At 37.7% G+C, this 144,179-nt stretch overlaps 2 protein-coding genes across 4 annotated transcripts; one reads left to right on the forward strand and one right to left on the reverse strand.

Moving 5' to 3' along the window:
* The first annotated feature begins 4,292 nt into the window (after positions 1-4,292).
* RASGRP1 (RAS guanyl releasing protein 1) lies at positions 4,293-77,408 on the forward strand. 3 transcript variants are annotated; one of them, XM_081289090.1, is made up of 17 exons: positions 4,293-4,525; positions 9,267-9,451; positions 40,276-40,396; positions 46,126-46,194; positions 47,070-47,201; positions 49,606-49,759; positions 52,974-53,147; positions 54,115-54,231; positions 55,445-55,720; positions 56,840-56,920; positions 58,254-58,358; positions 59,201-59,310; positions 60,035-60,179; positions 60,893-60,929; positions 61,711-61,863; positions 69,009-69,394; positions 71,409-77,408. In XM_081289090.1, the coding sequence occupies exons 1-17, from the start codon at positions 4,491-4,493 to the stop codon at positions 71,541-71,543; spliced, it is 2,415 nt and encodes an 804-aa protein (XP_081145216.1). In that variant the 5' UTR covers positions 4,293-4,490; the 3' UTR covers positions 71,544-77,408. The 3 variants fall into 3 exon arrangements, with proteins under 3 accessions (XP_081145216.1, XP_081145217.1, XP_081145215.1); XM_081289091.1 differs by lacking the exon at positions 58,254-58,358; XM_081289089.1 differs by lacking the exons at positions 4,293-4,525; positions 9,267-9,451; positions 40,276-40,396 and having other exon boundaries at positions 45,277-46,194; positions 59,915-60,179.
* A 21-nt stretch (positions 77,409-77,429) lies between these two features.
* Positions 77,430-112,007, reverse strand: FAM98B (family with sequence similarity 98 member B). Its single transcript, XM_081289092.1, has 8 exons — positions 111,902-112,007; positions 103,080-103,225; positions 101,457-101,591; positions 97,334-97,512; positions 94,855-94,935; positions 93,825-93,941; positions 81,222-81,389; positions 77,430-77,914 (listed from the first exon to the last, which is right to left on the reverse strand). Exons 1-8 carry the CDS (start codon positions 111,970-111,972, stop codon positions 77,540-77,542), a joined length of 1,272 nt encoding a protein of 423 aa, XP_081145218.1. The 5' UTR covers positions 111,973-112,007; the 3' UTR covers positions 77,430-77,539.
* Between the last annotated feature and the right edge of the window lie 32,172 nt (positions 112,008-144,179).

Here is a 144,179-nt window from a genome sequence, read left to right on the forward strand (position 1 = left end):
TTTTGGGTGATCTCACACAAAACACAAGATACATGCCCTCCATAAGGACCCTTTTAGAGAGTCTCAAGGATACCTCAAGGAGGCTGCAGTTGGAAATGTGGGCCTGAATATCAATCATCAAGGGTATACATTCAGGAGAGTTACATGGGTTCTGCTGAAGCCATGGAAGAAAGTGAAAACACGTAGCTTGATTAATGGACCATTGAGAAAATCTGATGAAAGCTGTATAACTGTCCCTCTGGAAAACCATACATAAAAATAATTGAATATAATGTCAGAAGCTGCACATATAACTGTCCTATTATAGTTTAAATTTGGGAGTGCCCCCCTCCCAAGACCACAGTGTTCAAAACTGGGGCTATGGGGGAAATGATTGGGTCATGAGGGCTCTGACCTCACCAGCGGATGAGTAATTTGAAGGCATTATTGGGAAGTGTCGAAGACTAGACCTGATTGAAGGAAGTAGGTCTCTGAGGGGTATGTCCTAGGAGACTATATCTTGTCCCTGAACCCTTCTCTCCCTGACCACCACCTTTTTCTCTGCTTCCTGACTGCCATGAGCTGAGTAGTTTTCCTGCCACACCCTTCCACCCTGATGTTCTTCCTTGTCTCAGGCCCAAAGCAATGGCAACAGCAGACAGTGGATGAAACTGTGAGCCAATATTAATCTTTCCTCCTTTAAGTTGCTCATGTCAGACATTTTGGTAACATCAAGGAAATGCTGACTAATATATCTCCACCAATATAAGTAAAAGGTCTTGACTGGAAAGAGGAAAAGTGACAGAGAAAGAGTCCAGAGAAATGGCCTCACCCAAAGGATGGACAGAAAGACTTTAATTGCCCCTACTTAGCTGTTACAGAAACATTGACTCTCGCCTATCAAATAAGTAGGAGAGGAAGAAAAGAAGAAAACAAGGGTACAAGAAATGCAAAACCAACCCTTGTTCTCAAGGCCAGAGGGGCCTCATACACCAGGGAGACTATGGAGGATGAAGAGCAAGACAAAACTAATTACTAATTTTTAGATATTTAGAAAAGTTGCATTGCTCAGGTAGAAGCATCCAGAATACCTCAGGTATACCCTTTCCTTGGCTGCTGCCAAGGTTCTAGTCCTTCTGAGAATGCTAAGGCTGTGTTGGGGTGAGGCTCTCACTTCATCCAGCAATGATAGCCCTGAATTCCCTGAACCATGGCCTTGGTCTCCAAACTTGCTTGTATCTATTCTGCTCGAATCCTGCACTTGAGTTGACCGCCACAGAAGATCAATGCCCTTGGCAAAGTAGCTGTTGTAAATGTTAAACCTTTTTGCCCTATATTATTTACAGAAAGCCTGGCCAATATTCACCTTTGAGAGCCTCAACTGCAAAATCGAGGAGGTAGGCCTACTCCAGCTGCAGCTTTGCACCAGAAGGAGATCCTGCCCTTCTATTACTGGGACTGGGCCCACTGTGGAGAAAGTAGAGGCAAAGAAAGAAGAATCAGGGGAATCTGATGAGGTCAAGGGCTTTGGTTTTTCAACGTATTTCTTTTGTAATACGTTCAATAAAAAGCTGAATTTTTTAAAAAACAAAAATCTCAGGTGGGCCCAGAAACAGAATCAAATACAGGTGAAGTGTAGATTTTTCAGGAAGCCCAAGAGAAAGAAATTGTGGAGACTATGTAGGCTTCTTTCTTCCTTCTTTTTTTTTTTTTAAGAGAGAGAATATTTATTTTTTTAGTTCTCGGCGGACACATCTCTGTATGTGGTTCTGAGGATCAAACCCGGGCTGCACGCATGCCAGACGAGCACGCTACTGCTTGAGCCACATCCCCAGCCCTAGGCTTCTTTCTTAACTCAGCAAGACTCATTTCACGAATGAAAAAATAATCTCGACTTGTACTACTTATGTTTTGTGGAATTTAGGTATTTAAGTATATGTAACTGCCTGTATGTGTGTTTAATATTAAGAGTATACACCAAATAACCTATCTGTATACATAAACACATACTTACATATAAATATCATCATGTATTTACATAAAGATATATGATTAGTCACTTGGCATATATACATATGTATATACAGTATAAGTCTGGATTATTTCCTTGCCACATACAAGGCCTTTGGTGTCCAGAGACTGAGAACAGAGGGGCTCTATTCTCAACAGAAGCAATGGAGCAATGGTGAAGAGGGTCCCATGAAACCTAGAGATTAGAGCTCCAGGAAGATTACCAATTTTTCTGTATATAAGAGACTTTTAAGGAAAACACACATCCTTTCTTCAGAAATAATCAGTAAGGATGTAATTTTCTTCTTTGAGATCATTATATTCCACATTGCAAAACTGAATCAATAGCAGTTTATGACCTACATGTGTTGCTCAAAGCTAGCTGTTCTTTGGACGCTAACAAAGCATAAGACCTGATCCTTGACCTCATCATTTACAATATAGAGATAAGACAAAGATAAGATGATTCTAGAGATAAGACAAAGGCATGGGATATTATGTGGCAATATGAAGTCTAAGTAACATTTAACTTTCTGAAGGGCAATGGCAAAGAGCTCACTCTGGGACGAGATCAGTGAAAGGTTGTGTATCTGGTAGTTAGAGAAGATCTCTGAACAAAACCAAAGCCCACACACTCATGATTGTTTTGGGAAATAGATATGAATATAGGTAAAGATATGACTCTTTACCATCTTCATCCACATTTTTTGCTTGTCTGTGTTTTAGGGCTCACATGAGAGAGGAGGTATAATAGCACTAAAACCTTGTGAAAGTTAGAGCCCCTTAGTGAGGAATAGAGTCATTAATTAATAGTTATTGAACTTTTGCCTGCCCTTCTCTCTGGCTGTGACCAAGGACTTGGTTCTTCATATTACTCAGTGTTCAGGAGGGTTTTCTGAAGAAATATATTTATGGTCTCTGTAACAAGAAGAACAGAAAGCCTGGAGGCATGGCTCAGTGGTAGAGCACTTGCTTAGCATGTGGGAGGCCCTGGGTTCAATCCCCAGCACCAAAGGAACAAAAAAAAATTCCTTTTGAGAACTTGCCAAGGGGGTTGGAGGAAGGGGGCTGTCACATATTGTGGCCCCACTTGAAGCAAATGTATTGAACCCTATGGGGTACAAGTTTTTCAACTCATGTTCATTCCCAGTCCCATTTTATGTGCCTTATTCTTCATTTTTACACACTTCTTTTTGAGGTCATGTACTCTTGTAAGTGCTCTTAAATTGTTCTTTACAACAAGGTGGCGTATAAATATAAGGAAATATGTAAGTGACATTGCAAACAGAGGTCTTAAAGTCTAGAACCCTGTGGCTGGGAAGACAACTATCATTGTGGCTAGAGTTAGGGAATGTGACAATGAGAGTGCTATTAGGACAACCCTGCAAGGGATTATAGGTAGCAGATCTCAGTTCTCTGCTGTTTATTGGTGGTGTGATCTGAGGCATGGTATTCTCTAAACCTTTTTTTTTTTTTTTTTTTCTCATCTCTTAAAGGGTGACCTCTTTGTGATTGGGGGATTGGTTTAACTGAGGTATAGAAAACACACAACACAATCAGTATCAGCTATTGTTATTACCATCCTTTGGACAATCTGCTGGTGGTGAGTGGTGTGGGCCGCCACTCTTGTCATTGTAAGAAGGCTCTCCCACCCTTCCACCCCTGCTCCTTTTCCCACATCACCCACACCCACGAACTCCAGGCAGCTCTCTCGGGGTCCAGATACGGATCTCGCCTCCGGAGCGCATCTCTACACCTGCAGGCCTCCTCCAGGGAGCAGCGTACACATCGATGGATGGCCAGATCTTGCGAACTACTACCACGAGACCCAAATGCGAGGTTCCAGCAACTCCACGGCTGATTTAGTTCTCAGCCCCGACTCCGTGCTTTGATCGATGTGTACAACAGAGGTCTGCGAAGGTGGGGGAAGGAGTCCCAGGAGAGCCACTAGGTGAAGCTCGCTCCCTCGGGCTCAGGTGGTAGACAGCTGGACTCACGGCTCCTCTGTAAGGAGCGGACGTGGGCCCGGGACAGGGGTGATTCAAGGGAGTCGCGAGCCTTCCCCCTCCGCTGCTCTCCCTGACTTAACCCTTCGCCTGGGGGAGGTCGACAGTCGACGGGTGTGAAAAGAGATCTGTTTGAGGCGCAGGCCTTGGGGCGCTACTGAGTAATGGGGGCAGGTTTCGTAGAAGAGCTCAGAGCCCTACACGTTTCCTACAGCCGATAACATCAGCGTTTGTCAGGTGGTTAGTGCCGGCGAGTGTGTGTGCGCGCGCGCGCGCGCGAGTGAGGCGAGGGGGCGCGCTCACACAAAGTTTGTGCCTGCGGGTGCGCCTCTGTCGGCTCGCCTGGCTCCGAGAGCTGCAGGCGGGCGGCCGGGGGCGGCGAGGACCCGGGGCGGAGAGGCCGGGCTGGAGGCGGCGGCCGTGGCGATGCGCCGCGCCCCGCCGAGCCCGTCCCGCCGCGCTAGGTGAGCCGGCTCCAGGCGCTCGGCCGCGGCCATGGGCACCCTGGGCAAGGCGCGAGAGGCTCCGCGGTGAGTAGAGGTGGCGGCGCCCTAGGGACCGTCAGTTTCCTTTCTTGGGGGAAAGGACAGCTGCGCGGGCGGCCCTTGCGATCCTCTTGTTGATGGGCAGACGGGAGTTGCGGGCGACAGGGACCTTTCTCCCAAGGGAAGCTGTTGGAGGGGGATGGAGGACCTCGGGGAGCCGGGGTCTCAGCTGACGTCCGAGGAGACCCGCGCGAGAGGCAAACGGGTCCCGAGCGCCTAGCAAGTCGCGCGTCGGGGGTGGAGGAGGGATTTGGGGCTGTGCTGGCGGTGAGGCTGCGAGGCCGAGTTCGCCTGGAGGGATCCAGAACGGCTAGGACCAGTGCCCTTCACCCATGTGGTACCCAACCTCCGACCTCCTCCCGAATTTTCCCCGGACACCCGAACTCCCATTTTCCCACTCGCCGACTCTCCGCGCCCCCAGCACCTGCTGCTGGCGCGGGGCGCTGGCAGCGCCACCTGGCGCTCTCTTTCGGTCCTGCCCCAAACGGCCAAAGGCGTTTGTAGGGAGCAAACAAGCGGAGGTGGCACCGCTTGGTTGCCCCTGCGCCAGAGAAGTTTCCGAATCCTTGGTTAGCAAACCATATAACTTCTGAATGAGAGCCCTCACTCCTCCTCTCCACCACTGGGATTCTAGAGAGATGCTTAAGAGGGTCTTGGGATGACAGGAGATGAAGGAAGAGTGACACTTAGTTAAAGGGCTCTTGGCAAGAGAAAAAGCCCTGGCAGGGCCAGGCAAATGAAGAACTGACTCCCAAAGGACCAGAAGTAGTCTGCAGCCCAGATGACGTCCGGTCTCGGTACAGGGCAGAGCAAGTTGTGCACTTCACAAATCCATTCACATAGACTAGGATATGACTGCGCCTGCCCAGCCTGCACAGCCATACCGACAGGGCCAGGGTGCTTTGTGATGCTGGACCTTCTGTACTTACAATCCCCTGGACTAAGGTTTTTCAGTCCTCAATGCAGTCCTTGCCCCCACTACGTGTATCTGAGGGTCCGCCTCTGCACTTTTCACTAGACTGGGAGAGAGGAGCATCAGTTAAATGGAGTCTGTATTATGGGGAGGAAAGGACAGGACTCCTAGAATCCTCACTAGAAGCTAATGGAAGTCACCTTCCCCTGCAAAGCAAGCTGTGGGAGTCCCAGCTCTCTCCCTCCATTTCATCTTTCACTCTTTTATGCTGGATTTTATGATAAGGTTAGGTTGCAACTGTGACCCCTCTGAGATACCTGTGCCTTAAGGGGATTTCACACAAACCAGTTCAGAGTTTTAACAACATATTTCAGTAAGCTCTGTGGGGCCTTGGCCACTTTTAGGTCAGAAACACCTTCAAGTTGGGGCTTGGGTTGTGATTCAGTGGTAGAGTGCTCACCTAGCACGTATGAGGACCTGGGTTCGATCCTCAACACCACATAAAAATAAATTAATAAAAATAAGTATTTTGTCCGACTACAACAAAAAAATAAAATGTTAAGAAAAACACCTTTAAGCTAATATGGGTATTTTGTTTTTTTTGGGGGGGGTGTCTTGTTTTGCAAATTAAACTGGCGACATTTGGCTTAATTATCCTTTAAAAATATGCTTTTTCAGAACTAGACTATTCATTATATCATTTGTCAAAACACTCTTACACCTTCCTACAATAAAATATCTCATAAATCCTTATCTGCCACCATTTCACCAGAAGAGACAGAGGAGCAATTTGAGGATTTTTCATAAAGCAACCAGTCAAGAGACTAAATAGCAAAAGAGCCAAGTTTCAGTTTATGGAGCAGTTAATCCTATCTTAGGGCAGTGAATTTTTAATAATTCCCCTCCCCCATTTCCAATGCCCAAGTCTGGTATCTCAGGCCTTCCTACTTTCCAAGTTGCATCTCACCTTCCCCCTTTTTTTCTACCCTAAATACTTCTTTCTAGATCTTTCTTTATTCCTATCTATCACAGTTCATTCTAATTCTGGTAAAAGCACCTACCTCTGAGAAGTGCCAAATGAATAAAAATGGTTTCCCTTAGTGGCCACACCAGGACACGTTACTAGAACTAGAGAACAGGGTGGGCTAAGAAGTCCTGATTGACCAATGCCACCAACTAAGAAAGAAAATCGAATTTTCTCTGAATCTCCAGTCACCTCCCAGCTTCAGCAGGATGAGCTCTGTTTGCAAAGCAGGACAGGTGCCTATGTGCTGTGCTTTTGCCTCTTTTCCAGAGTCTAGGGAAAACTACTGTGGAAAAGAGAAAAGAGACTTTTACCAGGAAGGTCAGGACTTGTGTCTTTCTCCTACTCTGCCTTTGGAGGTGATCTAAATGATGCTAAGGCAGCAGGTGAAGCAGAAAGCTAACTAATCCCTACACTGGGCCAGGTTTAGGGAATTGTCAGTACTTCCAAGAAGGGAAGGGAGCCCAGCTGGGAAATATGGCATGGGGCCTAGGAGGCTGGGTTTTAGACTGCTTTGCCCTGGTGGCCAGTCAGATTGCCTTTCCAAGCCTGGACCTCTATATCTATAGGCAAGGAGTTTGGAAAATGAATGTGAAAAATCCATCCGGCCCTGAGGTTCTGAGGAGAGTTTCAAGGACCTGAAGAAGGAATAAGGACAGAGATTCAGCCTCTGTATTGTAAGCTATGTTTTTGAAGGCTTCAACTTGTTTTTACATTGAATTAACCTTTTCAGCCTCTCTGTGAGTCTGCTTGCCAATTCTGATGTAGTGGAAGGTTCACAATTGAAGGCACAGTAAATATTTTTTACTTTAAAGCCATGGAGGCTCCGGGAACAAATCCCAATCCGGCTCAAGTTGTGCAACCTTTAGGCTCTTTTCTAACTCAGCTTGAGTATCATGATATGAAAATAACAACTTCAGAGACAATGCAGATCCCCAACACAGTGCCCCCATAGCATAGGTACTCAATTCATCGTGGCCATTACTGTTTTGTTTTTAGATTATCATTTTATTCTGAGGCTATCATAGGACCTGAGTAAAAATCAGTAATGGCCAGAAACTTGTTTGAGTCATCAATTCACTCTTTCAGGAATCACTGCCTTGGGTTAGCAAAACTCAGTAACCAATTGGTGATTCGTTTTAATTGGCCTCACTCCAGGTTGGAACAGAGCCTATTGCTACCACAGACCAGTGTCCCAAAGCTAGTTTGAAACAGAACCTGAAGCCCCGAGGTGCTCCCTCCTTGAGACTGGCCTGGTACTGATTGGCCCGTGTTCAGAGAGTTGTCTTATGGCAGGCTGGCTTTCCAAAACCCAGGTGTGCTCAACATTTTTTGTTGATCTAAGCACTTAGCCCCTTCTGAGTGAGATATTATCTTGTCAGAGAACCAACACTCACCCAGAAACTGCTTCTCCCTCCTCTGAGGACATCGTATTTCTTGTCCTTGACCCTCACAGGACACTTACTTAAGAATTATGTAGTTACCTTTTTATTATCTCAGTCTGATTCCCCAACTAGGTTTTTTTTTTTAATATATTAAAGAAATTCTAGATTGCCTTTACATAACACCTAATATACAATGAGCATATTTTTTGGCATACAAAGTACCCTCAGGTATACTATCTCACTGTGGTCCCTCTACTAATGCAGTGTCTTGCTCATAGAATAAGCACTAACCAATTAATTGATTCCATTTTGTGTTGATCATAAAATGTGATGAGCACAAAGTCACAGTTATGGGGTATATGTCTCTTGCACTTTGTCCTTTCTCTTCTTTGGGAGTAAACTGGGAAAAAAGCCACAATAGGGAAGGAAAATTAGCTACATGCTAAAAAAGCTATGAGCAGCAACACCTATCAATGCCCTTAAGAGATTTCAGATATGTATCTATGTGAATGTATTTTTTAATAAAGAGGAAAATAAAATACTTAATGTTCATGAGAGTTTTGCAAAATAACTCATACAGACTAGGCCATGACCAAAGGTAAACTAAGTGAGGAAAATGTAGGGCCTTAGGATCCTGGATCCAGATCCAGATCCAGATCCAGATCCAGACTTCTCTTTTTACATTTAGTTCTGGAACAAACCTCTCTTAGCTCAGCTTTCTTTTTTAATTGTTAAGGACCCAAGCAAGTACTTCATGGAATAATGTGTAATGATTAAAATGGCCTATAATGACTACCTGTATTATCAATAATGACACCGTTTCTTAAAATTAGCCAATATTTGTAATAAAGGCAGAGCTAACTTAAAATCTAAATACCACCACCATGATTCCTCACTCCATATGCTTCAGTCTTTGACTTCTCCCTTAAAGTTCTTAAAGATGTTTCTGAAGCTGCCTGGCCACCTGCAACATCTCTGGTTTTGCTCATGAAGAATGAACTTAACTGAAGACTAGGCCAACTTAATTCTTTTAAGGTCCAAGTCAGGGGCCTAACAGCTAAAATAAAAATATATATATATTGATAGAAACTAAGGACTGCCAAGATACAGTCTTGCCTCTGCCTTTCCCCTTTGGGAACCAGGAAACAGCAGGACAGAGCAATCCTCAAGCCAGGGCAAAGAGCCATAGTTGCAATCCTAAAATCTCACCTGTCATTTGCTGGGGAGATGTCTCTTTAACAGCCAACCAGTCCATTTGGTGCATTTGCTAAGTGGGAGGGGTATGTATTCTATCAGCCCAACTCTGGGGATTAATTGTTTTATCTCCACGCCTTTTGCTGTCCAATCTGCCTTCAGAGCCTGGAGCTGCTCTGCTTGCCCTCACTGCCTTCTCTCTTTCCCCAGGAAACCTTCTCATGGCTCCAGAGCTGCCCCTAAAGCAAGACTAGAGGCGAAATCAGCCAACAGCCCCTTCCCTTCCCATCCCAGTCTGGCCCAGATCACCCAGTTCCGAATGATGGTGTCCCTGGGACATTTGGCCAAAGGAGCCAGCCTGGACGATCTCATTGACAGCTGCATTCAATCTTTTGGTGAGTTGGCTAATTGCTCGTGTTCAGAGAAATCGCTATATTACTTTGTTCTTCCCTTAAAAAATGTTTTATAGAATAGCAACCTAGATTGTATTTTGGCTTTAAAAATAGCTTTTGAGCCTTTGAAATGTTGGAGACAGTCTGCAGTGCCTATGGCACATGACTATGTGGGTGTAATAGGTCGTGATGAGAGGTGCAATTTAAAGTGAAAAAAGTTACTGAACAGAGTTTGCATTTTCATTTTTCTTAGGTTGGAGATCTGTCTCATGATGAAAAATATCATAAAATAATATTGTGTGTCTGGTCCTCTGACACTCTTTTGTCCTTGTGTTCTTGGGGCAGATAAAGTCTGTTGTTACGTGAGCAAACATTGTTATCCAACAGAAATTTGAAAGCCTTCGAATCATTTGGACAAATAATGTCTTGATAATTCCTCTTACAATCTGGAATTGCAATTGTGTCTGTGATTAGAAGATTCTGGTTAATAAATATTATGATGGAGGATCAAGGAGCTGGGAAGTGAGCGTGTGGACACACATACAGGCAGCGAATTATCCAGACACTGCTCTTTGTCAACACCTGTACTCATCACAAAGGGTACTCAGGCTCAGCGGAGCTATAAAGCAATTCTCTGAAAAGATTTATTTTTAATTTTATAAGCACTATCTTTCTTTTGATTATCATTTGTGTACAAGTGATTGGAAAGTGCTAAATATTTGCTTTGTTCCAAAAGGGAAAAGATTAAATTAATGGATTTCTATGAAATCTTTGAATTCAAAGATTTCCAATATCCAATTCCTCTGTGTGCCCCTTTTTGTATTCTTCCATCTCCCACTGGGAAGAAGATGAGTTTTGTTGGCTCAGCTCTGTAGCTCCCACCCCAGCCCTGGTAGCCTCCTAGAGAGCAGAGAGGAGGGTTAAGCGGATCCCTGGTAGCACTAGAGCTATTAGATCTCAGAACTAGTCTATTGACTGGACATGTTTAGTATTTAGTTAGACTTATTTATAGAGATACTCATTTAGTACAACACTGAATCAACTATTTCAAAATTAGTTTAAACAATCATTCCTAAACATCAATGCATCAGAATCATGTGGAGGGGTTTTTTGTTTTGTTTTATTTTTAAGTAATGCAGATGGCTGGACCCCACCCCCAAAGTTTCTGCTCCAGCTGGTCTGGAGCAGGGCAGGGCCCCCAAATTTGCATTTCTAACAAGTTCCCAGGTGATAGACATGCAGCTGCTCTAAGAACCCCACTTTGAGAATCACTGTTTTGCAGTGCTGTTTATTGTAGACCTTTTAACTTGAAAAAGAGAGAGAAAATCTAGGGGTATAGTTCAGTGGTAGAGTACTTACCTAGCATGCACAAGGCTCTGGATTTGATTCCCTGTACTGAAAAATAATGCAAGGGTTTTATTACTAGTAAATTCCTCTTTATTTACCTTTTGATCTTTCAGTTAAGGATGAATTTGGGAGCAAAATGAATGATTTTCTTTTTCAAAATGTTCTTAGAACACACACATGCAAAGAGATAAGTAAAGACAGTGGAAGCCAATGGGTACAACAGCCATTATTCACATGCTGCTTGTATCTAGTTCCCAGCTTGGATAAATTGCAAAGTTCCTTACCCACTTTTTTTTCAGTCGTATTTACTGGTCCTTAGCAGAACATAATGATTGTTTTATGAAAAATGACTTATTTTCTTGCTCTTTCACTATTAAGAAAATTGGGATCATTAATATATTTATCATATTATCTTTCTTCCTCAGAGCCATTCAACCACCTGCTGAGTGCAGGACTCTTTTCCTAACATTCAAGTAATCATGACATCAAACAGAAAAATATATAACCAACTGCAAAGTCCTTCCCCATAATAACCAAGTGTAACCCACTCCTCTCAACAAATTCTACAAAGGCACTAATACATTGTTTTGGAATGTGTTGAACTCAAAAACATTTAATAGCTGGGCTGGGGTTGTAGCACTTGCCTAACATATATGAGACCTGGGGTTCACTTCTCAGCACCACGTGTAAGTAAATGAATAAAATACAGGTCAATCAACAACTAAAATAATATATACACACACACACACACACACACACATATATGTATGTGTGTGTGTGTGTGTGTGTGTGTAATAGCTGTAAAAATCCCACTGAATCTAATGGTTTTTTATTCATTATCAAGAAGCATTCTTTAAGCCCCTAATTGCATCTGACTTGCTGGGCAATGTGTAAGGGGAATGACAGTGACCAAACCCCCATGCCACTAGAGCTTATGATACCTGAGAAGCGTACTATTTAGAAAAACATATATATTATATATAAAATATGTACATATATGCACACACAAAAGATGGTTGATGATAAATAAAGGTATGCAGGAACAATATGTGCTTTTCACCACGCAGATGTATACTGTAAGTAAGTGTACTCTGGTACAAGGTGGCAGATTGAGGAGCGTGGCCAGTCTCCAGACTGTCTTGGGCCTAGGGAATGCTATGGGGAAATGATAAGGTTAGAGCTCAGGGTTTGTTGTAGTATGTACTGCAGAGTTTCCTGTCACAGAATTTACATGAAAGAGGCAAAAAAAAAAAAAAAAAAAAAAAAAAAAACTCTGTCTAGAGGGGATGGGAATGCTTTTTATTCTCTTCTCAATCTTCCATCTTTGGTTATCAGTTGAGGTATCTGTTAGGATATCTGTTGGGATATCTGTTTTGTATCCGAGCTACAAAAAAAGCTTTCTTGAAGATAGACTGACTAATTCATTAGTTAATTTGGCTCCAGCCTCGCTATCCGAAACAGTAGCCAGTAGCCACTGGCCACACCACGGGTTTATTGTCATATGCATTTCAATTAGTTAAAATTAAATCAAATTGAAAATTGAGTTCTGGAGCCTCACTAGTCCTAGTTCAAGTTCAAGCAGCAGTGCCTACTGCTGGACAGAGTAAATAGGGAATATTTCCGTCATCACAGTCTGTTTTATGGTACTAGAGAGGGTAAATGGTTGACTTGAAGGGGAAAAGTAGCGGATAGATTTTTCTGGAAACTATGGGATTTGCATTTCACTAGCATTTATAAGTGACAGTCTGAATACTGTTAGCATCACAGGCATTCAGAAATCTTTAGGGATGGCTGTCTCTAGCATTATTAACTGTTAATTTTATCACCCACACTGTTCTCAGAAGAAGTGTGCATTATAATGTTTATGAGAATAGATAGCCTGCACATACAAATTAAGGGTATGTCTGAAGGTCTCCAGCAGACTTCCCAGTGCCTCACACAAATTTACAGACCTGTGATTAGAAACTTAGTGCCTTGAGTCATAATTCATGGCTCTAACCATGGAACAGCCCACTCCTATCTTCTGTTCTAATCAGAGGTCATGTTTTACATCCTCAATATATTACTGCCAGTTAATCCACTCTTCAGCTGATCATAATGAGGCAAATCATCACAACCTGGTACATTTATATCAAATGTATATGAATCATACCATCTGTTTCAGAGGTAGAAAGACCTATGAGATCATCTGGGCTTTTTATTTTTTATTTTTTTTCCACTTTGTAGTAGGGCCGTGAACATTGGGGACAAACAGAAGTCTTTAAATGTACAAATTCATGAAGCCTCTCCTAGTTTCCTCAGTGTAAGGCAATTTCTGATAGCATCAGAAAAGAAACACACACACACACAAACATACACACACACACACACACACACACACACACACAAGACCCAGAAAGCACCTGTCTGCAAGCAGCCCTTCTGCTCTGGGGAGGGGTGAAAAAGAAACTCAATATTTTGTTTTAATTGTCAAAGCAAAGAGAAATGCATCCCGGTATCTCATATTTATGGACTATCATTTTTTTCTTATCACTTCTTATGTATTGATTTTCTTTTATACTCAAAACAACTCTGAAATAGGTCAGGTATTACTATCTTTTTTTGGACAAACAAGAAAGTGAATTGAATTTCTGAGAATTGAAACAACTCGCTCAAGCCCATGGCCTAAAAAAGAAACATGTTGCTCATGTTCCTCCCCTACCCCTGGCAGCCACAGCAACCTGAACTGGGGCCGACTTGGATATTTCTCTTCAAACCCTCCTTCCTGCACTCAGGAGACCTACATGCCACACAGGACAGGCCTGTACCTAATTCTGCAGGCCTGGCCTCTCCAGATTAGAAATTTAACCCATTCCATGTAAGAAATATTTGTTAGATCCCATCTTTTAGACCACCAGGCATCTTCCTGAATTTCTTTTTAATTAATGAATTAGTATATGCATTTTATTAATGCTACTCAAAGACCTTGCAAACTGGAAACAGCCCAAAATGAATAACATATTTTCTCCATCACGAAGCTGCTAGATGTTAAACATTTTGTAGACCTTAATTAAAGATAAAACATTATATCTGATTTTAAAATCAGAGTCAAAAAAGGCAAACACACTTGTTGGGATCACAGTTCCCCTGTTGGCAAAAAGGATTTCTCACCACTCTGCAACTTCAAGTCTGTGCACCAGAGCAAGGTGCCCGCAGGCAACCGGAGAACAAAACCAGAAGATAAGGGCCATGACATCAATGGGCACTTAGACCCAAGAACTGGGAACAGCAAGAACCAAGTGAAGAGTAAGGTCAGGAAGGAGCCCTAGTCTTACCCCCTGCTGATGATGGACTATATGAAGCCCACAGCTGACCGAAAAGCCTCCTCAGTGGAACCCCTAGTTGCTGGCAGTCATGACCACAAGGTTTCACATGTAAAGCATGGTTCTGGGGTGCGGCTCCCAGGCACACCTACTCTTAGTCTTCGGGAGTGAATTGCCACTTTGTGGTCAGGATGCCTTTTATTTTAATGAGCCCTCTGTTGCATCTTTGATTGGCTGGCACCACCCAGTGCCTCAGGCTGGCATGCTTGCCCTCTTATATGCATAAGTTAAAGTGACCATCAGGTCTTTGGAAGGTGGGAAGTCCCCTGTGTGCACTGTTCACAGCAGGCCTCCCTCAGTAATAGAGGATTATTGAAAAAACTCAGGAATTCTGAGTTTTTTCAATAATCATCCAGAGATGAATTTTACTGCCAAGAGAGACAGTCAAGGACTGACAGTAGTTGAAAACTTGCATACTACATTCTCCTAGGGCACTGTGCTTTTACCTGTTTTAATCCGGTTATCTTCCTCATTACTCTATGAGGTGAGTATTGTTTTGCTCTTTGAACTGCTAGGGAATTGAAACTTGGAGAAGTTCAATGGCCCGTGTACAGTGCAGCTCATTAGTTGGTAGGAAGCTGACCTCTGGTTAAGTTATCTCAGGCTCAAGACGTTCTGCTATACTTGACATTCTCCAACTGCGATGTGAGGAGTAGTCTTTAAGGGAGGGTGTTCAGCATTCTATTCCTGTAGGCCAAACCCAGAACTTTCTATTTGGCCAGTAGTCACTCTGGTTTTGATGGAGGTGACCTATGACCTACGATAAGACTGCTGCATAGCCCATTTGCTTCCTGGACATCCCAGAGGTTTCTCTCACGCTTTCTAGGAAACCCTGAAGAGCACAAATCTCTGGAGAAGCAATGGAGCAAATAGGTCTTTCAAGCTATGAACTAGAAAAGCACATGAGGGAAATAGCCTCTTGGGGATCTTAAAGCAGTCCAGCCTTTGTGTAATTAAGAGGCCCTGCCTGTGAGCAGGTTTGAAACCCAGGGACAACTACTGTCAGATTTTCCTGCCTTCCTGTTTCTTCTCAACTAAGGTAAACTGTCTATAGAACTAAACTAAGTCTGTAAATCTTTTGACCATAGAAATAAAGAGAATGTGGATGTCTGTTGTAACTATAATGTGATTGTTTGCATTCAAAGGCAACTTTCCTACTGTATGTTTCTACCTTTATGCAGCACTCAGTCCCGTTTCATAAAGCATGGCAGGGGCAGGCTCCCTAATTAACGCCCAGCCTCCATGGGTTAGAGGCTTACAAGTAGTGGCTTAGCTGGAGAAGGGCTTCCCAAGAAATCACCCAGATATACCACTTCACCAATTAATTTTTTTAAGGCAGTCTGTGGATCTAAAGGTTATTAAGAAACAGCGTGAACACAGTCTGCTCAAAATCAACAGAGACAGCAGTAACAGAACTGTAGAACCATGGAGAAGGACAGTGCCACCCCGGGCCTATCTTCTGATCTAAGAGCCTGTTGGCCTTTGCCTAGAGCATTATAGTGTCCAAGTATTGTGCCTTATTCTGCAGGAGTAGTGAGTTTGAGCTACAGCCTAGCTGAGGTACCCTAGATTTACTGGGAGGAAAATACAGGGCAAGAGGCAAAGTATGGGCCAGCTTTGGGGCACACCAACTAGGTGTGCTTTTTAAATTTTTATTTCACCTCTAGTTGCATTATTTCCTAGCAGTGATGTGCTGGATTGACTGGTACCAGCTCACAAGAGCAAGTTGTTAAATTTTCAAGAATTCTTCAAGCTTGCATCATTAAAAATTAAACTATATTCACTTAAATCATATTTTTACAAGAAGGTCAGAAGTATTCAAGACTTATCACTTCCTAATACATTACTATATTTTACTATCATCTGTGCTTTTGAGAATATGTCTATTTGGTATAAATGCTGTATAATGGCATGCATTTGTGCAGTTGCTTCCCAAGTCCATGACCAGTAAAATCATGCCAGTAGCTTAGCTTGATATTGTCTACGTTGGAAGTATTCACATTTTGGAAATCAACAAATGCTACTATCAGTGCTTCCTGTTCAATGCCAACCCTAGAGAGACCATTGTCAAACGTTTACCAGCACACCACTGTCTTCCAGGTATAGAGGATGCTTACCACGCAAAGTGTTTAGAGGGGAAGGGAACTCCCTAACTGGGAATCTTATTTTGTATCACCTAGTTAGGAGAAAGTAATAATTTTTCCATTGTTTTGCTTCTTTCATCTACATATCTTTTTTTTAAAAAAAAAATCCCCACGTGTTCTTCAAAGGAAAGAAACAATATACCTTAAAGATAAGGAAATCAAATATTAGTAAGGTTGAGAAGTGTTCTTGAAGTGATAATGGGACAAAACTTTAAAACCAATGAGAGATTCATATTCTGGAATTGAAGTTATCACTCTGTGCTTTTTTAAATTTTTATTTCACTTCTAAAAATTCTCCAGGATTAAAGCATCCCTTGTTTCTGATCAACCAAATCTCAATTTTGTGGACTTCTGTTCACCATATATTTTATGCTCTGTCTCTTTATTTCTGATTCCACCCGTTTAATCATTCTACTACATGGTAACAGGCACCCTTAATGTATACAACCAAACTTTTATTGAGTGTGTTTTTGTAAGTTTGAGTGATAACCGTATTTCAATTTTATAAACTGTTCATATCTTTTGCCTATTTATCACCTGCTGCTTAATTAATGCTTTTTACTACTAGAGGTTTGCAAAAGCTTTTTATATTTAAAAATCTGTTAACTCTATAGATATTATTTGCTACAGGCATTTTCTTCCTATTTCCTTTTTATGTTACATTTAGTTTTATAATATGTAGAAATTCACATTGTTATATAGCTAAATTTGTCTCCATTCCTTTTTTCTTTCATTAACTCTAAGCTTTAAAAATTCATATTCCAAAGACTTGGTGAATATCTCATTGCCATTTTAATTAGAGTTTTATTAAATCCAGTGTGTAATGCCACATCATTCCTGTTAGGGATGACCAGTAAAAGTTTATGAGTTGCTCCTGGAGAAAAAGAAGTGTTGAGTTTTATTTCTGAAATTGACATTGGCTTGAAACCAAAGTGCTTTAACAGGTCACTTTGTAACTTAGAGCTTTGGTTTTTCCTCATTGTGATACTATTGAAATGAATTCTGAAACTAAAAATGTCTGGGAGAAGGTTTCATTTTGATATCAAATGTGAACTTGAAAAAAGTTCTTCAGAATTTGTGTATTTAAAGAAAATGCTTTTGATTGTTTGGAGAGCCAATATTCTTAGGGCGGAGTCCCAACCATATTTAAATCCATTATATCTTAATTATTAATATAGACTGAGTTTATATTGTTCTTACGTAAGATTTTTTTTTCATTGTGGTAAGATATACTAACAAAATCAACCACTTACCTAGACTTTTAAAATATTTAAAATATCATTGATTAGTAATACCTTTTCAGTAATTACGATGAATAACAGTGTTTATATTAATATTTTATATACAGTCTCATTTAATTCCCAGTATTCTATAAGTTCTTGTATTTGTGAAGCTCTAAGTGTCACTCAGTTCTCATACTTACTTTTTAAATATTAACAACTTTTAAATAACTCATATTCACTATAGAAAACTCAGAAAATACACACTAGCAAAGGGATTATAATCATTCATTCTACCATAAGCAAGATTAGCAATATCAACTTTCTTGTTGTTTTTTTTTTTATTTCCTAAATTGACTTCTATGGATAGTTACAGGTAATATAATTATGTTGACTTTTGATAAAATACCATAACTTTACTTTCCATAATTCAACCTTCATATTTATAAAATGGCGTGCTAACCCACAAAGTTGCTATTCTATCCTGAAAAAAAATAATTCTAGCGTAATTCTTTCAACTATGGGACATAAAATTGAAGGTTGCTTGGCAACTACAATGATGCTAATGAAGAATTAAAGGAATTACAAGAAGAGTACTTTGTTCTTTCCAGTGCTAAATTGCAATAAGCCTGACTGATTATAATTGTAATAAACAAAGAAAAAATACTTCCATTAACTTAAAATTCTATCCCTCATTTTTGTTATGTATAGTGAAAGTTTTGTTTAAGCTTTACTTTCAGAAACAAAAAATCTTTTCTTAGCTTTCTTAGGGAGTCTCAAGTAACCTCTAGGTGAGAAATACAAAGACAGAACTGCAAAGAAGCTACAGTTGGATATAGCTGTGATTCTTCTGCTGTGAGGAAGGGGTGGTGGGCAGCAGTTGAGGGAGGGAGGCCGTGTTGTCTACTCTGTTTTTTTCCCAGAGTGTGGTCAAGGGCCCTGGGGAGATTGCTGAGGTTCTTCTAGAATCTTCAAATAAAAGAAGCTGCCAGAATGGGATTGAATTGGAAGGACACCAGTAGTTAACTAAAATGGACAAAAGGGAGTAGGGATTGACAGTTTTGTAATGAGGGAGGGAACAGAATAACCAGACTAGTAAAGAAGACAGTTGAGGATGAAGATATCTGAGAATTAGGAAAGTTTAGGCTTAAGCCGGTTAAGTGAGAGTTTCTGGGTGGAGGAGCAAAAGGAGCCATATAAGTGTCTTCTTCATTGATCTGCCTGAACCACACAGTCTCACACATGTTTCTGTTACTTTGTGAACCATCCCATTTTATAGGGGAACCCAGGGCATTCAGAAAGCAGAAAAAAAAAAAAATCCCAACGTTAACATAGTTGAATGTATCTTGTGAGAATGTAGTTATAGCCTATAGAGCTTCCTTCAGTCTGATGAGTGGTTCATTGTTGGGGTTAATTTTGCATTTATTTATTTAAATGCCATATGCATATAGGCTTTTTCATGCATCCTTCCTCCTCACCATGGGTTCCAGCTTTTCTCCATTTAAACCTACCATGGTGGGCTCATCATTTCCCTCTCGTCCCATGCAATCCAGACCAGACAGTGAGTCATTCCACTTCTTCTATGCTGCTTTCAGAAGATAGCCAGTGACCCATAGTGCCTGCCACTGAGCTGTCCAGTTATTGTTAAGGACAAGTGCCTGCTCTCATCGATGAACTCTGGGGCTCACCTGAGTGTATGGCCTCAATGAAGCAGCTCCCCACACTTACTCTGCCTGTGGTCCCACCACCTGCCCTGTCCCCGGTGGCTTAAGAGTCTCATTAGCTAATCAGTAACCACCAGGATTTAATGGATTTAGCTTCAGTTAACTGAGAAAAAGGGCACCCTGAAAATTGCGGAAAAAAGAGATGGAGGAGGACCCTCTGGATTAATGAAGATCAATTGTAGTGTATGATTCTTACTTCTGAAAATTATGTGTGTGTGTGTGTTTACACATACATTTTTAATATGTCATTATATATATTTGGAAATTTGGACACTAATTGGATATTTTATGATATTAAAGAATCACTGTGTTTGGTGTTGTGTTATTATCTTTTAAATTTTTATCAGCATGTATTAATTACATGTATTAACAGGGTTCAATGTGATATTTGCATACATGTATTCATTGTACACTGATCAAATCCAGCCTTCCTTTATCCACTGTTTTCTCCACACACACCCTTCACAGCTTCTGATAATCACTATTCTACATTTCAGGTTGACTTGTTTTAGCATCCACATATGAGAGAGAACACGTAGTACTTGTCTTCCTGTTCTGGCTTATTTTACTTAACATGATGATCTCTAGTTCCAGCCATCTTTCTGCAAATGACAGGATTTCATTCTTTATGGATGAATAATATTTCATTGCACATATGTGTATCACATTTTCTTTATCCATTAATTCATTGATAGGCACCTAGGCTGATTTCATATCTTAGCTATTATGAGTAGGGCTGCAGTAAACATGGGCATGCAAGTATCTCTTTGGAATGCTGGTTTCATTTCCTTTGGATATATACCCAAAAGTGAGATAACTGGATCATACAATAGATCTAATTTTAGTTTTCTGAGGAATATCCATACTGTTCTCAATGATGGTTATACTAATTCACAATACTACCAACAGTGTATACAAGTTCCTTTTTCTCCACATCTTTGCTAACATTTCTTTGGGGATTTTTTTTTTTTTTTTTTTTTTATAATAGGCATTTGACCTTCTAACTGGGATGAGATAGTATCTCATTGTTGTATTGATTTACATTTCCCTGATGGCTAACAATATTTATTATTATTTTCATATATTTATTGCCATTGGTATTTCTTCTTTTGAGAAGTGTCTGTTAGATCATTTGTGAAAAATAAAAAAAATTTAAATCTTAGAAAAGAAAAATAAAGCCGGGCATGGTGATACATGACTGTAATCCCAGTGGCTTAGGAGGCTGAGGCTGGAGGATTGTGAGTTCAAAGCCAGCCTCAGCAACTTAGCAACTCAGCAAGACCTTGTCTCTAAATTTAAAGCGAGGGGGGCCTAGGGGTGTGGCTCAGTGGTTGAGCATTACTGGGTTCAATCCTCAGTACTAAACAAAAAAAGAAAAATAGATCATTTGCCCATTTATACATTGAATTACTTTTTTTGGGTTTTTACATATTCTGAATATTAACCTTTTGTCAGATGAATAATTGGCAAATACTTTCTCCAGTTCTGTGGGTTGTCTCTTCACTCTGTTGGTTGTTTGCTGTGCAGAAGCATTTTGGTTTGATGGAATCCTATATGTCAGTTTTTTTGCTTTCATTTCCTATGTGTCTGGGGTCCTATTCAGAAAACCATTGCCTGTACCAATGTTTTGAAGTGCATTCTTCTAGTGAATTTTTGAAGAGCATTCGTCTAGTAGTTTCAGGTCTTATATTTAGTTCTTTGATTCATTTTGAGTTGATTTTTTTGTACCAGATAAGAGATAGGGCTCAAGTTTCAATCTTCATGTGACTATCCAGTTTTTCCAGCTACACACATTGAAGAAGCTGTCCTTTCTCCAGTGTATGGATGCCTGGGTTTACTTTGGGCTTCTATATTTTATTGTTCTACATGTCTGGTTTATGCCAATACCATGCTATTTTGGTTACTATGGCTTTGTAGTATGTCTGAAAATCAGGTATAGTGATGCCTCCAGCTTTCTTCTGGAATTGATTGCTTTCATTTTCTAGAGCACTGAAATGGAGTAGCCATATCTATCTTAAAGAGGGGAGAGGAAAGTCAAGAACAAAATGGGCTACTTTAATTGCACATCATGAAAATAACGTATCCATGTATATTACATTCCATGTCATACCAGTCCATTCTCTACTCAATGTTGAATTCCTGGATATTAAAAAAAAAAACAAACCCAAAACAAATGTAAAAAGCAACTAGAAGCTCTAATCTTCATTTTTACTCTCAGAGACAGGAGCTGGAATTCAGTAATTCCAGCTGGCCCCTCCACCCCTCCCACCCTACCCCAGCCTTGGTGGAAAGACCCAGCCTGGCCTTGATGCAACAGCCAGGTCACAGCAGGGTTTGGGGATTTAATCCTGCCCCTGCTGTTTACCAATTGTTGCCTAAGGCAAATTGGTTTACTTTAATCTCTTCATCTACAAAATGGTTAATAGTAGGAAGAAATGTTAAGAGTTAGGTGAAAATTAAATAAGTTTATCTTAGTTTGAGAATTCCCAGAAGCAGATCCTGAGACAAGAATTTGAACAAAATGTATGTTTGGGAGGTGACAGGGGAAGAGGAAAAGCTGCTCCTGGAAGGTGTATCATCAAATGGGGTCCCACACTGGGGTCAAGTTTAAGACTGCCTTCAGAACCATCCCATCCAGGAGAAGTGTGTTTACATTCCAAGGGCCACCAACCAGTAGTTAAGGCTGCTTCTAGAGGGTGTTGGCTTCCCAGAGTGTCTTGCACACAGATGGAGGTATGAAGGGCCTCCAGAAAGCTCTCAGCACGTGGAGTTGGGTTGGCACACATTATAATGGTACAACCCGAGAGCACGTGAATGCCACTGACAGGCTCTGTTCCCAAGTCAGAAAGTAAGGGCTCAGTAAATATTAAATGAGCAAGTACAAGCTAGATAAAAATCCAAACATATTCCAAACTGGTTAATAGTCATACTCACAGGATACCTTTATGGATATGAGATGGACAGATGTCATTCTGTAGGGTCATGTATATGACCATGAGTATAAGTAGCTCTGGATATTTTCATCAGACTTAAACACAGTCCATGTTTTCGTTATATGCACTGCTGTGAATAGTAAATACCTTATATGAAAATCAAAATTCAGGAAGATCAATAATGTAGAACAAAGAACCTAGATTTCAATAGGAGTAAATGAAGTCTTGCACTTGAAGTTTAAAAATATTGCTGCTTATAAATTCTGATGGGGGCAAACTGGATTAATTGTAGTTCTTACAATAAATACTAAGGGATTTTAGTGTATTATAAATTTAATATGAGCTGGTAGTGTCATACATCTTCGAAAAAGTTAAGTAATCTGAAATTGTATTTATAGAAATAGAATTTCCATGTTAAGGGAGTATTTCCCTCATTATATTGTGAGGTCCAGTCCTAACCCTGGAACACAGTAATTTTGTGCCCTTAGCAAGTTTCTTAATGTTTCTGAGACTCAAATTCTATCAACAAAAAAGCTATTACATACTTCCCTGGATTGTTGTAAAACAGAAAGTTTGAAAGGATTGGGCTGAATATGTAGCTCAGTGGCAGAGAGCTTGCCTAGCATGTGCAAGACCTTGGGGATCAATCTCTAGCACTGCAAAAAGAAAGAATTGATATAAAATGTTATCATTACTACATTACACAGTGTATACTCAAAAGTGGCATCAATCATTATTACTGTAGATTTATTGAATGTTAGTATATTACTACCTCAGATTAATAATGCAGAATGTCGTAAGATCCAAGATCACACTGTGGAAATACTAGATGGAAATATCTGGTTAGAATGGCTGTGAGCTTAGTAGGTGTGAGCTTAGTAGGTAGTATTATAATTTAGATTTTTACACAAATTTGAGGTATATTAATTTGGTGTTCAATAAATGAGACCCAAAAAGTTTCTCATTTTTCAAAATATTAATCCAGACCATGACAAAAATCTGACATGAACTGTTTTATGAAATTTATTAGAAGGAATATGGGGTATTTCATATAAAGCATAAGAAGAGTACAGTACAGGATGCCTGTATGTAAGCCTTGGGATCTCTGATATCAGGGACTACACTATCATTAGGAGACTCCTGCATGTTTTTTCACTGTCTTCTTTTGCCTCTTCCCACCTAACACACACCCTTCTACTTGTCAGCTAATCATTCTCTTTCATAGAAAATTTCTTTCCTCCATGGACAAGAAACATGATACTATCATGCATTTCTTGCCTTTAAAGATTTAATATGTTTTTCTCTCAAATTCACTGGGAAAAAAATCCAGGAAAGAACTTTGATTCCAATTGGACCAGGTGACTACCATTTAAACCGATCTACTATGGTCACAAGGGTGAAACTTAAAAATGCAGCATTTGAATTTATGGAAGGAATACTTCCCAAAGGAAGGCTTATATGCTGGGCTCAGAAAACATCTCTCTGTTGCACCAAGAGCCAACCAAACACTAGAGTGCAGTGTGCAATTGAGTTTGAGTTTTAAGGTAAGAATAGAAAGATTGTAGAAAGTACAGAGGTGGTAAACAATTAAGAAATGACACCATAATACAATCTATGAGAATATAAAATGGCAGAATCTAAGAAGAAGACAGGTGGATTTCTCTTCTTTGTCTTAATAACATTAAGCTTATGTATGTCTTGTTAGTGTGAAGTATAGAAGAGCTACTAATGAGTTATTACCTCCAAGAGGACATATAAAGAATAAGTGCATTTAAATTTGACAAAGAACTTGGACTTCCCATTTATTTATTTTTTAAAATTTGTTCTAATTAGTTATATATGACCTCAGAATACATTTTGACACATCATACATAAATGGAGTATGATTTCTCATTCTTCTGATTGTACATGATGTAGAATCATACCAGTCATGTAGTCATATGTGTACATAGGGTAATAATGTCAGATTCATTCTACTATCCTTCCATCTCCATGCCCCTCCCCTCCTTTCACTCCCCTCTACCTAATCCAAAGTACCTCTATTCTTCTGTAGCACTTGTCTCCCATTGTGAATTAGCATTCTCATATCAGAGAAAACATTCCACCTTTGGTTTTTTGGGGATGTTCTCTATCATGCTAAGCAAAATAAGCCAAAATGTGTATATATACCACATTGTCTTTATTCATTCATCTGTTGAAGGACAAATAACCCAATCAATAAATTGACTAAAGAACTGAATAGACACTTCACAAAAAAGAAAAACAATCAATCAACAAATACATGAAAAAAAAATGTTCAACATCTCTAGAAATTAGAGAAATGCAAATCAAAATGACTCTAAGATTTCATCTCACTCCAGTCAGAATGTCAATTATCAAGAATATAAGCAACAATAAATGTTGGTGAGAATGTGGGGGAAAAGATACACTCATATATTGCTGGTGGGACTGCAAATTGGTACAATTGGAGAGCAGTATGGAGATTCTCAGAAAACTTGGAATAGAACCACCATTTAACCCATCTATCCCACTCCTTGGTTTATACCCAAAGGACTTAAAATCAGCATACAATGATGCAGCCACATCAATGTTTATAGCAGTTCAACTCATAATAACCAAACTATAGAAACAACTTAGATTTCCTTCAACAGATGAATGGATTAAAAAATGGATTTCCCATTTATAAGGGTATTAAACATCAGAACAGGAACTTAGATTTTGATCATAATGGAATATTGAGTATTAAAATTATTTTCCTCCTATAAACAACTCTCAAACTTGACAAAATATGTGAAACAATCATTTTTAGGTATTAGAAAATGCAACAGACTTTGTGACTGTGGATAAAATGGAAGCACATGAAGTGAATTCAAAACTCACCTTAGCTTTCTACCTGGAAGTGCTTTACAAATCATGATTTAGGAACTGGAGCCCAGGGAGTACCATGTTGCCTCAAAGAGAAAGCAGAGGTAGTATTCAGGGGTTCTGGGATGTCAGGAATTTGTGGAAAGACATAGAGGAGAGATGGGATCTCCTTTAGTCTTCAACCAAATACTAAACTATTCATGAATATCAATCCATGACACTTAAACAGTTACTGGGGGCATGTGAGTCAAAGAAGTTCGCATAGAAGGGAAATGGTATTGTTCCTACCAGAGAGTGGAGAGACATTATGCTTTGTGCTTTCAAATGGGATGTAGAAAAGACTATAATATAGAAGTTGAGCTGCTTTAGCCCTAGAATAAATACTACTCTTGTCCCACCCTAAAAAAAGCCTAACTCTAAGCTTGGAAAGAGCTATTTACTGGGCTGGGGTTGTAGCTCAGTGGTAGAGTGCCTGCCTAGCATGTGTGAGACACTGGGTTCAATTCTTAGTACCAGATATAAATAAGTAAAATTAAGGTCCATTGACAACTAAAAAAATGTATTTTAAAAAGAGAAATCTATGACTCTAATAACTTAAATATCTCTATAAAGGAACATAATCCAAATTCTCAATACCATGCTCACAGTGCCTAGCATTCAATAAAAAATTTCAAGGCATAAGAAGAAGCAGGAAAATGTGATTGATAACCAAAAGAAAAAGGTTAATAGAAATGAACTCAGAGATGACACAAATGTTGGAAATACTGGACAAAGAATTTAAAACAGCTATAGTAAATGCATTGGAGGATTGAAAGTAAGATGAACAGATGGGTAACTTCAACAGAGAAATGGAAACAATAAAAGGAACCAAATCAAAACTTTTGAACTGAGGGCTGGGGTTGTGGCTCAGTGATAGAGTGCTCATCTTGCATGTATGAAGCTCTGGGTTCCATCCTCAGCACCACATAAAAATAACTAAATAAAATAAGGTATCATGTTCATTACAACTAAAAATTTTTTTTTAATTTTGTACTGAAAAACAAAGTATATGGAAAATAAAATTTCATTGTGATGTATGTAATACTATACTGAATGCTAAAATTAAAAAAAAAGATTAAAGTTGAAGGCAGGTCATTATCTTAGCAAACTCTAGGAAGGAGGAAAACAACTAGAAATTCAGACAATGTAACTACAGCTTATATGGGAAGGAAAGGACCTAGAATAGCTAGAACAATTTTGAAAAAGAATGAAGCTGAAAAATTTACACTTCTTGTTTTCAAGACTTACTATAAAGCTATAGTTTAATTGGGAACAGAATAGTAAATTCAAAAACAAATCCACATATATTGTCAACCAAGTCTACAATGTCACCTCTTTAAGCACTTCACTTCCATTAGCCCTGAAATCAGCTAAGAGGCCTTACCACTGACTTCTGAAATTGGAAGGGTCTTCATGGGGTCATTTAGTAGTTTATAGAACCTACCCCAGGCAAGGAGTGAACAAAATAGTCTAAATCAGCCTAATAGATCTTGACTGATCATCAGATTCCTAAAGAACTTTCTAAAATGCAAATTCTATGCTCCATCTCTGGTATCCTGATGTAGTAGATCTCAGGAAAGGCATTGGAATATGTTTGGCAGTTTATTGTTTGTTTTTTGTTTCTGAGGTACTCAAGAGGTCTTGGAAATCAGTCAGGTTTAAGATATTCATTTACTGCTGAATAAGTTGAACCTGTTATTCATTATAAGAGAAAAAAACCCCATTGATTCTTCTTCTAAAACTCTCCAAAGGGTGAATACTAGCAGAATATTATATTAAGGCCTCTTCAATAGAAAGAAAAAAAATCACCCACTTAAGCCAAATTTTACTCATTACTATGCCGTCTTCTCATAGTGATTATTAGTGGATCTTTCCTATGGTTTGCAAAGGTGACCAAGTGTTTCACAGTACTGAAAGGTAGAAGAGCAAGAGAAAAACCCAAGTGGAGAAGGCTTCCAAGTGCTTACCTACTTTACAGTCTGCTCTAGACCTGTCCTGACTGACTAAATGGTAGTAGTCACTTTCTGTGGATCAGGGGTAGATGTGCCAGCTGGTACTTATGAAGAACTGAAGGTGAAATAACCATATTTACCCCATTTGCCCAAGCAGGTGAGGCCATGCCAACTTTAAGCCTTGTTCTTGCTGAATTCTAATACACTTAGGGGGTCTGGATTTCTTCCATCAGCATCCAGGTGACAGATGGTGGAAGCCCTCGGGTCTTTGAATCTCTGTCACTATGGATGTCCTTCCTTTATGATTCCTCAGCTTCTCAAGGAAGCAGAGAAGGATGTGGACAGGAAAGAACTTGATGGTTAAGATGCTAATAGGGGTAAAGTGAGGGAGGAAAAGTGATAACTGCAAGTGGCATCTTTTCCTAAATAACAACAAAATTAGTCAAGTTCAGCAAAAGCCACCCTTTGTTTTCCTCCTCCGTTGTGACCTCACTGGAGCAGCACGTGCATGCCTGGACACGTGTACTTTCTAGCCCCCTCAGGGTGGCTGTGGCTGTGCAATTAGGGAAAAGTATATATGTGGAAATCGAAATCAAGTTCCAGGTTCTCTGGAAATGACCTACCTTGAAAAGAGCCCTTAGGTCTCAGGTCATAAGGTAGAACAACCCGTCAGTAGCAGATGCCGGCTCAGAGAGCCTGCTTTCCTCTCTCAGTGGTCCATCTGCTTTTGAAATTCTATTTTTTCCCCATGTTTTTAAATCAGTGCTTTCGCAGTTTAAAAACAAAAATCAGAATAAGGGCAATTCCTCAGTCTAGTGTGTAATCTCCAGTCCTGACCCTGATCTACCTCTCCTCATGTCTCTCCCTACATATAGAGTTTCTAATTTAACCAAACTGAACCTCACATCCTTTCCCAAATATTTTTTTAACTGTCATTTCCAAACTTAGAAATCATTTCTTGCCTGACCCGGCACAACCCTTACCATTGTGTTACTCTATCAAAATCTGACCCTCCTCTAGGGCCTGCCTCAAATACCGTCCTCTTCATGAAAGGTTAGCCATGTTTTCTTGTCAAATATGGTTTTTTGGGGCCTTCTTCTAGGCTTTTACTGTATCCTGTTTGAATTATTACCTGTAGATTTCTGACATTTCCTGGACAGGATCCTTGTTAGGTCTGCAGCCCCCACAGACTCTATCATATTATTATTATTAATTTATTTATTTAACAAAGAGCTCTGGGCTTGTAATAAGAAAATCCAAGCCTGGAACTCCAGCTCTGCCATTTGGTGCTGGTATTATCCGTGGGCAAGTTATTTATCCAGTGGTGATATTCAAAATATTTAATAACTGGTACCAAATTGGTCCCCATCAATCTGAAAAAAAATGCCAGTTGGACAGTATCAGCCCTGTCTTTGTGCCTTTCGCATCTGTAAAATGGATATAGTCCCTACCTACCTCACAAGACAACTGCACTAGTCAAATGAGATAATGCATGTGAAAGTGTTATGCAAATGTAAGTCAGAATTGTTTAGTGGCATTTCTAGCACCCACATTTGGGGTTGGTCCACTGACCTCATCGCCTTGACCACTGCTCCGCTTCTCTCAGAACAGGGTCCAGGAACAAACCAAGGTCTTATTGAGCAATTAATGAGGATACCACTAATGTGAGAAATCTTGGAATCAATCTGTTAGATCTAGATCCTTCAAAGATGCATAACATCAGCTTCTTCAAGCATGGCCCCTTACCATTTTAGGCCTGGAAAATAATATGTTTTCATTAATAAAATCTGGGATTTTTTTTTTTTTTTTGTACTAGTGATTGAGCCCAAGGGTACTTAACCACTGAGCCACATCCCCAGCTCTTATTTATTTATTTATTTTGAATTTTGAGACAGGGTCTTGCTAAGTTACTGAGACTAGCTTTGAATTCCATCCTCATGCCTCAGCCTCCCAAGCCGCTGGAATTATAGACATACAACACTACACCTGGCAAACTGGGAAAATCTAAAAAGTTTACAAAGTATTTTTTTTAATGTTAGTATAAATTTTTCTCATGTGAGGATACCTCCTTCACGAGAGATTCATGCCATTTTATGGCATAGTGACCACAAAATTCAGGATTCTTAAAGGTATCTGGGAGTCTCAGATTCACCTGGTTTTTACATATGGCAAGGGGCGGCCCTGCCTAGGTCTTTAAATGGAATTAAATTCCAGTGACATTAACATAGATTAATAGAAGAGTCTGAATATTAGTTCCTGCTTTGTCCTTAGAGTTTCTTTTCTCCCCTTTTTACCTTTTTGTTTCTTAAAATACTGATGTTTGTTATCATCGCCTCCTTGTAGCCCCTCCCATCTCCATATGCTAGGGACACAAATCCTTAGCTTCTTGTCCCTCCCAAAGCCATGTAACTCTTTCCTTATATTAAGTGTGCCCTTACTGTTTTGTGTTTATTGGCAGTTGTCAGTCTATGTCTGTTCCTACATTCTTTGATTAAATGAAGGAAATGGTCCCAGTATGGTATGTATAGCAGGGCCCTAGAGATTGCAGGGAATCAACAGAAAGTAGACAACCTTTTCCCTTACCTTTGAAGGATTCCCTCTTAAGAGGCAATGCATAATTATCATAGATATGAATAAAATAAAAACCTAAAACCAGAATGATAAACAAAAAAGGACAAAATGTGCAGCCCTTTCTAGCTACTTTCCAGCTGTGGGACCAGTGACAACTTATTTTTACTTCTCTTGAATCTGTTTCTTCTTGTGCTAAATGAAGAAAACATTTACCATGCAGTGTTGTAGTAAAAATTAGAATATCTGTAACGTGGCTGATGCTACCTACATTCTGGTGGCGACCATTGCTAGTGTGCTCATTTAGCATGTAGGCTCGCTCCAGACTCAAGTGCTGAGCATAGGATGTGCTTTTTGTCTTCACAGCTTTCAGGCTGAGAAGCAGTGGGATATGGTAGAAAGGGTAAGGCTTAAGTCAAAAGATCAGAACTTAAGTCCCCATCCTGTCACTTATCAAATATGTGACTTCAGGCAGGTCACATTGCCTTCTTCTCTGGTTCCTCACCTATAAATAATAAAAACAATACCTATCTCAAAGTTGTGAAGCTCAGCAGAGACAATATACAAGGAGAGAGTGGTTGTCCACAAAGCACTAATAAATGTAGGTTGGTGGTATTTCAACAGTACAGTGAGAGTTTCATGTGCCTACGTGACAACTGTCAAGCCATCTAGATGCTTGACACCCACAAATCAATGAGACATCACAGTGGTTTGAACTCAGCTCAGAACTTTGTTCACCCCAAAAGATATCAACATTCTTTCTTCTAGACTGATCTCCTGATTACCTCTTTGCTGGGAAGCCAGGGCTGAGACATCACCAAACTGTCCTTCTGCAAGTGAGCACACAGGCTCAGCAATGATCGGGGTCATCCTGGGGCCAGGTGGCCTGTCAGACTCAATCCTGGTCTGCCACTTAATAACTGTGTTAACTTGGGCAAGTGACCCTACTTGAGTTTTTTATCTAACAGATGCCAACGATATGGTTAATATATACAAAATCTTGGAATAGTGACTGCTACACAGGAAATGCCCCCGATATGTTAGCAAAAAGATTGAGAGCAGCAGCAAGACTGTAACTGTAACTCATTTCTTCTGGTTAGATTCTGCCTTTTCTCCAACAAGACCATTATTTCTCCTGGTCTCTTCCATCTTCCAGTTGGCAACAACTTGTGAATTTCAGTGTTGCCTTTTAGCAATTTATGTAAGACCGTCACAACACAGCATCAGTTCACCACTGAGATGTTTTGAAACACTTTCTTATTTGACTTTTGACTGCTGAGTAGAGCCAGTTTCTTTCTTTTTTCAGAGATAAAGAGATTCCTCACCCTCCCTTGCAGTTCTCTCCCTACACTCTCATGTGGGTTTCTCTCCAGCACCTCTGTAAACAACAAAAAATCCTTTTGAGGATCCCAGGGGAGGATACACTTAAAACCTAGGATGGGAAGGAAGCTTGGAAGGCCATCAGCCAACTGCTATGGAGTGAGACCATGTTTGAGGGGAACCCAAGTCCAAGTCCAATTACAGATGGTTTGACAAACCACAGTGGACAACAGCTCTTTGGATTGTGTTTACAGTGAAGGGTTTAACAAAAGAAAAAAAAAAATCATAGTCCCACTCAGGATAGCCAAGGACCATCAGGAGCAAAGAAAAAGACAAGATGTTTTAAATCCCATTAAGAGAAACAGCAATTTATCACTGTTATAGTGCTCTACAGTTTATCAAGCATTGTAATACATTTAATCTAATCAACCAAACTCCAACCAAAGAAGAGTAAGGGACACCTCAGACTATTTTCTGTCTGACTGCAAAAGACTTTGCTCAGTGACTTCTACCATGCATGGTGTTGAGATATATATATATATATATATATATATATATATATATATATATATATATAAAATAGAACTATTTATTGCAGAGAATCATAAGCAAAGAAAAATTTCTGTGGTCATAAGTATATTTGGTGGTTGGGCTGTAATCAGTATATTGCCATTTTATATCAGCACACCCTGCTACAATGCTGTCATGCACTGATTGAGACTATCTATTCTTTAGGCTTGCAGATCTGATAGGATCAAAATCACACATTCAGAAAATTTTTCTGAAGAAGGCTGAGGTCTTGGCTAACCCATGATTCTCAGCTTCACCCCAAGTTGTTCCTTAGTGTCTGTCCAAAGATATGACAAAAGGGCCCAGAATTTAATAGACAAGAGTGAAATGCTAGGAATAAATTCCAATGAGCAAGGTATGAGTGTGTCCCAGATTTTCTTTTCAATTTGTCTCTTTTTCTTTGGGTTCCCTGGCCTTTGCTGTCCTCCCTCCCAGCTATGTGCCAGCAGCTCTGTGTCCCTCTGGGAAGCTGGGACAGAACCTTGATTCTGCTTTTCCCCTTGCCAGGTACATTCCTATGACACTGCAGTGGGAATGTTCCCCGTCTGTGAGCCAAGTAGACCGCCTTGACAGCAGTTCACCAAAGAACCACATTGCAGCATAACATTGCAGCCAGATAATTTGGTTGTCCCAGAGAGTTGGATGGACACTGGGGAAAGCAGAAGTTGGCACTACATTTTGACAGTGACCCTTAAAGTCTGTAGCCCCAGTGTTGTCCCAGGTTGCTCACTGGGTGTGCCCAAGACCTATCATGTCTCCTCCCAGGCCTCATCTTTAGTTCTAAGCCTCAGCCCCACCCACAGAACTGTGTCCACTTTGTAGAATTAAAAAGAACAGCTTCCCTCATGACTTCTCAGACTGCAGATTCCTCCAACATGACAGATCCAGATCGAGGCAGCAGTTCCCCAGGGAAGCTGGCTGTCTCGCTCAGCAGAGGCAATACAGCTAAAAGCTCTTTCTCACTTTAGGCAATTCATGTACTTGCTTAGACATTTACAGATTGCAATCACTCATCCAGGAAATCTAGGTCATACTTTACATAGAGTTTCATGCCTCAGAAGGAAAGCCATGCCAGGGAAGGACATTTCTGTTGGTGGTGATTTGGCTATAAGAGTGGAGAGCACTTTTGCTGGCTGTGCAGGGCACTGAGAGCCCAGGGCACCTGGCATCTTCCCACTGGCCACTGGCTAATGGACTCTTTGGATACTAGTGACCTATCTAAATGATGCCAATAGCTTCCTTGTGTTGATTTCATGAAAAGTGGTAGGTTTGAGGGTTAGGGTCTCACCAGAGATTTTTTTCATCCTTAACATTGAGCTCATGGTCATCCTGTGGAGCAGGAGACGGTGTGGGAAGGGATACAAAGGAAGCCCAGCAAACAGCAGCCCTGTGACCTCAGATCTGCTGAGGAACTTACAGAGGTAGGTGCACATTGGAGGTCGCCCACAGCTATCTCCAGAGATTTCTGCAAGCATTTCTTCCCCACTCCATGTTCAGTGATTTCATTATGGTAGCTGAGATTGACCATGTGGGAACAGTCGTACCACGGAAATATGCAAACCCTATATAAACCATTCCCCATCTTTCTTGTTTGTTACTTTTATAAGCATGCTGCTGGTAGCAACCATACTGACTATTCTCATACTTGCCCTGAGAAGTGAGTCCTGATCCTTGGCAAATCACTTGCTTTCCCCTGATTGTTGTCCTCTTCAGGGACAGAGGATTTAAAAAAAAAATTAAAGTGGCATTGGTTATGTTATAAGCTGCTTAGGGAGTAGAAGCTATTGAGCTCAGAGTGGGCATCGCCTCCTTCCTCCTTCATGTGCATCTGCTGCCTCAGTTTCGACTGTCAGCACTAAAAAATAACAAACAACAAACAACAACAAAAACCAGTAATCTTATTTTCCACTCACCAGTTTTTGCACACTCTCCAAATAGGGTTTAACACATATTATAGTCTTGCTGTGGGTTGGGTTTTATGTCTCTGGAACATTCCTCCAGTCTACCCTTTCTGGAGGTTGTGACTTCCATGGGCAGCTTCAGCTCTGCCTGCATGGTCTTCTGGTCCTCGTTTTTCCATTATCATTTTCAGGGCCTGGTTGCAACCCGTCTGGTATGTCAGGTTATGCCCCCAGTGCTGACGGCTTCCCTACCCTCAGAGTACTAGTTTCTGACATTTTGCCTTCGGTACACTCAACATACCTTTACACATCAAGAGATTTCCATGGAAACCAAAACAAAGGAGGAAGAAAAGACTGTTCTGGAGTTTCTCTCTGGTGTTGGCTGTTTGTTTTCATTTATGTCCATTTGGCAGCATGGCATTTCCATCTCATCCCCCAGACTCATCTCACCGTAACAAAGTCCCCCCAGCTCTTGTCAGAAAGAGGCAGGATGTGGTATGCAACCCTTGGCTAGTTTTCACTCACAGGACTCTGATCATCCGGGAGCAGTTCATCTCTCTGAAGCAAGCAGTTTATTTAAAATTACGTCAAGAAAAACAACAACAACAAAAAAAAAGCAAGCAAGCAAGAAAGAAGTTGGTGGGGTTTAGAGACAGATTGAATAGATGGTCTTTTGAATCTTGAAGTTGCAGGTCTCCTGGCCAAGGTCACCTGATATCCTTCCCAAACCATCATATCTGAATGGGATGGCTCTCCCTCTTGACTTACCATCTTATAGCTGGGTCTCCATGGCGTTCCTGCTTAACGTTTCCTATTTGGTAATATTAGGCGTCTTGAGTGTGTGTTAAATCCTCAACTAGATTGTGTGCTCCTCAAGGACAAGGGTTTCTTACAGCTCATCAAACGTCCTTTAGTGCCTATGTCAGTGCTTTCCACAGGGTAGCTTCCTTGTCCATATTGGGTAATAGTACCAAAAAAAAAAAAATTGTGTGTGTTTGTGTGTGGTACTAAGGATCAAACCCAGGGCCTCAATTCATTGCTATGCCACTGAACCAAAGTCTCCGCCTCCCCCACAATCTTGTTAATTGAAGTAGAATGAAAAGTTGCCACACAGAATAGTTAGGAAATTCTTTCCTCTCGTTGGAAGGATGTAGGTAGAGGTTAGGTAGGTATCACGTCCCAATTATGCTTTCAGGAGGAAATAATGCCTGAGATAGAAAGTAAAGGAGAGGATTGTCTTTTTCTCCCTAAGAATCTGTGATTCCATAAAGCACAGCTACTGCCAGCACTAAGACTAATGGTGGAAAATTGGTTGTTGGCTTATAGACAAAAGAATCTCACATGGCTTTTCTCTTCGTTCTGTTGAGCAAATGGTCCACAGGTTAGGCGTCTTTAATTAGTATACTTTTCTAGCAGCATACATTATTCCCTAAGTCAAGTGGTAGAGTATGTAAGATTGACAGTTTGTACCTCACTGAGGTTTCAACCCTTTAAAGAAGTCTTTCTCTGAATGTATAAGGAGAACAGATGGTAATGAAAAAATATGCACATTTTATTATGCATTGCACATTTTACTTATTAGAATTTTTAGTATGACACCCTGCATTTTTAAAAGCCTAAAAGATGAAAACAAAATAGAATAATTCCTTGAAATATTTAAATCAGCTTACAGAAATTATATAGATGTGTGTGTGTATGTGTGTGTATGTGTATATATATATATATTCCAGCAGCCCAGAAGGTAGATTCCATCTTGACCACCATTTGGAAAATGTGTTTTTCAAAGGGAGGTGGTTCTCAAAGGGAAGAGGCGTGCACTGTATGGGATGAGGGTGGGAAAGGAATGCAACGTCGATAAGCTCATCTGGCATTTGATGGTCACATGGGGAAGAGATGGTGGTGGGAATGAGGGCAAGTGACTACACTGGGCTGTTCTCTTGTTGAAAAAGAACTGAGGAGGGAGAGGCAGTGGAGCTCTTGACTAGCCGTGGAAAGTCTCCTTGCTCTTTCCCTCACCCCATCTCTGCCTCCTCTTATGGAGTGAGTCATCCCCTCTGGTCTTAACATTTGCCAGCACTCACCCCCACAGAGAACATGGTAGGACTCACAAGCTGCAGTGTGGGAACGTCACTGGAACTCTAGAAGAGGCACAAAGTAAAGGTAAAGTGTGAACAATTGTGACTCTTAGGCATGGCCACCTGGGTTCTCCTCCTAAAGGCAACTTTCAAGATCAGGACCAAGTGACCAAAGCTTTCAAGAGTTTTCAAGAATTCACCAGAATATAAAGGCCATTCTGCCAAGTGTGCCTTGGCTCCAACCCAGGATCCTCATGGCATCTCTTATAGTCATAAGGACTGGAAGAGTTCTTAGCACTCACTCTCATTAGCCTCCCATTTAATTCTTGGCTCCCTCTCCCAACAGATGGCCTGCAGATTGCAACCAGGTGTGATGGAAAGAACAGGGATTCTGGAATCAAACAGACCTAGGGCTAAATCCTAACTCTGCCATTCATTGTCCCTTTCCTAACCTCACTATGCGTTAATTTCTTCAGCTGTAAACAGTGAATAACACCAACATTGCAGGGTCTTCTGAGAATTATAAATAACATTGTTAAAGTCCTTAGCACAGCCCCTGGCATTAAGTAGGGCTTCAGTAATGATAATTGCTATGTGAATGACAGCAATGCTTATTAAGTGTCATGCCTCCTCTTAAGTACTATAGTCAGCCACAAAGGGAAAATCAGACAGCAAGTCTTGAGTGCTGTCCATACCTACCAAGCCTGGGCCTGTGTCCATAGCGCATGGAGCACATGGGAACATTCTAGTGCATACCTTTAAGTATATTGCATATTGCAGTTTCACTATTCAAGAACATAAATACTGCCATCTCTGTGAAGAGGTCCACATTGTAAAAACTATTGTCAAATGCTGCATTAAGAAGTTACCCCTCTGTAGCTATGGGGGTTTCATTGCATGCTTGCCACCAATTTTTTTTTTTTTACCTTCCCTGTGTCTGATATCTTCGATGTGACTTTGAAGTTCCCTCCCTTCAACTTTAGATTCAGAAATATGACTTACTTTAGCCAACAGAATGAGGCAGAAGTGACAGCATTCCACTTCCAAGACTAAGTTCAAGAGGCCTTGGATATTTCTAGTTACCTTTCAGTGCCCTGCCATCATGAGAAGAACCTGCCCCTGATAGGCTGCTGCTCCAAGGAAGCTGGGAGACATGTGGAGTAGTGCGCCAGCAAAGCCCAGCCTATATCACTTGCCCCCCAACTGAGACACTTCAGCAAAAATAAATGGTTGCTATTTTAAGTTACTGAATTTTGGCATAGTTTGTTTTGCAGTATTTTGTAGCAAGAGACAATTATCACAGAAATTATGTGGGCCAGAAAACAGAGAAAGCAATGCTAGACGTACCTCACCAGAGTATAAGTACAGAAGAATTAATGGAAGATTTACACAGCTATAACCATGTATATTTCATTAAAATGTTTTACTAAATTGTAATTTTGAGTTTCTTTTGAAAACTGTGGCTGGGAAGAAAATAAGTGTGTATATTATACACAGTCAATGATATAACTAATTACAAGCAAACTCAGTTTCCAGAGAGGCATGAATGAGTTCACTCATCTACTCAGCACATGCCTAGAGTGCATACCATTGTGGGTACTGTTCTAGGTTTTAGAAATAGGTTGTGGGAAAAAACAGAGAAGGCTTAGGTTTCATGAAGTTTGTGTTCTATTGGAAATTCTGTAAATTAAAAATTAAAGAAAAAATAACCAGATAACTTTAGAACATAAGTGCTATGAAGAAACTCAGGCAGGAGAATGGGTACCTTAGGTAGTTTAAGGAAGACCTCTCTGGGGATGTGATGATTGAGATTTACATAACATGAATGAATCAAGGGAAGAAAGACTATGTGGAGGGGAATAGCAAATGCAAAGGCCACGAGGTAGGAATAAGCTTGGAGTATGAGGTATACACAGATGCATGGAGAGGAGCAATGTGGTTAAAAAAAATGAAGTGGGTAATATTAAAAGAGGTAGAATAGGTGAAGCTCTGCTGGCTACAGTAAGGGGTTTGTTTTATACCAAATATAATGGAATTTGTTAACGTATATTAATATAAGCACATGACCTGATTTATAGTTATCAGGAGCTCACTTCTAGCTACTGTGTGGAGAATGGACTATAGGTGAACCAGAGTAGAAGCAGGGAAGTCAATTCATTGCATCATGGTGGCCGAATGAGGGTTATGGCAAGGATGGAGACAAGTGAGATATATTTTTAAAGTAAAATCAAGACCTCCTGATGGATTAGATAAGAGGAAACTGAGAAATGAAGCATGACTCCCAGGCTTTTAGGTTGGGCAACTCTGAAGATGGTTGGTTGTGCCATTTATAGAGATGAGGACAAAAGGAGGAGGAATGAACTAGGAGGAGAAAGTCCTGATTTTGTCTGGGTGAGTTAAGTTTGAATTTGCACTTCCAAGTGGATTTGCCAGGTAGGCTGCTGGGCATACTAATTCGGTGGTCATGGCTAAAGATACGTAAGTTGGGCAGTTGTCAGCATAGAGCTGGTATTTCAGTCATAGGACTGGATGATTTCACTAGAAAAAAAAAAGTTGATTTTTAAATTTAAAATTTAAGAAGTTTAAACATTTTTTTTAAATGTTAGAAAAAAAAGAAGTGGGAAGACTAAGCCATAGAGCATGATGACATTTAAGAGCTTAGCAGAGGAAGAGGAGACAGAAGAAGAGCGTGAGAGAGAAGTGAGAGAATGTGATGTTATGGAAGCCAAGGGAAGAAAGTGTTCCAGGAAGGAGAGTTGTCAACTTTGGGTTGTGTTTTTGGGTTGAATGCAATTGAATCATGAAGTAACATGAACAGAGGTATGACTATTGGATTTGGCAATGAAGTAACCTTTGGCATTGGTAACTTTAGAAAGAAAATATTTAATGGAATAATGGAATGGAATAAGTCACAATGGAATGATGGAAGAGTAAATGGGAGGTGAGAAAGTAGTGACAGTGAGTTTTTGCTGAAAGGAAACAGAAAGCTGCAGAGGAAGCTGGAGACTAGGAGGAGAGTTATGGTTCTGTTTTTATTTCATTTTGTTTCAAGTGGGAGATACAGGGGCACATGGAATGCCAGTGGAAGTAAACCAGTAGAGAGAAAAGTATTGGGATTATAGGAGAGAATGTGGCCAGGTGCAGCACCAGCGTCCTTGAGGAGAGGAGACTGGAGCACTATACAAGGTCTTCCCCTATGAAAGGTCTTCCATGGTAAAGGAAAGGGCAGTAGGAAGGGCACCAGTAAATTGGTGGATTTGGCGGTAGGGAGGGAGGAGCCTGTCAGTTTACAGTGTTTTCTCAATGAACTATGACTTTAGGTTTCATTTGAGGCATCAGAACTTCTGGGCCCAAATGTTCTATGTCCTTTGTTTACAATTTGATAAATGTGAAAGAAAATAAAAATGACAACCCCTTTTCTATAGTGTATTTGTGGGGGTCGGGGGTTTACTGGGGATTGAATCCAGGGATGCTCTACCACTGAGCTACATCCCCAGTCCTTTTTTATTTTTTATCATGAGATAGGGTCTTTCAAAGGTGCCCAGGATGTTTTCCAATTTGCAATCCTCCTGCATCAGCCTCCCAAGTTTCTATGATTACCAGGCCTAACCTCTATAAAATATTTTAAATAGCAATACAGATGACAAACAATTCATGTATATTCTTTCATTTGATGTTTTTCATTGAACCATTCAAATTCCTGGCTAGGAATAGAATTCACTTAATTTCTGTAAATGAAGAAATATTAAAAGATGTTGCATTAGAAACTGTCAACAGTTAAGTCATTACCACCCTTAGACTAAGGGTCAAAGAGATAAACAACAGTTTGATATCCCAGCCAGAGTTGTCGTCATGAAGGAAGGGCCAACCCATGTGTTTATTCATCCAACTGCATGTAGCTACTATCAAGGATGTGCTGTTAAGGCAGAGAGGAAATGAGAAAGACATATTTTGACTTCCCTCCCATCTCTTGCTCCTGTTTCCCAATGGCTGAACCCAGCTGGTAAGGGAGCCCCAGTGATGTGATTCATGCTGAAGACCAGAGAGTAGATATGGCAATAAGTAATCAGCTCTGGCCCTGACACTTCATACCACAAATGTTGAAAAGGTTTTGAAAACCACTTCAAGGGAATCTTTATGTTCGTTGCTGGTGTATAGAATGCATCTTATTATCTGTTACCAGGTGGGATTTGGAAAACCCAGCTAACCAAGCTCTTCAATACAAATCAACATGAATACCTGTAATCTACTGACAACCTTCCAATGTCATGTTTGCTTCTAATCTGTCTCCTTTATTTCAATCCAGAGGCACATTAACCATGAAACTAGGAGAATTTTCATTCTAGGGCCCTTCATTTGCATGATTCACTCCTAAGGTTGTGGGAGGGCCCTATTCATGTGATCATACATTTTTGTAAAATGTTTTGAAAGTAAGGTATTTTAATTACAATCAATTTATACTGTAACTTTTCTCATTATGACCCTTGGGAGGTTTCTCCTGCATCATATGAACTTTAGGCCTCACAAAACCTGGACTGCCTCTGCTTTCAACAGACACTTAGGTGTATTGATGTAGATTTTATCCTTTTTTCAAGATTTTATCATCTTTGGGGCAAGGGGACTAATGAGCATCAAAATGGACACTTGGGAGAAGATAGAGTACAGCAAGAAGAGAGAAAAGCCAAGAAGGAGGGATGAGCCTGAGGCGTGCTCTGGCCAGCTTCCAGAGCAGTGGAAGAGGAGGGTGTCAGGTGTCCACCAGATGCCTGGCTGGACCTGACTCAGATGCTGCTCTTTATATTTTCAGATGCAGATGGGAACTTGTGTCGAAGTAACCAGCTGTTGCAAGTCATGCTGACCATGCACCGAATCATCATCTCCTCTGCGGACCTGCTGCAAAAAGTTATGACCCTATATCCTTTAACATAGTGACTGGAATGCCAGAATGGGATCTATTCCAAAAGTAGCTGGAGATTTGAAGCATGCTTTCGTTTTGCTTGGTTTGGAATAGCCTGAGTGAGAAATGTCCATCTCCTTTTATATGGAATGTGTGCATATTCATTCATGTATTCATTTGTGTATCATGTTCATTCATGCATTGAGTGGGATACTGGTACTGATGCTGATTTCTCTGGGGGTGGTCAAAGGTGCAAACATGGTCACCTTCAGTATCTCTTGCAAGTAAAAACTACTTTTCCTGTAGAGTAGTCAAAATTCATGTTTATCCTGAACAAACTGACAAAGGACAACAGCACGATTCAAATGACGCATTCCTTTCTGGCTTCCCTGCCCAGTTCTCAGCCTTCCAGGCTCTGAAGAAAGCTTCCCAAGGCAAGAGCATCTGGAGAATCTGCTGGTGCCTTCTTGCTTCTGGCAGAGACATTGACTGTGCACCAAGCAAGCCCTGATGAATGTTAGCCTTCCCGTGGGGTGTGAACCAAGCAGGGCAGAGAAGGACCCACCTCCTCCTACTTCTTCTCACAAATGACACTGGGGGATGTAGCCCCCAAGAAATAAAGACTGTAGAGGAGGTGAGACTGTTTAGCACCTGAGGCCCAAGCCCCTGGGACTGAGTCATGACTTGTGACTGCTGCTGTAATCCTTCATTGCTTTAATTCCCCATTTCATGTTGCCACACACAGAAAAAAATACTAAAACTTAAAAATTGCTGTGTGCAGTGGCCCATGCCTCCAGTGACTCTGGAGGCTGAGGCAAGTAGATTACTGCCTGGGCAATTTAGTAAGACCCTATTTCAAAAATGAAAATTGAAAGGTCTGGGGATGTACCTGATGGTAGAGTACTTGCCTAGCTTGTATGAGGCCCTGGGTTCAATCCTAAGCACCATCAAAAAACAAAACAAAACAAAAAAAGGTCAAATTGAATCCCTCCTCTAAATGTGCTCAGAAATTTTTATCTCTCATCTCAAAGGTGGTGTTTCTAAGAGCGTGCCAAGGGTGTAGTGTTTGTTGGGAAAGGTCCCCGTAATGAGAGGTGCAGGTAATAAGTGGGAAGCCTCCTCTGCAGAGAATTTTAAAACCACAGTAACACCGACTCAAAGTCTGTCTGCTTTTTATTGACTGCATGCATGAGTGATTGTAAACAGTGTCAGTGATTATGTACTCCTCCTTAAAAATTTGTTTGAGAGCCTCTGAACTAAATTGTACCCTGGGTGCTCACCCTCGGGATGCACTGGGTGCTGCCCTTGAGTTGGCCCCCTCTGCCCTGCCATCACCCTATGAGTTATTTCATCTCCTCCTGTACTTCCAAACTTTGCCTCTTCAGGGGCACCTGCCCATTAACTGAGCCACACATTCAAGTGTCCTTAACCTAAAAAACTAAACTCTTAACCTTGCCACCCCTTCATTCTATTGTTAGAAATTTGATGCAGAAATGTCTTAAAGCAGTCTGCATTATCTTCAATCTGTCTACTCCTACGCACTCTGTAAGTCAACCATGGCGCCTACCCCAGGACTCATACTTTTCTCTGATGTCACCAGTGCAGTGACCTCCCAATTGCTAAGCCCAGGGGCCTTTTTCCCATCCTTGTTTACACTGACCTTCCAGAAGTAGTAGGCATCACCAATGCCTGCAACCCTCAGCTCTCTTCAGCTCTCCCCCAGGGCTCCTGGACAGGACCTTCCTGGGTCTCTGTCTTTAGGCTCCAGCATCTCATCTGGCCTCTTCTCTTCTCTGAGCACCACTTTAATCCCAGGATAGCATCCCAGTGTTCCATTCTCTTGACTGCCTTTCCATGGGCAGTTTCTCCCCAGGATGTCCACCATGGTGGTTCTGTGCTGATGGTGACTTCTTCCAATTTATGTTTCTGTAAACTAAGCCATTTTCTGAAGGTCTGGACTAGTTTTCCGTGCCCACACTTCAATCTTAACATATCCAAACACCTTAATATGTTCATTTGCTCACCACTACCACCCCCAACTACCCACAGTCTTATTATATTCCACACTGGCACCAGTATCTTCATTTTCAGTTTCAGGTGGTGGTGTCATTATCCATCCAGTCGCCAAAACCAGAAACATCAGGAGCAGTCCTGACTCCTCCCTTCTTTTCACCTCCTACAGAATCTGCCACCCAGTCCCAGGGTTTCTGCTTCAGAAATGACCTGTTTCTGCTCTCGTCCCTTCATTTCTATACCACCATCCCTGTCCAGGTCCCCACTGTCACAATCCCAGACCTCTGCCCCCTACTGGTCTTCTCATTTATATGGTTCTCCCGTCTGGTTATTATCCACACCTGGATATTAACTCACATCCTAAAAACAAATTGGGCAGGCTGTTGCTTTGGAGCCTCTGCCAACTACTAGGGTTCATGTCTGACTCCTCAACTTGCCTGCAAAATGCCTCCACAGTGTGAGCCTGCCCCCACTCCCTGCTGCATCTTGCCTCTGACACCATCCACCCTCCCTGTTGCATCCTACAGCTCTCCCAGGAGCCCCTTTCCCTCTACCCTGGATTCCTCAATGCTCCAGATTTAAGGGGCCTCTGAGATGCCTGGGCCTGGAAACCTGTTTTTCCCTCTGCCTAGCTAAATGTTTTCCTTTCAAGACCCTCTCTGTAGAGCCTTTCCTTGACTTTTCCAGCCCTTCTCTTCTTTTAAAAATACTTGTGGTGGTTGAAGATAGTCTTCTTGATTGAAAATCTATTTAACTGCTTTGACTTTAGTTTTGTATTGCTTCAGTCAAAGTGTCTCCCTCTAGCCTGGAGGTAATCTGCCTAGAAGCTTTTCAGCTTCTCATCTGTGACTGCAGAAAGTGTGAAGTGTTTTTATTCTGTGAACTAACTAAAGATATCTACCTGATCTTCTGTCTCTAAGCTTTGCATGTAATACTGTGCGCTCTAGCTAATGACTGTGTCAAGTAACCGAGTCTAGCTGCTGAGGCTTGAATGTTGTTACTAATATGAAAGGTTGCAAGGGTACTACAAAATTAATTAAATCACAGATTACTTTAAGAGCAATGTAAGTATGTTTTAAAGCACATACACTTACCTATTTGCAAATCATCCCTACACTAGATTGCCCCCCAAGGGCAGGGACAAAGGCTTACTCCACCTTTGTTTCTCTGAGCCTAGTTGCCGTCTCATGATAGGGTGCAATCAATGTTGCACCATATGGACACAAAGCACTGGGATAACTTTTCTCTTTATACCCAAACTTTTTAGATATCTAGGCTTTGCTTAGCTTATAAAGTAAGCTAGGGTGGAAGACAGGATTCTAGGACAGGCAGTATGAAAGAAGACTCTGTAATGGAAAGGTTAAACACTGACAGCAAAATGATGTTTTCCTTCGCTCTTGGTTTCCTTGTTCTTTCACCTGGAAATAAGAGAATTTTTAGTTAAATAAACTCAGATGGTTCCCTCTTTTTCATTGTGTGTGTGTGTGTGTGTGTGTGTGTGTGTGTGAGAGAGAGAGAGAGAGAGAGAGAGAGAGAGATTGATTTTAAAACATGCATTGAATAGTTTAGATGCCTAAAAAATAAGGTCAGCACGTGCTGGTGCTTTCTGGCCATAGTAGGAGCTGTGAAAAGAAGAAAGGGGGGCCAGAGTCTGAGGCTTCCAGCAAACCCTGCAATTCATGCCAGAGTAGCAGAGCCTCAGCCTCTTACTAAGTTTGTTTCATCTCCTAGAGTTGGAAAGAGGGAGCTCTGCCTGGCCTGCAGGGACTGCCTCTATCACGGTTTCTGGGCTCTGAAGACCTCAGGCAGCTTCCAGCCTTCCAGACAACATTCAGAGTGGCTCCAGGCTAGGCATTAGATAGACAGACTGGATTTGTACAATGACACAGAACCACATGCAGACTACATTTGCTGTCAGTAGACATGAAGGGAGGATAAGGAACAACCAGGAGGAAGGCAAATACCACCATATTGATTTCATATATCTGTTATTTTAATAGAGAAGCATGTCTTTTGTCCCTTCCCCTTTAACAAAGAAAGAAAATAATTCAACTAGCCGAATATTACAAATATAGACTCTTAAGAGGTATTTATCTAAAATGTGCTTTGTGCTTAAATCCCAGCTTCAAAGCAATTAATTTGGCATAAAGAAATATAAAACCATCTCATTCTCACTTCTGCCTTTCACGCCTGCAGAAAGGTGGGCACCAGAACCTCTTATTCCATAAAGTTTGCCAGTTGCTTGTACTTTTGTTTTAATTACCTTTGTTGATGTAGGGGGGTTGTGTGGTTTTTGTTTTGTTTTCTAATCTCAAGGACATATTTTAATAGGCAGTAAGTCTATTAAAATTCAATTTTTAAAATTATAAGTCACTTTATTAAAGTTATAAATTTCATAACCATAGTCCTTTAGGTTTTCAAGTTGAGCTTGCATATCTTATTTTTGTATAAGTCTAGTACGTGTCAGCAAGCAGTTGAAAAATGTTTGGTTAATTTGAATAATGTTAATTGAATACTTTAAGTGGTCTTAAACTACAGGTACTCATTTTACATTTTATATTATTTTTAAGTGCTTCAGATATCTCCCTGAATTCTAAGTAATTATTTACAACTCTAATAAATTAAAGTTATAAACAGTAAAGCTAGCATTATCTACATGTTTCAAAACTATGCATAAAATTATTTAAGTTCCAATTTAAAACCACAAATGTGAAGCACTTAAAGCATTCCTAATGGAAATTTCAAGGCTATCATTCTAATATGCTCTAAAACATATAAAGTTTCAAAATGCACAAATGCCTTCCTAATAAACATTAGCACTATGGTTTTGACTATCCTTGGCTTTTCTGTATTTAACTCTAAATATGGTTTTGACTATCCTTGGCTTTTGATCTTTCCTGGCTGCTCACTGCACTCCTCTCCTGAGCTCAGCTGGAAGCCACTCAATCTTAGATTGCAGTGATTATGTTTTTGCTTTTTTGGTACTGGCAACTGAACCCAGGGGCATTTTACCATGAAGCTACATCTCCAGTACTTTGTATTTTTTGAGTTAGGGCCTCAAAGTTGCTGAGTGTAGCCTCGAACTTGCCATCCTCCCGTCTCAGCTTCTGAAATTGCTTGGATTACAGGCGTGCACCACCATGTCCAGGCTTGTGAAATACACAGCCCACATAATCTAATTCCTAAATCCATTGATGGAGGGAAGATGGCAGAACCTCCTGCCTCAGGATCCTCACTGGATTGAAGTTCTCATTTCTTTGACTCTTAAATGAGTACACTTTCCATGTATCTATCTCTACAGATAAGCAAACTTGATGAGATTTTTCTGTTCTTTCATATTTTGGAATCTTCAGAATGGCAACACTCTTTAAGGTGATCTCCAGTTGTATATTTGATTATGCCCATAGCTTTGTCTGATTGGACATCACAGTTTACTGGGTCAGTCTAGTGGCATCCTCTAGGTTTATTTATTATAATTTTCACAGTATTGTTCTTAATTATCACGAAAATATATTTGAACATATGTCTTCCTTTCCTAATTCACTATACAATTTTTTTCACTGCATGAATCTGTTACATTTTAAAAGATAAAAGGCTCATTTTAGCTTGTTGATGCAGTTGGACTCCTCTTGGGCACAGGGAAGAGGTCATGTGCCCCTTATTTCAGGCAGTTGTTTTAGTAAATACTTTCAAAGATGGAGGTTATTTGGTTTCTGTGACAGAGGCTTCCATTTCCCTTAACCACAGCCCTACCTATAAGGAAGCCTTGGCAAAGAACTCACCAGGGCTTTGCCTGAAGATCTGCTATTTTGTAAGGTAATGTTTCTGCACTTGCATGGAGACTCTGTGGAGGGGAGCTGAAGTGAAAGGCTGCAGTTCTTCTGGTCCTCCTTGCCCTTCCCCTCCCCACCATCCATAAAGCCCCTTGGACAGACCAAAAAGACCAAGGCTTGCTACTAGAACTGCCTCTAGAGGACACAGTGAATTTCTTCTGGTATACCTGAACTTAAACTTCATATCATTTTTTTTTCAATTTTACAGTATTTTGGCATCAAGTGGCTTAAGGAAATACACAGAGATAAGGATCTCTTGTTTTTATTTCTACTTATAAAAAGTAATACTGAACAACATTTTAAAAATTTAGAAAATAATAGTCATCACATCCAACTATCTATTTTGGTATATTTCCTTTTTTTTCTACACAGATTTTTAAAATGTGGTTTGAGATAAAAAAATACATAAAGTTTTATATTCTATAGTTTTCACTTAGCTTTCTATTGTCAGTATATTCTATAGTCATTAAAGACTTCTTAAAAACACTGTTTTTTCATAACCATATAACATTCTAATATGTTATAAAGTATATTTTACAGATACATTGTTCCATTTTTGGACATTTGGTTTATCTGCAGTTCTTCACTTTGTGATTAACTGATGCACATAATGATGCATGATTATGTCCTAGCTACTTTACCTGTCTTGTCAGAGCATTCTGTGTATGGAGACACTGAAGACTTTGGCTGGATGGTTTAGGTCCCTCCTTGTCCCCACCCATCTACTTCACTGTAGGACGGATCAGCCTCTGTCTTTTTCTGAATCCTCCTTGTGATCAAAAATTCCTTTGGGAGCCCACCCAATTATGAGTCCTTGGCTTCAGTGTTGGATTGTGGTTTTTAACTCCCTCCCCATAGGTACTGGATAACAGAATTCTGGATCATGTTTAAAATGGATGCCAGCTTGACAAACACCATGGAGGAGTTTCAGGAACTGGTAAAAGCCAATGGTGAGGAGCTACATTGCCGCCTAATTGACACAACTCAAATGTGAGTGTCAAGGTTTTCGTGATTTTTTTTTTTTAACCATCTTCCTCCTATGACTCAGACTGCTTTTCTAGGCTTCTGTCCCTGTGATGATGGCTGCTCCCCTTCCCTGCTGAGCGCTCTGATCTCAGAGAAGTGGGTTCATATTGCCTCACCATGAACGCTGGTACAATGGAATATTACTCAGCCATAAAGGAACATGAAATATAGCATTTGCCAGTAAATGGAGGGAACTGGAGAGTATGTGCTAAGTAAAATAAGCCAGTCTCACAAAACCCAAAGGCCAAATGTTCTCTCTGATATGCAAATACTAACACAACATAAAGGGGTGGGGTGGGTTAGGGAACAATAGAAGTACTCTGAATTAGACAAAGGGGAATGAAGGGAAGGGAGGGGAGATGGGAATAGGAAAGACAGTAAAATGAATCAGACATAACTATCCTATGTTCATATATGAATACGTGACTAGTGTAACTCCATATCATGTACAACTACAAGAATGGAAAGTTACATTCCACGTATGTATGATATATCAAAATACATTCTACTGACACGTATAACTAAAAAGAATAAAAAAGAGTACAATGGACATTTAATAGGAAAGCAGACAGAACCCATGATTGAGCCATAGGTAATTAATATCCAAGAGTGGGACAAAAATAAATCCCAGTCAAAAAGAAATCAGGTAGCAAGACCTCAACTAAAATGTATCCACCTCCTGAGAAACTGAAAGTACAACACTGGATTCATGCTTCTTTATTATGGGGAAAGAACTGCTTAGAAACGTAATCAACAGAGGGTTTATAACATCTACGGATGTCTGTGAAAATCATTTAAACTTCTAGAGCTGGGAAGGGATCTCAGGAATATTTTTATTATTTCTTAGATTGGCTGAATCAGGAAAATGAATGTCCTTCCTAGTTTGAGGGAGGAGTGCACACACATTGTATGCTAAAATTTTCACAGCATAGCCATGTTATTTTGCAATAGCACAAATCCCTAAGATTTATAATTCTAGCAATGAAAAAACATTCTAGCTATCAACTCATCTAAAGTCCTGGTTTTCTGACTGGGAAACTGACCAGTCTGTGGTCACACAGCTAGGTAAGCTTGTGTCAGAGCCAAAACTGGACTGGGAGGCCTGTTCCCAATGCACGATGCTCTGCCTACATAGAAGTGACTTCAAAATCACATCCCAGAGCCCCACACAAGGCTGTTCATCAGTTTGGATTCTGTGTACTTCTTTGCTTAGAATTATATATCTTGAAAGGTTAAAGAGAGTTTTCAAAGTAAAAATTTGTTTTTCATTTTGAAGATGGAGAATTTAGAGACAGAACAGTTGTCAAACTTAGGTCTCCTGTCCTAATATTTCCTAGCTGACTTTCCTGTAACAATATTTTCCACAGAATTATAATCTGTGGGGTATTATCTGACCAGATGTACTTCAGAAATAACCTGTTAAATTTCGCTTTTACAGTGCATTTTAGAGTCTGTAGTATACTCACCGATCAAGATGGCTACAGAATCTGTTGCATTTCCTAAGCTCATTTGATCACAGAACTCTTGTATCAGAGGCAAGGTATCTAGGGATACCAATTTGGTATTTGCTTTCCTATTAAATGTCCATTGTACTCTTTTTTATTCTTTTTAGTTATACGTGTCAGTAGAATGTATTTTGATATATTATACATACGTGGAATGTAACTTTCCATTCTTGTAGTTGTACATGATATGGAGTTACACTAGTCACTCTGCTTCCGTCTTGTTGGGGGAAATTGAAACCCCATAAAAGACACAGGGGTTTCTTATGAGGAACTAGAGGAGTAGGGGCACTCTAGGGTCAGCTAGGTTTCCTTGGTCATTTCAGTGGCTGGGGACAGTGGAGGAAAATGACTCAAATCTGCCCTGGGCGATCACTTGTTCTACACACAATTCCTTCCAGCATGATGTCTTCTCTCTCTGGTTCTCTGAGCTCTTCTGGCATGAGAACTGTCCCACTGCCTTCAGATTTCCACTCTCCTGTCTCTCTCATGAGAATTCAGGAACAAAAGCATTGGGAGAGCAGGCATAATACACAAGGGAGCCTGGACCAAAGGCAAGGAAACTGTGACCAGTGCCTGAAACTCTCCTTCCACTGCCTCAGAGTAAACTCATTTACCCTGTTCTCCAAGATATATTCAAAAGGCTACTTGAAAACCAGCAAGGCTTTCTGGTTGCTACCACAGGAAAAAAAAAAAAAAAAAAAAAACCTGATCTGGGGAAATTCTGTTAATGCATTGTTTTAGCCAAGCAAAGCTCTTGGTGCTTTGCATATCCTTGTGGACGAAACCAGTGGATATACTTGCAAAAAGTAATTGGAATTTATTCTTTCTCCTTGTCTTCTCCCTCTCAAAATTACCCACAAAAGCAACGCCCGTGACTGGTCCAGGAAACTTACCCAAAGGATAAAATCAAATACCAGCAAGAAACGGAAAGTCTCCCTGCTCTTTGACCATCTGGAACCAGAAGAGCTATCTGAGCACCTCACCTACCTTGAGTTCAAGTCCTTTCGAAGGATATCAGTATGTACCCAAGGGGCAGGAGAAAACCTATTCTTGGAAATTTCTAAAAATAAGCAGAGAAATTGAGCAAACAGTCTGTCTAACTAACACTAGGGGCCCCAGCAGTGCTGGTAGGCTTTCCCAGTAAACCATCATACAGTCTGGAAAATCAGTACATCTGAGTTCCCCTGGTTTGCTTCTGCTGTGCTTCCATCTCACATCCTCCATACCCACTTCACCCCACCCCAACACTCGCTCCAGTAATGCACTTTGGGCACGCAGGGATCTTGCACACGTGCATATGCGAGAATATATGCACACACACCCTCCCCTCCCCCTGCAATGATCATTAGGCTTCCAGAACTTCTTTTATATCTTCCTAAAAAAATAAAACTGGGATATGTCTCCCTAGAAGTTTAAATTCATTCAAGGGTAGGCTTTGAATGATTCTGGGAAATCCTAAAGTAGAAAAGATACTCCTAGCCTAACTCAAATATCCCTAAACCCCTAGAGTGGTGCTGACATGGCCCAGCAGTCATACTCTAGAGATAAACTGTGCTGACCTTATCATTGCTACTGGGGCAACTAAGCAGAGCCAAAAGAAGTGGTGCTGGAGAGAGATTTCAGTATACTGCCAGGAACAGGGAGAGCACACACATGCATCCTCATGTGTCATACCAGAGCACATTGTTTCCATATAAGAGAAATTGTCAACATTTCAGGTGCCAACAGACCCTCATTGGCCAATACACCTTCCTAAGAACAGACACCATTACTCCACTCAGGCTCCACTCCTGCCAGCAGGTACAGTTTTCAGCTTTGCTCTAAAACTAGGGAGTACTAAGATGCCCAGTGTATTCTAGAATGACCTGTGCTCCCCAGATGAGAGAGGAGGCCTAGAGGCCTGATTTGAGCAAAGTCAGTACAGCTTAACAGAGTCAAGAGCCAGGGCTGGGACTACATCTCCTAGTCACTCAGCACCAATTTATTGAACCTAGTTGCATCTGGAAAGAGACATGCCAACCAGGTTACAAAGGTTATTTCATTCTTTCCCATTATATTGACAAGACTTCTGTTGTCATCATAGCTGTTTGGCCAGCCAGCCAGGAACCCTCCATTCTACTTAGAAATAAGTCTTCAAGTATTAACCTGTTCTTGGAGTCCCAGTCCCCTCACCTGCACCCCAGACACTGAGCCCCATTGTAAAGCTTCACTTGGGGAGTTTCCATTTGGCAACGCCTCCCCTATCACGGGGCAGGACACCAGGCACAGCTGAGAGCCACTGAAAAGGGTTATTTATCACACTGGAAATCTGAGCTCTGCTGGGGAGAAACTGGCAGGGCTGTTCAGTCAGGCCTGCAGGACATCTGTTTGATGCCAGTGTTCAGATCATTGCAGGCAGAAGTGAAAAATCAGTTCAGAACAAGCAATCCTAGCCCATCTCCCTGGGGGTTGAATAAGTATTCTATTTTGGACTGAAAACAAAAGTTTGAACCTTCATTTCTTTTTGAGTGGTTTGATTTGCTTTATAGAAGACTATTTCAGGGAATTTTTTTGTTTTCCCCACGTAGTCCTAAAGAGTTTTCCCACTTTTCTTTCCAACTGAGATTGAAGGGAAATTTATCTCTGCTGTGAACCTTGTTTGTTGCAATTCTTTAGCAGGGATGAGCCTATGGGGCTAATTCTTAAAAACAGCAGCAACACTTGAATCAAAATGTGAAATATGATATGTCAAGAACTATATAATGTTTTGAACAACCAACAAAAAAAAAAAAAAAAAAAAAAAAACAACCAGGGGATGCAATGGTGTCTCTACAGTGGGAAGCTATTCATTGGAATGAATCATGGTAACTTTAACTTGTTTCAGACAAGTGTGTTTTTTATCCGCAGCCCAACACTTTTGGTTTCTGTGTCTCTCTTATGTCACCTTAAAGGAGTAGTTTTGGTCCTATTCAGATTTCTCTACCCATCAGCAATCACCACACAGTAAAATGGTTACCTTGTTAATTTACAGCTCTTTTATTTAGGTTACATAATCTCATTGGTATTATAACCTCATTGCTTCTCATTGGTGTTATTTACTACTCTTAAGGCAAGACTAAGGCATACTGCCGTAACACCCCCCAATACATGCACACACATGCAATCTCAATGGTTAACAACGCAAAAATTCATTTTTCACTCTAAGTAACATGGGACATGTCTAACACGGGTCAGCAGGGGCTGATCATTGACTCAGGACCCAGATAATAGCAGCTTCAACTTCTCAGGAATTGCCACTATCTCTGTGGCAAACGAATGGCAATGTGGTAAATCATTCATCAGCTCTTAGATCTTTTCCTCAAATCCTGTGGTTATGCCACGTGGCCACACTTGCTTTCACTGGGAAGAGTTCAGACTGGGCATAGCACCAAAGACTCCCATCGGAGTGTTGGAAGAAAACAGACCATTCCTCCCTCTTGGCTACACTGTGTGAGCAGAAAGACTCTTATGACAGGGACATAATGGCTACAGGCATCACATACCAGATCTTCCAGGACATTTCCAGTTTCACATATGCTGTTTTGTTGTAAACCACAGAAAATGCCATTGTCTTGTTTGGGAAACTATGGTCACTGAATATATAGTTAACCACGTCTCATGTACCCCTTTCCTTTGGCCTCTGTTCAAGTTAGTAGAAGAAAATCCAAACAGGCTTGTTTTAGCATGAGATAATAATTATCCTATTAGCACCACTTTGCATGTATATAGCAATTCAAAAAGTTAGAAGTGCTTTCATATATTATCTTGTTTGATTGAGATAACTTTATGTCCTAAATAGGGGAGATTTTATTATCACATTTTTAAGAAAAGAAAATAGTTGGGAAAGATTTGTTTTTGTGAAGGGAATTATCTTTTTCAAATTTAGCAGCAGAGCCAGAACTAATGGTGAAATAGTTCTACAGTGTTTTTAGAATCTAGAGGAGACACAAACAATATCCACTCAGAAACAACAGTTAGATTAATAAGGGTGTGTACTTATCCACTGATGCCTAATTAATTTTCATGTAGAGGGGCCATGATGTGACTTCCCTCCCATCATTCCTTTTGGCCTCATGGCAGAGATGTAGGAGGGGAGGATACAAGTTTGTCTGTCCCATAGCATATCCCAGCTACTACTGAGCAGAGCTGACTTGTCCCTCAGATTTCCCAGAATACCAGTGCACAGTCCTGATGGTTGTTTTTTCCTCCCCAGTTCTCTGATTATCAAAATTACCTTGTAAATAGCTGTGTGAAGGAGAACCCCACCATGGAGCGATCCATTGCCCTGTGCAATGGCATCTCCCAGTGGGTACAACTGATGGTTCTCAGCCGCCCCACCCCGCAGCTCCGGGCAGAAGTTTTCATCAAGTTCATCCATGTGGCTCAGGTGAGTGGGTTAAGATTTTTGCCTGGTCTCTGAGTTAAATCATCCATTCCCTTTCCTTCCAGCCTACTCTATTGGTTTGAGCTGATCTTCCTGAACCATATAGGCCTTATGTGCTTCAACTGTCCCCTAATTTAGGTGTGATTTTTAAATTTTCTCACCCAAGGACAATGTGGAGGGCCATACAGGCCATCTCAGGATCCGGATTCACATGTAGATCTTTTAACATTTTTCAGAAGATGCTTACTTTTTTTTTTTTTTTTTTTTTTTTTTTTTTTTTTTTTTTTTTTTGCAAATCTGGCCCACATGGAAAAGTCAAGGAAGTTCTGTTTTGCTGGAGCCAAACCAGCCTGGGTTTTCTTAGGTCTTGGAGCTCATGCTGCATTAGTTGGATTTAATGTCTAAGGGGTAGAAATTCCAGTTTCTGTATCCCTTCTTATGTCTTCAGGCATTGAACATTGCCTAAAGACAAACTCCTTATGCTCAAGAATAAAACAAACTGATAAATCTGGGGTAAACGAATAAAACATTATACTTAATGATATTTTTCCAACTCTGGATGATACACACTAGTGTTGCTCAAAGTTTGGTACCTGGACCACCTACTCTGATATTCATTAAAGGTAGATATCTCTAGGCCCATCCCAGATCCAGGGAATCAGAATGTCTGGTTTGGGTTTAACAGTTTTTGAGTTCAACAAATGCTCAGGGTGATTCTTGGACACCACTGATTTAGATGGTGGTCACAGATCAGCTACAGCAAAGAGAGGAAGATGTGACACCTTGTAATTTAGAATCCATTCATCTGGAATTCAGCTGAAAGGGAGAGAGAAACAGAAAAGTGCAATTCTTGATTACTAGTCTTTGATGGGTATAAGGAAGACTCGTGGTAGAGACAAGAGTCAGCCTCTAAACTCCCCTTATAACTCACATGTACAATGACTCTGCTGTCTTGTCTCTTGTGTCACAGAAACTCCACCAGCTACAGAACTTCAATACACTGATGGCTGTAATAGGGGGGCTATGTCACAGCTCAATCTCCAGGCTCAAGGAGACCAGTTCGCATGTCCCACATGAAATCAATAAGGTCAGTGCTACTATCTTCTCTCCGGCCCTTAGGAGCATTCCCAGCACCAGAACCATTTTCTCCTTAAGGTTCAGATCAGCATTTCCAAACCACACCACACCTCATCAACCAGGGAAAGGACCAGGGAGGCAAACCCTAAGGAAATCCATAGGATTGGAAAGCTATATATTTGAGAGTATTTATGATTCTGTCTGATCATAAGACAGTGTCACTGCACACCTTCCTGCTGGGCCAGTTGAAATGATATATGTCTTTCCCAAGTTCATAGGCAACTGAATATTCAGTCACCATCTTTACTGCTGATTCCCTTGACCCAGCTCCTTGCTCCAAAATGTTTTCCCAAAAGGAGTAAGGTTCAGTTAACCAAAGTTCAGTTTGCAAGTCAAGTGTATAGTGACATGTTAAAACCCAAGCTACCCAGAACACTTGGAGAATGACTTTCTGAATACTCAAATTTTCTCACAGTTGGAGATGAGCTCTGTCTTGAGATAAAGCTCCATAGAGGGCTTCATAAGGAAAGTAACATGCAAGAAGCTACTGTAACTCCACAGTTAAAACACATGTGTCCCCCCTGCCAGCCACAAAGGCAGCACTTTCTGACATCACATTTCAAATGTTAAGAACTACAGTGTCCCTGGCTCAGGACTAAAGGGATACTTGTTATTTATTGTATGTACCTCTGTAAAATAAATAAAAATCTTCAGATTTTATTTTTGTGTGTCTGTGTATACTGGGCATTGAACGCAGGTGCCAACCACTGAGCCACATCCCCAGCTCTATTTTGTATTTTATTTAGAGGCAGGATCTCACTGAGTTGTTTAGCACCTCACTTTTGCTGAGGCCGGCTTTGAACTTGTGATCCTCCTGCCTCAGCCTCGTGAGCCACTGGGATTACAGGTGTGTGTCACTGTTCCTGGCTGCCTCTTCAATTTTTATGTCAGGTGTTTATATTATTAATTTTTGAAAAGAAATAATTTGAATACAAAAATAATTAAACTCTACTTAAATTCTTTAAGTTATGTAGTAAAATCAAGTAAAGTGTGTAGTGTATTCTGTGACACTTGATATAGCCAGTGTTAGTTTGGAAGCCACTATCTCTACCTTTTATGGATAGAGTGAAACCATGGCAGGGAATGAGAATAAGCAAGACAGCCATTACAGACAACATACCATATTCAGCGAGTACCTGTGACTGGTCTGTTCTACTTTGTAGGTTCTGGGTGAGATGACTGAGCTGCTGTCCTCCTGCAGAAATTATGACAACTACAGGCGAGCTTATGGGGAGTGCACCCACTTCAAGATCCCCATACTGGGGGTGCATCTCAAGGATCTCATTTCCCTGTATGAAGCTATGCCCGACTATCTGGAAGATGGGAAGGTGAACGTCCACAAGCTGCTGGCTCTGTACAATCACATCAATGAATTGGTCCAGCTGCAGGAGGTAGCCCCACCATTGGAAGCCAACAAGGACTTGGTGCACCTGCTCACGGTGAGGTTGACTCTTGAGAACAATTTTTGTATGCCAAGCTTCATTCGGTACACCTCGCCAAATATGAGCAGTTAAGCCTCATAAAAACTCTATGAAATAGAACTACTATTTCCACTTTATGAATTGGGGTACTAGGGCATAGACATAACCTGCCAAGAGACCACACATTATTCAGTACCAGAGCCTTGATGTAGACCCAGATGGGGAGATCCTTCCTCTTGAGCAGTGTGCCTTTTGGACTGCTAGGAGTGTTTCCTTACTCCCATGAAAGCAGTCTTAATCTCTTTAGGAGCAGCACAGGGCAAATCAGGATATGGCATTGGAAACAAGGGGAAACTGTGTGCTATCTAAAAACGGGGAGACAGTGAGTATAACACGCAGGGTTGTTCTTTGAGTCCAGCTACTACTGGCTTAGAACCCTGCTCCTGGAGATGTCCAAGCCAAAGGGTAGGTAAACTCTTGTCAGTGGTGTGGAAACCAGGATTTGCATTTTGGGTGTGAGGTAAAAACAGCTGAACTTCCTTCCTTCCAGACCTGCAATTTTGTGGTTCACTGATTGGGCGACTGTGGGCCCATACTGTCCAAGTCTGTTTCCTCTGTGAATTCAGAGGGGTTAGTCTCCAAGACACCTTCTAACTTCTCTCTCAGTTCTAAAATTATACAAGTTTTAACCCAATTCTTTTTGTGAAATGGAATAATGACCATAACCTCTTTCTACCTTGCAGAAACATTTCGATAGCACCCCAGGCTGAATCTTGGTGTTCTAGCCCTTTCTCTTTAGTTGCTGACCTTGGCTGATCTCTGCCTTGGACAAAATGAACAGGGGCTTAGATGGCTTATAGAGGCTTAGATGTTAAACCAAAAATATGAAATCAGAGTTAAAAAGAGGGCATCCTGGGACTTCTCCAAAATTTAAAAACAATTTAACAAGAAATAACTAATGTTTGCCCTATTGCAGTAGCAGGTGTTACACTGGCCAAATTTTGTGAATTTTTAAAACAAACTGTTACATGCCAAGAAGATTAAACAACTGGAGAAAAGGAACCAGGAAAGGAACATGAGTCTTGGGGTAAGTAGATGGCATCCTAGCAATTAACCCTGTTCTGCTTTGATCCACAGTTATCTCTGGATCTCTACTACACTGAAGATGAAATTTATGAGCTTTCCTATGCACGAGAGCCAAGGAACCACAGAGCCCCAGTGAGTTTCTCACGTTAAAACTGGTGTGTGGTGGTACTTTACCAGTTGTTCCTCAAGTTAATTTATCTTAAGAAACAGAATTTTTTTGTTTCATAAGATATTCATAAGAATGTTTCATAAGTATATTGTTTCTATGTGACAGCCTTGAGCTAGGAACAGAGAAAGCTTCTCGAAATGAGTGACACACAATTGCTGTTCATAAACAGCTTGTGATCGAGTTGAAGGGATGACTATGAACAGTAAAAACTATATACCATGAGAGCGTCTTGAGTGGTGGAATCAGTCAGTGGTTTACAAATTAGAGAAGGGAGATAGTACTATGACATCATTTTCCTATGAAAAGTGTCCCCACATAAGTTGTTTTACTATGATTTGTTAATGAGGGGGAAGATATGCATGCTAATGAGAAGCTTTACTTCTGTTTTCTGGCATGGTAGGTAGACTAGCCCCATTATTTCTGATGTCAGATTCAGACCTCACAGAAAGAGCAGTTTGCTGGGTCTTCTGACCTCTTGATGTCCAGCAGTCCTCAAAATAGAACTTAGTCCTGGAACTGCACATCTTAGGAACCTCAAAGTGAGGTTATCGGCCCTGTCTCTCCTGCAGGCATGTAAAATCATTTCAGTCTCCTTGGAAGTTTCCCAACCCCAAAATCAGTGCTCCTCAAGGGAATAGCTGTCTGCACATAAGAAATCCAGCTGATCTATTTAAAGGGGCTAGATTTCACTGCCTCTACACAGAAAAATCAAGTTCTAGCTTCCTATTGTAATGAAAAATATTCACTGGAAATATTTAGTAGGTTCTATTTTCAGGGTGTCAGAGACACTTCAGTAAAAAGGTGAATTTCTCCTGTTTTTAGAGGAGATTTTAATTTGGGCTAAGTTTCAAATATTTAGGAATGGATTCTATCTCAGCTTATTCAGGGTTCAGTTTTTGTTTTTTTCTTATGTATCTTGATGCCTTTTTACTATTTTTTTTTTTCTCATTCACCTCTCTACTAAAAAGTGACTAGAGGATAGAGCAAATTTAAATGATTCACTTTACTTTGTTGATAGCTCTGACAAGAGTTTAATGGAAAAGGAATGAAACTTGGGCACATTGGGTATTTTAAATTATCTGTAGCTGGAGATAATGTATGAGAAGTGCACTATAGGAACTGTAAAGCACAACACTGTTAATCAAGATCATTCATACAGATTTCAGTTACATGTGTACTCTATGCCACTGCACACAGCCAGGGCTTATCTATAGATGGAACTGTCAGGTAGTGGGAAAGGAAGGGGCTCTAAGTTGTAATACCACATTATGGATTTCTCTGAATATTTCATTTTAGCCACTAACACCTTCAAAGCCACCGGTAGTAGTAGACTGGGCCTCCGGAGTATCTCCCAAACCAGACCCAAAGACCATTAGCAAACACGTCCAGAGGATGGTGGATGTAAGTACCTCTGTTTCAACAGACAGAAACAAGGCATTAGTTTTGTGTGGGGGCAAGGATGAGGGGAGCACAGTGACAGAAACACAAAGGTGAGAAAGTCGAAACTCATTCCTGCAGGAGCACAAGGACCCTATTCTCATACTGTAGCTAAGGAATGGTTCAGAAGGTATAATTTGCTAGCACTTTGGTCTCATATGAGGCAGGTCTGACTCTCCTTAAAGACCTAGCAAGAAAGCATGTCTGAAAGCTGGTTGACAGGGGCAAAGAGGAATTGGGAAAGGTCTGAGTATAGTAAGGGTAACAAGAATCTGAAACTGAGCATTGTGGCCCTACTTGGTTCAATTCTCCATGCTAACTGCAGAGGAGGGGCATACTTCTGCCTGTATTACTATGGGCCATTCTTGTGTAACAAGAGAAGTCAAAGAGCACAACAATGAGGAACAGAGGATTAAAGTAGGGAGAAAGCACTTCCAACTCCACTGTTCATAGGAGCTTCTCAGAAAAGGCATAATCTGAGCTGAGTGATGGCAGAAGGGCAGGGTGGAGGGAGAACACCCCTTATGCAGTGGACTAGCAGTGCAATGGCACAGCTGATTGCTAATTGTCAAGACCACCTGGCCACCCCTAAAGGCAAAGACCTGGGAAGCAACCTGTGCATCTTTGCCACAGCTCACGGAATGGATTCTATCTCAGCTTATCCAGGGTTCAGTTTTTGTTTCCTTGTTCCTCTCATTCAGGCTGTCAAAAGGCTTGTCCCAACTACCCCAGCCCCTTTTTCACTTGGCTAAAGGGAGATTATAGGTTTCTCTATAGTAATCACCACAGACGCTCCTTTTTTTCAGTCTGTCTTCAAGAACTATGATCATGACCAGGATGGATACATTTCTCAGGAAGAGTTTGAAAAGATTGCTGCCAGTTTTCCATTTTCCTTCTGTGTGATGGACAAAGACAGGTGAGGATGTATGTACAGGAATATGTTGTTATGAGCCTGCTGATGAGAACAGGTTTATAGGTGTTTCACTAGAAGAACCTGTAAACTTGTATGTGTTGCTGCTATGATTATCTAATGAATACTGGAGCTAAAAGAGTCATCAACTGAAGGTCTCTTTGCCTTCAGTTTGGACAAAAGACCATGAAATATTCACGCTTTTAAAAATATCTCGAAATTGAAGATTCCATAAATTTGCTATCTTAGGAAGAGCCAACTACAAATAAGAAAAAGTTCAATCTTCCTTCTTGTTTCATCTTACAAATTATGGGAAAGAACTAATATTTACTCACATTTTGCATATTTACTTTTCTCAGTTATTATCTTCTATTATAATTCTTTATGAGAAACCAAATATATGGCTGTGGGTTCTAATTATATACTGTCTAAAGTCAGAAACTATAACATAAGTCATTTTTCCTCTCTAGAAATAAATTTTACATCATTTATTCTTCAAGTCTTGTAGATAGTGGTAAAGTCAGTTACCTTGTCTAGCCAAATGGCGGCTCTGGGACTGAGTAACCTGCTTTACCTACTTATTACATGCTGTCCTCATCACTATCCTTAGGATGAGGAGGGCTTGTGGAAGCAATCTTCACATAGTACACACTGTATTGCCACTGATGATAAAAGGTAAGTATCTAAGGCTATGCCTCAACTCACATACTTGCCTGTCATGTGCTGGCAGGGAAGGCCTCATCAGCAGGGATGAGATTACAGCCTACTTCATGAGGGCCAGCTCTATCTACTCTAAACTGGGCTTGGGCTTTCCTCACAACTTCCAAGAGACCACCTACCTGAAGCCCACTTTCTGCGACAACTGCGCTGGATTTGTAAGTTATTGTTAGACTGTATCAGGGTTGAACTTGATGAAGCGTACAGGACATTTAAGTGAGTAAGACAGGCATGGGCTTCACAATCCTTACAAACTTATCCCAGCTTAGTGCCCAAGCAACACAGAGAAGGACCTAGTCCTCAAGTGTATGGATTTTATATGTGTTCACCTTGTCTTTCTTTTTCCCACTTTTTCTTATTCCTGGTAAATGAGGCCTGGGATAAATGGTACAACAATGGTGGACTTTGGATATACATTTCGAAGTATCATATTCATGTGCTGTTTCAAATGCTAGAAAAAATATTAGATACCCTCCTTCCCCTGTCAAAACAAAACAAAACATAAAACCTGCCTTTAAGAGCTCACCCGAGCTCTCCCCTCCTCTGTCCCACCCTGACCCAATAAATGTCCTCTAAACCAGGTTCCTGACCCAAGACCATATCCTTGTCTGTCAGTATGGAGTTCAGAGCAGCCTGTTGCTCCTGATTCATCCATTTCAGGCCTGCAGAAGGCCTGGATCATAAAAACACTAGTCAAGCTTGGCCAACAATGCTTTTTCCTGCTTTCAGTTTAAGGTCTGAGGAACAAGAAATAAAATAGGTGTCCTTTCTATTTAAGCTAGGGAGTAGAGTGAAGGAAAATGAATGAGTGTTACCCTGTAGCCTCACACCAGATAGATGAATGACATGTATATTCTCATTTGTCTCCTAGCTCTGGGGAGTGATCAAACAAGGATATCGATGTAAAGGTAAGAGTCAGCTTTGTTGGCCACATTGTTCTCCCTAGTTTGAGGGACTCTCAACAGCAGTACTCGTCTATGAAGTCCACAACTTCTTGGTAGAGATAGAACCTCATTTTCAAATTGGCTTCCCAAGAGCACTCTGAGAGGGACTGCCATCACACTGGAGAGAGGAATACCTGGGTGACCTGTGACACAGTTTGCCTTTACAAGATCCTCTCTCTACCTTGACTGCTCTGAAAATAGGGGCAGCTGATAAGAGACTGTTTTCATACTCTCATGGAAGGATGGATTCTCAATTAAAAGGACAATCCCTTCTGGAATATGATATAAATGATTATAAAAGACTCTTGTCGGCTTTCCTTTTATCAGCAGATATCTCAGAACCTAAAGTGTCCTTCCTTGTGAGTAGGATAATTCAGGAATGGGAGAAAGTTTTATTTTTATTTTTATTTCTTTTACTGCAAGAAAGAAAAAGTTAAGACCTAGCAGCTGGGAGCTTCCAAGGGTCTCCCTAGAGTAGGCAGAGTGTGCAGGATGACTTGGATACCATCTCTTCCCTCCAAGGTATTCTGCTTTTGATTCTGAGACTCACAGATAAGGGATATGATCAGCTTGTAAGGCCCAGGGTTTATCAAGAGAGAAGAATGCTGGGTTCATGGGGAATGTTAGGTATCCTAGCTCCAGAAGATAGGATAGACATGTTTGAAAAAGAGATCACTGGATGAGTTTGGTTGTGAGACCCTGGAGGAAACAGAAAGCCTTCCTGACTAGGGTTTCTTGTCCACAGACTGTGGGATGAACTGCCACAAACAATGCAAAGACCTGGTGGTTTTCGAATGCAAGAAGCGAGCCAAGAACCCAGCACCTTCCACTGAGAATAGTACCTCTGTGGGGCCAATGCCCAACCTCTGCTCACTGGGAGCCAAAGATCTGCTCCATGGTAAGTAAGCACTGGGAATATTCATCTTGGAAAATATAGAGGAAGAGTGGAGTGTGTGGGTAAGAGAGATCACCTCATGATTGCATGTCCAAGTTTCAGTAAACCTTAACCTCTACTGCTAGGCCAGGACTGATCCCTGACACACTTTTGAGTTTCAGCTCCCTGCCTCTATCTCAGACATAAGGGTACTAGATTAATAGTGCAGGGTAGGCATAGAAATCAGGAGTTGCTAGTGTTTGCTGAGTACCTATACCAAGTGCAGACACTGATTTCTGGCCAAGATAGTGCTTCAAGTTAACAATTGTCCTACTCCACCCCCAAACCTAAAAACAGTAAGGTGAATGTGCATGTATATATAACATGATCTATAAACAGTATATTAATTTAAAAGGAATAATCAAAGAGGAGCTAATCACTCTTCTACTACTCAGAAATGTAGTGAAAACATACTATAAGAAGTGAAAACTGAAGCCATAGGTTTTCTTGATTCCATTTGCAGAAGCAGGCAAATGTGGCTGAGAATTTTATTTCTGCAGAGTAACAGAGACCACCTTTGCATAAAAGGTGAACAGAACCAGACTCACTACTTAAAACTGAGATAGGAGACAAGAAAAAAATTACAACTGTCACTTAAAGCTATCATTAATTACAGGCAAGGCCATCCACTATGAGTGGCTACCTGTGATATTCCCATTTTTTTTTTCCAGGATAGGAATCCCAAACCATTAAGACCTGGTCTTAGACTGGGGACTCAATGAGGACAGAAGGAAATAACTGTCAAAATTCTAGAAATAGAATAGTAGACACAAAAGGAAGAGAATAAGCAAAACTCTCAAGACAAATTTGCAGATTAAAATTCCAAATCATACAAGGACTAAGCAATCCTAGGACTAAGCCAAAAATTTCAACAATTGAGATATAAATGTGCTTGTGTCAAAATGCAAATAATAGAATAAGAAAATGATTTTTAAACTGTCTCTGAGATTCCCCAGGTCCAAACTGCAAAGCAGCAGAAATGTCTGCCTCTGCTAACAAAGATACTATACAAACAAGGAGCAGGTTAGAAACAACGCAGAAGGGTATGTGCCAAGAGTCAAATAGACTGCAGTGACACAAATGACAGGAGTACAGAAAAGAGAGACTATTATCCTCCATTCAAACTGCTTCCATCTTAGCATTAATAATTATTTTCTGGGATAGCACACCTTCTTATCAAATCAAAATTGCCAATAACTTTTCCTTAGCCCATCACTTCACTGTAAATTTTTTTTATGGATGAATTTTCACTTCTTGAAATTTATAGCTCTTTTGGTTTTTATAACACAGCAGTGTCTTGGAACTCTTTCTGTAATTTTAGTTTCTGTTGCTTTTTTCTTATTTGCCTTCTTTTATTCTAAGCTGCTTGTATATATAGGAATTTGAACAAAATAATAGATGTTATATTCATAATTGGGGAAATGTGATTAGTAAAAATAGTATAACTGGGTTAAAGAAAAGTAAAAGAACAGGGGAGTTCAAGATGGCTAAATAGAGGCACCTAGCACCTGCACCTCCATAAAGAACCAATATAACAGGTATACAGCTGCATTTTCAGTACAGTGAATGTGGGAGTAAACTGGAAATAAGAAAAACAAAAACCTTGTAAGATTCAGAGATGAAGAACAACAGCAGAGTAAGAGAAACAAATATTCCAACACTTGCCACATGGCTCCATAGTCAGGAGAAGGGAAATCTCCCCTATGCAGGGGTAAAGGTGAAAAAGTTCCAGAAAACTCTTATTGGTACAGATACTGGCAATCCTAGCTAACAGAGGGTTTCACAACCCTCTAAGGATTGCAGTCTAAGTCTAACTACAGAGTGTAACCTGAGATTTGCACAGCAGACTTGCTTTGGAAAAGGATTTTGCATCTCCTAGTGAACCTCCAGAATGTTGCAGCAAGAAACCATCTTAAGAAGGGAACTGTTGTTTGAATTTGGACTGCTCTAAGGGTCAGAAAACCTTGCATATGACCAATTCTGGGAACCTCATAGACGCTCCACTACAATGATTCAGTTCATAGCTACCTCATGAACCAAATGCGGTTCAGTAGAGTGTCTCCGATTCAAATCTGCTGAGTGCTCTGCACAGCAGGGGATGGATATTGCTACACAGGAACAGAAGGTACTGCCCTCAAGAACCAGGAAATCAGGAAGCCTGCCCTGCTAGCCCAGGGGCATGACCAATTGCATGCAGATTCACACCGGTGCCAGGACTGAAAGCAGATGAGCCCATCACTAACAGGAAAGAGCTGTGGTTCCACTGCTGTGTGCTGGGCTTTTTTCTTTCTTTGTTATTTGTAAGCCTAGGGATTGAATCCAGGGGAGCTCCTCTACCACTAAACTACATCCGTGTATAGGAGGTTTATAGAACTCTAAATAGGGGATCAGAAAAGATATTTTCTATGGCATTATATTCAAACTATCAAAAATACAGGACAAAGAAGTAACTTTAAAATCTCAAGAGAAAAGCACCCAGTCACATTTAAGGAGTTCCCCATTAGACTAACAGATTTCTTAGCAGAAAACCTATAGGCCAGGAGAGAATGAATATTCCAAGTTCTGAAAGAAAATAATTGCCAACTGAGATTACCATACCCAGCAAAGGTATATCCTTCAGAAACAAAGACCTTCTAAGATGAGCAAAATCAGGGAATTCTGGACCAACAGACCTGCCTTACAAAAGATGCTTTAGGGAGTCCTATATCCCTTAGTGAAAGAAAGATGACTACCATAATGATAGCATTAAATTCAAATCCCACTAGAAGAGTACATACACAAGAAAGAAACAGAAAAGAAGTAACCATTACAATATGGAAAACCATCAAATCACAAAGATGATTAAAAGAGGGAGAAAAGAACAAAGAATATGCAAAACAACTAGAAGAAACTCAACAAAATGGCAAGCACAAATCTTTATCTTTCAATAATCTTGAATGTAAATGGACTAAATTCTCCAATTAAAATATACAGGCTGGCTGAGTGAATAAAAAGAAGACCCAACAATATGCTGCCTACAAGAAACTCACCTCACTAGTATAGATAAACGGTCAGACTTAATATGAAAGGATGGAAAATGATATTTCAAGAAAATGGAATTGTAAAGCAAGGAGGCATAGCTGTACTTATATTTCTGACAAAGTAAACTTTAAAAGTTGTAAAAAGAGACAAATAAGCTCACTATATAATGATTAAAAGATAAGTCCTCAAGAAAATATAGCAATTGTAAATCTATATGCACCAAATGCCAGAGCAGCCAATTTAATAAGATAAACACAATTAGATCTAACAGGATAGGCTCTAGTACAATATCTCACTCTCATTAATGGACAGATACTAACCCCCTCAAAATCAACAAAGAAACATCAGAGTTAAATTCTATTATAGATCAAATGGACTTAATAGACATTTATAGAACATTCTAACAGCTTCAAATTACAGATTTTTTTCATCAGAACATGTTTTCTAGAATAGATCAAGTACTATCAAGGCCACAAAACAAGTCTTAACAATTAAAAAAAAAAAAAACCTGAACCACATATCTTTTCTGATCATAGTGGAATAAAACAAGAATAAGAGAAACTTTAGAAATTATATGAGTACACAGAGGCTGAACAACACATTGAATGAAGTGAGACATTGAAGAAGTCAGAAGGGAAATTTAAAAATTTCTTGAAGCAAATGAAAATGAAAACACAACATACCAAAACCTGTGGAATGCAGCAAAAGCAGCACTAACATGGAAATTTCTAGCAATGAATGCCTACATTAAAAAAAATATTTTTAAGAAAATTTCAAATAAACAACCTAATGATGTATCTCAAAGGCTTAGAAAAGAACAAACCAGACCAAAAATTAAGGGGAAAAAATCAGCAGAAATAAATGAATAAATGAATAAAAAAAAACCCAAAGCATCACTTACTCAAAGGGTTCTTTGTTAAAATAAACAAAACTGGCAAACCTTTAGATAAACTAAGAAAAAAGTGAAGACCCAAATAAAAAAAATTAGAAGTGAAAAAGGAGACATTACATCTGACATTACAAACATACAAAGGATTATTAAGGATTATTTGAAAAACAACATGTTAACCAATTGGAAAATCTAGAAGAAATAGACAAAGTTATATGACCTACCAAAACTGAACCAACAGGATACAAAACCTGAACAAACCTATAACAAGTAATGAGACAGAATCAGTTAAAAAACGCAAACACAAACATCTCCCAAAAAAGAAAATCCCAGAATTGGAAGCTTCACTGCTGAATTCAACAAAGTTTTAAAGAACTAGCACCAATGCTTCTCAAACTGTTCCACAGAATTAAAAGAGAGGGAGCCCTGCCAAATACATTCTCTGAGACTAGCATTACTGTGTCACTAAAACCTGACAAGGACATAACAACAAAAAACTACAGACCAATATCCCTGAGGAATATCAATATAAAAATCCTCAACAGAATAGCATCTCAAATTCAACAGCACATCAAAAATATCCTACACCATGATCAAGTTGGTTTCCTTCTAAGTATATAAAGATGGTTCAACATTCACAAATCAATAAATATATCACATAAACAGAATGAAGGATAAAAATCATGATCAACTCAACATTTGCAGAAAAAGCATTTGATTAAAATGCAATATCTTTTCATGGTAAAAACCTTGAACAAATTAGGTACAGAAGGATCATATCTCAATATTATAAAGTATATATATGACTGGCCCACAGCCAACTTCATACCAGTGGGGATAAAATTAAAGCATCTTCTCTAAGATCAGGAACAAGACAATGGGAACTACTCTCACTTATTCAATAAGTACTAGAAGTTTTAGAGCAATCAGGCAAAAGTACATATAAGGGGGCCAGTCATATATATACTTTATAATATTGAGATATGATCATTCTATACCTAATTTGTTCAATGTTTTTAACCATGAAAGGATATTAAATGCTTTTTCTGCAAATATTGAGTTGATCATAATGATTTTTATCCTTCATTCTGTTTGTGATATGTTTATTGATTTGCAAATGTTGAACCATCTTTGTAGGATATTTCTGATGTGCTGTTGAATTTGAGATGCTATTTTGTTGAGGATTTTTGTATTGATGTTGGGTAGCATGGAAACTTTAACAATATTCTTCCAATCCATTACATTACAAATACAATGTAATCCCATCAAAACACCAATGGCATTCTTTACAGAACCAGAAAAAAAAATAATCCTAAAATCCATACATAAGCACAAAAGACCCCAGATAGCCAAAGCAATCCTCATTACATCAAATTTAAAAGCTTCTGTATAGAAAAAAAGAGTGAAGAGATAATATGCAAAAAAACTTCCAGCTGTTTATCTAGTTAATATCCAGAATATATAAAGAACCTAAAAAACTTTACAAAAAAACCACAAATAATCTAAGTTAAAAAAAAAATGGACCCATTATCTGAGTACTTTTCTGAAGAATTATAGAAGGCCAATAAGTATATTAAAACATGTTCCATATATCATTAGCCACTAGAGAAATGCAAATGAAAACTATGAGATACCATTTCATCCCAGTTAGAATAACAATTGAAAAAAAAAAAAAACCACTAACACATGCTAAAAAGGATATGTTAAAAAAAGGAACTCTTATACACTGTTAAGGGGAACCTCAATGAACACAAACATTACAGAAAACAGTATGGAGGTTCCTCAAAAAACTAAAACTAGAACTACCATATAATCTAGATATCTCATTTCTTGGCACATATCCAAAGAAAGTGATGCTAGCAAATGAAAAATATACCTGTCTGCCAAATTTACTGCAGCACTATTCACAGTAACAAAGATATAGAACCAGCCTAGGTGACTGCCAAGATGAATGGATAAAGAAAATATGGTATATGAACACAACTGAATGTTATTAGGCCATAAGGAAAAGTAAATTGTTATTTGCAGCAAAATGGATAAAACAGGAAGATAACATGTTAATCAAAATAAGCCAGACACAGAAACGTATTGCATATTATCTTTCGTATGTGTAAATTAAAAAAAAAGTTGACTTAAAAGTAGAATAGTGATTACTAGGGACTAAGAAGTGGGGGTCAGGAGGAGGATAGAAGAATGGGTAGTTGGACATGATCGATCATCAATATGTACATTTAATATGCATTAATTTAAAAAGTAGGAAAATAAGCCAAGTTTGGCGGCATACCTATAATCCCACCTATTCAAGAGGCTGAGGTAGGAGGATCAAGTTTGAGGCCAGCCTGGGTTAGCAAGACCCTGACTCAAAATAAAAACATAAGAAAATAAAAGGTTGGGATGGATGTAACCCAGTGCCTAGCATTTGTAAGACCCGGGATTAAATCCAATGTCTTAACTAAAAAAATCTATAACAGGAAAAAAAACAAAAACTTTAATACAAATGTACACTTTCACATAGTCATATCATTCCCCAAAGTTTGGAAGATAGGATTTTTTCATCCCCATTTAATGAAATAATCCAAAATTTGTGTGTAAAGTGTTGTCTAGGACATAATAGGACTTTTCAGAGAACCCACACTTAGTGCTGAGTCTTTGCAAACGATAAACTTAGATGATCTGCAGTTTACCTTAAAGCCTACCATTCATCTCAAATACTCTACTTTTCTAGGAAATTCTCTTTATGGTTAACATTTCCATGCTGGGTCCTAGGGAGGTATATTGGTTCAATGAAAAGACCCAGAATGACACATCTGTTCTTTTGCATCAATATCAAACAAGAGTGATATATTTTGGAACATACTTCCACAAAGCTAACTCTTCCCTCATATTTAAGCTGTGTCTATTATACAAATGGGATCTTTTCTGAATTGATGAAACTTTGCAGCATTCAGACAGGGATTCCAACTTACCTGCAGAAACACTAACTCTCCAGGCAACCTTTTTACAAACAGGAAAAAAGGCTGTAGTTTGAAATCCCTGGGTTTCAGCCTCCACTTACCCCCTGCATGGATACCTGCAAATGAAGGCTATTTGGAAATGGGGAGTTCCTGTAATAGCAAGACATGTCTCATGTGAAACTCATGTGAGTATCTTGAGTCTCTGCTTTTCTGAGAATACTAACTCACTGTGTGTCTTCCCATAGCACCTGAGGAAGGCTCTTTTACATTCCCTAATGGGGAAATGGTGGAACACAGTGAGGAGAGTAAGGACCGAACAATCATGTTGATGGGAGTGTCCTCACAGAAGATTTCCGTTCGTCTGAAGAGAACTGTTGCCCACAAGACCACCCAGACTGAGTCACTTCCTTGGATTGGCAGTGAGGGCCCTTCAGGTCACTTTGTGTTGTCTTCTCCAAGGAGGACAGCCCAGGACACCCTTTATGTGCTTCCCAGTCCCACATCTCCATGCCCCAGCCCAGTCTTGGTCAGAAAGCGGGCTTTTGTCAAGTGGGAAAATAAAGAATCCCTCATAAAATCAAAAGAAGAGCTCCGTCACCTCAGACTCCCAACCTACCAAGAGCTGGAACAGGTACCTGTTCATTTCACTATTTTTCAGAGTCTTGTGGTAAAGTACAACTAAACAGGGCAGAACATGTAAACTGAAGATTCTGAAGATTCAACTCAGATTATTACTAATAGAATAAAGGAGGGGAGGGAGAAAGGGAAGAACAACATTGCCAATTATAGGCAATAAGCCATTTTAGAAACAAGGAAGCAAGGATATATTAGTTTTAACATTATCCCTCATTTTATTAAAGGGGAGGAGTGCTTGTCTGCCTTTTCCCAAAACATCAAGATTTGCAATACATGTTGGGAGACATAGCAGTACAAACATCCACCTAGTTAGAATTCCTTATCTAATTCTACAGACTATACAGTGAAACTGCCCAGCCGGCCTCAGGATTCCCTGCACTGTTCTCAACATCACACTTTCCCTGTCAGACTCCACAGAACAGAATTAGAGAAACTTTTAAAGAAACAAGTTAGATATGTTTGCAAAACTCTTGATTTGATGCCTGGAATGAAGAACATAATATTAGGAAAAACATATGAAAACAAGAGATTTCCTGGATAAAAGGGAAGACTTCTTATTTAAAGTATTAAGATTCACTTTAGGAATCAAGTGACCAACCATGGTTACACAAAGCCCTTTCTCCTTAGGGGTAAAAGTTACCAAACAGAAGTTTTATAAACAGTGAAAGAAAGCTTGAAAAATAAACTTGATAAAGTTAAAATGACTTTGATCTTGGAGGCAAAGATTTGTTTCCAATCCTAGATGTTTCTTTGGTCCTCTGTAAAATACAAAAATGGAATTGCATGCTAAGTTTTCAAATCTTGAAATTTTACATGCCTATGTACTGAATAATGTAGTTAGCAGAAAGATTTTAGATAAATTAGGTCCAGGATAATTCCTAACCAGGGCCAGCAAACCCCCTAAACATTTTCATGGTTGCTCTGTTTATTTTTACCCATGCCAAAGAGACTTTAGGACCGTAATTCAGTAGGTACATTTTAGAGTAACAATAACGTGTCCCACTTTTCAATTAAATAAAATCCTTATAAAGACTTGTTTGTAATTTGACAATTCTATCCACAAGAAACTAGTTAAATTATACCAGTATTTTAAAGTAGCATGTAATATATGAATAGAAGTATGAATAAATATGACATGTTGTTTTAGTCTACGTGTACCTCTGAATCAGCATGGGACAAAAGAAAAAGCAAAGTTTCTTGGGTCACCTGTACCCAAGTTCCAATCTCCAGTCTGACACTATATAGCAATGTTTTCTGCTTCTATTAAAATCTAGATCTACCACCTATTTTCAGAGTGAGTGGAGGGTTAAGATAGTCTGTCATCATGTAAGAAAGCACGAGCACATACTCAATATTATATGGTAGCCAATGGACAGCAAACCAGGTAATTCAGGCTGAAAAACAACCCAATTTATCCTTAATTGTCCAGACACCACCCACATATTCTTTTGGTGTAATCAGTGCAATGCAATCTATGAACACTGGCTTCAAAATCAGAAGCTTGGAAATAAACTGATGACTCTGTAATTAAATCTCTACAAATTAGATCACTAAATCCCAGTTTAGGGGGTGCAGTAAAAATTTTTATCTTCATCAAAAGGATATACTAGTTTCAATGACTTGGAGAGGGTCTTAGATTAAATAAACTATAACATAGAATCTGCAAGCACTTCTTTCACAGCTCAGATCTCACCAGACTTTTTTTTCTGCCAAGTTAAGATCTACTACACAATGTCTAAAGGTTTTGTCATCCTCCACCCACTGCCCAGGAATGGTTTATTCTGCTTGCTAGCCACTCACATCTGTGATATGATAACAAAGACTAATTGCTGTTTGTACATGCTTATTTAATATTTACATGTTATTTTATATTCAGGGCAAAATAACTATTTTTAATTCTCAACCATAGTGAATAGGAGATGCCAATCATGTGTAGTGCTTCCAATACTTTAACTGATTTGCTATTCATTGCTGCTTTATTAACATACCTTATTCTCCTTTCCCTTTAGGAAATAAATACCCTGAAAGCAGATAATGATGCCCTAAAGATCCAGCTGAAATATGCACAGAAGAAAATAGAATCTCTCCAGCTTGAAAAAACCAATCATGTCTTAGCACAAATGGAGCAAGGTGACTGTTCTTAGCCCAGAAACTCAAGAAGCACAATTTGTAGATGAGTATACTGGAGATCTATTCTTTCACTGATTAACCTTACATGGACTGTTTAAAGAGGGTACTTTAAAAAGGAAAAGCAGTTTTTGTTATTTGTTTTTACCTAAAAGATTCCTAATCTGTAGCACGGTTTCCTCTTTTAATCAATTGGCTCAAAGGGGAGGAAAGCTGAAGAATGAGAAACTTTTGGTATTCATACTAAAACTTTTTTCCCTTTCTGGGACTAACACCAAAAGTGTGCTAAAACATGATTACAGTTTCCTGAAAGGGTAGCATCTCATGTGGCATGCTCAACTGATTCTTCTTGAGAACTAAAATCTCTGGAAAATGAATTTGCTTCCTTCCCTGAGTTTTCTGTAAACTAAGGAATATAATTTGTTCTACCCAACTTTTATGTTCATAATGAAAAAATACCCAATTCCAAAGCAGATTGACTCCTACATGCCAGCACTCCTTGTGAATCTGGTTTCTGCTTCACTACCTCAGACCTAATCAATTAGCTTCTTTCCCCTCCTTTCTCACTGTGCTCATACACACGAGCATATCTACCTAGAAATAAATTTCCAGAAATGCAGCCATGGCTTTTTAGGGACCTAGTAAACAACACAACATTATCCAATTGCAGGTCTGCAGGTCAACTCATTGTTCTAGTCTTAAGTCATTATAGGTAATCAAATCCAATACCTGGAAACATAGCTATTCCCATCTCATACATGACTGGCTTAATGAGCTAAAACAATGTAAACATGGTTGTCCTCATATATTCTACAGTGGATAGAATTAGGAATTTATGGTTTTTTAAGAAACAGTCTCTGAAGTATATTTAAATCATGTTCCATCTTTATCTTTTAAGTAAACAATTTTTAAAGTCCTCTGAATTTGTGCTTAAACTGTCTTTACTAGTAATACTATTTAGAAATAAGCTAATTGGATTAGTGGCTTAAATAATAGTTGACAGCATGTACATATGTATATAACATGTATATACAATATCAGATATGCATGTGGCTTGGGACTTTTTTTTCCTTCAAAAATGTGGAAGTGAATTGAACAAACTTTAGTCATTTATTCACAAATGTGACTTTTTGTTTCAAATTCATAAATATATAGTTCTGTTTGTTAGAAGATGAAGAAACTGCTTAAATGTAAATTGTTATTGTTTGGCAAAAATAACAACAGTCCCAGGAGTACCCTAATATGATGATTAATGATAAATGGGATCATTTGGTTGCCTAGCCAAGTATTCACAAACTCCATATCAGCCTTATTTTAGTTCCATTTTTAAAAATCATGTAACCATTTTTTGGGGGGAGGGATTTTCATGCTTGGAAAGCCTGGTATCAGGCCGACTTGCAATTTCTACACAAAATAACCAACTGCCAAGAATATAATTTTAACTGAAAGTCTCAAACCTAAAGCTAGTAGTACCAAGACTTCATAACAATGCAAAGTGTATACATACATACACACACACACACACACACACACACACACACACACACACTGTGTTGCCTACTTGGAGGATTCAGATCACTCAAGTAGTTTATGAAAAACTACTTTCCATCTGAACACTTCTTTGTACTGAGTTTTACTGACACATAACTAGCTTATAGTTGGTGTTTCATTACATTTTAAAAAATCACTTTACACACAAAGTTATTTTTTCTAAGTCCAAAATCAGAAATCCTCAAAGCAGGGCTACTCAGGTCTACCACCTCATTATAGCACTGTTACATAGTTTATATGGAACAAATACGCATTTGTGACAAATTTTAAAATTGTATTCTTCACTATTATTTTCCTCTTATAAAGACCAAAAAGGCTGTGTAACTCAATTTTTTAAAGAGTCACAGAAACAAATTTTTTCATTCTTCTTACTCTCCCATCCAAAATAAAGACCCCCTAAATTATTTTTTAATGTAAATAATCTTTATATGTAGGACTTCAAAAGGTCATAGTCCACTTAGTCAAATTATGACTAGATAGTCTCAAGCACTGCACAATCTACCATCAAAATGAATAGAAGGTAATAATTTCATTACAGTTCAGCAAGAGCCAAATTATGTTATATAAGTTAATATTATTCATGTTGAGTTACAGGGTCTGGTGGAATCTATAGAAATAATCTGAAACAAGCTTTTGTTTATCAAACCTAGGTTGCAAATTTTTGTTTCTCACATAAATTTGGGCACAAATAGATCTGTCAAAACAAGGATTTTTTTTCTTTAAATATAGCAATGTCACTTCTCCTTTTCTTTGTTAATTGTCCCACCTTTTCCCTGACCATTTGTGAATTTCTGTCTAAAGATGTATAATGTAAAAGAACTGCAAGGGAAAAAAAATGTACAGATTGTAAAGTTTTTTTTTTTTTTTTGATACTTGATGTAAGTTTTCCTTGTGTAATATTTATATGATAAAAGACATTAGGAGCCCTATAAAATAAATGTCTTGTGTTTCTTCAACTTTATGAATATATAGAAACTTCACCTGAATTTTTACTATACTCCACACTGAGATCACTCCCCTATGCTATTAAATAAACAATTTTCCTGAAAGGACAAGCAAAGCAACTAAACTTTCAGCTAGTGTTTTTTATGTCATGAAGAAGTAACTTTGGGGGCTAGAATCGTGGCTCAGAAATATAGCACACGCCTAGCATGCGCGAGGCACTGAGTTCCATTCTCAGCACCACATAAAGCAAAATAAAGACACTGTGTTCACCTATAACTAAAAAATATATATTTTTTTAAAAAAAGTAACTTTGGAGAAATATCCAACATTTTCCCACCATACCCAAATATTAAGTCTGTAATTTCTTAACATTAATGGAGACTACCTGAGGTTGTCATTTCTCTGTGGCTTTCATCTTTAATTTCACAGTTCCACCTCAACAAACTACTGAGCAAAAAAGATAACACTGGTAGAAGATGATTCAACCTAGTGTACAAACAGATTCATGCAATTTATTTGTGGTCATGATTCTTTACAGTGATTAGAGATAGTCATGATTTTCCCTTAATCCCCAGTCAAATATTTTGTTAAGTGGACCAATGGAGGTGTTTCAGCCATTCAAATTCTACTGTGTAATGCATTCTGGTACATGTGGAGGGGGTTGTATTTATCATTTTGGCAATTTATAATATTTCATACAAAAGAATGAAATCATACTGACAACCTGACCCTGAGGAAAAAAAAGATTAAACTGCTACCAAAATTTTCTCTACCCTGTGCTCCTTACAAGGTATAGAAGTATCATTATCAAAATGTTGTCTAGCCACATACATTTTAGGTTGTCCTATATTTTGTCACAAATACAGGTAAAAATTTTTTTTAAATGCTGGTTTAAAATTTTTGTTTATTCTCTTTAATGAGGCAAGATTTCCAAGATCTACAGAACACAAGGAAATAGATTCAAAGAAAATACCTATTTCCCTTTTGAGAAGAGTTTATGAGTAATTGTGTGGTAATTACATATAGACAGAATGTATGTTATTATATGGCCCATAGGAAAGGTCAATTCCTACTTTAATCCAGAAACTCCTAGTAAGATCATGTCCATAGGTGCTATTAGGTGCCACTGGTTGAACAAAGACAGGAAGAAAAAGGAAGGAGGAAGGAAAGTATGAAAATAGAAAAAAAATGAAGCTGAGAACTAGTAATGAGGAGGTTCAAAAGAATTAAGTGGATGTATCAAAAAAGCTGTTAGATTTTAGGAAGCAGTGGAGTACCATTCATCTTATTCTACATTTGTACTTAACTCAATTTATAAAACATTTTTACATTAATGGCCTTTCACATTAAGGTCCTAAATCAGTTATGCAAAAGAAACTTACAGATCAAAGATTATTAAGAAAATCCCATATTAAAAGAAAGAAGATGATGTTAGGGTCTAGAGGACTGAGCTTTTCATTCAATTGACATTCACAGCAATGTGAAAATAGGAGTTCCAGCTCTACTACAACTCCAGGAAAGGTGCTCAACTAAGAAAAGATTTATAGTGACTGCAACAGATAACCGAGCAACAGATAACCTATGAAGGTACAAAAAAATTTTGTAGAAGTTTATAAACTAATGCTTCTGCCATATTTACCATAAACCTTTAGTATTAAAAAAGTTAAAATGGTTGTAAATCTTCTTTCCATATCAGTAACTAATGCTCCCAAAAAGAAAAGAAGCAGAAATATAAAAGTTTTAAATGAACATTTTTAAAAACTAACTCTTTTGGAACATTTTACTCAAGTGGTCTTTTGCTTATACATATATATATTTTAAAGTATTTATTTTTGAGTTTATAGCTACTGATAACTGGTGTTTTCTTAATTAGGTAAAGCCTTTTTCCTTCAATTATAACAAATGAAACTAAGTCTCTTAATTAAATATAAACACAAAAAAAGTGTTAGTTTACAAATAACCAAAACTTTTTTATGTTTTTCTGTCCTGAACACATTCCTTCAAAGAGTTAGCTTGATAAATACATGTTGAAGACTACATCATACACATATTTATGTTTAAAGATTTAATTAACATTATTTTAGATTTCACCAGAGGATTTACTGTAAAATAAAATATCAAATTTGCCAAATATCAAATACCATTTGCTCACTGGTAATTAAGCTATCGTTGAACTGGTTAGATCACAGGTTATTATGTACAGGTATTGACCAGGAGCCCACACCGAAATTTTATAAGAAGTGTGAGAAATTTTGTATGATCAGCCTTTTTTCTCCAATTCTTACACTAAGAGAAAAATACCAATCGCCTCTTAAACCCTCACAATAGGAGCTCTATAAATTTTCAACAAATTCATTGGTAAGTATGTCTTTATGAAACAACCTAAGCAAGGGGCAACTGGCTCATTCCTCATTTGACAACTAAGAGCAAATTAATCCTTGAGAGCTAAGGTCATTTCAATCCAAAACACCCCTGACCACAGTTTAAATTCATAACTCTCAATCCCCAAGACTTTGCTCTATTCACCAGACCACATGTAGCTATTCTCTAATACTATGTTTCCCAAATTTAGCTATGAATCAGAATTATCAGTGAATGCCCTACCTGACCCCTGATCTACTGAAGCTGGAAATTACTGCCTTAATCCTGTGTGATACAGTTCAGTCTAACTTTGAATATCAGATTATCTAAATCGAGGGCACAAACAATGAAAAGACCAATTCATAGGAAAAATTTTCACATTATGTAACATCTGTATGTATTTTTGTCCCTTCAAATAATTCTGACCTCAAGTTTTAACTTAGCTTAATTTCAAATAAAATCATACCAGTTTCAAATCCAACTAGAAAACAAAATCAAATATGCATAGTAAAAAAAAAACCTAGGCTATCACTGTATTGTCTTGAGCAAAAAAAACAAAAACAAAAACAAAAAACCTGGGCTTCAATTAATAGAACCTTAAAAAGAAATGTGATCAGAAGAAATCTCATCCCATAAAAGAAAATACAAATCATGACAACTACATTTTGAACAGAAGTATCAGTCCCTTTCCTACTTTGTAAAATAGAATTAACAAATATAAAACATCTACAGGAAAACAGATGAGGCAAGAGTCTATATTCTTTTCTATCACAGGCAGAATCATTTATGTGTTTCAATCCTGAACAAAATACAGGTTAACAATCTAAATTCAATCATGACAATAAAATACTTTTCCATTTTCCAAGTTTGATGGTAATAAATATTTACACTTTTAAAAATATTTTTGTTCATTTTTGTTTTTTAAAAAGACACAACATGCTCAATAGTACACAGAATATGGAAAAAGTCATCACTTTGAGAGATCAATTGGTAGTATAAAACAATGTTCTTATACATTAACCCAATTCAAGAATGATTTCATCAGGGAATCTAACATGGTATTTTCTCCAAAGATAATAGTCAAATTTGTTATTTAGAATACTATGCCTAAAGTATCTAACAAGAAGTAAGCACTAATATCTAATTGTTGCAGTTTTTAATATCTTCTATATCCTCCACCACCACCCCCCCCTCCTCCATATGGATCTCCATAACCTCTCCCACCATAGCCCCCTCTTCCACCATAGCCTCCTCTTCCACCATAATCTCCCCTACCACCATAATCTCCCCTACCCTGGAAACCTCCTCTACCCCCACCTCCTCCACCACCTCCTCCCCACCCGCCTCCCCCTCCCCCTCCCCAGCCACCTCTCCCACCCCCACCACCTCCTCTGCCACCACCTCCACCTCCACCACCCCAACCACCCCTTCCGCCACCATCTTGTCTCTTTTGCCAAGGGGGCATTTCAGGGGGTGGTGGTTCAATTTCATTCGGCCGTCCTCCCCTGTCAGGCACCCTTCCCATCAGCACCTGTGTGAAGAAATATTTTCTTTCAGTTTCTAGTATTTTAAAAGTTAAAACTTACATAAAGATTTCAAATAATACTAAAGTTACTGTTTCTAATAAAGAAATATAAGCCAAATATTTAACATGAAAATATCAGACATGGAAGTATAAATTAATATTGAAAATATAAGTGTAATGTATGACAAATTCCTCAGAATGTGGTATTATTTTTAAAAAATCTGGGGGAGTATTTCTGAAATGTAAAGGCTTATTAATTTACTCTTATTTAAATTTGTCTAACAAATTCTATAACAAATGTAGTATCTATCATGCTAAGAACTTTTTTAGTAAAAAAATTTTTCACATACATGAACTACATACCCTATATTTAACATTGATTTGGTAATACATTAACTGATAAAAGATTGTATTCCTAAGCACATTTTATTTCAACAAAGCATAATGTATAGAAGGTAATATGTAAATGTAAAGAAGTCAAAGTTGAATATAAGTATAACATCAGGCATCACAGCAGAGAGATGCAAGGATTCTCAATGAATTATTTCTTTCTTGTGAGAAACTTAAGCTCACTTACTTTTTTAATGATAGTAACTATAACGTTACAGGCTGAACATCCCTACTCCTAAAATTCAAAAGGTGAAATACTCCAAAATCCCAAACTTTCTGAGCATCAACATGATGTTCACAAGTGGAAAATTCCATAATTGGTCTCATGTGATGGGTCACAGTCAACACATAGGTGCACTAAAAATATGGTATAAAATTCCCTTTAGGCTATTTGTAACATGCATAGAAAACATAAATGAATTCTGTGTTTAAACTTAGGTCCCATCTCCAAGCTACTGCATTACACATATGCAAATATTCCAAAATTCAAAAGAAATCCAAATCTGAAACACTTCTGTTCCCAAGCACTTTATATGCAGCCTATATAAGAAAAATAAAAAGTTGATATACTTCCTTAACTTATGCTTTGCAAAATCTTGAAGGACAAATCAGGAAATAATTTAAGTTCCTAACCTTCTCTAGAAGGTACGACACATGCCATGAGCAGAGAGAAAGACAGATAATTGAGGAGGGTGTCAATCACCCACCACAGCCAAGGGGAATTCAATAGCATCTTACTAACACTTTTCAGAAAAAAAGCAAAATATATACTCTTTAACCAAAATGACCTATGAATCAGTTGCATTCCACTTCCACTGATACTCTAATCAAACTGACTTTAAAAATATATGAGGTAAATGTGGGCTGGGGTTGTGGCTCAGGGGTGGGGTGCTTGCCTAGCACGTCCAAAGCCCTGGGTGTTCAATCCTAAAAACAAATAAAGGTATTGTGTCCAACTACAACTAAAAAAATAAATATTAAAAAAAATTATGGAGTAAATGAATGACAAAAATTACCACCACATCCTCATTTTGCAACAACGTTCTAAGTATGCAAACACTCTTTTAATGTCAGCAATAATATCCTAATCATCAAATAAAAAAACAACCTTCTTTTGCTTGTTATTATCACTGGTCTCTCTAACCAAACATAATATGTTGGTGAGCATATGGAGATGCTGCTCCAAGAAATGAACTTAAGGTTACCTCAACTAATCAGACTATAAACTCAGAAAAGACATGGGTAATTTTACTTAAAGAAGCAGAACTTAAATTCAGGAAGACTACATTTTGACTATAATCCAATGCAAGACATTAAGTAACATACTGAAGGAAAGAACATTTTCAGAATATAGAAGGGGATGATCTAAAATGGAAGCAGAGAGGCAAACATTGGTGATGCTTAACATAGCAATAATTAGCAAGTTGACTTTAAAAACAACTATCCCCAAGGTTGGGGGTCTAGCTCAGTGGTAGAGCATTTGCCTTGCATGCTCAATGCCCTGGGTTGGATCCCTAGCATAGAGTAAAGGAGAGGAAAGGAGAATGGGGGAGGGAGATGAAGGGGAAGGAGTAGGAAAGAAATAAGTCCCCTCAACAAGATATCCTATCTCAAACTGTACTAAAAAACAATGCCTTAAAATTATCCACATCTCTTTTGATTTTTTACTCTTTTGTAATAAAGTCTGCCATGGATTTCTCTACCTAAACAAAGAAGACATGCTAGTTAGCTGATATAAACATTCTAAATTAGTTTACTGTTACTGCCACTGTAACGAGGGGGAAAAAAAAAAACACCTCAGTATCCTTGGGCTTGTTTAATTTAAGACCACTGTCAGAGAAATGTCAGTACTTTGAATCAGGAAACAGAAGCTCAAAGAGATTCAGTAACTTGCCATGGTAGCAATTCCTCTAAATAAAGGCTAGAGCTAAGGTGTTTACCCAGATTAGTATAACTCTAAAACATGTGCTCATCTTCCCTTTATACTAGAGATATAAAAAGTTAAAATGTCAGTCATAAAGAAGAATGAAATTATGGCATTTGTGGGTAAATAGATGTAACTAGAGACTATCATACTAAGTGAAATAAGCCAATCCCCCAAAACAAAGGCAAAATGTTCTCTCTGATTCGTGAATGCTAACACAAAATAAGTTGTGGGGAGGGACAGAATTTCATTGAATTAGACAAAAATGAAAGGCAGGGAGGTAGGATAGGAATAGGAAAGACATTAGAATGAGTCAGACATAATTTTCGTATGTTCATATATGAATACATGATCAGTATAATTCTACATCACATACAGTCACAAGAATGGGAAGTTATACTCCATGTATGTATAATATGTCAAAAATATATTCTATTGTCATGTATATTTAAAAAGAACACATTTTTTAAATCCCCTTAAAAAAAAAAAAAAAAAAAAAACAAGTACCTGGAACAAATTCCTTCAAATTCTTACCAAAAAAAAAAAAACTTCACACTGGAAATAAAGCAAATAATTCTTGCTAAAGCTACTGATAAAAGCAATTCTTAATTACTTAGATTGAAATAAAATTTTGATTTAATTTATGAATACAAAAATTCAAATAAATAATACACATTAAAAAGCACAATTAAGCCAACATGGACCTAAGCTCCTCCATACTCTTTTCTGTTTCACAAAAAATCACAAAAGAAAAATGAGGGCTGGGGTTATGGCTCAGTGGTAGAGTACTCGCCTAGCACATGTGAGGCCCTGGGTTCGAGGCTCAGCATCACATATAAATAAATAAAATTAAAATGAGAAAATCTCTCAGGTCTTTAATATAAACAAATACCTTTAAAAAGTTAAAAAAAAAAAGAAGAAAAATGAACCAAACTGTGTAAAAATGTCAAAAAAGAATATGATAAATTCACTCTCCACTATGTTGAAAGAAAAACCAACCTTATTAATGGCACACGCTGTCTTTTCCCGGCTGGAGCCACTACTTGTCCTAATGATCTTAGATAGATCTTCTCGAGCAGCAAGTAGATGTGCCAACGTAATTGTTGTCTTAGGTGATAAAGCATAACGTTTGGGCTGGTAAATTCTTGCTATGTTATCTGTTTTGACCTAAATGACAAAGGATAGAGAAAAAGTGAACAAAAGTAAAGTTTAATGAAAGAGCAATGTAATAGCAGTCACAAACTTCAGAAAAGAAAAAGATTAAAAAATAAATAGGAAAGAGCAAAGGAATTCAAATATCTGATAATTTATATGTGAAAGGAAAAAATAGATGAACAGATGCTAAAAGAATATATAAATACCAGCAACAACTCACGAAGAAATATAACACGAAATGATTCTATTCATATTAACAAAAAAAAAAAATCTAAAAATTTTACCAAAAAAAAAAAAACCAAGTACAAAACTTAAAAAAAAAAAACTTCAGTAAATCTTGCAAAAACAAAAGGAAAACTTGAAACAAAAGTTAAAAGAATTTGCAGCCAGAAAACCAGCATTGCAAAGCATTTTGAGCAAAATACTACACGAGGAAGAAATGAAAAACAATAACCAAAACCATTAGTGGGAAGTGCCTCAGTAAAGACAGAGGGTGAGGGGAAAGATAATCACGGAGAAACAAACTAAACTTTTTTTTAAAAAAAAAAAAAAAGGATAAACAATCAAACATGGATGGAAGTTCAAACCATATATCAATAGTAACTCTGAATGTTAATGGCCTAAACTCTCCAATAAAGCGACATAGGCTGGTATCATGGATTAAAAAAACAAATCCAACAATATGCTGCCTCCAGGAGACACATCTGATTGGAAAAGACATACACAGGCTGAAGGTGAAAGGATGGGAAAAAATATACCACGCACACAGTTCTCGTAAGCAAGCAGCAGTGGCCATCCTCATATCGAATAAAATCGACTTCAAGACTAAGTTAATCAAAAGGTATAAAGAAGGTCATTATATACTGTTAAAAGGAACCACTCACCAACAAGACATAACAATTATCAATATTTATGCACCAAACAATGATGCTGCGACATTCATAAAACAAACTCTCCTCAAGTTCAAGAATGAAATAGACCACAACACAATAATTATGGGTGACTTCAACACACCGCTCTCACCATTGGACAGATCCTCCAAACAAAAGTTGAATAAAGAAACTATAGAACTCAATATCACAATCAATAACCTAGACTTAACTGACATATATAGAATATATCAACCATCATCAAGTGGATATACTTTTTTCTCAGCAGCACATGGATCCTTCTCAAAAATAGACCATATATTATGCCATAGGGCAACCCTCAGTAAATATAAAGGGGTGGAGATAATACCATGCATTTTATCTGATCATAATGGAATGAAACTGGAAATCAATGATAAAAGAAGGAAGGAAAAATCCTACATCACATGGAAAATGAACAATATGTTACTGAATGATCAATGGGTTACAGAAGACATAAAGGAGGAAATCAAAAAATTCTTAGAGATAAATGAAAATACAGACACAACATATCAGAATCTATGGGACACAATGAAAGCAGTTTTAAGAGGAAAATTCATCGCCTGGTGGTCATTCCTCAAAAAAAAAAAAAAAAAAAAAAACCAACAAATAAATGAGCTCACACTTCATCTCAAAGCCCTAGAAAAGGAAGAGCAAAACAACAGCAAATGTAGCAGAAGACTAGAAATAATTAAAATCAGAGCGGAAATCAATGAAATTGAAACAAAAGAAACTATTGAAAAAATTAACAAAACTAAAAGTTGGTTCTTCGAAAAAATAAATAAGATCGACAGACCTTTAGCCATGCTAACGAAGAGAAGAAGAGAGAGAACTCAAATTACTAACATACGGGATGAAAAAGGCAATATCACAACAGATGCTACAGAAATACAGAAGACAATTAGAAATTATTTTGAAAACCTATATTCCAACAAAATAGAAGATAGTGAAGACATCGATAAATTTCTTAAGTCATATGATTTGCCCAGACTGAGTCAGGAGGATACACACAATTTGAACAGACCAATATCAATGGATGAAATTGAAGAAGCCATCAAAAGACTACCAACCAAGAAAAGCCCAGGACCGGATGGGTATACAGCGGAGTTTTACAAAACCTTTAAAGAAGAATTAATACCAATACTTTTCAAGTTATTTCAGGAAATAGAAAAAGAGGGACCTCTTCCAAATTCATTCTATGAGGCCAACATCACCCTGATTCCGAAACCAGACAAAGAGACCTCAAAGAAAGAAAACTACAGACCAATATCTCTAATGAACCTAGATGCAAAAATCCTCAATAAAATTCTGGTGAATCGAATACAAAAACACATCAAAAAAATAGTGCACCATGATCAAGTAGGATTCATCCCTGGGATGCAAGGATGGTTCAACATACGGAAATCAATAAATGTTATTCACCACATCAATAGACTTAAAGATAAGAACCATATGATCATCTCGATAGATGCAGAGAAAGCATTTGACAAAGTACAGCATCCCTTTATGTTCAAAACATTAGAAAAATTAGGGATAACAGGAACTTACCTTGACATTGTAAAAGCTATCTATGCTAAGCCTCAGGCTAGCATCATTCTGAATGGACAAAAGTTGAAGGCATTCCCTCTAAAATCCGGAACAAGACAGGGATGCCCTCTATCTCCACTTCTATTCAATATAGTTCTCGAAACACTGGCCAGAGCAATTAGACAGACGAAAGAAATTAAAGGCATAAAAATTGGAAAAGAAGAACTTAAATTATCACTATTTGCAGATGACATGATTCTATACCTAGAAGACCCAAAAGGGTCTACAAAGAAACTACTAGAACTAATAAATGAATTCAGCAAAGTAGCAGGATATAAAATCAACACGCATAAATCAAAGGCATTTCTGTATATCAGCGACAAAACTTCTGAAACGGAAATGAGGAAAAACACTCCATTCACAATATCCTCAAAAAAAATAAAATACTTGGGAATCAACCTAACAAAAGAGGTGAAAGATTTATACAATGAAAACTACAGAACCCTAAAGAAAGAAGTAGAAGAAGATCTTAGAAGATGGAAAAATATACCCTGTTCATGGATAGGCAGAACTAACATTATCAAAATGGCGATATTACCAAAAGTTCTCTATAGGTTTAATGCAATGCCAATCAAAATCCCAACGGCATTTCTTGTAGAAATAGATAAAGCAATCATGAAATTCATATGGAAAAATAAAAGACCCAGAATAGCAAAAGCAATTCTAAGCAAGAAGTGTGAATCAGGCGGTATAGCGATACCAGATTTCAAACTATATTACAGAGCAATAGTGACAAAAACAGCATGGTACTGGTACCAAAACAGGCAGGTGGACCAATGGTATATAATAGAGGATACAGGACTAATCCACAAAGTTACAACTATCTTATATTTGATAAAGGGGCTAAAAGCATGCAATGGAGGAAGGATAGCATCTTCAACAAATGGTGCTGGGAAAACTGGAAATCCATATGCAACAAAATGAAACTGAATCCCTTTCTCTCGCCATGCACAAAAGTTAACTCAAAATGGATCAAGGAGCTTGATATCAAACCAGAGACTCTGCGTCTGATAGAAGAAAAAGTTGGCTCCGATCTACAGACTGTGGGGTCGGGCTCCAAATTCCTTAATAGGACACCCATAGCACAAGAGTTAACAACAAGAATGAACAAATGGGACTTAATTAAACTTAAAAAGTTTTTTTCTCAGCAAGAGAAACAATAAGAGAGGTAAATAGGGAGCCTACATCCTGGGAACAAATTTTTACTCCTCACACTTCAGATAGAGCCCTAATATCCAGAGTATACAAAGAACTCAAAAAATTAGACAATAAGATAACAAATAACCCAATCAACAAATGGGCCAAGGACCTGAACAGACACTTCTCAGAGGAGGATATACAATCAATCAACAAGTACATGAAAAAATGCTCACCATCTCTAGCAGTCAGAGAAATGCAAATCAAAACCACCCTAAGATACCATTTCACTCCAGTAAGATTGGCAGCCACTATGAAGTCAAACAACAACAAGTGCTGGCGAGGATGTGGAGAAAAGGGTACACTTGTACATTGCTGGTGGGACTGCAAATTGGTGCGGCCAATTTGGAAAGCAGTTTGGAGATTCCTGGGAAAGATGGGAATGGAACCACCATTTGATCCTGCTATTGCCCTTCTCGGACTATTCCCTGAAGACCTTAAAAGAGCATGCTACAGGGATACTGCCACATCGATGTTCATAGCAGCACAATTCACAATTGCTAGACTGTGGAACCAACCCAGATGCCCCTCAATAGATGAATGGATAAAAAAAATGTGGCATCTATACACAATGGAGTACTATGCAGCAATAAAAAATGACAAAATCATAGAATTTGCAGGGAAATGGACGGCACTAGAGCAGATTATGCTTAGTGAAGCTAGCCAATCCCTAAAAAACAAATACCAAATGTCTTCTTTGATATAATGAGAGCAAATATGAACAGAGCAGGGAGGAAGAGTAGGAAGAAAAGAGTAACATTAATCAGTGACATGAGATGGGAGGGAAAGGGAGAGATGAGGAAAATTGCATGGAAATGAAGGGAGACCCTCATTGCTATACAAAATTACATATAAGAGGTTGTGAGGGGAATGGGAAAATAAACAAGGAGAGAAATGTATTACAGTAGATGGGGTAGAGAGAGAAGAAGGGAGGGGAGGGGAGGGGGGATAGTAGGGGATAGGAAAGGTAGCAGAATACAACAATTACTAATAGGGCAGTATGTAAAATTGTGGATGTGTAACCGACGTGATTCTGCAATCTGCATTTGGGGTAAAATTGGGGGTTCATAACCCACTTCAATCTAATGTATGAAGTATGATATGTCAAGAGCTTTGTAAAGTTGTGAACAACCAATAAAAAAAAAAGGAAAACTTGAATAAATGTTGAGAAATATCAACTTTCTGGGTGGAGACAGTGAATATTCATGTTAACTTTCTCTCAAATTAACCTATAAATTTAGACTTACTATAATCCCATTAGAATGGTTTGGGGAAAGATGAAAACAAAAAATGAAAGTGGCACATGCCTATAATCCCAGCAACTGAGGGGGTTTGGGGAGGCTGGGACAGGAAGATCCCAAGTTCATGGCCAGCCTCAGCAACTTAGCAAGGCCCTAAGCAACTTAGTGAGACTTTGTCTCAAAATAAAGAAAAAAAAGGTTTGGATATAACTCAGCAGTAAACTGCCCCTGAGTTAAATCCTCAGTACAAAAAAAAAAAAAAAAAATCCAGAAACTAAATACGTAAGAATGACTTGAACAATTTTGAAAGAATCCTACAAGATATTAATATAAAATTATCATTGTCCATTTACTAATAAAGGGCTGACATTTAGCAGACAGAGTGGTGCACATCTATAATCCCAGAGGCAGGATGATTCAAGTTTGAGGTCAGCCTCAGCAACTTAATGAGGCCCTAAGCATCTTAGTTGAGAGACCCTACATCAAAATTTAAAAAATAAAGGGGATATAGCTCAGTGGTAAAGCTCCCTTAGGTTCAATCTCTAGAACAAAAAAATTTTAAAAAAAAAAAGCTAAATATTCCAGGATATTGTTCACTTAGGCATGATTTCTTCAATCTTCAAAACATCCCTTTAGAGTGGTTGATTTTTAATATCCCCTTCTGCAGACAGGGGGGAAAAATAAGCTTAGAAATGTTAGGTTACTATTCCAAAACCACAGAGAGGAATACCAGTTTTGTCCATTTACTAATAAAGGTCAAATGACCCTGAAGCACAAGTTTATAGAGACAGTATACTATCCTACCTCCATATAATTAATTAAAACTAGAAGAAAAAAATAAATTGATGAAAAGAAACAACTGATATTGAGGGCCCCATAGACATATGAATATATTTACATAAATGATAAAGGAGGCATCAGAGATTTACAAGAAGTGAGAGATTTTGTAAATAGTGCTCCAATAAGGAATTAACAGTTAATTATTTATTAAAACATTAACAATAAGGCACATCAAATACCAAAGAGAATTCTGAAGTGAATAGTTAACTGCTTGAAGTTTTAGCTTAAAAACTTAACCCTATTATAAAGATTAAAATTTCTACACATCAAAAGGTATAAAACAAATCAACAGACAATAGGGAAAATATTTTTAAGAAAGCAACTAACAAAATTTCCTTAACATATAAAAAGCTCAGTCAAGAGGAAAACAGGAAGACTCTGAGCAGGTGAGGGGAGATAGGAAAAAAAGAGGAAATTCAAGTGTCTAATATTCTTACAAAAAAAAATTCAATTTTTTTTTTCATTTTTGTTAATACGAGAAAAAATATAAAACAATAAATAAATTATGGCAATTTCACATGACAAAATACAATACCAACATAAACAGGACACCAAAAGGACTTAAGTTCTTTTACATGTTACAACATGGGCAAACCTTGAAAACATTATCCCTAGTAAAAGCAGCCAGACACAAAAGGGCACATGTCATGATTCAATTTATGTGAAATCTTCAGAATAGGTAAATTGGAGACAGAAAATACATTATAAAAATGGCTGCCAGGAAATGGAGATGGGGTGTTGGGAATAACTGCTAATGGGTACTTATTCATTTGGGGCAATGCACATTTTCTGGAATTAGTGGTAATGGTTATATAACAAAGTGAACATACTAAATACCAGTATACTGTACATTTTTAAATAATATATTTTATGTTATGTGATAAAAATTAATTTTAAAAAGGGTACTGAAGTAGAGCTTTTAGTAATATGGGCAATGGCAATATATTTAGTGAAAAAGGCAAACTATAAAATTACACTCATATTATTACTTCAATACTAGCAAAATAAAAGAAACTAGATTAATCTTACTAATAACTGAGTATAATCTTCGAAGGTGAACCCAGAATATGACTCAAAAGCCTTAAAATCATGAATTTTTTTTAAACAAGAAATTCCACTTTTAGGAATATATCATTTAGCTGCCAAGGATTTTAATAAAGGGTCAAACAGACAAAGTAAGAGGAAGCCTTAATGTGTAGTATATCTATATGACAAAATACTCTGTAGAAATTTAAACTGTTATAGAACAATATTTGATGACAGCCACAACAATATCAGACATATTTTTCTATCATAATAATAAAGAAAAAATGATAAAGATGTACTAAATTTAACAAGAAAACAAAACTCAGGGTATATACGCACATAATCAAACCAAAAAGACTTAATTAAAAGGCCAAAAATTATCTACAGATAGCCAAGGTAAAATATATTTTTTTTAAATCTCCTAGACTGAGGAAAAGACCAAATTAAAAAAAAAAGACCTCCCCCCATCCTAATATATGATATATGATGAAAAAGAAACAAGATCAGAAGATATAGCAACATATTTCCTAAAGGCATATTTGCTCAAAGCCTCTGTTTAAGGCCAGTAAAGGATCAACATGCCTATGTATCCATGTCACTCTGAATGTTCAAAGAAAAGAATGTATCAAAATTCACTTGTGGGCTGGTGTGGTAGCTCAGTGGTAGAGTGCTCTCGCCTCCCTCATGTGAGGCACTGGTTTTGATCCTCAGCACCACATTAAAATAATAAAGTTATTGTGTTCATCTACAACTTAAAAAATATTTTTTAAAAACTCATTTGTTTAAGATTTCTCTATAATATTAAAGCCAACATTGAAAATATCCTCCAAGTTGTTTAATGAGGCAAGTTTCATGTAACTACCTTTCACAATTTGCCTCATATTTCTAAATTCCTTTTTCTCTTAAAAATTCTATCAGGTTAAACTACAGACCCAACATATATACAATAGCTCTTAAGTTGCCGGGGGTTAGTAAAAACTGGTACTTCTCACATAGCTGAACTGTTTTTCTTGAGGTCAACAATTATATACACTTCTTTGATAATTCACAGCCTTCAGGGTATATGAGCTTCTTGCAAACAGTTACTCCAATAACATGTACAGACACATCCAAGAGTTTATCCAGGTACACATGTAGAAAAGAATTAAACTTTAACCACCTGAGAAGCTGAGTAGGAATTATAGAAACAGCAATCTTCTACAAACATCTATACCTAATTATAGAGAATCTGATATGCCTATCCACAATCAGGTATATCACAGTGCTTGACATTTGACATACACAAGGTACTGCATTATTACTGAAAAAAAAAAATACATGGATGATAGCTTTCAGCTCTGCCTTACAGATATTCTACTACTATGCTAAAAAAAAAAAAAAGTTATCTGAGCCAGGTGTGGTGGCGCACGCCTGTAATCCCAGCAGCTCAGGAGGCTGAGACAGAGGATCACGAGTTCAAAGCCAGCCTCAGCAATGGAGAGGCACTAAGCCAACTCATTGAGACCCTGTCTCTAAATAAATAGGGCTGGGGATGTGGCTCAGTGAGTTCAATCCCCAGTACCCAAAAAAAAAAAAAAAAGTTATCTGAAATAATATTTTGTACCAAGAACCTAGTTACAACCACTCTTCACTTTCCTTTATCTGTCTCCCAGGTGTTTGGAAATACTCTATGTAAGATATATAAGGGAAGATTTATAGATAAATAAGTGAGTCAGAATGAATACACTAAATATAAAAAGAGACACACATCTTATAGCAAAGAGAATAAAAGGGATATAGAGAGTAGGAAACCAACATCACAGAAAACTACTCCAATCCCTACTTCCATGCTGCTATCCCTCCCTCCCTGACCAAAAAGGGGAGGGGGGTGTATAAGGTAAAATGAAGTTTCCTTTCTTGTTTAAAAAAAAAAAAAAAAAAAAGGGCAGCTACAAAGACATGCTAAAGTCAAAAGTGCCACGGCACAACAGCCAGCTTCAAAGCCTGATGTTAATAATCCTTATCAATGACTAAGTTTCCAATCTGATTTTCTGTTCCTCTTTCTTATGGACAACCAAGGACCACCATCCAGCTGAAAAAAGTCACCAGTATGAGATCAAAAGGGGGAAAAAAATGAAAAAAAAAAAAATCACCCTGGAGGAAATTGAAGGCAAAATAATAATAACAAAAACTCCAAAATAAAAAAAGTTCTCACCTGCATTCAAGAAGCCAGTACATCCAAAAATAAGAAAAAAAAATTTTTTAATAAAACCCCGAGGGGCTGGGACTGTGGCTCAGTGGTAGAGCACTCACCTAGCATATGTGAGGCACTGGATTTGAGCCTCAGCACCACATAAAGATACATAAAGGTATTGTCCATCTACAACTAAACAATAAAGATATTAAAAAAAACCCAAAGAATCAAAAAAGAATTTATGACAATTTAAAAATGATGGTAGAAACAAAAATTCAATACTAGGTACAAAATAAAATTGAAAAGATTTCCAATAAGTAAATCAAAAAGGAAGTGAAAGAAAATGAGAGAAAATAAAGCTTCTTAAGCAGATCTACCAGATGTTCACTATCTGACTAACAAGAATTTCAGAGAATAAAAGGGAAGAAATTAATACAGAATACATAAAAGCTAAAAGAATCTACAGATTGAAATGCCTAGCTAGTGTTTGGTGTAATGAATAAAAAAAGATTCAAACCAACATACATTATAAAATTTCATAACTGCATGAATGAAGAGCCCAAGAGTCTGTAGAAAAATAAAAGGTTATCCAAACAACAGCAAATGACATTGGTTTTCATAACAGCAGTAACAAGTTCTTGAAAAAACTGAAATAATGCCTTCAATATTCTTAGACAAAAATTTTTTTATTTTTGAATTATATATATATATATATATATATATATATATATATATTCATCAAAAAAATCAAATGTGATGGCAGAACAAACATTTTCAGAATTTGGGATTCAGAAAAATCATGTCCTATACACTCTGTATTAACAAGTTGTTTGTAAATTTGCTATGGCAAAATGAGGGAGTGAGAGTGAGGGAGTGATCAGTGAAATAGCAGGTCATGAGGTCCAGAAAACAGAGGAGCAGCCAAAGATAGCCATATAAACAGATGAGTTTGCAATAAGAGGACACAAGTTTCTGGGAGACAAAAATATAACAGAAATACTAAATACTCATTAGAAGACTTAATTTTTATAAGTATTCTTACGATGAAAAAAAAAGCTACCACCATTTTGTAGAAATATAATGCATGAAAAATAAAATTCAATTAAAAAAATTAGACATCTGTATATCCTTATCCACAGAACCTGGGAATATTACCTTGTAGATGCAGATGCAATTAAGACAAGCATCTTAAGATGGAAAAATTAATCTGTATTATAATCACAAATATCCTTTAAAAGAGAGACAGAAGTGTATCAGAGACAGAAGGTGATTCGAGAACAGAAGCAGAGACAGAGAGAAAGACTAGAAGATCAGATTCTGCTACTTGCTTTGAGACAGATTAGGGTGAAAAGCCACACTATGCAGGTGGCACGTAAAAGCCAGGCAATGTAAGGAAACAGATTCTCCACTAAAACAACCAGGAGGTCTGCAATCCTGTAAATACCTTCATTTTAGAACTTCTGGTCTCCAGAACTGTAATAGTTTGTGTTATTTCAGCTACTAAGTTTATGACAATTTGTTATAGCAGCTGTAGAAAACTAACACTCTACATGGAGAGAGAGAGACTGCCAAGAACCAAGAGGAGAATGGAAGTACTACAACAGAGTCAGGACACATACACGTGAGACAATCATCTTGGTCATTCCAGGCCAGGTATGAGATGAAAGAAGCTACATGTATTAGTTTTGTGTTGCTATAACAAAATACCTGAGAATGGATAAAGCATAAAGAGGGTTATTAGGTTCACAATTCTGGTGAGTAGAGAGTCCAAACAGCATTGCCCCCCGCCCCAGCTATATCACACATGGCAAATAAGCCAAATGGAAATAGCTGTGTGCAGAGGGACCAAGTACACGGGGTGGCCTTGCTTTACAACAACCCATTCTCACAAAAATGAATTCACTTCTGCAAGACCAAACGCACTCACGACCAGCACTAATCCATTCAAGAGGGTGGATAATCTAATTACTTTCCACTAGGTTCCACTTCTTTTTTTTTTTTTTAATATTTTCTTAGTTGTCAATGGGCTTTATTTAATTTATTTATATGTGGTGCTGAGAATCGAAACCAGTGCCTCACACATGATAGCCAAGTATTCTACCACTGAGCTACAACACCAGCCCTACTAGGTCCCACTTCTTAAAAGTTTCATTATCTTAACACCACCACACTGGGGATCAAGATGCCAGCACATGCCCACTTGGGGGGCAAACCATATCCAAAACAAAGCCCTGCATAAGCAGCCCCAACTGATATTAACACAAAACAGAAGAACTATCCACTTAATTCAAAAAATGAAAATAATACCCGAACTTCACTTGCATCAAGTAACAGGTACGAACCAGATTTACCCTTCGACATGAAATAATTTTTTAAAACTGGGTAATTCATATGTACAAATGACTTTCAGATAGTGGACAACAAGGAGTCTAGAATGGTGATCCTTGAACGAAGGTAAGTTCTATTATTGTCCCTGTTTACTGCCTGGAAAGTATCCAGGCTGTGATGCAAGTTAGGTTAGGGATATTTTAATCGGCTTTTTCACTGCTATGACCAAAAGATCTGACAAGAATTTTAAAGGAGGAGACTTTTATTTGGGGGCTCATAGTTTCAGAGGTCTCAGTCCACAGATGGCCAATTCCATTCTTTGGGGACAAGGGCAGGTAGAATCTCATGATGGAAGGGTGTAGCAAAGGAAAACAGCTCAGAACATGGCATCAGAAAACAGAGAGAAAGAGCTCTCTTGACCAGGGGCAAAATAAATACCCCCAAAGACCCACTTCCTTCAGTTATACCCTACCTGCTACAGTTACCACCCAGTAAATCTCTGTCAGGGGACCCAGACACTGATCAGGTTAAGGTTTTCATAACTTGATCATATTAGCTCTAAACTTTATTGCATTGTCTCACACGTGAACTTCTGGAGAACACCTAATATCTAAACCATAATAGGGAGGATCCCAAACTAAATCTTGAATACAAATTAAACACCTAAAATGGGAGTGATGGGAGACAGCTTTCTTAAAAGCTTTCTGAAGGGATTCATAAATGGGAATTCCCCTCTCCTGAAACCTCCTTTTCAAACGGAACACATCCCCCACCTACCCAGTTTTAAGAAACTTTTAAGAACTGTTCAGGCATCAGTACGATCTGTCCCGTTTCTATATCCTACTTTCTTAATAAGTTACTAATTATCTCATAGGATGCCTCCTTTGCAATGGCATATTCTGACATAAATCACACCATCTATGAATTTAAAACAAATATGAAAGCCTGTGGAAAAATAAAGTTTTTGCAAACAGGAATTTGTGCAAGACTAGGATCATTTTATATAAGAGACCAGTAGTTGACCTAGACATGTGGTTCAGATTAGTGATAAGGAACAAATGTGGTACAGTTGCATAATAGCAAACAAGATCTTGAAGAGCTGTCACAGGATACCACCTACAGGATACAAATGGGAAAACAGCCTTACCTTTGCTCTATCAGACCATCCAAAGGACTGCACTGTCACATCTAAACGTTTCATTAACATGCGGCGGCGGCATTCATATTCACAGGAAAGGGCATCATTAATTCTTTCCAGTTGTTCCTAAGGAATTTGGAACAAAAACCATAAACTTCAGACTCATTCTACACAGAAACCTAAGAATTAAGTACTCCCTACTAATTTAAAATATACTATACTTAACCATTTTCTAATTCCCTTTAGACTTTATGGTGAATTATTTAAATAATGAACATCTAATAGAACATTTATGATATTAGAAGATATTAAACAAGTTTATCTTCAATTAAACATATTAAGTAAAAACTCTACTTTCCATGTAGTATGTCCAATATAGAAAAAATATACCAGTAATTTCTCTTCTCATCAGCTTTAAAAATACTGTCTTTTTGAAATCATAACTACACTAACAGATTGGGCAATTTCAATATTCTTGACCAGGTATGTTTTCACTTAGTAATTTGATTGAAGAAATGTTTATATATATTACTCTAGAATATCAATCCATTTTAATTCTCCAAAATAACATGCATGCTATGCATTGTAAAACCTGAATGTCCATTTACAAAATTAAGTCATTATATGGTTCATATATTATTTGTCCCCCCCGCCCAAAGTTTCCTGTGTTGGAGACTTTGTCTGAAGGTTGGCAGTATTGGGAAGCAGTAAGAGAATTAAAAAATAGGGCCTAGTAGACAATCCTTAGGTCAACTGGGGTTGCCTCTGAAAGGGACTGTGGGACCCCAGCCTCTCCGGCTTCCTGTTTGACAATGTGATATCTCCCTTCAACTACCATCCTTGCAATCATTAGGTTACAAAGCCAAGAGGCAGCCCTTGCAAGAGCCTACACCATGCTGTCTGGACATTCGGGCTCTAAGACTGAGATAGATAAAGCTCTTTTCTTTATAAAGTTATTCTGACTTGAGTATTTCAATGTAGTAACAAAAATTAACTAATACCATCATATGCACCAAACTAATAAGAAAGGAAGATTTACCGCCTGTTCCGGACTTAAATCAATTTTTAGCAGTGGTTTTCCCACATGATTTTTCTGGACTTTAGAGAGAATATCCTTTACCTAAAAGTAAATACAAAAAATTGTGAAAATGTATATACCTAATTTAAAAACAAGCTTATTCTGGTTTGAGTGTTGTTTTGAACATTAGAGAATAAATAAAATGTTAAAGTGATATAATTAAAATACACCTTCACAAATCAGGAAAGAGTACCATTACTATCTTTTTCAAATAAGCACCAGTTATATTGATTCAAGTTACAGAAGATCTTTCTAATAAGAAGAAATAGTGTACAGAGACTAAGGTACCTATTAAAGGGTTCTACTATGAGAAATTGGGTCTTATGTGAAATAATTTTGGAGTTTCTTCTTAAGATGGCAATCTCTTACTTCCTGGTAAATTCTCAAAGAGGATACTTACACATTTAACAAGCATACTGATTTTTCTCAAATACTATGTGCACATTCTAATTGTATTTATTCTGGTTTCATTGTTCAGCAAGACAATATAAAAATGTCAATTATTGTCACCACATACACATTTTCATTACTTTTGCAAAGTCACTGATTTAAATTACTTAACACATTTATTTTGGTAAGCAAGATATTTGGCATTTACTTTTTCTTTAGTAGTATCAGGAGCTATCCAATAATAATAATCTATCCTGAATAAAACGACCACAGAATGACAGCCTAAGTAGGCTCACCTTCCTAACTAGAGAATCTTTCACTAGCTAAAGAAAATGTTTCAAAAATAAATGAAATATTTAAAGTTTCTTAGTTATAAGGTAGTAACAGAAGATAATCAGGAGCAGTTCAGATTTTAAGGAGAATGAAGCTTATTTAATTAATGTTGGGGACACTCCTGAAGAAAAATAGTTCAAAAATCACATTGGAAGATGGAGTAGTAATAGGAAATGACTGTAAATGAACATGAGGTTTCTTTTCAGAGTGATGGAAATGTTCTAAAATTAGATTTTAGAGATGGTTGTACAATCTGGTAAATATACTAAAATTCATTGATTATATATTTAAGATGAAATGAATTTCATGACATGCAAATTATATCTAGAAAGTCATATTTTAAATTAGCTTAGAAAGTACCTATGCAAATGAGACCCCAGAGTTTAAGCTTCACTAGCTTAGTAGCAATCTACCTCTATACCAATGATATTGACCTGATCTTTACATATCTTATGGAATTAACTTATTTTCTTAAAATATGTCATTTCTACAAATTCCAATCATGGTAAGTAATGTCAATTTTATGTTATTTTATACATTATTTATTTATTTTTGTACTGGGGGTTGAACCCAGGGGCACCTAACCACTGAGTAATATCCCCAGCCCTTTTTTATTTTGAGACAGGGTCTCACAATGTTACCTAGGACCTTGCTTGGCTAGCCTTGAACTTTTGATCCTCCTACCTTAGACTTCCAAGTCACTGGGATTAAGGCATGCACCAGGTTTTAACTCCTCACTCCAGAGGGATTCTGAATGCATACATATAGTTTCCTACATGTAGCCACCCTCAGATATTCACATTCCTTGTTATGGAGTGAGTGAAGTTCATAGGCTCTGGAAAGTGACTACATGTTCAAACCTCAGGTTTTTACCATTACTTGGAAACTTGCTTATTTAAATTATTAAATCTTTCAATACCTCAGTTTTTTCCCATAGAGGTTATTATCTCATGTGTAATATGAGAATTAGATGAGTTATACATATAAGCATTTAGAACAGTAAATGATACCTATTTGCTGTTATACCTTTGAACAGCTTTAGACTGTATTGTAAAAATTTTTCCCCCAATGATAATAAGTTGTCTTCTGGGCACACATCACAGATAGAAGAAAGAAAATAGAGAAATTTTTAGTTTTAATAGGAAGTGAGTGGTATAGGAAGCCTTTTTAGGTAAATAGCCCAGAAGACCATTATAAGGGAAAAAGCATGAGGTATGAGATTTGTACTTGTCTTTAACTATTCTGTCAGAATACTCATTTATGCATTCATTATGTAATACTCACTTACTAAACACTTGTCAACAAAAAAACTTTTTACTCAGAGCCAAAGAAACCCCACTGTAACATCCATTGGGAAAAAAGTTTAGTTTCTCTTTTGACTTTACAGAAAAACTATCCTTCTTTCATTATACTGTATTATATCACTGATTAGTAACAGAATCTTTAAATTTGAAAAGTTATTTCTATTATGGCAAACTCTAGCCAAGCCTAATAGCACTCACATGTTAAGATCTGATTCTTAAATATTAGCCATAGGCAAATTAAGTCACATGGACATTAAGTCCAAATCCAAAATTTAGTTTACATGAAGACAAATTTGTCTTGAAATGATAATGTATATTTTACTCTTAAAGGAAAGGCTTTCATTTTAATTCAGCATTTATATGTTAGTATTTAGCTAAATTTGGAGAAAATAAAAATAAAACAAATACAATACCTTTGATTCCACTTGGTTTAGCATAAGTGGAATGTCGGAAGTGGTTGACTTGGGAACACCAAGAGAATCACATATAACTTGAACTTCCTGATAAATTTCACTATTTTTATCTAACTGAGAACTTTTACGTTTCTTCTTCTGCAATATCTGTGAAGCTTGAAGTTCTGTACTTAAAAATACTATAACAAAAAAAGGTTAAAACAAATGTTATTATCTGCACCAAATATCTTAAGTAAAATAAGTATCAACAATACCAAAACCAATATTCCCTTACAAAGAACCAAAGAACAATACCAACATTTGCAGAACACAGTAAACTGTGTTAAGGCAGCGGAGGTGAATGGGACACAACTTACCTAAAGCTACATAAAATACTCTTTCAAATTTATACTGTACTTTAAATGGCTAATTGTTTTTCACATTGGAGAAGCCTGAGCAGCTCCCTCTAGAGTCAAGCATACAAGGCTCCAGGTCCCTCCAAAGGAGAAGCTTCACTTTTCATCTATTTTACCTGTAAAAATTTACTCTAAGACTTAGTTTGAATAAATGAATGAGTAAAAAAAAGGGGGGGTACTAAAAATAAAAATGAAAATGAATTTATTTAATACCATCAGGTAAAAGAGGAATGAATTAATGACTTATTATATTCTCCTTGATTTTGCACTAGCTGGCTGCAGTTCCATTTTAATTAATACAGTAAATGATTTACAGTGCTTTTTCAATGTACCTACACATTTTGTTCTGAGTCAGGCACAGTGTATACAATGGAGTTGCAACATCAGAGAGACTGCCTACCCTTAAAGCGTTTAAAATCCAGTAGAAAAGACCTACCAAAAAATTAAGAATGTATGAGACTTTACTAACACATTCTCTTATGACAAAGCACTGGGCTAGGAGAGAATGTGTAGCTCTAACTCACCTATACATGGAGGGAACAATGTGAGTCAGGAAAGACCACACGAAGCTGTTCACAACTCCCTCTCCTTTCACTATTCTATTCTATTCTTTCAAAAGCCATATTTAAGAAAATTACTAAAAAATCTTTGATGGATAGTCTTATTTTAAATTAACTTTTCACTACAACAGTTATGATACTGTTTTTGTCCTTAGTTAAAATTGACCATACACAAAAGCCACAATTTAATATAGCAGTTTCAAATTCAGCTGAGAACACAATATCTAGGAAACTGTATAAAAAGTATAGATACCAGGATCCCATCCTCAGAGATTCTAAATGAACAGAGATGAAGCAGAAGTTGGGACATCTGTGTAGTTTGTTTTAGAGTCAAGGTGACTCTCATGGAGAGAGAAAAAACACTAATTTTCTATGCAATCTACATATTACAGTCTAAAGAGCCAAATACCAAAAAGTTATAACCAGTATCTACCATACTTCATTGATGAGGACTACACTAAGGACCCTCTGATTTAAAAACCTCATTAAAAGAGACTACTAGTTCTTCAGAAATGTATCTTTGGAAGTCTGCATTTGTTCTGCAGAAGCATGCTCTAAGCAATAGTTCAATCAAGAGTTTAGTCAAGACTAACCTATGCAGAGTATAAACAACACAGGGATAAGTAAGTTGTCTCCCCACCACAGTAAATTATGCATGTTCTATGTTGTTTTTTACTACCAACGTATCTCAGAGATTTCTCCATAAAAGCACATTTGATCTATTTTCATTTTTCCTAACGACTAGATTGTGATATCACTGCATAAATGCACCATCCCCATTTAACTATTTGTGGACACTCAGGTTTCCAGTCTTCTTGATATCACAATGTTGTAATAAACATCCTTTTCATTTATCTTTCAATATTTAGGGCATTAGATATGTATTCAGAGACAATGAATTACCAGGTCAAAGAAAGGTGAGTTTTTAACTATGATTTTGAAAAGCTGTCCTCCTAAGAGGCTACACCAGTTATTTGACCCCCCATAGCATGTCTATAGTATATAAGAATTTGTTATCCTACACACTTGTATTATTTTATTTTTATAATGCCTTGATTTTGAAAAACATTGTGCATCTTTTCACTTTATCTGCAATTTTAAAATTCTTTTTCTTGCAGGGTGTGGTGGCACACGCCTGTAATCCAAAGAGGCTGAGGCAGGAGGATTACGAGTTCAAAGCCAGCCTCAGCAACTTAGCAAGGCCCTAAGCAACACAGCAAGACCCTGTCTCTAAATAAAATATCTTAAAAAGGGTTGGGGATGTGGCTCAGTGGTTGAGTACCCCTGGGTTCAATTCCCAGTACAAAAAAAAATTTTTTTTCTTTAGAATACATGTTCACGTCTTATATACTTCATACATTTTTCTAGTGAAGTTCTCATGTTTTCCTCTTGATTCATTAAAGCTTTTCCCATAGGAAGGAATTTAGCCCTTTTTATTTTAAGCACACTACAAACATTCCAGGAGCAATAGCAAGATTATTATATGACTAAATATGATTCAAACAGCTAACTATAACTATACTTCAGTTAAGCTAAAGATAAAGAGTAAATTTTGGTAAGACTGTGAATTGATTTCTGAAGCAAAATATGGCAATATAACTAGACAAGAGATTTTTTTTAATGTTCATAGTCTTTGTCTAAGTAACAAGAAACACAAATTGTTTTAAAATAGAAAAAAAAATTCAAATACCTCCAAATTTGAAATCCATTAACTAAAAATATTATGCCAATAAAAAGTAATAGAGTTAATTTAAATCAATTTGATAAAAAAAAAAATAAGCTGGGCATAGTGGAGTACACATGTAATCCCAGCTACCTGGGAGGCTGAGGCAGGAAGATTATAAGTTCAAAGCCAACATTGGTAATTTAACTAGACTCTGTCTCAAAATAAAATAAAATAAAAGGAGCACTTGCCTAGCATGCACAAGGTCCTGGATTCAATCACCAGTACCAAAAAATAATAACAACAGGGAAGTGAGGGGGAAATGAAGAGTAGAATAATACATTAAATGAGGGGAAGAGGAAAAGGAACTGCATCTGTAACAGTTTCTCAATCATTCCTCTATGTGTGTGTGTGTGTATGTGTGTGTGTGTATACACACACACACAAGAAAAGGGGAAAGAAAATACACCAAAAAGTTGCAAGGCACAGTGACATAAGCCTGTAATCCCAGCATCTTCGGAAGTTGAGGCAGGAGGATTGAGAGTTCAAATCCAATTTCAGCAAAAGCAAGGCACAAAGCAACTCAAGGCACTAAGAACTCAGTGAGACCCTATCTCTAAAATACAAAATAGGGCTGGGGATGTGGCGCTGTGGTCGAATGCCCCTGAGTTCATTCCCCAGTACCCGCCCCCTCAAAAGAAAATACACCAAAAGTATTCATAATTCTCTCTAGGTAGTAAAGTTATAAATTATTTTCTTCTTTACAATTTTGTCTAGTTTCTAAGACTTATACCATCAGCATGTAAGTTTAAAACTTTACCATTTTAGCCATTTTTAGGCATACAGCTCTGTAACAATAAGCATATTTATATTATTGCATTGCCATTATCCCATTAATCTCCAGAACTTTTTCATCTTCCCCAGTGAAACTTGGTATCCATAAACATTAACACCCCATCACATTCCTCCTGAGCATGTATTTTTATAATCAAAAAGGACTATACAAACTTTTCTTAAAAAAAAAAAAACAAAACACTGACATCTTCCTGGTGCCTATAACAGTTTTTGGTACAAGAGTAGGTGATCAATAAATGTTTTTGAACAGATTATCATTCAATGCCTATCACTAAAATGAGATCTCATAATCTCCTTAGCAGTCTAGTTCCCAGAGTTTTAAATTAAATAGGACCTTGGAGATCACCAACTTTACACATCTAGTCATAAATGCTAAGAGAGGAATAAGGTGAAGGAAATAGAAAGTACAAACATAGGGCATTCTATATTAACCATAACATCCCAAGTGTTAGAGGATATACTCGTAGAATTTACTTAAATTTATTTATGCAAACATCTGAGACAGCATCATATTTTAAGTCAAATACTAAAATATTTTCAACAGATAAAATGAGTAATGTTTCATTAATGAAACTGCATAAATTTTGGCTTGAAAATAACAAAACCAGATCAAACACATGCATTTAAATGTCCAAGGAAATATAACTTACATAGAAGCTTCAAACAGTCATCCTTGTTTTTTAAACGGTCTTTAATATCTCCTGATATGAGAACAGAATATGGACATGCCATTTCTTTTAAAAAACCACTTATCTCAAGTTGGAAGCTCTCTAGGTCATCTCTCCCTTTAAAAAAGAAAAATCATAATACATTTACTAAGTACTTACCATATAATCCAATACTATGAAATCTACCTCATTAATTTCAATTTTATATTCAATTCTAAATTTTCACTTTCACATTTAATCCTTAGATGTGTAACTACAAAGCTTAGGTTAAGGCAACTAATTTCCATACAAAGTGTGTGTGTGTGTGTGTGTGTGTGTACACGCACGCGCAAGTGTTTAGGCTTAAATTTAAGAACAAAAATATCAATTTAAGAACATCTGTAATAACAAGATTGCAAACACGTATATTTAAATCTCTGACAAGTTTTGTCCAATGAACTCTCCATAAAATCAGGTAAACTGGAAATATTTGGAACTAGCAATTGGAACACTTAAAACATTATTAGATCTACAATTATTGTAACTGGCTTCAGAGTAAATTACCCATTTCTTTTTTATTTCTAACCAGATTATTAAATGCAATCATTTAATTAAGTTTCATTATCTTTAATTCGCAATGTAATTATGTAGGAACTTGTGCCTTGTTTTGAATTCACATTATTTTACTTTGTTTCACAGGAATTCTGTTAAATTTGTTGCTTGTTTTCTTTTGTGTTTGCAGTGCTAGAGATGGAACCCACTATGGAAGTACTCTACCACTGAGCTACATTCCCAGCCCAACTTCTGTTAAATTTGGCAAGGAAAAAAATAATTTCAAAGGACAGCTTTAGAAGGGAAGACTATTTTGTTCCCTAGCAAATGCCCAATAGTTTTTCATGTTTTATTTTCTCACACTATCTGAAATTATATCAAAGATTGGGCGGAGAGCGGGGGCAGGGGGCAGGTGGGTGGTGCATGACTGTAATCCCAGCAGCTCAGGAAGCTGAGGCAGGAAGATCAACAGTTCAAAGCCAATCTCAGCAAGGCAATTCAGTGAGACCATGTCTCTAAATAACAAAAAATAGGGCTGGGGATGTGATTCAGTGTCGAGTGCCCCCAAGTTCAATCCCTGGTACCAAAAAATAAAATAAAATTTAAAAAGATCCACAAGGACTCCAGTCACCAAGATGATAATAAATTGAACAAGCTTTGAGTCAGGGCGTATTTTTATAAAAGTATTTCTATATAAATACATGCCCTGAGTTTCAGGCTTAGAAATAAAATTTAAATTAGAGATTACATATATATAAAATTAGTTCAAAACTGAGTCATATTAAAAAAATTTTTTTAAATAACCAAATTCAGACTATTTTTTGCTAAAGAACAATACTAGAGTCAACACGGCAGATAAATAGTATTGTTCATAATTTTACATCAAATTTGAGAATCAGTTTTGTATTACCATAAAATTCTAAATCAAGATTTTTAATATCCCATACTGAACTTCTCCTCATTAGCAATTTTTCTTTCTACTGTGATCCCATGATTAATAAAATTATAAATTATGAGCTAGCAGTTTATTTTATTACTAATAACAGAAAGGTAAATAAAACTAAATGACAATACCAGTTGAAGTGATACTTTCTTCCAAGTTGCACAATGATTTTATTTGAGAGCCTAACCAAATACAGAGCTCTGAAAATTCAGGTGAAGACAGTCCACCTTCTGCTGCCTTGGTAAGGGCTTGTTCTTCTAACAGTGGTCCCTGATACCTAGAAAGGAAGAAAAGGCAATTAAAAAAGAAAAGAAAAAAAATCTAATATTCTCTATCAAGGCCTATTCAGGCTTAGGAATAAAATTTAAATTAGAGATTACATGTATATAAAATTATATGCTATCTGTTTCGGTACATAAAGTGATATTAGAACACAGGGAATAAAAATACTAATTTACAGAATTGTCTATGGCTGCTTTCATACTACCACAGCAGATGTGAGCAGTTATAACCAGGTAATTGATCAGTAAAGCCTATAATGTTAACTATCTGGCCTTTTACAGAAATAGTTTGCCAATTCTTACTTTATACAAATAGTATTTGGCTTTTTTCCCCATATTTTAACATTTTACCATAAAACTATCTAACAATTGTCAATATTACAGATAATACAAAGTCAGATAATAGAAACTTTTTCAGTTTTATATTAGTTCCAAAAATAAGATTTATAGTGAAAAAAAACACAGGTGCAAATTTTAAATTTCAAAAACCTAAACCTGAAAAATACCTACGAGATCAATTTAACCTGAATCATTTTTTTCACTTCACAATTTTATACTTTTAAATACTTTTGCAAATGTATTTGACAAGAACCTTAAAGTTTCAAAATACCTTATTATCTTAATTGAATTAGATATCAATTTTCTTTTATTGTTCTTTCTGCAACTTTTAAAAATGTCATAACCTCACAATTTTAATGTATTTGATATGTTTTAATCTACTGCAGTTATTGATATTTAAATTGTTCTAACTCTCATTAGTAGGAGCCCACTCATATGGCCAATGAGTCCTATGACTTATCCTTAGTAGTCTTTAAATACTTTCTTGCTTTCTATGACAAGATGTTCCTGCCCTAGTCCTGCTGTAGTCAGACATCTCTCCAAGAGTCCCTCGTCCTTTTTAATGGCATTTAGAGTATATAATCTGTTATTACACATTGGTCATTGTTTCCACATATTTGAGGGGAGGGGTTACTGGAGTTTGAGCCCAGGGCTTTGGGCAAGCTAAGCATGCATACTACCACTTAGCTATACCCCTAACCCCTGTATGTCTTTTTAAGAGAAATTACATCAGGAATACATATTGCTATTTCCAATCTGAATTTGCAACTGTGAGGTTTTTACTTGTTTTATATTTATTTTCTTTTAAAATGAAAATTCTGATGACATTTGCATAATCCAATTAGATATAAAATAGATATAAATTACCTAGTTTCAGAATAGGAAATCCAGCAATATTAACATTACAGAAAATAGTTTAAGTTTTTGAATCAGTTAATTATCCCTGTGGGTCAAATTCCTCAACTGTGATTAATCCCTGTAAATCAAATTCAACTTTTCAGTGGTTTTATTTTTGAGAAAATTTTCATTTCACTCTCCCAATGGCATTTATTAAGATATACTGTTATTGCCACTGTTCCAGAAAGGGAAATATGGATTTCTGATATTACAGATATTAGCTATTGCTTATTTGGAAACTGTTGGTGACTGCTCTTTGGTGACTGCTCTGCCCAAACCTTGCTGTCTATTCTGCATATGCAGCTCTGTCTGGTTCTACCATTCACTGTGATTCATAGATTACTCCAATTAGTGGGCTACATATAACATTCAGCCTCTCCTTGGATTCCAACATGCTCAGGTTACCATAATAATCCCAACTTCTGTTTCATGTCACCTATTGGTGTATACACCCAAAACGTTAAGTCCCATTGGAACAAAAAACAGAACAGAAAGTGCAAGTCCATGAGAGCAATCTGCCTTGATATGTTGTACTCATATTTGGCTGAATTTATGTGGCACAATGTGTAAATAATGCTTTCAATTCCCTTTCACTGTATATACCAGAACAATTTGCTATCAATTAATAAAATGTTTGAATTTTAATTGTAACATTTTAGAAAAATGTCTGGAGACAAACTCTTCAATTGGACAAATTCTTCAATTAAATACATCTGAGAAGTAAACTGTCCAATTAATCCAATTTTTTACATTTAGAACATATTCCATTAAGACTGTACAGAAAAACAGTTTATTTCCAGGCAATTACTCCATCTACTCAATATACCAATAGACACTTGATTCATTGTGCTTTAATTTTTAGGGATTTTTTAATATTTTAAAATTATTTTTTATTTGTTCTTTTTAGTTATACATGACAGTAGAGTATAATTTGACATATGTATACAGACATGGAGTACATCTTATTTTAATTAGGATCCCAATCTTATGATTGTAAATGATGTAGAGATTCACTGTGGTGTATTTATTTATGTATGCAGGAAAGTTAAGTCAGGCTGATTCTATTGTCCTTCCTATTTCCTGTCCCTCCACCCTTCCCTTAATTCCCCTTATCGAATTTATTGAACTTCTATTCTTTTCCACACCCCTTTGTTGTGTGTCAGCATCCACGTATCAGAGAGAACATCTGACTTTTGGTTTTTACGGATTGACTTATTTCACTTAGCTATGCTAAGTCTCCAGATCCACCCATTTCCAGCAAATGTCACAATGTCATTCTTTTTATGGCTGAGTAATATTCCATTGTGGATATATACCACATTTTCTTTTCTTTATCCATTCATCTATTGTAGGGCACCTGGGTTGATTCCATAGCTTGGGATTTGTTTTGTTTTGATTTCATTTTTATTTAATTCTGCTTTATAATTATATAAAATATTTCTGTGGATTTAAAATCTAATTTACAAAACAAGGTACATTCACAATCTTAATCTTATTCTATTCCCTATGTTCTGCCTCCCACCCAGCATGTAACCATATTTACAAGTTTGGAGTTATACTTCTATAATAGTTTTTAAAATAATACAAGCATATACATTTTTCTCCTTTTTAAGACAAAAGGTAGCCTATTACATACTGCTCTATTCCTTCCTTCAAACATACATGCTCATACATATATTTGCATTTACTAGAGATGAATACTTACAGATAAATTTCAATCATTTTTACAGCTGTGTATTATCTGTCTGAATACATCATATCTTCATCAGCTTCTAATGAGGATATCCTGGTAGTTTCTACTATTTTGTTATTATAATTTGGCAAAGTTTCATCAGTGTATATTTGGGATAGATTCCTAAAGGTGGGATTTTGGGATCAAAGAGTATATAGATGTATAATTTTGTTAGACATTATTAAATCTTCATTATTAAATCTTCCTCTACAGGAGTTGTACTATCAAGGTATCTATCACTGTCTGGTAATTCACTGAAAATATCAAACTTGGAATTCTGACTATGTGGTAGGTCAATGTAGTTTTAATTTACATTTCTTTTATAAGCAAGGCTATGTGTCTCTGCATATGTTTAAGTCATTTACATTTGTTTTTCTCTGAATTCTCCAGTTGTATCATATGGGGAATATTTTCTAACTCCCACTTTGCAGGTAAAGAAATTAAGACTTAACAAGGTGAGGATACCTGCCTTAAGTAGCAGGCCAGGCACAATGCTAGTCATATATAATTCATTCAATCATTATAACAATGCTTTGAGGTGGTATTATCCTAATTCTATAGGACTAGAAAATAAGCAAATAAACAATGGCATTAGGATTTAAGTGAATTTAGCCCAAATACTCTGTATGAACTCAAACATCTGTCAATACCTATAAGGAAACTAAGCAACTAACCTGACCCAGATGATTCAGCAAATAAAAGGCAGAACTGGGACTGCACCCCCAGCCCAAGGCTGCTTCCTCTATGTCTCACCTCTTCCTCCATATCATACAGTGATTTTCATTGAGACTTAATAGTAAATGTCTTATTTCCCCCATTTGCTTTCATTTCTGCAATAAAATAATCATAAACTCCTGAATAAATGTTAACTAATTCATATTGGTAGATGTAAGTCAGTTTTCATTGAAATGACTTATCAAATTCAATAAAAACTGCTCAAATCACCAAAGGAAAAAATTCATAATATTTAATGCCTTAGCTAATCAAGTAAGGTAAAAATAAAAAGAGGAAAACATAAATACATTTAACAAATCTGAATATCTAATAATAATTGTAACAGTAGCTAACACAAACTGCTTACTTAGGCTAGCCCTAAGCGTTATGCATATATTACCTCATTTAATTGCCATAATACCTATTAGAGTAGGTACTATTCTTAACCTCATTTTACAGATGAGAAAACTGAAGTACAGAGAGAGAACTTCCTTGGGACTGTCATAATCATAGCTAACTGGCTAGGAACTGAGCCATACACTCTTATTGCTACAGCCCTATGTTCTTAATCCCTACTTCCCCTACTGAACTGTCGCCATTCAGAAACATATCTAATTGTTTTACATAGTAGAAGTATCTGAAAATATTCTGCTAGATAATTGAATAAGAGTAGGAAATAGTACATCAGACTAGAGCAATGCTTCTTAAACTTTCATATGCATACTGATCTCCTGAGGGTCTTGTTAAAATAGACTAATTCAGCAGAGCAATAGTGAGATCTAAGATTCTGTATTCCTAATTCCCAGGTGATATCAATGCTTCTGGTCCACAGACCTCTCATTAAACAGCACAGTACTAAGAAACTTTTTTTTTCACTTAAATATCTCTCAATGTTTGTCATCACTGCTCATTGTTTTTACCCTTGTAGACTAGGAGAAATTACAGCAGGAATTCAAGAGTCTATTTATGCCATATTTAGCAACTGTTTAGTGCTTATCACTACTACTACTACATGCTTGCTTTGATTTCCCAATGCAATTCTGCTATTTACTGAGAATAGCCATGCTCTTAGTTTGTTCTATACATTCCTATTAGGAAAGTGATATTGTTATTCCAAACACTGGTGACACCCCTCCTAAGCCTAGATTACCTCCCCACCAGGGCCTCTTACTGGAACAATTGGTAGTAGTCTGGCACCACTTCAAGCTAGATGATCCACATCTTTCCATTAAGGATACTGGCAACTTTCCTCAGAGAGAAAGACATCCAGGGCCTTACTTACTTTCTGTTTATTTTCACCAGCTAACATAACATGAGATTGTGTATTTTCCCCTGTCATTTGCCAACCTGACTAGTCGAGCCTCTGATTCAGCTCTCTACCCCTACCTGCTTCCCATCTCTTCCACTGTGTTCCACCCATAAACAACTCATATTTTGTCAATATCACTCAAAAAGTTTATCCCTACCACCTCTAGCTTTCCTTATTTTTATTCTCAAATTGCACAAGATCAGTTGATAGGTTTTTGTCCTCCTTGCTTTCCAAGACAGTATCCAAATCACTGCTCCTGTTCTCTCAAAAGGTCTAGCCAGTCAGATCTGCCACCCTCTTCCACTTGTGTTTTTCATCTATCAATCTCCTGGACACTCAACATTCCCTTTTATCACCTTTCCTCTCCAACTGTATTCTTGCCATTACAATGAGTTTATTCAAAGTCCATATGTATATCCTATCTGGTACTCTGAACTCGCAATTTCCTAATTTCCTTTTTACCAACCTTCTTTACCTTATATCAATCAGCTATCTTCTGGACCTTGCCTTTGCTACACCTACTCCACCTCCCAAATCACAAATTCAAACACATCACTCCCTCACCACAACCTACTACATCTATCCTTCCAGCTTGCCTTTTTGACTACTCACCTACAACTACTCTTTGATCTCACTACTTCCATTCCATTGGTCCTTCCACATTCTATTTACTAGCTCCCTCCTTTCTTCACTTAATTTCCTATTCAATTTAGATTCTACAGTGTCATTTCACTTTGGTGCTTAATATTAACTAAAGAAATGAATCCCTGAAATCTAACATCCAATTACTAAGTCTTATAATGTACTTCTTTTCATATTCACTGCCACTAAACAATGTCTCAGGCCACTAAATTCTCCAATTCATTTGCTGAGAGACTACCTTTCCAAATAGATATATAATCACTCCCTTTTTTATTTAAAACCCTTCTGTCATATTCCATTGCTGTTAAAGAATAAAATCTACAACAAAGCCTAAAAAGTTGCTGCATGTGCTAGTCCTCACCTGACTCTTGCTTCCAATCTCCCACCACTGTGTCCCTTGCACTCTGCCTTCTTACCACATGAAGTTACTTCCTTTTCTTCTAATACAACATGCTCTTTCCTACTTCAAGGTCTTCATGTTTTGTTCTCACTATAAGGACACCTTTATCCTCCTTTTCCATCCAATCTCACGTACTTAACTTCTATTCTCCCTTCCTATTTTGTCCCAAAAGTCAATTACTCAGGAACCTACCACTAAGCTTTCTAAAATATTACTGTTCCTTTCATTTGAAGAACTCGTTACAGTTTATGATTATTTGTGTGACCCTGTCTGTTTTTGCACTTGACTGTAAGCCCAACAGGGACAAGAACCAAGACTACTGTGTTCATCACCAATACCTCAGAACAGTGCTCAACATACAGTTGTGTTACCTTCTATACTAGTAGCTCTCAATCTAAGCTGTGAAGCTTTGTAAAAATATTCAAGTCTGTACTGCACCTCTGCAGATGATCATTCAGTCAGCTGTGGTATCTGCCAGAATGGGGAACATTTTTCACAACCTCCATACATGTTATTTTTTTTTTCTGAGACGGGGTCTCACTAATTGCTAAAGCTGGCCTTGAATTTATGATCCTCCTACCTTAGCCTCCAGAGTCACTGAGATTACAGAAGGGTGCCACTGCTCCCAGTTCCACACATGACTCTAATGTATAACAAGACCTACTGGTTGAGATCTACTGTTCCACAAAATCATGAACTATTGTGAAATCATCTGCTCCAACACACTCATTTCAGAGATGAGGAAACTGAGTGATTCCAACCGTTTTCATTTGTAATATACTATAACATTATTCTTTATCAGATTCCCTTTTAGTTCCTCCCATTAATTTCTTTATACAACAAACTAAAGCACCTTCACTGGTATCCTAAATGTCTAAAACCACAATAGAAAACACATTAGTCACTATTTACATGGACATTTGAAAACAGTATTAAATTATAACATATACTGTAAAAACTATTTTTTCACATTTCATTATCATGGAATTCGCATGTCAAACCCTTTTCCTCAGGTATTCTAGAAAAAAAACAATTTTATAGTATGCAAACTCTTTTACTTCCCATACTGAATAATGTGAAACTAATTTTTCTTGATAAAAGTCAAGACTAAAGAAAACTTCATTTTCCAAAACACTAAAATATAAACAGTAAGTTCAAGGAATGAAAGAAGGAATAAAAACACTGTTTTCCCCCTTTTCATAAGTGATTTACAGGATCCCATTGTTCTTATTGGGAGTACTCTGGCAATCAAACTGGAGTCTAAACACTTGGAAGTATTTTAACTTCTTGTCTTCATTACTTCTTTAATCAAGAATTTCCAAGGGATTGCACATAAGTAAAAACAAAAACAAATGCCTCTTAAATAATCACTATCTGCTCCTTCATTAAACAAACATTTATTTAAGAGCTACTAACATAAAGTTCTCTAATGCAGGGTCATAGCAGAGTAGGTTTTATCTGGGTGCAACTAAAGAAGCAGTTGGTAGAGGCACAAATGCAGTTTGGGGGAGAAAAATCAAGGACATAAGGGTTTCAAGTTTTACACAGTACTGCGAAGGCACAGCTCACCCCATTAAGAAGTCCTTGCATGCAGCACAGCAAAAGACTATGCAGATTGCTCCAAGCTTTTTAGGTTTTTAATAGGAATCTTTTCGACTCTCAAATAATCTGGTCCTATGCTTACTTCTGTGCAAGTTTCCTTTGAACTTGTCTTCATTCATTTACCCATTCACTCAGTCACCATACATGTGACAGACCCCAATCTGGGATGCTGCTGGGAGCGCAGCAGGAAACAAAACCCGGAAGGTACCAGTTTTCCAGGAGCTGATTTGGGAGGAGGGAGAAAAAGCAAGCGTGAAGTTGAAGAGACTGACAAATTGGCAAACAAGATAGGAGCAAGGGCTGTGATGAAAAACGGGATGAGCGTAGGTTATGTTGTGGAGTATAAGGACCCCGACACCTGCAAGCTGTTAACATCACGGCCACCTCGACCCCTGGGAGTTCTCATAAAAGTACTCTGAATTGTGAATAGCAGTAGGCAAGAGACTCCTTGTACCTTCCACGACTAAGTGAGTTTATAATAATCCGAAAACCTTTTCTAGCACATAAATATGTATTAGCGAACGGATTAAATGGTTCAATGCATGGACTCGCACTGAACTAAACAAAATGCTTTCTCCTGTCAAAGATGCAGGAATGATTGACTCTTGAGCCCCAAGCAAGTCCCGGGCTGTACACTGTAGGAGACGAGTCCACAGCCACAGTTCGGGTTCCAGGACCGCCTCCGGGCGCGAAAACAACGTCAACATAAACATCACCTGCCGGCACGGGCGTGCCTGCAGGATCGGCGGTAGCTCGCCGGCTCCACGCCAGCCCATCCCGCCGGGTCCGGCTGCAGAGTTTCTAAGCAAAGAGTTTGTAAGAGGGGGCCACGCGCCCCAGCTCTCCGGCCCTGCTCCACCCTCTAAACGGATTTCTCTCCCGCCTCCCGCTTAACTCCGTCGGCGCCGGAAGCAGCAAGGCTGAGTAGGCCTGCACTGGGCCGCGCAGACTCAGCGGAGACTGACGGGGAGGAGGCTGCAGCAGCCAAACAGAAGAAAAGGTAACGTTTTCGAAGGAAAAGCCCCAAGAACACTTACCCCAGAGCCTCCAGTGTGTCTAGCACGTCCCCCTCCATGGTAGCTTCGGGACCCGGCTCCGGCCCTCTCATGGTCCTTTGGCCCAAAGCTGTTCGGCTTTCTAAAGAGACCGCCGGAAACCAACGTCACAGCGCCAAGGTTCCGGTTAGGATATCGACGGTGACTACTGAGTGCGCCTCTGAACCAGGCCGCCAAGGTTCCCGGCCTAAGGAAGTCCACGCTTGATTGATAGAATCTAAAACCGCTTTGTATAACAGTAGTAGTTTCTTAAAACAATAATAAAAAGTAAATAATTGCAATAAAAGGAATCTTTCTGGAGCCTTATCAGTATGTTGAAATCAAACATCAAATATTAAGTTGCTTAGGACCTGGCTAAGTAGCTGAGGCTGGCTTTGAACTTGCGATCCTCCTGCTATGTGTGCCACCAAGCCCGGCTTAGACCTCTCTTTTTGAAACAAAAATCCTGAGATGAAATTATAATTATCTCGAGTTACAATTATTAAACAATAGCATCTATTGACAAGTATAATTACTAAATCAATATGCACAGCAATGCTCCGATTTTAATATAGAAGGGAAGGTAATTTATAACAAAAATATTATTTCATTATGAAACATAGAAGACCAATGAAGTGACCAGATATTTGTTTCTGTCTGTGGAATCACTTCAAATACGTATTCAAGCTATGTGTATTGCAAACAATATATGAATTGTATAAGCAATAAAAATACCAAGAGCAGAGTAAGGTACTGGATATCAATTTATAGAATTATGACTAACCCTCCATAAAGTTCCAAAAAACAAAATACACTATTCCCTCTATTACCATTCATGGGAAATTCAATCTTTATCTAAACAATACAGAACAAAATTCCTAGGTTTTAATATGTAAAAGGGAATCAGAATATTGGGTCAGATTATTATTAGCAGATATATCACCTACAGGGGTATCTCAGAAGGCCCTCTTACAGATTAAAGTCATGTAAGACATACAACTATTTGCAACTATTGATTTTTTTTTGTACTGGGATGGAATCCAGGGGTGCTTTACCACTGAGCTACATCCCCAGAGTTTTTATGTATTATTTTGAGGCATGTGTCGCTAAATTGCTTAGGGCCTCACTAAATTGCTGAGTCTTACTTGCAATACTCCTGCCTCAACCTCCATAGTTGTTGGCATTAGAGGCATGCACCACCACTCCAGGCTAATTATTCTTGTAAAAGATTGTCATCTACATTGCAGAATACATAGCATCCCGAGCCACAGTAAAAGTCAATAATACTCTCACCTCCCAATCAGTGTTCAAAGAAAAAGCCTACTCATAAATGTGTTTCATACCCTGAGAGATGCTTGCTCATAATGTATAATGACTACTTACAGGATACTGTTACTTAGTGTCCTTCAAGATTTAAATGTCTTGCACTTTAATGAATCTGAATTCATCCCCAAATGAGAGAGAATGGATGTTGCCAGTGATTATCATCTTCATCAAGGAATTGGAGAGCTATAGAGGTATTAGTCTTAGTAATCTTGACAAAAAGTGTTTGTAAAAATCTAATAGCAAGGGGATGGAGATATAGCTCAGTTGGTACAGTGCTTGCTTCACATGCACAAGGGCCTGGGTTCAATCCCCAGCACCACAAAAAAAAAAAAAAAAAAAAAAAAAAATCTAATAGCAGCAACTCTGGAGGGTGAGATAGAAGGATCACAAGTTCCAAGCCAGCCTTGGCAACTTATTGAGGCCCTAAGCAACTCAGTGAGACCCTGTCTCTAATAAAATATTTTGAAAAGGACTGAGGATGTGGCTTGGTGATTAAGCTGCCCTGGGTTCAATCCCCGGTATTAAAAAACAAACAAACAAAAAAATCTAATACCAGAGGCCAGGCATGGTGGTGCACACCTGCAATCCCTGCAGCTCAGGAGGCTAAGGCAGAAATGTCCCTAGTTGAAAGCCAGCCTCAGCAACTTAGCAAGGCTCTGTCTCAAAAATACAAAGAGCTGGGGACGAGGCTCAGTAGTTAAGCACCTCTAGGTTCAATAACCAGTACAAATAGCAATGAGGTAACTTTTTTTCATTCATGTTGACCTTGAGTTTTCTGCTGCAGGTTTTCATTAAAAATATATAAACAATAGAACTGAAGCACTGACAAAGGTTTTTGTTTTTGTTTTGTTTAAGCATGACAGATATGTGAAAAGGTCTTAGACCATAAATGGAACAATTAAACTTCAAAATGAAAAACATTGAGAAAATAGAGAAGCAAAAAAAAAAAAAGATTCTAAACAAAAAATTTTCAATAAAACAACCACTGATCCAAGATCTCTGCTAACTCCAAATCAAATAAATACAAAGAAAGTCACAATTTATAAAATTTGCAATTTAGAATAATCACAATTAAGTAAAAATACTGAACATAACAAAAGGAAAAATCTTATAAGCAGCTAGAGGAAAAAAACCTCAAACTTCAATACTATATCATAAGCTGGCCGACTGAGGATACATCTCAGTGATAGCATGTTTCTCTAGCATGCACAAGACCCTAGGCTTGATCCTCAGCACTACAAAAAGAAAAAGAAAAAACAAAAACAAAAATCATAAGCTGACCTCTCAAGAGAAACAATGGGAGCAATAAAACAATGGAATAACACTTTTCATATCCTCTAAATAACTACAGATCTGTAACTTTACACATAGCAAAAATATCCTTAATAAGTGAAGGTGAAAATAAAAATGTTTTCAAATAAATAAAAACTGAAATACATTGTTTCAAGCATGCCTATATTGAGAAAGTATTAAGAAGTTCTTCAGGTAAAAAGAAAATAATGCCAGATGAAAACACAATAATACAAAAAGGAATGGAGAGTGCTCTTGGAAAGGATAATATGCGAGTGAAAAATTAGGCACATATTAACTCTTCAATAGTAATGTCTTATGAAACCAGCAATAGTAATATCTTATGAAATTTAAAATATAGAGAGAATTGGGAAATTGTTGGGGGGAGTTAGCAAAGGATTAAAGAACTGTAAGCTCTTCCATTGTCCAGGACATGGTAAAATAAATAGTTCGTGGTAGTAAATCAAGATTGCCTATTGACATCATTAAGATAATCAGAAAAGGAATAATCAAATATTATTTAACTAACAACTAAAGGGAAAATAGAATAATGCAAAATGTTTATTAAATCTAAAAGAAGGTAAAACAGAAAACAAAATATTAAACCATATAATAGCTGAATAGCAATATCAATGTCAGAAAAATTAGTTATCAGTGCAAGAAGTATTATGGAGAAAGATAAGTAAGGGCATTTCATGATAATATGATCAAGACAGCAGGAAGCTCTAACAATCATAAATGTCCACTTGCTTAACAACCAGCATCCAAATATATGAATTTTAAAAACTACAGTGCCAGAGGAAAAAGTTTAACATATGTCCCTCATTAATGGTATAACAAGCTATCGAAATTATCAGTAGTTATCCAAAAGATTTGGAAAATGTGACTTATAAATTTGACCTAATTGATATACATAGATCACTGCACCCATAACATCAGAATATGTATTTTTTCAAGTGCTGTATCACTTATAAAACTTGATGTTTTAATAGATCCTAAAGTAAGTCTCTTCACATTCAAAGACTGAAAGCCTAAAGAGCATGATCCCTAATTAAAGTGGGACTCAATAAGAAAAGAAGAAAAAAATTCAAAAAAGATGCAAATTTTTGATTTCTGGAATTTGAGCAATACCTTTATAAATAATCAGGCATCAAACTAGAAATTACAATGAAAATTAGCATGTTAAACTGAAAGAAAATAAAAATACAACACATCACAATGTGGAAGATACTGGAAATCAGAAACTCAACCTGCAAGACGTTGAGCCTGAGCAGATGCCCCAGCTGAGTCTCCCATAGGTCATTTAGCCATTCTATGAGGACAGTTGCTTCTGACTGAGCAGTGAAACCCGAGTTTGAAACTTGATTCTCTGCTTCTACTGGTGGGAGGGGCCTGTGAAAGCTGCAGGCTTCTGCAGCCAAAAAAGCCCTTTTAGTGTTCAGCCAATCACAGCAAAGGAGTGTCCACCTGTGTGGCAGCTGGCAAAGCCCAGTTCTTCTTCACTACCACTGGTGGTATGTAGCAGCTCACAGAGTTGCAGCTTTTCTTTTTAATTTATTTATTTGTTTGTTCTTTCTAGATATACATGACAGTAGAGTGTATTTTGACATATTATACATCCATAGAATAAGTATAACTTTTTCCAATTAGGATCCTATTATTGTCATTGTACATTATGTGGAGTTACATTGATCATGTATTCATTAAGGATCGGAAAGTTATGTCTGATTCATTCTACTGTCTTTCCTAGTCCCATCCATCTTCCCTCCCCTTCATTCCCCTTTGCCTAATCCAGTGATGTGGATTAGCATCGACATATCAGAGAGAACACTGTCTTTGGTTTTTTGAGACTAGCTTATTTCACTTAACATGATATTCTTCTTTATAGCTGATTAATATTCCACTGTGCATATGAACCACATTTTCTTTATCATCTGTTGTAGGGTACCTAGGTTGGTTCCATAGCTCTGCTATCATGAATTGAGCTGGCACAAACATTGAAGTGGCTGCATCACTGTAGTATGCTGATTTTAAGTATTTGGGGTATAAACCGAGGAGGGGGATAACTGAGTCAAATGGTCATTCAATTCCAAGTCTTCTATGGACTCTCCATACTGCTTTCCATAATGGTTACTCCAATATGCAGTCCCACCAGCAATGTGTAAGTAAACCTTTTCCCCCACGTCCTCACCAACATCTATTGTTACTTATATTCTTGGTAATTGCCATTCTGATAGGGGTGAAATGAAATCTCAGTGTAGTTTTGATTTGCATTTCTCTAATTGCTAGAGATATAGGACATTTTTTCATATATTTTTCAATCATTCATGTTTCTTCTGTGAAGTGCCTGTTCAGTTCCTTAGCCCAACTATTGATTGGGTCATTTGTTTTGTTTGTTTGTTTGTTTGTGGTTTTAAGGTTTTGGTGTTCTTTGTATATCCTGGAGATTAATGTACCATCTGAGGTGCAGGTAGTAAAGATTTTCTCACATTTCTGTAGGCTCTCTCTTGATTGTTTCCTTTGCTATGAAGAAGCTTTTAGTTTGATACCATCCCATTTATTGATTCATGATTTTACTTTTTGTGCATTAGGAGTCTTTTTGAGGATGTCAATTTAAAGCCAACATGATAGCGAGTGGGCCTGCTTTTTGTTCTAGTAGGCACAGGGTCTTTGGCCTAATGCCTAGGTCCTTGATCCAGTTTGAGTTAAGTTTTATGTAGGGTGAAAGATAGAGATTCAATTAAATTCTATTACATATGGATTTTCAGTTTTCCCAGAACCATTTATTGAAGAGGCTATCATTTTTCCAATGTTTGTTTATGACACCTTGGTCTAGTATGACATAACTGTATTTATGTGGGTATGTCTCTGTGTCTTCTATTCTGTTCCATTGGTCTTCATGTCTGTTTTTGTGTCAATACCATACCATTTTTGTTACTATACCTTTGTAGTAAAATATAAGGTCCGGTATCGTGATGTCTCATGCTTTGCTTTTCTTTCTAAGGATTGCTTTGGCTATTCAGGACCTCTTATTTTTCCAAATGAACTTCATGACTGCTTTTTCTATTTCTATGAAGAATATCATTGGGATTTTAATAGGCATTGCATTAAATATGTGTGATAGTATGGCCATTTTGACAATACTAATTCTGCCTATCCAGAGATCTTTCCATCTTCTAAGATCTTCTTCAATTTCTTTCTTTAGTGTTCTGTAGTTTTCACTGTAGAAGTGTTTCACCTCTTTAGTTAGATTGATTCCCAAATATTTTATTTTTTGAGGCTATTATGAATGGAATAGTTTTCCTGATTTCTCGTTCAGCGGATTAATCATTGGTATGTAGGAACACAACTGATTTATGGGTGTTAATTTTTTAAACTGCTACTTTGCTGAATTCATTTATTCTATTCTAAAAGCATTCTGATGGAATTTGGGGGGGGGTCTTCTAGATATATCATCATGTCATCAGCAAATACTGATAGTTTGAGCTCTTCTTTTCCTATTTATATTCCTTTAGTTTCTTTCCTTTGTATAATTGTTCTGGCTAGGGTTTCAAGGACTATGTTGAATACAAGTGGTGAAAGAGGGCATCCCTGTCTTGTTCCAGACTTTAAAAGAATTTTTCTCCATTTAGAATGATGTTGGCCTTGGGTTTAGCATAAATAGATTTTACAATGTTGGGGTATGTTCCTACTATTCCTAGTTTTTCTAGTGTTTTGAGCATGAATGGAAACTGAATTTTGTCAGATGCTTTTTCTGCATCTATTGAGATAATCATGTGATTCTTTTGTTTAAGTCTATTGATGTGATGAATTATATTTGTTGATTTACATGTGTTGAACCAGCCTTGTATTCCTAGTATCACCCACTTGATCATGGTGCACTATTTAAAAAGATATGTGCTTTTGTATGCGATTTACCAGGATTTTATGAAAAATTTTTGCATCTATGTTCATCAGGGATATTCATCTGAAGTTTTCTTTTCTTGATATGTCTTTGTCTGGTTTGGGTATCAGGGTGATACTAGCTTCATAGAATGAGTTTGAAAGGGTTACCTCCCTTTCTATTTCATGGAATGATTTGAGGAGTAGTGGTGTAAGTTTCTCTCTGAAGGTCTTACAGAACTCATCTGAGAAGCCATCTGTTCCTGGGCTTATCTTTGTTAGTAGGTTTTTGATGGTGTCTTCAATATCATTACTTGAAATTGATCTGTTTAAATTTTCCATGTCCTTTTGATTCAATTTGGATAGTTCATATGTCTGTAGAAATTTGTCAATGTCTTCATGATTTTCTATTTTATTGGAGTACAGATTTTCAAAGTAGTTTCTGATTATTGTCTGCGTTTCAGTGGTGTCCCTGGTGATATTTCCTTTTGCATCATGAATTTTAGCAATTTGAGATTTCTGTCTCTTTCTCTTGGCTAGCTTGGCTAAAGGTTTGTCAATTTTATTTACTATTTCAAAGGACCAATTTTTTGTTTCATGGAATTTTTGCTTTTTGTTTGTTTGTTTCAATTTCATTAATTTCATCTCTGATTTAATTATTTCCTGTCTTCTGCTTTTGGTGTTGGTTTGTTCTTCTTTTTCTAGGTCTTTGAGACGTAAAGTTAAGTTCTTTAATTGGTTACTTTCTATTCTTTTTATGAATGAACTCAATGCAATGAACTTTCCTCTTAGAACTTCCTTCATAATGTCCCAGAGATTTTAATAAGTTGTGTTGTTACTCTCATTTATCTCAAAGTATTTTTTTTATTTCATCCTTGATTTCTTCCATTATCCATTGATCATTCACTAGTGTGTTATTTAATTTCCAGATGTTAGAGTAGCTTCTATTTTTTATCATTGATTTCTAATTTCATTCCATTATAATCTGATAAAATGCAAGGTATTGACTCTACTTTTTTGTATTTGCAAAGAGTTCCTTTGTGGCCTAAAATATGGTCTATTTTAGAGAAGGATCCATGTGCTATTGAGAAGAAAGTGTAGTCAGTCATTGATGGATGAAATATTCTATTTGTTTGTTAAGTCTAAATTAATAATTGTAAATTTTAGTTTTGTAGCTTCTTTATTTAGTTTTTGTCTGGAAGATCAATCAAATGGTGAGATAAGCATGTTAAAGTCACCCAGTATTATTGTGTTGTGGTTTATTTGATTCTTGAAATTGAGAGGGGTTTGTTTGATATATGTAGATGCTCCATTGTTCAGGGCATAAATATTTAAGACTTTTATGTCTTGTTCATGTATAATTCCCTTAAGCAGTAGGAAATGGCCTTCTTTGTCCCTTCTGATTAATTTTGACTTGAAGTCTACTTTATCTGATATGAGGATAAAAACCTCTGCTTGTTTATGAGATTCATGTGAATGATAAGTTTTTTCCCATCCTTCTGCCTTCAGTCTGTGGATGTCTTTGCCTACGAGGTGAGTCTTATGGAGACAGCATATTGTTGGATCTTGTTTTTTAATCCAATCTGCCATTAAATGTCTTTTGACTGATGAGTTTAGACTATTTACAATCAATGTTATTATTAAGAAATGTTTTTATTCCATGTAGTTTTGGTTTATTTGTAGTTTTTAAATTGAATCAGTATCTCCTTTGATTAACCATCCTTTAGTATAGTTCTTCTCTTTGCTGGTTTTCTCTTTTATTTTTCATTTTTTCTTCATGAAATATTTTGCTGAGAATGTTCTATAGTGCAGGCTTTCTAGTTGCTAATTCCTTTTACTTTTGTGTATCACGAAAGGTTTTTATTTTATCATCAAATCTGAAGCTTAATTTTGCAGGATATAGTATTCTTGGTTGGAATCTACTTCCTTGCAGAGCTTGGTATATCTTATTCCATGAACTCTTAACTTTAAAGTGTGTGGGTTGAGAAGTCATCTGAGATCCACATTGGTTTCCCCCTAAAACTAACCTGTCATTTTTTTTTTCTCTGACAGTCTTTAAAATTCTGTCCTTATTCTGCATGTTGAGCATTTTCATAATAATGTGCCTTGGTGTGAACCTGTTAAAACTTTGTATACTTGGGATCCTGTATGCCTCCTGCATTTGAGTTTCTACTTCATTTTTAACGTTTGGGTAATTTTCAGACATTATTTCATTGAGAAGGTTATGCATTCCTTTGGTTTCTATCTCTGGGCCTTTGTCTATACCAATAAACCTTAAGTTTGGTCTTTTTAATGGTATCTCATATTTCCTGGAAGTTTTGTTCATGGTCTCTTTTTTTTCTTTTTTCTTTATTGGTTGTTCACAACATTACAAAGCTCTTGACATATCATATTTCATACATTAGATTGAAGTGGGTTATGAACCCCCAATTTTACCCCAAATGCAGATTGCAGAATCACGTCGGTTACACATCCACAATTTTACATAATGCCCTATTAGTAATTGTTGTATTCTGCTACCTTTCCTATCCCCTACTATCCCCCCTCCCCTCCCCTCCCATCTTCTCTCTCTACCCCATCTACTGTAATACATTTCTCTCCTTGTTTATTTTCCCATTCCCCTCACAACCTCTTATATGTAATTTTGTATAGCAATGAGGGTCTCCCTTCATTTCCATGCAATTTCCCCTTTCTCTCCCTTTCCCTCCCATCTCATGTCTCTGTTTAATGTTAATCTTCTCTTCCTGCTCTTCCTCCCTGCTCTGTTCATAGTTGCTCTCATTATATCAAAGAAGACATTTGGTATTTGTTTTTTAGGGATTGGCTAGCTTCACTAAGCATAATCTGCTCTAGTGCCATCCATTTCCCTGAAAATTCTATGATTTTGTCATTTTTTATTGCTGCATAGTACTCCATTGTGTATAGATGCCACATTTTTTTTTATCCATTCATCTATTGAAGGGCATCTGGGTTGGTTCCACAGTCTAGCAATTGTGAATTGTGCTGCTATGAACATCGATGTGGCAGTATCCCTGTAGCATGCTCTTTTAAGGTCTTCAGGGAATAGTCCGAGAAGGGCAATAGCAGGGTCAAATGGTGGTTCCATTCCCATCTTTCCCAGGAATCTCCAAACTGCTTTCCAAATTGGCCGCACCAATTTGCAGTCCCACCAGCAATGTACAAGTGTACCCTTTTCTCCACATCCTCGCCAGCACTTGTTGTTGTTTGACTTCATAGTGGCTGCCAATCTTACTGGAGTGAGATGGTATCTTAGGGTGGTTTTGATTTGCACTTCTCTGACTGCTAGAGATGGTGAGCATTTTTTCATGTACTTGTTGATTGATTGTATGTCCTCCTCTGAGAAGTGTCTGTTCAGGTCCTTGGCCCATTTGTTGATTGGGTTATTTGTTATCTTATTGTCTAATTTTTTGAGTTCTTTGTATACTCTGGATATTAGGGCTCTATCTGAAGTGTGAGGAGTAAAAATTTGTTCCCAGGATGTAGGCTCCCTATTTACCTCTCTTATTGTTTCTCTTGCTGAGAAAAAACTTTTTAGTTTAAGTAAGTCCCATGTGTTGATTCTTGTTATTAACTCTTGTGCTATGGGTGTCCTATTAAGGAATTTGGAGCCCGACCCCACAATATGTAGATCGGAGCCAACTTTTTCTTCTATCAGACGCAGAGTCTCTGATTTGATATCAAGCTCCTTGATCCATTTTGAGTTAACTTTTGTGCATGGCGAGAGAAAGGGATTCAGTTTCATTTTGTTGCATATGGATTTCCAGTTTTCCCAACACCATTTGTTGAAGATGCTATCCTTCCTCCATTGCATGCTTTTAGCCCCTTTATCAAATATAAGATAGTTGTAACTTTGTGGATTAGTCTCTGTGTCCTCTATTCTATACCATTGGTCCACCTGCCTGTTTTGGTACCAGTACCATGCTGTTTTTGTCACTATTGCTCTGTAATATAGTTTGAAATCTGGCATCGCTATACCGCCTGATTCACACTTCCTGCTTAGAATTGCTTTTGCTATTCTGGGTCTTTTATTTTTCCATATGAATTTCATGATTGCTTTATCTATTTCTACAAGAAATGCCGTTGGGATTTTAATTGGCATTGCATTAAACCTGTAGAGAACTTTTGGTAATATCACCATTTTGATGATGTTAGTTCTGCCTATCCATGAACAGGGTATATTTTTCCATCTTCTAAGATCTTCTTCTACTTCTCTCTTTAGGGTTCTGTAGTTTTCATTGTATAAATCTTTCACCTCTTTTGTTAGGTTGATTCCCAAGTATTTTATTTTTTTTTCAGGATATTGTGAATGTAGTGTTTTTCCTCATTTCCATTTCAGAAGTTTTGTCGCTGATATACAGAAATGCCTTTGATTTATGCGTGTTGATTTTATATCCTGCCACTTTGCTGAATTCATTTATTAGTTCTAGTAGTTTCTTTGTAGACCCTTTTGGGTCTTCTAGGTATAGAATCATGTCATCTGCAAATAGTGATAATTTAAGTTCTTCTTTTCCAATTTTTATGCCTTTAATTTCTTTCGTCTGTCTAATTGCTCTGGCCAGTGTTTTAAGAACTATATTGAATAGAAGTGGTGATAGAGGGCATCCCTGTCTTGTTCCGGATTTTAGAGGGAATGCCTTCAACTTTTGTCCATTCAGAATGATGCTAGCCTGAGGCTTAGCATAGATAGCTTTTACAATGTCAAGGTAAGTTCCTGTTATCCCTAGTTTTTCTAATGTTTTGAACATAAAGGAATGCTGTACTTTGTCGAATGCTTTCTCTGCATCTATGGAGATGATCATATGGTTCTTATCTTTAAGTCTATTGATGTGGTGAATAACATTTATTGATTTCCGTATGTTGAACCATCCTTGCATCCCAGGGATGAATCCTACTTGATCATGGTGCACAATTTTTTTGATGTGTTTTTGTATTCGATTTGCCAGAATTTTATTGAGGATTTTTGCATCTAGGTTCATTAGAGATATTGGTCTGTAGTTTTCTTTCTTTGAGGTGTCTTTGTCTGGTTTCGGAATCAGGGTGATGTTGGCCTCATAGAATGAATTTGGAAGAGCTCCCTCTTTTTTGATTTCCTGAAATAACTTGAAAAGTATTGGTATTAATTCTTCTTTAAAGGTTTTGTAAAACTCCACTGTATACCCATCCGGTCCTGGGCTTTTCTTGGTTGGTAGTCTTTTGATGGCTTCTTCAATTTCATCCATTGATATTGGTCTGTTCAGATTGTGTGTATCCTCCTGACTCAGTCTGGGCAAATCATATGACTTAAGAAATTTATCGATGTCTTCACTATCTTCTATTTTGTTGGAATATAGGTTTTCAAAATAATTTCTAATTGTCTTCTTTATTTCTGTAGCATCTGTTGTGATATTGCCTTTTTCATCCCGTATGTTAGTAATTTGAGTTCTCTCTCTTCTTCTCTTCGTTAGCATGGCTAAAGGTCTGTCGATCTTATTTATTTTTTCGAAGAACCAACTTTTAGTTTTGTTAATTTTTTCAATAGTTTCTTTTGTTTCAATTTCATTGATTTCCGCTCTGATTTTAATTATTTCTTGCCTTCTGCTACATTTGCTGTTGTTTTGCTCTTCCTTTTCTAGGGCTTTGAGATGAAGTGTGAGCTCATTTATTTGTTGGTTTTTTCTTTTTTTGAGGAATGACCACCAGGCGATGAATTTCCCTCTTAAAACTGCTTTCATTGTGTCCCATAGATTCCGATATGTTGTGTCTGTATTTTCATTTATCTCTAAGATTTTTTTGATTCCCTCCTTTATGTCTTCTGTAACCCATTGATCATTCAGTAACATATTGTTCATTTTCCATGTGATGTAGGATTTTTCCTTCCTTCTTTTATCATTGATTTCCAGTTTCATTCCATTATGATCAGATAAAATGCATGGTATTATCTCCACCCCTTTATATTTACTGAGGGTTGCCCTATGGCATAATATATGGTCTATTTTTGAGAAGGATCCATGTGCTGCTGAGAAAAAAGTATATCCATTTGATGATGGTTGATATATTCTATATATGTCAGTTAAGTCTAGATTATTGATTGTGATATTGAGTTCTATAGTTTCTTTATTCAACTTTTGTTTGGAAGATCTGTCCAATGGTGAGAGAGGTGTGTTGAAGTCACCCATAATTATTGTGTTGTGGTCTATTTGATTCTTGAACTTGAGGAGAATTTGTTTTATGAATGTCGCAGCACCATTATTTGGTGCATAAATATTGATAATTGTTATGTCTTGTTGGTGAATGGTTCCTTTTAACAGTATATAATGACCTTCTTTATCCCTTTTGATTAACTTAGTCTTGAAGTCGATTTTATTCGATATGAGGATGGCCACTCCTGCTTGCTTACGAGGACCGTGTGCGTGGTATATTTTTTCCCATCCTTTCACCTTCAGCCTGTGTATGTCTTTTCCAATCAGATGTGTCTCCTGGAGGCAGCATATTGTTGGATTTGTTTTTTTAATCCATGATACCAGCCTATGTCGCTTTATTGGAGAGTTTAAGCCATTAACATTCAGAGTTACTATTGATATATTGTTTGTACTTCCAGCCATGTTTGATTATTTATCCTTTTTTTAAAAAAATTAGTTTGTTTCTCCATGCTTATCTATCCCCTCGCCCTCTGTCTTTACCGAGGCACTTCCCACTGATGGTTTTGGTTATTGTTTTTCATTTCTTCCTCGTGTAGTGTTTTGCTCAAAATGCTTTGCGATGCTGGTTTTCTGGCTGCAAATTCTTTTAACTTTTGTTTATCATGAAAGATTTTTATTTCGTTGTCATACCTGAAGCTTAATTTTGCTGGATACAGAATTCTTGGTTGGCATCCATTGTCTTTCAGTGTTTGAAATACATTGTTCCATGACCTTCTTGCTTTCAGTGTCTGTGATGAAAAATCCGTTGTTAACCTTATTGGTTTACCCCTGAATGTAATCTGTCTCCTTTCTCTTGTAGCTTTTAATATTTTATCTTTGTTCTGTATATTGGATATCTTCATAACAATGTGTCTTGGTGTTGGTCTACTGTGATTTTGTGTGCTCGGTGTCCTCTATGCATCTTCAATTTGTATATCTGTTTCCTTTTTTATTTCTGGAAAGTTTTCTGTAATTATTTCATTCAGCAGGTTACTCATTCCCTTGGTTTGAATCTCTGTACCTTCTTCTATCCCGATGACTAGTAAGTTTGGTTTTTTTATGTTATCCCGTAACTCTTGGATGTTTTTCTCATGATTTTTTACCAGCCTTTCTGAGTTGGCTAGGCTCTTTTCAAGATGATATATTTTGTCTTCATTATCTGACGTTCTGGCTTCTACTTGCTCCACTCTGTTAGTGATACTCTCAATTGAGTTTTTAATTTGGTTTATCATTTCCTTCATTTCTAGAATTATTGTTTGATTATTTTTTATAATCTCTATCTCCTGATAAAGATGCCTAACTTCTTCTTTTATCTGTTTATGTAATTCATTCTCAATGTGTTCTTTCACTGCTTGAATTTGCTGTCTTGTATCCTCTTTAAGGTTCCATTCCATCTGTCTAAGGTGTTCCTTGAGTTCTTTATATGACCATTTTTCTGATGACTCTAGGTCCTCCTGAATATTTAGGCTGTCCTGCATTGTTTGTACTCCTTTTCTTCCTTGCTTTTTGAAGCTGCTCATGTTACTTCTTGTTCTGTTTGACTGCTGAGTTACTGTTTACTCCTATAAATTTATTTGATGCTGTAGCCACAGGTTTCAATGAAGTTATCTCCTCCGCCGCAGTCTGATGATGTCAGTTCTCTGCCATAGTGGTGTCTCTTGCAAATGGCGACAGTTCGTTTCCCTTTGCCGGGCGACCAATGCAACAGGTGGGTCCTTACTGTCTCTCCCAAGCCCCGTTTCAAACCTGTGGCCGCTACTTATGAAGGCTCAGTAGGCATTTACCTCCGTATGATGAGAAGGGCTGACCATTTGTTTCAGCCGGATGGATTAGTGCTGAGTCACAGCTGTTTGTCTGTTTGAGGTGCTTCTTAATGAAATGCAGAAGGTACAGGTCAGCTGTGAACTCAACAGTCAGTTTACAAGTTTACTCTGACTTTCACCAAACTCCTGAAATAATGAAAAAGTTGAACCGGACTGAAGAAAACCCTTCCGTTTTGCTCAGTTCAGACCACTGGACCTCCGGCCTCAGCGCAGAGTCTCGGACTCAGAGCCCGCAGCCTTCCCCTAGCAGGGGCTTTCTGTTACGCCTCCTCGCTGCCACCTCTCCCATGCCCCGGCTGGCCGCTCGGGAAAGGAGGAGGAGCTGTTCATGGTCTCTTAACATCTTTTCTCCGTTGTCAACTTTATTTTCTAGATTAGATATTTTGTTTTCATTGCCTGGCACTCTGCCTGTCCATTGGTCTAGTCTCCTGGTGATGACTTCCAGTGAATTTTTAATTTGGTTTATTGATTCCTTCATTTCAAGGATTTCTGCTTGGATTTTTTTTCAGAATCTCTATCTCTTTATTGAAGTAATCTTTTACTCTATGTATTTTCCTCCCTTACATCCTTTCTCACCTCACAAGTCAATTTAACTATGAACATTCTAAACTCCTTCTCTGTCATTTCTTCCACTTTGGTTTGTTTGATGTGAATTTTTCACTTTACCATGTTTTTGCTTTATCATGTTGTTTGCTCATTTGACAGTATGTTTTGAAGCAGTAGGGATTCTTCCCTGTGCTTATAGGGACTCTGAAGGCTTCCAGTACTTCACAGTTTCAGGGGAGACAGATAGTAACAACAAATAATGCAAACAATTTATAGCATCAAACCAAATAGTTCCTGCTTTGACATTTACTATGTTAATTGCCACAATAAACAGAGATGATATGATCAGTTGTTGCCCATGATCAAAAAATTAATTTTACATATGGATTTATAATTTTAAATTGTGAACAGGGATAGAATAGAAGTAATGTAGGATGTGATGTTTGTGTGGGTCAAGGAGAGAAAATAGACGTAGAAAATAGAGGATGAGTGACAGAGAGATCAATAAAGTTTGGCTATTGGCAAAGAAAAAAAGAGAAAGAGAATCTAGGAAACAGATAAGTGAGAGAGAAAAAAAAGTATATAGAATAACAATTTAAGCTGGACATGGTGGCTCACACCTGTAATCCCAGTGGCTCAGGAGGCTGTGACAGGAAGATCACAAGTTGAAAGCCAGCCTCCAGCAAAAGTGAGGCACTAAGCAACGAAGTAAGACCCTGTCTCTAAATAAAATACAAAATAGGGCTGAGGATGTGGCTCAGTGGTTGAGTGCCCCTAAGCACTCAATCCCCAGTGCCCCCCCCCAAAACAAATTAAAAAATAGTAAAAATAAGAGTAAAGGAGTCACAGTGGCTCAAGCAGCTGAGGAAGGAGGACTGCAAGTTCAAAGCTAGCCTCAGGAACTTAGGGAGGCTCTAAGCAACTCAGCAAAACCTTGTCTCTACATAAAATATAAAAAAGGGCTGGAGATATGGCTCAGTGGTTGAGTGCCCATGGGTTTAATCCCTGGTAACAAAAAAAAAAAAAAAAAAAGAAAAGAAAAGAAAAAAGAAAAAAAAAGTACAAATACAAATCTGATATATTCTAATCAAACATTTTAGTCCTCAAAATATTGATCAATAAGAAATAACTACCTTAAAATACTAGGAATGATAAACGAACAAAAGAAAAAATAGGTATGAATATGTAAAGATGTCCATGAACCATTCTGGTCACAATTGAACAGTCAGTAAAAAAAAAAAAAATTAAAAATAAACTAAAGAAGACGATCTGGGCTGGAGTTGTGGCTCAGAGATAGAGTGCTCGCCTAGCATGCATGAGGCTCTGGGTTCAATTCTCAGCACCATATAAAAATAAAATAAAGGTATTGTGTCCACCTACAACTAAAAAAAATAAATATTAAAAAAATAAAAAGAAGAGGATCTTGATGAAAAGTTAAGGAATAGTTTCCATTGGAGTCATAAATATTCTTCTCAGGTGTGTTAGGTGAGGTTGCAGGACTGATGGAAGATCCCTATGTAGGACTCCTGGGATCTGAGTTTGGGCTTACTTAGCCTCCGAACTCTTCCTTGGATTGGTCTGAAGATTTTAAGTCAACATATCTCAGTCTGAAAGTTGCTGGGCCTCGCTGGGAGACTGTTGCCCCAGGAAAAAACCCTGGGTTTCATTTGTGGAAGGGCCAATTCTTGTTCCCTTCAGACACGTGTGAAGTGAACTTGGTGTTTTTAGGGCTCCCTGGTTCAGTCTCTAAACTCACTCAATTCCTCCCTTTGACCTTTCAAATTCTCTGCCGGGGATTGGGCTTTTCCTGCCAAACTTTCAAGCAGCCCATCTTACAAGTAGCTGTTCTGGAGCAGCAGGAAGGAAGCTAGGTGCATTTTCCCAACCACTTTTCCCCTATATAAACCCTGATCCACTTTTGATTTCTTCTGGTCTCTTAGAGGCACACTATGCTAAATGTTGTAGGGTCGTCAAACCTGTTTTTCGTGTTAGGCACATTTGTCAGAATTCAGGTGCCCTGGCTGCCAGCCCCTGTGTGGGAGCTGCAAAATGGCTCCTTCCTCTGATTCCCTTGGTAGCTGGGAGGTACTGGTTTCTTTTTTAATTTCCTTCCACACAATATAGTTGTGCAAGATACTTTTCAGGTTAGTCGTGTAGTGTCTTTGATCTCTGGCCTCTCTCTATCCATTGACCCTGAGCAGACCTCCTAAAATTCAGGGTTCCTTTAATTGATGTATCTCTCCACTATTTTAGTGCAGGGGAGATGGCACCTGCCCTTGCCACTAGTGGCAGCAGCAGCACTGGGGATTTCTTTATTTTGTCACATCTAACTACCTGATTCCCTGATCTGGTTTGAGTGTCTACAGTTAATTCCCAGAAAAGTCCCCCTCTCTCCTCTTGCTGAGAAGCTGTGTGCCCGAATTCTTAGCTTCATGCTGCAGAGCAACCAGAAAAGTGGCATTCTTTAATTCTCCATATTGAGTCTCCAGATTGCACCTCTTTGTTTTTGTTGTTGTTTTGTTTTTGTGCCAGGGATTGAACTCAGGGGTACTTAACCACCGAGACACATCCCCAGCACTTTTTATTTTTTATTTTGAGACAGAGTCTCACTAGATTGCTTGTAGCCTTGCTAAGTTGCAGAAGCTGGCTTGGAATCTACAATCCTCCCCATGTTGCAGCTCTTAATGCGGGCCGTGCCACCAGTGTTGTAACAGACCCCGGCAACTCATGGCCAACTTCTTTCCAGGTTCTTGTCTTGTAAATCTGAAGAATGAAATTCATAGGACAATGGAAGGCAAGAGCATAAGGAGTAGGATTTATTCAAGTGTGAAGAATAGAAACAGAACTCTTGCAAGGACAAGAGGGGACCCCCATGGGGTGGCCATTTGAGCATACTAGTCCAGAGGTTTATATCACACTTGGGCCCATGTGTTGGTACACATTTATGCTAATCAGGGTTTGGAAAAATACTAATGCTATCGGTTAACCCTTGAATCTGAACTTCCATTAAGGTCTGCCTCACTTCTTCTTTCTCACCATTGGTGGGGAAGTGGGAGATTGAGGTTGTGGGATCAGGAATGCTGTGGCACTGTGTGGAGCAGGCATCTACCTGGGCCTAGGCCAGGCTGCCTTGGTGTGACAGACAGATTGTCAAGTGCCTCAGGCTTGGCAGTCTCCAGAAAGTCATGGCCCATGCTCATCACCCACAGTCCAGCCCACCCTGGCTGCTGCTCCACTGCTCTGCCACTCTGGGACAAGGGCTTGGCTTGATTAGCACCTATAAATACTGTGGTCCCTCACACACGTCTGCCATGAAATGGATCCTCATTTCAAGGTGATAGGTAAGATGTTCTGTGAACACTCAAACTGTTGATGCTGGGAGAGAAACTGGGCAGAAAAGGCAAACTCCCATCTAGAATCATCATCCCTCCAAGATTACTTGTAATCCAACTTTCCGCAGATGGCTGCTGGAATCCTTGAGGAACATGCCACATTGAAGTCTCTGCTGCTGGCAGATTAGCATTCGATAGGGTAATGTACTTCTATCTATTGCTCTCCTTCCTGCCCCTTTCCCTTTGAACTGTTCCTTCTTCCCTAGTGTTGTACTTACTGATGATATCTTAGCACCTAAGCTTTAGTCTTAAACTGTTTTCTAGGGAAACCAGGTTAAGAAAATCAATATCATTTACTAAGTGCTTTAAAAAAATCTATTATGTTTTTAAAACTTTACATTACTTACTTACTTAGAAAGTAAACTTTTTAAGGAAATTAAAACATATGCACAGACAAGTACAAAAATCATCAGCCTCGATGAAGGGAAACCCTTCATATTGTTGGGTCAATGTATAGTACATTCTTGTTTTGGGGAACATGGAACCTTAAGGCAAACACTGGTGCTGAAGACAGTCTGGCTGACAACCATGGAATGGATTGCCCTGTCTTTCTGATTGTTGATTGTATCTTCTGCATTATATACACTCTCACTGGCCTTGAGATGGAATGCAAAAAAGCCATACCTTCTGGGCTCACTCCCTTGGACCTGAGCATAATTTTATAGCCAAGCCACCTGCTTTCCCAGGAGCCAATATATATCCATACCTCCAACATATGGAGCCACCAGGAAAATCTGCTTTGGAGGCAGTCCCTGGGTTGGAGGAAAGAAAAGAAGTTGATCTGCTTAGCTCCTTCTATCACTTTTCTGTTGGTCAAAAAGTCCCTGTACTTTAAGTTGTCTCATTTTACCTGTTTGACAGCTTAGCTGGGTGCCACATTCCACGTTCTATGGTGTGGGTTTTCTCAAGTTCCGAAGTACTGAAGAAACCACAAACAACAGATGTGCATGACTAGTTGACTGAGCTGCATGGCAATAACACAGGAAGATGACTTATAAGGCTCAGAGTGACAGATTAGTTGACCTCAGACAGATACCCAGAAGGAGTCAGGCAGGTACAGCGGTGGCTGCGGTAGAAAAAGCAGCTAAGGTACCAGGAGAAAATCTAAGGAGGTACATAACATTGTGTGCAACATACACATGGCCTAAAAGTCCATAGCAGATCTCTCCAAAGGCATCCATCAATACTCCCCAGACTATTTACTTACACTGGCCTCTGATCAGTTTTTCCATTGAACTGTGTCCCTAGTTCCTGGAGAGTACTTAAAACTATTTGTGGAATAAATGAACAGAGTACAGTAGAATAGAACAGAATTATAATATCCAGAGATAAATGTTTGGGATTATAAAACTTCTAGCCTTTATGAACATCACCTGTTTTCACTATTGTGGCAATTCCTAGATTTAATTCAGATAAATTTTACCCTGAAGTCATCATAAATAGTACGGACATCATTAGGCAGCTATTAATTGGTTTAATTAAAGGAATGATGATCTTTGCACCCAGGACCAACTACATAATGTACAGGCTCCAGTGCAAAATGAGTAAGTTCCAAATTTTAAAAAAAATTGTTAATATTTATTATGAACTCCAAGAGCATTAAATCAAACGTGGATTCCTGCTAAAAGCAGGGTTCTGTGTAACTATATAGGTCACATACCTTTGAAGCTGGCCCTCCTTGTGTCCATCCACAATGGTGTAAATGTCTGTCCTCTCCAAAACTCATGTTGAAATTGAATTGCCATTATAAAAGTTTTAAGAACTAGGACCTTTAAGAGGTGTTCAGGCCATAGGAGCTCTGCTCTCATGAGTAAGTTTAATGCCTTTAAATGGGGATATTGATGAGTAGGTTCTCTTTCTCTTGGCTTTTCCACTCTTCTGTCACGTGAGGAACAAGATTCTTCCCTGTCAGAGGACGTAGCATTCAAGGTCTTACTAGGAAGAAGAGACAGGTCCTTCAATAGACACCAATCCTTCCAGTGTCTTGATAAAGGATTTCCCAGCCTTTGGAACCATAAAATAAATTTCTGTTCTTTTAAAATTACCCAGGCTCAGGTATTCTGTTATAGAAGCACAAAATGGACTGAATTATTAGAGGCTTTAAGGCAAAAGCTATATTCTTTTGTATTATCCCAGACAACCTACCTGACCTCTATGTAGACTGACATATTCAGAAAAATGGTCTGTGTTCAGACATTTATATGCTTGACCAAGGAATTTACATGTACCTTACTAGTTGCCGAGAATGAATAAGTCCTCTCAGACTCTCATATATGCAGGAAATCCAAGGAGTCTTTTATTGGGCATCATACAAACTAGAGAACAAATCAGTGGCAGTACATGTGTCTTAATATCAGTCCTTTGGACTTCTTAGCAGCAGAAATAAGATTCTTTGAAAGTAGAAGTACAAGACTGAACCAGTAACCAATATATTGTTGACATGCAAATGATTTGAAGCAGGCCTTACACCAAAGAGGTAGCATTTATTATGCTACTCCATAGGTTCCAAGAATCTCTTGAGGGATGCTTATAAATTATGCAAATTATAAAATTCATTTGAACATGTGCTATTCTTAGAATCACAGAGAAGCCCATTTCAAAAACACCTTGGAGTTTAAATAAGATTCTGGCACATGCAAAATAGAGCTTGGGATTTGAGGTGGATCCCTGACCTCAATACACCAGTTGTCTGGAGGTAGGCAGTTCTGTCTAATTCCATCTCTCTTGATTAAAGTCAGGCCCTAAGGACACTTTGATCGCTTAAATGTGGTAGAAATGATGTTATGCCATTCCAAAAGTAGCCTTTAAATGGCTGTCTGCTTCTATTTCTTGCCTCTTAAAATGCATTAATAGGATGCTGCTTCTTGGAGCCCAATACCAGGTTGAGAGATTCTCAGGCCACATGGAAAGGCCACATGCAAGCACTCCAGTTGAAAGTCCCAACTAGGTTTCCAGCAAAGAGCTATCTGTTTTCATTCATCCCAGCTAAGCCATCAGAGGACTGACTGCAATCCTAGCCAACAACTGCCTTCATGAGCAAGAACTGCCAGCAGAGCCTACTCAACCCACACAGCCATGGAAATAATCACTATTATTAATAAAACACTATTGCTTAAGCCACAAATTTTGGGGTGGTTTTAATTCAGCAGTAGATAACCAGAACAATGTCCCTTCATGTGCTAATTCAGGGACCCAGAATCCTTCTTGCAACTCTGCTATTTTTGACACATGGCAACCAAAGTCAGCATAAAAAGGGATATGCAGAGTGTGGGTGACAGTACAAAGAGTTTTATGGTAAGGTCTAGAAGAGAGCACATGATTTCTGCCCACACTGCACAGATTGAAAGTGTCACATTACCCTAACCTATCTGAAAGAAAGCTGAGAACTGCACTCTTCTATGCCTAGAAGGAAAAATAAATGGTAGGTGAAGACATTGCATTTTCTCCACCAAAATATTCTCTTAAAAGACTTATTCCTCCTGTTAGAAGCCATCCAGAAGAAGTTTTTATCTATACCTTACCATATACAAAATTTAACTTAATATGGGTCAGAGATCTAAATGTAAATCCTAACAACAACAAACAAACTTCCAGAAGAAAATATTTGTGGTCTTGGGTCAGAGGCAAAGATTTCTGAGAAATGACCCTAAATGCATAATTTAGAAAAGCAAAAACTGATACACCGTGCTTCATCAAAAGTAAAACCTTTTGGTCCTCAAAAGAAATAATTAAAAGAATAAAAAGCAAGTCCCTGGCTCAGTTAAAGTGTTTACAAATCATAGGTGATAAAAGACTTGTATTCAGAATATATGAAGATCTTTCAGATCTCAAAAATGAGAAAATAAACAACCTAACTTTAAAAATAAGCAAAAGTTTCGAATAGATACTTCACCAAAGAATATATGGATAAGTACATAAACTTATGCTCAATATAATGTTTCATAGATACACATTAAAATCACAAGATACTACTACATACCTTTAGAATGGCTAAAAATTTAAAAAGGCTGCACAACATATGGAGCAACCTGAGCTCTCACACATCATGGGTAGATAAAATGATACAATTGCTTTAGAATATAGTACCAGCTTCTTAAAATGCTGAACATATATCTATCAGATGCCCTCCAATCTATGACTAGATGTTAACCCAAGAGAAAAGCAAGCATATGTCCAAAGACTTGTATGTTGATGTTCACAGCATTATTTTTAACCACCCCAAACTGAAAATAGTCCAGTAATAATAATGGAATGGAGTAATAAACTGTGGCATTTCCATACAGGATACTACTTAGCAATTAAAGGAATAAACAAACTGATAAACCAAACGATATGGATTATTTCAAAATAATTAAATGAAGGAAACCAGTATATTATTCCATTTATGTAAATTTCTAGAAAATGCACAGTAATCCATAGTGACAGAAAGCAGATCAGCGGTTGCCTGGAGACTGTTCAGGGTGGGGAGTGTCAGGTAAGAGGGAGGATTACAGAGCAGCGCAAGGAAACATTTGAACGTAATTGATATGGTCACCATCCTGATTGTGGTGATGGTTTGATGCGTGTAAAAATTTGTCAAAATTTATTAAACAATTTCAAATGAATGGTATTTTTGGTATTACACTCCAATAAAACTTTTTAAAAATATAAATAACACAAATATAGCAAAATAGCCGTTACCCCTTTCTTTTGTTCTCCCATGTACCTGACACTTTTATAGTAATGGGCCTTCATTCACTCTGCTAAGCCTTGCCAACCTTCTTATGCTTCTTAATGTGGTTCCTTTTCTGAACTCTGTCAGTCTATCAAAGGTGACAACCTGAAAAACAAACTCTTTGCTTTGCCCAGAGGTAAAACCCTAGAATCTTCCTCAAAAGGCAAAATGAGAATGTTCCAATGCTCCCTTCTTTATGTGGTCCTGATGAGGGACCAGGACAGGAGCATAGGAGGGGGAAGAAAGCTCTCTTATGTAACACAACATCAAAATGTCATGAAAGGTTTCCTATGAAACTTTATATGTAAATAAGTTGCTGAATTCAGATCAATATTTTGTTCTTACTTTTACCAAACATTTCAACTATGTCACACAAGTTTTTGTGCTGCAAGTAACAGAAATGTCAATCCAAAATGGCTGAAGCTAAAATGGGAATATGTTGGCTCAAGCCAATTTAGGGTCAAAGAGTATTTATGGTTTTAGGAATGGTCCCCCAACTTTTCACAATGTTATTAAGGTCCTAGCTCTATTTTTCTGCAATTCTCCAAGCTCTATCCTCCTCAATGTAGACTTTCTTTATATTTGAATCTTTATACCACGAAGAAGGATTTATTTTGATGACACTTTCAGAAGAGGGGAAGTACCTGTAAAGAGACCTCAGCCATATCTCCTTTCTTCTCACTGGCCCAAAACTGGGTTCTGAGCCCTTGTTGCACTAGTGACCTTTGCCATAAGAAGAGGTAGTGCTAATTGATTTAAACCTACCAGGCCTCATTCTTGAGTCTGGCAGCATGATTAGCATCCTCAAACACATGGAGATAGAAACAGTCTACCAAAACAGCAACTGGGGAACTGTTACTGAGAAGAAGGGGATAAATGTTAGGTAACCCAAATAACAAAAGTTTACCTTAGGACTTTCATATTGACTTTTATGTTAAATTTTAGTACAAATATAGAATATATATAGAGAGAGAATATATATAATATATACTCTCATACAAGAAGGTACCCAGTGCATGAAGAAACATCAAGTACATAGTTATTATTGACATTATCTTGTATATCTCTTAAGTATAAAAAAGGGCATTACAAAAAAATGCATCATTAAAGTATCTGTTGACATTGACTTATTTTATTTAACAATAGGCATAAGTTTTTAACTGACTCTACCTTTATATTTATCCAACTCAAAGTACAAATTTCCCCTTTTTTTAACCCACATAATGCTAGAAGCACATACTTATTTTAAGTGGTAAGCATGATAATCCATAGCTACAAAATGCTAAATGCTCTAGGAGGACACAAAAAAATTAAACAGGTCAATTTCAAGTAATGAAATTGAAGACACCATCAAAAGTCTACCAACAAATAAAAGCCCAGGGCAGGATGGATTCTCAGGCAAATTCTACCACACCTTCGAAGAAGAACCAATCCTCCTCAACTCATTCCACAAAAAAAAAAATGAGGGAACCCTTCCAAACTTATTCTATGAAACTAATATTACCCTGATACCAAAACCAGACAGAGACACATCAAGGAAACAAAACCTTAGATCCATATCCTTGATGAACCGAGATGCAAAATTTCCTAATAAAATACTGGCAATTTGCACACAAAAACACATTAAAATGATAGTGCACCATGATCAAGTGAGTTTCATCCCAGGGATGCAAGTTTGGTTCAACATATGGAAATCAATAAATATAATTTATCATGTCAATAAAGATAAGAATCACATGATTATCTCAATAGATGCAGAAAAGGCATCTGACAAAATGCAGCATCCATGCATGTTTAAAACCTAGAAAAATGAGGGATATAAGGAACACACCTCAACACTGTAAAAGTTGTATATGCTAAACCCAAGGCCAACATCATTCTAAATGGAGAAAAACTGAAAGCATTTCCTCTCAAAACCAGAACAAAGTACGGATGTTCTCTTTTACCACTTATATTCAACATAGTCCTTGAAACTCTTGCCAGAGCAATTAGGCAAAAGAAAGAAACGAAAGAGATGCAAATAGGAGAAGAAGGGGTCGAACTATTTCTGTTTGCCAATGACATGATTCTATATTTAGAAGACCCAAAACCTCCACCAGAAAGTAGCAGGATACAGAATTAACACCCATAAATCAATTGCATTCCTAATACACTAATGATGCAATACACTAATGATGAATCAGCTGAAAGAAATTAGGAAAACTATCCCATTCACAGTAGTACCTCCCTCCAAATACTTGGGAATCAATCTAATAAAAGAGGTGGAACACCTTTACAATTAAAACTACAGAATACTAAAGAAAGAAACTGAAGAAGTCCTTAAAAGGTGAAACGATCTCCCATGCTCTGGATAGGAATATAATCAAAATGGCCATACTACCAAAAGTGCTATGCATATTTAAATACAGTTCCTATTAAAATTCCAATGATGTTCTTCATAGAAATAGAAAAAGCAGTCATGACATTTATTTTGAAAAATAAGAGGCCCAGAATAGCCAAAGGAATCCTTAGCAAGAAAAGCAAAGCAGGAGTTATCACAATACCAGAGCTTAAATTATTCTAAAAAGCCATAGGAACAAAAATGTCATGGTATGGGGAAAAAAAAAACAGGCACGAAGACCAATAGAATAGAAGACACAGAGACAAACCCACTTATCTACAGTTAGCACATACTAGACAAGGCACCAAAATCATACATTGGATAAAAGATTCCCTCTTCAACAAATGGTGCTGGGAAAACTAGAAATCCATATGTGATAGAATAAAATTTAACCCCATCTCTTACCCTACACAAAACTCAACTCAAATTGGATCAAAAACTTAAGTATTAGACCAAAGACTTTGCACCTAATAGAAGAAAATGTAGGTCCAAATTGCCATCATGTCAGCTTAGGAACTGACTTCTTTAACAAGATTTATAAAGTGCAAGAAATAAAATCAAATATCAATAAATGGGATGGCATCAAACTGAAAAGCTTCTTCAAAGCAAAGGAAACAATCAAGAGCATGAAGAGCAAGCCAATAGAATGGGAGAAAATCTTTGCCACCTGCATCTCAGGGTGTTAATTTCTAGGATATACAAATAACTCATAAAGTGTAACACCACAAAAACACACCAATAACCCAATCAATAAATGGGCAAAGGACAAAGGAACCAAACACCTCTCAAAAGAAGAAATATGATTGGTCAAAAAATATATGAAAAGATGCCCAACATCTCTAGCAATTAGAGAAATGCAAATTAAAACTACACTGAGATTTCACTCACTCCAGTCAGAATGGCAATTATCAAGAATTCAATTAACAATAAATGTTGGCAAGGATATGGGGGAAAAGGTACAATCATACATTGTTGGTGGAACTGAAAATTAGTTCAGCCACTCTGGAAAGCAGTATGGAGATTCCTCAAAAAATCAGGAATGGAACCACCATTTGATCCAGTTATCCCACTCCTTGGTATATATCCAAAGGATTTAAAATCAGCATACTACAGTGAAAGACATATCAAAGTTTATAGCTGCACAATTCACAATAGCTGAACTATGGAGCCAACCCTGATACCCCACAATAGATGAATGGATAAAGAAATTGTGATACACACACACACACACACACACACACACACACACACACACACAGTGGAATATTACTCAGCCATAAATAAGAATGACTTTATGACATTTGTCAGTAAACGGATGGATCTAGAGACTATCATGCTAAGTGAAATAAGCTAATCCTCCAAAATCAAAGGGTGAATGTTTGCTCGGATAGGTGGAAGATAACCCACAGTAAGGGGATGGGGAGAATAGAAGTTCATTAGATTAAACAAAGGGAAATGAAGGGAAAGGAGGGAGGATACGAATAGGAAAGACAGTGGAATGAATCTGACATAAGTTTTCTATGTAGATATATAAATACACCACAGTGAATTATCATCATGCACATCCACAACATTAGACCCCTAATTAAAATAAAATATATTCCATGAATGTATAATTTTATCAAAATGAACTCTACTATCATATATAACTAAAAAGAACCAATAAAAACATATGAAAAAAAATGCTAAATGCTACTTAACTCACTAATATTGATTTAATATTTTGTTAGTTCCAAGCATTTATGATGAAAAATGGTTTTGGTCATGAAGTGTAAAGCATTTGTAGGAGATTTTGCACCCTCTTGCATATAAATTGTTTGAGACTCCCCTGCATTGGTTCACCTACAGAAAATCTTCATAGACCATGTCATACAACTACCATCTAAGTAGAGACTGAATGAATTGTGATGTCTATTTTGTGAGCAATACTAACAAGCAATTTAAAAGGAAAGCAAACTCAGATATATTATATCTGATCAAGTCTTTTTACAAAGAAGGAAGTGATTTGATTATCTCTGTACAAACAAAAGTCTCATTTTTCCCTCCAGTAAACTGCTTAGACTTACATTTAGTATTCAAAAGCTCTGTTCTGTTTTCACATGTTTTGGATGAAGACCAATAAAATTTCTTTTGACATTAAAGTAGATTCTCCCATGAAAACACTCCCCTTTGAACCTCACTGAATATTAAATTTTTGTATATATTGATATTATAAAAATACATGGACTACCAAAATGATTAATTTGATTAATCAGTGCTGGAATTTACTTAATTTCCTCCTTTTATTTCTCACGTAATATGAGCTTGAAGCCACTCATTAACTAGTCCCATTCTTGAAAAATCTTCTGTTGTCTAGAGACTATTGACTCAAATGGGCAGAGTTTCTGCTAGGTGCTTTTTGTCTTTCACCACTGTTTTTCTAATCCTAATCCGAGTGTGAGCTGCACAAACCCCACCTCAATGCTCAATTAAAAAGTGCATTTCAGTGGTTCACAGTGGAAGCTAATGCCATTACTCATGTTGTCCTATATAGGACACAACTATTTTCAATCCCAGCTAAAGTTAGTTTGAATTGAACTAAGTCTTGAACAGAAAATTTTTCTTTGTAAATTCAACTTTAATTGTGTCCAGATATAAAAAAATATCCACAATATGAGTACAAGAGCTAGAATTGGCTTTCAGAAAGAATCCTTGGACCTATACTGCTCTATACTACATAAATATATGGAGGATATCTTTAGGATACATAGAAAGATAAAAGGGGAGGGTGAAAAGGAAAGAGAAATGGAGAGAACATTGCTTGTGGCTGTTTAATACATGTCCACAAATTCCTTGACATTTTTTTCCATTGAGAAGTAAGGTCTGTGGACTTCCCTTAAACTGTGGGAGGTCATGTGACCTACAGACCAATAGGTCCCAGTGGAAGTGATGCTATATGGCAGGAGAGAACATAAAAGTCAATATGGTTCATGACTGGTTCTCTTGAGCCACTGAGTTTAATGCTCTGTTGTACCATATAGAAAGTCTGAGGTCACATGCTAGGAGGAAGCATAGTCTACCCAAGTAGGCCTCATGTAAGTGTACTGACCTATAGCTCCAACAGATGTCCAGGAGACAGACAGCATTGACTGTCAGTCCTGTGAAGGACAAAGCTTCCAGCTGATATCTGCTGCCAGCCATCATTACCCACTAGTTTCTGTGTCAGCTCAGCCAAGGCCCAAATGCATAGAGATAGTTCATCCTTATTGTGTCCTTTCTGAATTCTTAACCTGTAGAATCTACAAAGATGATGACACATTTGTTATTTGAAGGTGCTAAATTGGTGTGTTAAAAAGCTTAAATAATATGAAGTCTACAGGAAAAATAACCTAACCAAATAGATAAAATTCATATAAAGCACAATGAAATCCCATTGTTTGCAGCAAAATGGATGGAACTGGAGGACATCCTGTTAAAACAATGTAAAATAAGCCTGCCACAGAAAGATAAGTAGAGTATATATCTCTTTTGTATGTGGAAACTAAAAAAAACAAAAAAGTTGATCTGAATATAGAATAGTAACTACTGGAGGTTGGATAGAGGGAGAGGGTATATAAAGGAAGGCTGGATTGATGAGTGTGCATCACATATGTGTGTTAAAATATCATTCTGAACTCCGTTAATATGTATGATTAATACAAGTTAATAAAAATAAAATAAAATAAAGCAAAACATTAGTATCATCTGCTGAAACATGTTCTTTTTTTCACACAGCAATAAATCACACAAACATAGCCCTGAATAATAGCATGCTTAAAACATATTTCCCCATGCATAAAAGGAATAAGAAGGTTTGGGAATAAAGGAGGAATCTTGAGTTTTGAAGTCTCCTACACTGAGTTAGGAATAACATAAACTTCATTTAGATGGATTAAAAGACTTGATTTAAATATCATTGGTTAATCCTAATCCGAGTGTGAGCTGCACAAACCACACTACACAATAGGCAGTGCCGTGATTCCCTGGCCTCATGCTTCCACGTGGAGAACTTTCATTCATTTTGGGGCTGTCTTTCATTTATTTCCGGGCTCTTCTTTATACACTTCTCTGCGGAAGTGAGTTATTTGGTCAGTGAGGTTGTGGAAGGAGGCTGCTGTGCACTGGGGTAGTCACTTTTCTTTCTCTTCCTCTTTGCTTGCTTAAGAGCAGAGTGCATTTTGTTCACACCTTGCCATGTGGTATGGAGCCTGCCTTTGTCCAGCTGTGCCAGCATCTGTGTCTAATTCATGGGTGATGTACTAGAAAGTCCACTTGGCCCAGACTTAAAGTTGCATGGTGGTTACAGTTTAGATATGAGGTATCCCTCAAAATCTCATGTGTAAGGGCTGGGGATGTGGCTCAAGCGGTAGCGCGCTCGCCTAGTGTGCATGTGGCCCGGGTTCGATCCTCAGCACCACATACCAACAAAGATGTTGTGTCCGCCGAAAACTAAAAAATAAAATATTAAAAAATATTCTCTCTCTCTCTGTCCCCCTCTCTCTCACTCTCTCTTTAAAAAAAAAAAATCTCATGTGTAAGACAATGCAAGAATTTCCAGAGGTGAAATGATTAGATTATGAGGGGCATAACCTAATCAGTGGATTAGTCCATTGATATGGATTAGCTATGTGGTAACTGTAAGCAGGTAGAGTGCAGTTGGAGGAAGGAGGTCACTGGGAGTATGCCTTTGTGGTCCAGGGTGAGTGGTTCTCTCTACTTCCTGGTTGCCATGTCCTGAGCTGCTTTCTTCCACCATGCCCTTCTGAAACATGATGTTCTGCCTCACCTCAGATCTAGAGCTATACAGTCGCTTGACCATGGACTGAACCTCTGAAACTGCGAGTAAAAATAAACTTTTCTTCACTATTTTGTTCTTGTCAGGTATAGTGGTCACAGCAATGCAAAAGCCAGCTACAACAATAGCCCCATCAGTTTTATAGGTAATAAAGGTGATTTTTAAAAATCTTTATGAATCTGTGTATACATCTCATGTGCTCTCAAATTCCGGAGGAGGAAAAAGAAAGGTTCTATACTGGCTTTTCAGCCTTTCCTTCAATTTCATGTGGTATCTTCAATTTTCCAATAATTTGCTTTTAGCTTAAGTTAGTGTCTGTTGTTTGTACCCAACCAAAGCAAATGGAGACACCACTCAATAATGAATAAAACTAAATTTATTCAACATTAAATTTCTGAATACGTAGTACAGAATAAAGAAAAGAATACTTTATCAAGACTTCGTTAGTTATAACCTGTAACTTCAAAATACCCTGGAGCCCAAGTTCTATGAAAATCATAAACTATAGGATTCATTTTTCATCCAATTCTCAAAAATACTATTAGTACTGGTTTTTCCTAAATTATAGTCAGTTCTATCCATTATTGTTTCATGATTTATTTCAAATTGATTGCAAGACAAATTTAATGATCATTAACTTAGAAGGGGTCATGAATAAAATTTTGAAAAGTAGGAGTTTGCTATCTTTAAAATAAACTTCTTTCTTTCTCAAAAGAAATAGTACCAAATTATTCTTTAACATAATAAATCATCATTTAAAACCAAATTTTAAGAACCAGGTAATTTTCATGTCATTTTAAAGTACCTGGCATTAGATGAGATTGAGCACTGTTGAAAATGAAATAATGTTTCAAACCAGAATCAGTATCTTTATACTGTAGTGAACAAGAGCATAAGAATGTTGCAGGTGTTTTTAAGGAAACAGTCTTTGTAAAATTCATGATAAACTTTGAGTGATTGTATTTTCTTGAGTGCTGAGGTAGATAGATATTGTTGCTATTGCCTGGAATGATGAGATCACATGGCATTGCTTGTAGTAATCCAGGAGTCAGAAATAAAATGGAGAAGCACTGAAAGAACACCATGGATATAGGATCACAGAAGAATTTGAGAAATTTTTGAATCTTGTTATCCATGAACTATATCAAGCTCAATTTTTCACCAGCAGAGAATATTAAATTACTGATCACCAATGCAGATTTTGGAGTCACCAGGCAGACCCTATTTCTCCAACTACTGTGTCATCCTTACCCACTTTATGATTTCTGGAATCCACCAGACATTCTGGATCAGCTCTTGGGCTTAACAGTGCATAGTCCCTCACAAGCAATGACATAACTTCTTCTAATCCACTCAGAAAGGACCAGGGTTCTTCCCAACTTTTCAAATGTGACATTTTTGGTCTTAGATTTTCATAATAAATCAAGACCATTCAAATAAGAGGAAAATCTGTTTCAAAGTTATTTTAAAAAATACTTGGTAGGAGCTGGAATAGCCTTTCCTTAAATACTGTGAAATTTTTAATTGAGTATGCTGCTACTTGGCAACATCAATTTTAATTCACATGAATCAAAAGTGTTTAAAGTAGCCCCACAGTTTGTAGCTAATTATTGCAACCACCAATATTCACTTTAACTTGGTGGGCAATTATTATGGGCACTCACTGAGTGACCAACCTCTGTACTAAGCACTTTATATTTAATTCTCCTTACAACCCTGTAAGACTTAAGTGACTCTGCATGAGTTCACAGGCTAATCAGTGGCAGAGCTGGGAGGTGGTATTTGTCTGGCTTCATCCTTGAGTCACTGCACTGCCTCTTCAATATAAGAGATGCCATGTCAGTACTTAACACAAGAAACAAAACTTCTGCATCTCCTAGCTCACCTCCCAACCAACCACATGTGTGCATGCACAACACACACACACACACACACA

Source organism: Spermophilus citellus, assembly GCF_964194105.1.
Source record: "Spermophilus citellus genome assembly, chromosome: 4".
In the NCBI taxonomy this organism is placed as follows: Eukaryota; Metazoa; Chordata; class Mammalia; order Rodentia; family Sciuridae; genus Spermophilus; species Spermophilus citellus.

Bases quoted from the DNA above. Each gene is read 5' to 3' on its own strand.
- RASGRP1 (XM_081289090.1), top strand. From the start codon at position 4,491: ATGGGCACCCTGGGCAAGGCGCGAGAGGCTCCGCG. The intron at 54,232-55,444 runs GTCAGTGCTACT...TCTACTTTGTAG, and splicing joins TCCCACATGAAATCAATAAG to GTTCTGGGTGAGATGACTGA. The intron at 56,921-58,253 runs GTGAGTTTCTCA...ATTTCATTTTAG, and splicing joins CAAGGAACCACAGAGCCCCA to CCACTAACACCTTCAAAGCC.
- FAM98B (XM_081289092.1), bottom strand. From the start codon at position 111,972: ATGAGAGGGCCGGAGCCGGGTCCCGAAGCTACCATGGAGGGGGACGTG. The intron at 93,942-94,854 runs GTAAATCTTCCT...CAAATTCCTTAG, and splicing joins ATTTAAGTCCGGAACAGGCG to GAACAACTGGAAAGAATTAA. The intron at 81,390-93,824 runs GTAAGGCTGTTT...TTTGTCATTTAG, and splicing joins GATGGTCTGATAGAGCAAAG to GTCAAAACAGATAACATAGC.